This window comes from Tyto alba, unplaced genomic scaffold (assembly GCF_018691265.1).
Source record: "Tyto alba isolate M040663 unplaced genomic scaffold, T.alba_DEE_v4.0 Super-Scaffold_20000042, whole genome shotgun sequence".
Classification (NCBI taxonomy): Eukaryota; Metazoa; Chordata; class Aves; order Strigiformes; family Tytonidae; genus Tyto; species Tyto alba.
This window is the reverse complement of record NW_024881293.1, coordinates 4,366,165-4,495,605: the sequence shown is the minus strand read 5'-3', so window position 1 is coordinate 4,495,605 and position 129,441 is coordinate 4,366,165. Positions and strand designations below refer to the sequence as shown.

The 129,441-nt window shown below is 38.5% G+C and overlaps 5 protein-coding genes and 1 long non-coding RNA gene across 15 annotated transcripts; 3 read left to right on the top strand and 3 right to left on the bottom strand.

Moving 5' to 3' along the window:
* Nucleotides 1-18,873: 18,873 nt before the first annotated feature.
* On the bottom strand, nt 18,874-52,314 carry CTNNBIP1 (catenin beta interacting protein 1). 3 transcript variants are annotated; one of them, XM_033007810.2, is made up of 6 exons: nt 52,217-52,314; nt 47,884-47,963; nt 35,512-35,601; nt 32,630-32,751; nt 32,052-32,142; nt 18,874-20,886 (listed from the first exon to the last, which is right to left on the bottom strand). In XM_033007810.2, the coding sequence occupies exons 4-6, from the start codon at nt 32,723-32,725 to the stop codon at nt 20,828-20,830; spliced, it is 246 nt and encodes an 81-aa protein (XP_032863701.1). In that variant the 5' UTR covers nt 32,726-32,751; nt 35,512-35,601; nt 47,884-47,963; nt 52,217-52,314; the 3' UTR covers nt 18,874-20,827. The 3 variants fall into 3 exon arrangements, with proteins under 3 accessions (XP_032863701.1, XP_032863700.1, XP_042650894.1); XM_033007809.2 differs by lacking the exon at nt 52,217-52,314 and adding an exon at nt 51,730-51,976; XM_042794960.1 differs by lacking the exon at nt 52,217-52,314 and adding an exon at nt 51,338-51,362.
* Nucleotides 52,315-54,690: 2,376 nt separating this feature from the next.
* LZIC (leucine zipper and CTNNBIP1 domain containing) lies at nt 54,691-67,533 on the bottom strand. 3 transcript variants are annotated; one of them, XM_042794418.1, is made up of 7 exons: nt 67,429-67,533; nt 66,470-66,608; nt 65,284-65,419; nt 64,103-64,201; nt 63,338-63,433; nt 61,446-61,527; nt 54,691-60,035 (listed from the first exon to the last, which is right to left on the bottom strand). In XM_042794418.1, the coding sequence occupies exons 2-7, from the start codon at nt 66,568-66,570 to the stop codon at nt 59,977-59,979; spliced, it is 573 nt and encodes a 190-aa protein (XP_042650352.1). In that variant the 5' UTR covers nt 66,571-66,608; nt 67,429-67,533; the 3' UTR covers nt 54,691-59,976. The 3 variants fall into 3 exon arrangements, with proteins under 3 accessions (XP_042650352.1, XP_009964935.1, XP_042650353.1); XM_009966633.3 differs by lacking the exon at nt 67,429-67,533 and adding an exon at nt 66,783-66,835; XM_042794419.1 differs by lacking the exons at nt 54,691-60,035; nt 61,446-61,527 and adding an exon at nt 62,337-62,545.
* Nucleotides 67,524-75,119, top strand: NMNAT1 (nicotinamide nucleotide adenylyltransferase 1). 3 transcript variants are annotated; one of them, XM_033007717.2, is made up of 6 exons: nt 67,615-67,880; nt 69,035-69,086; nt 70,691-70,837; nt 71,324-71,507; nt 72,208-72,353; nt 73,664-75,119. In XM_033007717.2, exons 3-6 carry the CDS (start codon nt 70,720-70,722, stop codon nt 74,062-74,064), a joined length of 849 nt encoding a protein of 282 aa, XP_032863608.1. In that variant the 5' UTR covers nt 67,615-67,880; nt 69,035-69,086; nt 70,691-70,719; the 3' UTR covers nt 74,065-75,119. The 3 variants fall into 3 exon arrangements, with proteins under 3 accessions (XP_042650350.1, XP_032863608.1, XP_042650351.1); XM_042794416.1 differs by lacking the exons at nt 67,615-67,880; nt 69,035-69,086 and adding an exon at nt 67,524-67,607; XM_042794417.1 differs by lacking the exon at nt 69,035-69,086 and having other exon boundaries at nt 67,615-67,882.
* LOC116965280 lies at nt 71,518-86,120 on the bottom strand. The gene is made up of 3 exons (XR_004409239.2): nt 86,034-86,120; nt 83,097-83,155; nt 71,518-72,111 (listed from the first exon to the last, which is right to left on the bottom strand). It is a non-coding gene; the product is annotated as an uncharacterized LOC116965280 (long non-coding RNA).
* RBP7 (retinol binding protein 7) lies at nt 75,249-82,751 on the top strand. Of its 2 annotated transcripts, XM_042794420.1 has the most exons (5): nt 75,249-76,534; nt 79,152-79,231; nt 81,670-81,848; nt 82,115-82,216; nt 82,528-82,751. In XM_042794420.1, the coding sequence occupies exons 2-5, from the start codon at nt 79,159-79,161 to the stop codon at nt 82,576-82,578; spliced, it is 405 nt and encodes a 134-aa protein (XP_042650354.1). In that variant the 5' UTR covers nt 75,249-76,534; nt 79,152-79,158; the 3' UTR covers nt 82,579-82,751. The 2 variants fall into 2 exon arrangements, with proteins under 2 accessions (XP_042650354.1, XP_032863609.1); XM_033007718.2 differs by having other exon boundaries at nt 82,115-82,751.
* Nucleotides 86,121-86,830: 710 nt separating the features above from the next.
* Nucleotides 86,831-128,676, top strand: UBE4B (ubiquitination factor E4B). 3 transcript variants are annotated; one of them, XM_033007575.2, is made up of 28 exons: nt 86,831-87,037; nt 92,688-92,874; nt 97,705-97,840; nt 98,387-98,474; nt 100,842-100,986; nt 101,839-102,067; nt 102,529-102,702; nt 107,248-107,389; nt 107,890-107,990; nt 109,169-109,283; nt 111,187-111,270; nt 112,828-112,884; nt 113,253-113,369; nt 113,494-113,592; nt 114,075-114,188; nt 115,171-115,369; nt 115,615-115,753; nt 118,018-118,117; nt 118,868-118,995; nt 119,362-119,460; nt 120,274-120,509; nt 121,494-121,620; nt 121,928-122,072; nt 123,146-123,280; nt 123,665-123,856; nt 126,150-126,324; nt 126,788-126,934; nt 127,322-128,676. In XM_033007575.2, the coding sequence occupies exons 1-28, from the start codon at nt 87,014-87,016 to the stop codon at nt 127,381-127,383; spliced, it is 3,696 nt and encodes a 1,231-aa protein (XP_032863466.1). In that variant the 5' UTR covers nt 86,831-87,013; the 3' UTR covers nt 127,384-128,676. The 3 variants fall into 3 exon arrangements, with proteins under 3 accessions (XP_032863466.1, XP_042650255.1, XP_032863467.1); XM_042794321.1 differs by having other exon boundaries at nt 102,529-102,939; XM_033007576.2 differs by lacking the exon at nt 102,529-102,702 and having other exon boundaries at nt 86,832-87,037.
* The last annotated feature ends 765 nt before the right edge of the window (nt 128,677-129,441 follow it).

Genomic DNA, 129,441 nt, shown 5'->3' with positions numbered 1-129,441 from the left:
ACCATCATCCCTCTCCGAGTTAGTGCCTGTAGACCCAGGGGGTTTCCTTGGGGCTCATCCCCGGGTATGCATGCTGCAGAGAATGACTAGCCTGTGACGTAGCATTAACCCTGCCCAAACGGAGGAACAGCAGCCCTCACAGCTTAGACAAATACTCTGCATAGTGAGAAACCTTTTTTTAGTCTAGCTTTTACTGACTTTTATCAAGGCAAAAGTCTGTAAATTCTGTTTGGAAAAATTCACAAGTGCTAACTAAATCAAGAAGTTTCATAGGAATAATTAAATTGCACGGATCCTGTCCTGTAATAGAAGAACTATTTGTTGTTTGGTCAAAAATTTAAATTAGAAAGTACTTCAACAGAAGAAAAAAAAACCTTACCACGATCAGAGTTTCAACAACTAAAATGCAACCAACTTATTTTATAATTAGATATGACTACTCATGCTTTGTACCTATTAGCCATTTCACTCCCACAGTGAAATAAAAATAAAGTCCAGAATGTTTAAGATCCTAGAGATGTGGTATTTCTTGGTTTTAAAACACTATGCAATTTAAATACCAAGATTGATCTGTTCTGGAAAAACCTCCCCCTCCCTTCCAAGGTAAGCCCAGTACTGTTACCTTCCCTGCTGCCTACCTGTTTGCCACAAACTCGAGACGGGAGACCAGCCGACCAAAAGTGAGAAACCAGCTTGTTCACTGCCCTTGATCAGTCACTAAGGTCTCAGCAAGTCGGCAGAATCTGGTCTGCAGCAAGCCAGTGCATTGGGATATCCAAAGGCAGGCTGTTCTGCCCACCCTACGGCTTCTTCCATCCTCAAAGCCAACCATCTTTACTTGGTGTATCTTCAGATTATTTGCTAACATGAGTGTGTGCAGAGCAAAAAAAGGAATTTGAAGAGAAATATACTGTGGTCCAATACAATGAACAATACCCCAATTACTATCTTGTGCTATGGAGCTATCCCTTAACCAAGAAACCAAGTTAGTCCACATTTATTTCATTGACTGTGTGCTGTAGGCCACCTGCTCTATCAAGAGCTAAGATATCTTTTTTAAAATAAAGTCAGTCTAAAACCCCTTGATTTCTCAGCCCAACTAACATATGCTGGATGGCAGATCATGTCAGAAGAAGCCTGTAGCCCATCTGTTGCCAGATCGCTGAGTCTTTATATTCTGCCAACGCAGCTTCAGCTGACAGTATGCTACATTATGTATTTTTCTTTTGTATGGAGAGTAGAAGGACTGTCCAGCTCACTATGACTCTCAAACTAATCTTACCAACTTAATGCACGAGGAGGAACCACCCCATTAGATTAGTAAAGACTTGCAGGGTAAGGTATCATCAGTTAAAAGCTGATTGCTCATTGCTGAATACGTGATATAACACAAACCTCTTTGCCCAACTACTGGATTTTGATTAGGAAAATAACTAGGTACAGAGCTTGCATGTCAATATAAAAGTATCTGAAGAGGGCTTGTAAGTCAGTGGCCATCTGGAATGCAAATATATACACATACTCTAAAACATTTTCTGCAAAATAAATTAACACCTTTAAGCTGGACAACAACATAAGTTCATTAGCTGTGGTAGAAAAGACAGTTTAAAGAGCAAAACTTGCTCTGCAGTCCACTTGCGCTATATCATGCATTATAGTGGGGGAAAGCACACTACCATTGACCACACTAAGAAGGGGACTTCAGTGTAACCATCAGGGCTCGTTTAAATCATTCTAATTCTGCAGAATTAGAAAGACATTTTTAGAAGAAGAAATGCTATGTCCAGGTAAACCTTGTTTATTGCACAATGACACTACTAGCTCAGATTAATTAATCAGCTTAATCAGTCAAGATGAAACTGGGAAATTTCCAAGGAAGAGGGCATTGATTGCATTTCACTCTCTAAGCAAAACTCCTCTGAGTCAGCTGTGACTAAGGCACTGATTCAGTAAAGTAAATAATTGTTTAGTCTGTATTTTAAGATCAGTAAGATGATTTTGTTTAGTTAGAAGTGGTTTGAACTGGAAGTTTAGTGGTTGAGAATACAGATAGTATGGGTACTCCACCTGTGGTGGAGACAGCAAAATGAAATTCTGATCCATATCACCACTGATGTTTCACTGGCACTTGCTCTAAAAGTATGGCAAATATCCTCTCAAATACCTTCTGTTTCACAAAACTAAATTTTATTTAAATTGCCCTGTGTGAGACCTGCTATGCACCAGTCCTATTTACTGTTAAACAATAGCTATACTGTTTGCCAGAGGTAACTGTATTTCACAAGTTGACAGAGATTCTCACTTTATCTGAAATGCCACATGCCATTATTTCAGAGAAACTCAGAGAACTAACTTCAGCACCTTCATTTTTACCACCTATCTCCCTCCTACTCTCTGACCTGCTTCTCAAGCTCCAAAAAAACATTGATTTTTATTTTATTAGTAAGCAACAAAACTGGAACAAATGGCTCCTGGCAGAACATGTTTTCCGTTACAGCTGAAAAACTATTGGAATGATGTCCTTGAAATGCACAGTGTGACTAATGCCCAGCTTGCAAGGACCCAGGAGGACACATTTATTGCACTTGTCAGAATGGAGCTGAGCAGCCAGAAATGAAAAGATAAGGTGATAGGTAAAAATGAATGCCTTTGCTTGCTACTTAAAGGAAGCCAGTGCATACCATAAATACAGAGAGAAGTGAGACATGCTTAGTTAAGACAACGGCAGATTTGGATTTGATTGTTAGAGCTCAAGACCATAAATGATTTTGAATACACTCAGAACGTTCACCATTACTTCTAGGTAATAGACTTGGCCCCTTGTTCAAAAGGGTCTGAGTATGGGGACAGGGTCTGAAATTCAAATAGTCTAGAATTAGGTTGAGAAAACGGTCCAGTCTTTAAGTAAAAAGGCTAGAACTGGGCGTGGGTTTATTTTCATCTCAGTACAATTAATGTCTGTATACCAGTTTGTTTCCAGATTATGACTGCTTTTAATGGGAAGTTAGAACTCAGAAGCTAGCTTTATCTCCTCTATTGAGCATTTGGTTTATCACAGCTGCCCTGAAACCACTTCTGAAAGGGAACCAATTGCCATAGAGACTATGCAGTAAAGTAATTAAGCTCATGAGAGTGTTGCATGCACAGCCAAGCAAAATATTAGATGAAGGCAACAACAGACCAGATTCTGAGCAGCTGTATTACAGCTCCACTCTAGCTCCTCCCATTCCCACTGGAGAAGGCAATCGGAGAATCCCAGACTATTTGGGGAATTTGAATTCCGGTATTTTTTTGGTTCTGATACAGCTTTATGAGTCTAAGCCAAGCAGGAAGAGCAAACAATAATGCCATGGAGAAACAGATAATTCAATGTGAATATAAAAAATTATTTCTTCACAGCGTGATCTGTGAAACCACAGAGTATTCTTGTAAGGCAACAGGCAGAAGTGGCATCTTTTGGGACATTCAAAAGAAAACTCCACAGCAAAATGCTAGAGCAATGTTCCTACCAGCTTGATGAGAAAATATACCTAGGTGACCTGTTAGATCTTTTCTAGCCTTGTCCGTAATATACACAGTTGCAATTCTCTAAACATAAAAACGCATAAAATGAATGCATTTTTAGATTTGGTGGATGAAGATTTTTGTTTTTTTTAATGCTTTGGAACCTGACTGTATATATTAGAGGAGAAAGAATTAAAGGACTGGTTTTCCCCACACTTGAAAATTTCCAGAACTGCTTTGATCATGTGTGAGAATTGATTTAGGGGATGCAAATGAAGGCCTTGGCAATCTGAAGAAGAAAATCTTCTCCCCTGACATTTCTGAATGTTCAGAGAATTCTCAACAAGCCATTGAAGTATGGGTTCATCAGAGGGACAAAAAGAAAATCCAATAGGCAAAAAAGTACATAAAACCAGCTAGCTTCCTCATAAGAAAACTAGCAGCATTAGCAATCCTTCTACCTCGTTTAATCCTTTTTTTCCTGTTTAGTCTTACCTTCTATTGCAAAATATGCATTTAGAAACATGAAAGCAGTGTAGTCAAGATGCAAGTCTTCCCTTACAAAGAGAGACTGAATATTCTGCAACATCATTATAATATTTTACAACTCATTAGCACCTTCCATCCTAGGATCTCCAAGCATTTTAGAAGCGTTAATTAATGCACTCACACAATACTTCTGCAGTAGAAAGGCAGGTGTCTAGATATTGTGATGACAGGTGCATTACAATTGAATAAGACAGAATTTCTAGGCTTTGCATTTGCATATTGAAGAAATCAGGGCACAAAGGGGATTGGTAAAATTAAGAAGTACTGCAATACCTTGCATTAAGAAGTACTGTACGACCTTGAAATACCTTGAACAGACTGGCTTTCAAGAGTTTTGCTAAAAAGCACTAAAGGACCTCAATAAAATTTAGGCTTTATTAATGTAAATATTTGCATCCAATACCATAATGGCTATTTTGAGCTGTGTTATATAAATAGAAAGGGAGTCTGAATGAAACCGGACCTGTTTCTTAAAAATTTATTTCCTTACTTGAAGGGGTACTGAGGTCTCCTAAGTCCCTGAAACTACTGTGGCCTCTGAAGACCATTACATAAATTATTTGTAAAGCTTAGTAAGACACCACTCAAGACAAAGATGGAGAGAGTACAGTCAGGAGCTCTGGATGACAATGTGTGTCCACAAAAAAACAAGAACTTGGGTGGTTCTATGTTGTTTTTTCATGTACTGTACTAACCTGTTCTGAAGAGCAGCATAGTGGGCCATGCCCACAATAACAACTGCTTTAGCTTCCTAATTTATATAGAAAACTAAACTAGTAATTTATGCTGTGGGGAAGGGGGCAGGGGAGAAGAAAAAAAAGACTGAAGAATTATGGGTTTTCTTTCCAGCTCTATCGCAGATGTTCCCTCGGGTCAGTGACTAGCCTCTACCCTACCCATTTCCTCATCTGACAACATAATACAGTAACATCCCACGTATAAATGGATGGATAAACCAACTCAAATATTTGCACCAGGTACTGGTGACAATGTTTAAGTTACTCAGCTTACAGATTTTTTTTGTATTCTTTAGGATCATGGTATTCAGCGAACATCTGGTCATACAATGAGTTCTTCCTCTCCTCTCTGCCTGCCTTCCTGCAAGGAAGAAGAGAAGAGCCATGTGCACGAGCATTCCCCTCCCTAAGAGCCATATGGGAATGTAAAGGCATTCTCTGAATTCATTACCCTGCCCCACAATATGATTCTGTCTTTGTACGGGCAAGAAAATGGATGTTAATTTATTCCTTATTGCTAATTTGAAAAGGAGCACAAACACAACAGTTCCATTGCAGAGACTTCTACCAAGGGTGTAGTTTAAGTCCAATTATGTGCTATTAGTACATTTGCTCTTTGTTCCTGTGGCATATTAATTACATGTCTGGTATTTTGATAATTAACACAATTATACTCTTTATTTTTCCCTTTCGTTAGACAATATTCTTGCATTTTGTTCAGATAAGTAATTTTCTGTAGGTAAAAGGAGCCAAATTATTACGTATTAATAAAATCAAGAAATGGGTTTTCAAGTGAGCTTATACAGAGAATTTCCAGCAGCGTTCTTAAGCAAAAAGAAAAGCAGATGCTTTCCTGTTGGGCTGCAGTCTCAGAGACTTGTAAAGGAAACCAAATTACAATGACATTTAGCAAAAAAAGTTACAAAGGGTCAACCAGGGTGGTTTACAATTGCACAGATCACCTAAAAATGAACACTTACCAGATATGCCAAAGAAATATTAAGGAACAAAACTAAACAAAAAAAACACTCCTCCTGTAAGACAGTAAGGTGGGTATATTTGACTGAATTCAGTAGGTATAGATGTACTCCAGAGACACCTCAAAGATGTGGGTTTTCTCCTCCAGGACAAATTATTGCTCCTCTGAAAACAAGGTACTGTTTCTCTATAGTTTTCTCTAAAAGCATATCTGAACTTCCACTAGGTCTCATACTCTGCTATGGCTAAAAAAGCCCCGCTGTGGAAAGTAAAATATCCAACCGTTTCCTTCTGTAAGTGGTTGTTTGGGAAAGAAGGGAGCAAAATATTACGTCCTCCTGCAACAGGGTAAAAACTTAGTAGAAGGTTGTTCAGCACAGTGTCACCCAAATCCCTCGTGTCCAGACCTCCAGTGGGTCTGGCTACAACCCAGTGGTGTGTGCAGCAAACAGGGGTGTCACCCAACAAAATGAATGTCACTCGCTCCTTCCCAGAGACAGCAGTGGACGTTCATTACTGACTGGTACAAGTTTTACCAATAAGGAATCCTGAGGCTTGTTTATGATGGCAAATTGGCTTTAAGCGTGCCTGCCTCCATTACTGGGGATTTCCCACCTCCCTCCATTGTATTGCACTGCCTTCAAGTCCCTTGGGGAAGAAGAGAAATAAAACCTCAGCAGGGAAATATTAGTGTGGAAAAAGCTTGCTCTGCCTTTCCTGAAAACACCATCTGGAATATTTTTTATTTTGAATGGTTGACTAGTAGACCAAAATTATCTAAGGGCTCTCTGAAGACAGTTTTTAAAATTATTTCCTATGCAGTCCAAAAACCACAACAACCCCACAAAACTGATCTGACAATCCAATTAAACCAACCCTATTCAGAGAGCTCAGAGCTCTTGCCGTAAGTATTTGCAAAGGTAAGATTTTGAGACAGGGCAGGGCTGCTATGTTCTCTTGCTGATGACACCACTGACATTCTACCCACAGACAAGTCCCTTAATCTCTCTATGCCTCATTTACCCTCTCGGTTTAATGCAATTTGCCTCATCCACAAGAAGGTAGCAAGACTTCATTAACTCTGTGTAAAGTACTTTAAGGTCCTATGATGAAAGCCTCTCTATAAATCCAGAGTATTACTATTTTCATTAAAAGGCAACATTTATAAATGCCCTGCTATTAAATGATTATATATAAACAGCCAGTCCCAGTCCCAATTTCCAAACAAATTTTGAGAAGCACAAAGCCTGATACTATTTTAAATAGACTACACAATAAGAAATACTCAGAACAAGAATATTATACAAGAGCACAAACACGTTATCGTGGTCCTTACTTCACTGTTCATTAACTTTCAATCAATGTCCAGATTTATCTGTATTTTTTTGAGAATGCATTTTCAGTAGAAACTGAAAACTCTGTAGCCTAGAAAAAAGCTATCATGTTTAATTTTTCTGGGGTTTTTTGGTATTCACGTTGTCGTTACTAAACTGTATTTAAAAAATTACAAAGATACAGACTGCGAAGTTGCGTTTGTCTTTCCTGCCTAAACACAGATTTTTTTTCCTGAAAATGTGCAACACTTAGAGCAATCACTCATCTACATCAAATGTTTAGTGTGCTAGTTTTGGCTTAGTTGCTGACTGGGGTTAAACCATGACATTTAGTCTTCAGGCTTATCCTTGAAATAGCTTTAGAACCTATGTAGGCAATGGAGAACTTGGAATAGCGGAATGCCAGAAAACCAGATTATTCAATATTTGATTCTTTTTCCAGTACTACTCCTTTCTAGTCCTTGCAAGCAGTCTAGAAAGCTGAAGTAATATTCCTATGCTACCATATCCACATGAGAAAGAAAACTTGCATCTCCTCTTTTCCTTTTGAGTGCTATTAGCAGGCAAAATCTAGTAACAACAAAGACAAGCAGGCATACCACCACCACCAGACAGTCAGCACTGGTCTTCCCGTTGCCCAAACTCATTCTTTTGACATTCTCACATGGGACACTGGATGAAGAGTCAGCATAGAAACTAGTTAATGAAAGACATCAGAAAGGAACTTGCTTGGGTTACTTGTAGGCTGTTCACTGCTAAATAAAACTATCCTGCAGCAACTGAAACACTCAAAATCCAGGTGGCTCAAAAGACAGAGAGTCAGAACTCATTTTTCATCTTCACTGCACATTACCCAGATCTTGTCCCAAGCTCAGCCTTTACAAAACGGTATTTTTAAACATTGGCCCACTAACATCTTTTAATAATGGTCTTAAAAACAAAAGTCACTATGCTCATTAACTGTCTATACAGAAAGCATTAACAATAAAGGCTTTTCAGTGCCCATGCAATTCTGTTTACCAGATTTATACTAAGATCTGCTTGTGCAATGTGTGTCATGCAATATGTCTGTAAAAAGAATGTTATGTCTATCTGAGGCTGGCTTGCTGGGTCAAAGGGACTGATTTCATGGCATAGGAACATAGGTTCAAATTCTCAACCCCCTGGAAACAGTTTTGAATTCTCACAAGCTTAACTCCGTTGTTGATCCTTCTGCAACATACAAATATTGGACTACTAAGGTTAATTCATAGGTCACCCAGCTTGTACATGCTTTAACTGCTGAAGTCCTATTGGTTGTGACTGGACAGTCCACAATTCTCTTCACAAGTGTGCCTAAAGCTCCATAGCCAAAATAACCACTTTTTCCCCTTCATTGTAGTGTACTCCATGATGCTCAGCAGGACGGTACAGTAGGTGGGGCAGCCAGAGTCCTAACAATAAGACCCTCTGTTTGCACAGACCCCAGTTAATTTAGCTGGTACCAGTGAATTGGATTCCCAGGATCTGGACAATGGATTATAAGCTTCCCAGTCTCGCTGGATCTTGAAGGCGTAATTTGAATTTTCATCAGGCAATATTAGATTTCATATCATTACATGCAAGTGCCTCCTATTCCTGAGAAAACAGTGAACTGCATGGTGCAGTGAAGGGGCTCAATTTTGCTGTGTCTGAAGCTGATGTGAACACAATTATTTAGATGTGGAAAAATGGGATCAGTTTTACTAAACAGTTCTTCTGAGGCAGAGTTCTAGCTGCTGTATATTCCACATCACACAGTTTTATTAAAGACAACAAAAATAAGCTAAAAACACGCCACTGTTTATCTTGCAGTTGGCTTCAAGCAAACTGTTGTTCTTCCTTTACTTGTAGTATCTGACACAAACTCTTCTCCACTCCTGGCCTGCACAAATTTATCACATCTGGCAATAACAGACTGCAGCTTTGCTAGACATTTTCCACATGGACTCAAAGCATTTCACACTGATATATTAAAAGCTTCACAAACCTCTGCAAGGCACGGTCAATACCTTTACTGTCTAGCTGCTGAAGAAAATGATGAAGTTCCAGTATATCAGTCACAAAAAGTGTCTGGGACAAAACTGAGACTTGATGCAGCCATCCCAATTTCTGACGCCATGTTTTAGCTACATAAACTCTGGTGCTTTAAAAAGTCCCTTTCAAAATTACCTGGCCCAGGAGGAAATCCCCCCTTTTGTATATTTTTGATGTGTTTTTTTTTTGTTGTTGCTGTTGTTGGGGGTTTTATTTATTTTATTTTCCTCTCATCTTTCTACAGTTCCAGTGCTCCTAACTTCTCCCTAGCAGTGTCTTGCCCATTTAAGTTATGGTCTCATCAGACAAAAGTGTCTCTAAATCCTTTGTCATTTCACATACTTATTTCTATTCTGACAGATACCAGTTGTGACCCTTCCTTGCAGTAAGCCACTGCCCTCCTGGCCTTGACTCTAATTGCAGATTTGCTAATCATGTTTTGATCACCCACCCATCTAATCACTGCCTGCTGCAAGCCACGGAGCCAGCCCCGTTTTCAGTGAAGAAGAGCATAACACACAAATGCAACGCATCCGTAAGGAAGGGATCAGAGGATTAAGAGGAACAGTCAGCCTTGATTAATGATGCTGAGTGGGTGAGAGCTCCTTGCCAACAGCAGGGACGGATTGCCTCCCCGTGGGGAGCTCCAAGGCAGACAGTCTCCCTACAAGGACGGTCTGTCTTCTGTTTCTAAAAGCTAGATGATGCTTTCCATTGCTACTCCGCAATAGGAAGGAGGTTAAATGCTGACAGCAAACTGTCCTGGGGTGGGCAGGCTGTGGTAAAGAATTGGAATATTGTTCTGGGAACATACTGAAGATAAACAGAGGTTTGTTTCTATCACTGACTCAGCCATTGACCTACCACCAGCAGGAAAACAGCAGAACTCTCTTCAGTGGCTTTTGTAGAGGCTGAATAGGTGTTAAGAACGTATTAACCTTAAAAGGGAGCCAGCAAAGAGCTGTATTGTTTTAACAAAGCAGGAAACAGACACTCAGAGCTAAGGCTCACATACCCAGCAGAACCAACATCACCATGGTTTGTACTCAGCAGGAAGGTGAGGATGTGTCCCCCCCCCAACGCAATATGTGTAAATTAATCCCAGTGATTCAGCATAAATACCCAATCCCAACCTCGTCTGCTTTAATGCATCCATTAGGCTGTTAACTCCATGTTTTCTTCTACTTGATGAAGGAATATAAAACATTTCTAGCGAGTTCTTTTGTAAAGGCTATGTGCCCACTTCTGTGTGATCAACTTCTGCTGGACTCAACATGACCTCAAGGGCCATCCTACTACCTAGAACAACATTCAGCAACCATGAACTCCCATGCCACCTGGACCTTTTAATATTTCAGGTTTTCTCATTTTCAGTATGGATGATGAATCTCTGCTGTAAGACTTCTTAATTCTTCTTCTGTCTACTCACTATTCTGTGTCTGTCCGAAGCAAACCAGCTGAATAAGTGGAATGACACTGTCTTCTGTAAAGGAAGTGGGGGCAGGGGGGGCTGTAAATCCCATGTTGTGTTCCATGACTGAAGCACAGCGCTTTGCACTGCATTCTATCAGCCCACGTGTCTCCGTGTTTACTGCTGCTTCAAAGATACATTGTCCATTGAGTGCAAGTAAAAAGCTTATGAGATGAGACAGGCATATCATCCTGTCTGAAGCTCAGTTTACACAGGCAGCTTTGTGCAGCGCAAGGATGAGCCTCTGGGAGTGACTGGTGTCTAACTTTACATTAAAATACAGCTCAGGATAGGCCAGGTGTTTATTGACTTGATCTAAAAATGAGTCTGAGTGCCCAGTTTTTGGCGATTTGAACAGGAGATACATGGTGACAGCTAAAATTCGAGAGGCTCTGCAATGACTGGGGAGTCCTCAAACTGAGCAAGGTGCACAGGAGCTGGTCCCTCTGCAAGAGTAAACAGGATGAACAGAACAACGTGACATCTTTTCCATTTGTTAAAGCCATGATTTATGTACAAGATTACCATATGCCATTTTATAGTCCTAATCCTAGACCCTGAAAAAGCAGTATCAATGTGGTGGTGCAGACCCCAGGGCCCATGTGAAGAGTGCCAGGAGCCAGCCAACATCATGCTATTGTTCTGGCTACAAGTGCAGTGAGCTGGGACTACCTGGCCCTTTCTTGTCCTTTATACAAGTGCAGTGAGCTGGGACAATCACGCGCTCCCTGACTGTGCCCAAACTCCTGCAGCCTGGGAACAGTATCTGTAACTCCTGCGGCCTGGATCGCAGTCCCCTCTGGAAGTTACCAGAATTACCTGATAAGAATTGTCGCCGAAATGAAAAATGACCGACCAAAGTCAAGCATCTTGCAATCTTATGAATAGCAATCCTACGTGAGACCCTTTGAGCTCTCCGGGATTGCAGCAAGCTGTGACCTGGTATCTCCCCTGAGCTGGGACACCTCTCGGAGCAGATTTCACAAGGATTTTGAAGAACAGATTTCACAAAGACTTCCAAAATCATCCACTGATAGATGCCAATGAAGGAAAAGGGCTTAAGATCACCTGCTGACAAATGCTGATGGAAAAAAGTGAGTAATTCCCGATGATTAGATTTCACAATGTTTCAGTGATCATTTGGTACTGATAATTTACTGTCCTAGGTTAACCTAACTGTATCTGTGTGTGTATGTATTTCATTTGGGAAACTTTATAGTGTTGATAATAGCAAATGTTATTAAATCACCTTTATAATCAGACAATAATTAAGCATTGCTAAAAATGATTCGACTTAATCTTGAAGTTTACCATAACAGTGTTAATAACTCTTAAATGGCTACTACTTGAAAATTATGTATTATCCATAATCACTTATTCCCTTAGAAATCAGTGTAATAACAGGGTATTTTCCTTACCCTTTGTACCCATTCCATTAGACATAAATGGTTAACCAAGGCTAGGACTAGGATTGGATCTAGCTGCACCTAGACTCCTCTGAGAAAGAGTTTAGACAGCAAGGGGGTCCAATCAACCTTGTGACTCAACAGGAGGGTCTTCCTTTTTTTATCTTCACTCTTCGTATAAATCATTTTAAATCAATCCTAACTTGATTTTCCTTTGTATATTCCTTCCATCTAGTAAATAGAGTGAGAACTTTGCCATCAAACTTATTAAATCACTCTTGTACAAATTCACATTATCAATTTTGCTAATATCTTTGACAGTGATTCTTTAAGTGATCTAAAATGTTCATCTGCAACAGTAATTATAGTTTTTGACCATTTTCTAAAGTAATGTCAGTAGTAACCAGTGAGACATCTGAGACAGAAAAGATAATTGAGCAATGAAGGGGAAAAAACGCTAAATAACTGTGGAACAGCCATTTTTTTTTCAGTGAAAGGCACACAAAGTCACACATCATAGACTAGATATGCACAAGAGAGTTCAGCATTAGAACATCTTCATACCCTTTTCCCTCAAGCATCTCTACTCCCTTTGCTGCCTAGCTCTCATTCTGCCTGACAGCTCCTTAAATCACAGTATCTCTGTCACATGCATAGAATTATTTAACCTCCAGCACAAAAGAAAATGCATCTATAACCCACTGGGTTTTCCCCTTTAATCTCTCTCCCGTGCCTTACTGCTCCCCCTCTCTTTTTAGTAGCTCTAAGCAAGAATGGTTCACATTTATTCAGGTCCAGACAGGAACCAACTCCCTGCACTTTGTCAATATAGGCGACTAAAGCAACAATACACAAGACCTCCTCTTTCTACCCAGGCGGCAGAACACGCAGTCCATTAGAACACAAAAGCAGTGTGGCCTCTCCTGCAACGGTGTCAGTATGTGTCATTTCAGAATTACAGAACCAGTCTAATTGTGGCTGAAGCTCAACTAAGTCACCACTCAATCATGCAGATGCAATGTTACTTATGATCCCCAAGTGCTCTCTATCTAATAGTACTTGTGCTTCAGAGGTATTTTTGGGGCTTTGCTCTACAGCAACCTGACACTTGAATTTCATGTTCCTTCTGTCTGAGCTGAAATCAAGGTGTTGACTTTAAGCTGTAAGCACTACCACATCGAGGATCTTACTATATCAAAGATCTTATTCTCTGTGATCCACCTCACCAGTTCTTAAGCCACGGTGCTTTTTCTGACAAATTCTCTATTTAAACCTCAAAGGACACAGTAAAGGATGTTCTCTATAGAAGAATGTGAGCTGTGAATCTTCGCATACGTAGCAGTGTTACCATGCCAGTTTACCATTTACTAGAGCAGGTACATATCTGAGCTCTGTTGTTTTTGGTGTCTCCAAAATGCTGAGAAAGCCTTTCAAGTTTATGACTCATATGTAATTAATCTAAACACTTCTTAGTTGTTTAAGTCTAGCCTCCTCCTTTTGACAATGGCACTGAAATGAAAAAGATTTAATTCCTTGCAGTGCTCAAATTCTGACATCTAGACATTGCTACATTTAGAGAGAGGAGGGGGGAAAAAAAAATCAAGTAAAAATTATCATGTAGCTATACTAGCCAGGATAAGTCCAAATGTCCCATTTAATTTCATAAGACTGTGACCTCAATGTCAAGGTCAAACTAAAACAAAAGGCTCTACTGTCCGCCCATATGGTACAAGCAGCTAAGCATGCTACAGAACCAGCACGCAGCACAGTTCCTTTTAGAGGGAGACTGTGAAGTCTGGTGCTGCTGGCGAGGCAAGTCAAAAGCTTAAGATTCTGTCTACTTTAATTACCATCTTTCTCCAGGCTCAAAGAAGCTTATGAGAATACAAGAGTGAGGTGGAATCCTCCTCTTATGCTTCCACCTGCAGAAATTCATCCATTCCTGACCTGCCCCTATGTTCCTCATCACACAGAGATTTAGCAGAATCTCACCATTAAAAAAATAAACCATAGAGTACAGACTATGTTGTGAACTGTTCTACCTGCACAAGAAAACCCCATGCCTAGAAGTGGCCAGGCATTAGGCACACACTTTGGGCATTAACAGCAGACATCAATTGGGCAGCACAGAGTTACTGTCTGTCTGCTCCAGACACTTGAGAGACATGACAAAAGACTGAAGGAAAATGCTTGGCTACCACTGTCCATTCCACTCACGTTCAATGCAATTTACACTGTGCTCTCTGATTAGGAGATCACAAGTAAAGCTGAGAATGGATTCCCGTGCATCGTCAGCAGCAACACAAGCTTCTATGTCATTCCATGATCAAGTAATGACATGCATGGGGCAAATGTATGTACATAATAAGTAACATCTAAAGCTGCTCTCCTCTGAGGCAGCATCCCTCCTCTGAAATCACGGAAACTTTCCATCCCTTTACAGTTAAAAAAACCCCAAAACCATGTGTGACAAAGCAGACACCACCATAGTCTTACCCTAGACTACAAAGATGACTAGTTCCAGTGCCATACTCTCTTGATACTGTAGTTGAAAACAGGACTCTCATTTGCAAACTAGACGTGATTAAGCTGTGTTTCAGTTCCAGTCACAAGTTGATCTGCAGGCTTGGACCACAATTATGCCTTTAGCTTCTCTGAAGGAACACACTAAGGGCAAGAAACAAAAGCAACTTTTGAGCTCTTGTGGCAGCTGAAAACAAAATCCCACAGGTAGAACAGCTAGAGAGCAAGGTTTTAGAGGCACATTCTTATTCTGGTATATATCTCTACATCAAGCCTTGATGTGAACTTATATTAGCCACACTCATCTCAAAATTCCCCTAATTTGGGGAAATATTTTCAGAACGATCATCCTTGTTTCTTCCATCAGTTGGAATATTGCAAGCATCAGGAGAGTCCTGAATTACAGCCTGAGAAGAGCAGTAAAACTACTTTCGCCTCACTGAAAAATGGGAATGTGCTTTATGTGACACATGGACTACAGTGTAAACAGCAAACTCTACATACTTGAATAACTTAATTATGATTTGTCTTCTGAAATTTGAAATTACCTATACAAAAGTGGTTTGCAGTGCAAGTAAAACACAGGGAACTAACTCTTCACTTAGGGCTAAAACCTAACACTTAAGCCAAGAACACGATTAAATACCTATTCAAACATAAATCTATCTAAATGCGTCCTTAATATTATAAGAGTCTCAACTCAGAATGTAGATGTAACCTTAGGCTGTAGCTCAATCAACTTAAAGTAACAAGGTTAATCAGAAGTATTTTACAACCTTGGAAAAAAAAGTTATTAACCACCTGTGTTCATTTCAGAGCAGGTAAAGAGCCTTTTTCTGGGGCAGGGTTGGGCAGGATAGGGAGGTCCAAGGGGTTTAGGTGCTGTGCAGCATTTAGATGCACAACACATGGGGGGACAATGCTTGCTACTCATTAAGTCTCCAGCTGCTCCCATCAAGGGTACAGACAAGATCACCTTCTGACCCTGCAGGGATTGCTGTATTTGTAACTGCAAAGGGCATCAATAATCATCTAAGGTGAAAAACAACAGAAAAGTATAGATGCATCAGTCCGTATCTGGGTTGGAGTTAGTATTCTAATTGTTAAACAAAGGCTAAAAGTTTATTTTCTGAGTGTCATAGGGCTCTGGTCACAGATTAGCATTTAGTAGCAAAGAGAGGTAACCTGGAAAATGTCAAGACAGCAAAAAACTGTGCATATAACTATTTCATGTTCATACATGAGGCAAGTTATAAGCAGGCCAAGTTATAAAGCTTCAAAAAAAATTTTTTTCTCTTTTCCGAAATAAACAATCCCCAAGATTGAAGTGCTTCAGGCTACAAAGGAAACTAGCCAGGTTGTTCATAACATACTGCTGAAATTCTGCTTCGGGCAAATCAGCTGCAAAGAAAATGAAAGCAGAGCTCAGAAGACAGTAGGTGATTTCTGTCTTTGTATGGGAACCTACTACAGTCTGACAGGGAAGAGATCCAAGCTCTGCTCTTACCTTGGTAAGGAGTAACAATGCTCCTCCTTGTTATACAGCACTTTTATATTTTTAAAACTTTGAAAAGCATCAGTAACAAGAAGGTTTAAAGGGAAAGTAAAGTATAAAGTGCCTGTAAGGCAGATCTGGATGAACTACCACAGCAAGCCAGTGACCTATTTACTGCAGCTCTGAAAAAGTCACAGATACACAGGATACAAAATTTGCAGGGTACAAGGGCTATGGCAAACTCATCATGTTACGCATGAGGCTGCAAGAAAAAAGTGTGTCCAGCAAACACCCATCAGCACTGTACCTGGCTCCTGATTACAAAACTTTGACACATTTTAACACCTTTAAAAGCTAGTTTTCTATGAGGCTATTCATATTGCCTAAGTTCACTGAAATAATTCATTCAAGCCTAACTGACAGTACCCTTAACACTGCTCTGCGGCATAAGTTGAAATAAAACAAATGAAAACATTTCATCTAAAAGTTTAAAAATAAATTTTATTTTCTGTTGGTGCTGTGAACAGGGAAGGATTTGCCCTGCATACAACACACACCTCTGACTGCAGTGTTGAGTAACAAATAGGGCTTATTTCATTCAAGTGTTGAAGAGGTTGATGCCGAGGTGAGATGGATACCACATTGCTGTCAAATGATTTAAAAATCAACTGCATTCAGCAAATATCCCACCAAGGCAGCAACTGTGCAACACTTCAGTGCTCCTGTTCACTCTTGTACCTAAACCAACAATTCGGCAGTTTTAATGAAGCTCTTAAAAGCTCTTTATTAACAACTAATCTTTGCAACACTTTGTTACTGGTGAGTGAGGAAGCGATGCTTACTCACTAAAGACTCTTTCTTTTGTAGAGGCTGAGTACAACTGAAGATTTCTTAAACCTCCAGGAACTGCTCTTACTGCAGTGTTGGTTTCTGCTGGTCCCAATGCCCTGCAGCCTTTTTGCTGTCACCTCTGCCACACAGTCCTTTAGGAGACAAGAGATTGATCTTAAGGTAATCCAAATCATACATTCCCCTCATTGCCCAGGCACTCAGTATGTCTCCCACAAAATAATTTCTAACACATATTATATATATTTCATTCAAAGCTTTCAACTTTTGGCCTTAATTTTTTTTTTTGCATTATAAAACACTGATAACTTCAGACATGGCACTGCTCTGTTCTTGTAACATATTTTCAGTAGCTGTAGAAATTTATCCCACGTACGACCCTGAAGTTGTATTTAGGATGATCTCTTCTATAGGTGACAGGGGTCTTGGAATTTCATGGGCCATTTAATCCTTAGCCTTTACCAGAACTATTTAGGCTGCTAATGAATTAGAAATACAGACCTTGTGGAACTGAAACACATATGATGGTAAAGCATTAGGAACTTCCACACAGGCCACTGAACAGCCAAGAGAAGGAGACAACTTACAGTAACTACTTACCTTGGATAGAAATAGGAGCAAAAAATCTGAAGATCTTATTTTATTAGTGGTCCAACTTCTTTAAGACACTAGCTCTTTCCAAAGTGTTGCTGTTCCACCAGCTCACATATTCTGTTACTCAAGGGTTTATTTTAGGACCTGGAAGAATCAATCTGAAGGCCTATGTGAATGGTAGAGTCTCATTTTCATTTACAGTGGGCAATGTGCACAGACATGATGACCTACCAACAATTGCTACCCATCTGGAAAGAGATGAGATGAGTATCTGATTCAACTCTAATCTTTTCCTCAAGCTCTGGAAAACAGTAGTTTCTGCAAAAATAGTAGTACAAGAACACATTTTGGATATCTAAAGGAACATGTGTCCCAACAAGACCACTCAAAGGGTATGTGCTTTTTTGGAATATGCCTCTAAAGATTTTATGCTTCCTTACTGAATGCCTTAAAGCACTATTTGGTTGGTAGTTGAACTACACAGCCTTTTCTATTTACAAATGCATTTTAATTTAGATCTATACTCACCTCTGACCTCTAACACATTGGATTTATTGTTTTTATTAGAAATAGTTTGCTTAAGGCGGCAAAAGCACAAAGGGAAAGATAGAGAAATTTCTATCTACAATAAACAAGTCAACCATGCTGAGGTACTCTGTGCAGGTTTCTCTAGCTCCCAATTCATCAAAGCTCCACAGTGGTAACAGCGATTCAGTTTTCATAGCAAGATAAATACTTAGAAATGTAATTCAAGAGGAATATTGGAAAGCCTTCTTTTCTACTGCTTTCTCCCCGATTTATATATGAACTCTTTACTATAAATCTTCCAGCCCCGGTTTAAAGTTAAGAAATCACCTGTGGGTAGGGAGAGAGCACACAGGTAAAGCAAGCACAAATACTCTCAAGAGACAACTATTCCTCCAGTTTCTGAATCCCAAATCATGTTGTTACACAACACATTTCATTTTCTCAATATATCCTTCTTAACATATTAATCAACACTCCAAGTTGAAGTCTTCCGCAAAGGTGAAGAAAGTAGTTTCCATTTGGTGGTTTAAAGGTATAATAAATCAATAAGAAACCAGAGTAGCTATTAAAAACTGTATTCCTCCCCCCCCCTACATTTTTAGTGAAAAGATTAAACCACATCAACACTTCACTTTTCTCCTTGAAAAGATTTAACAGCTCAGAAATGCCATAGATACACATGGAGGATGCATGTTCGCTTGGCAATGACAGGCCACCACAATCCACCCCATTCATTCCAGCCAGCAGCCAGAAACACAGGTATCCCCTTAAATGAACCTTTTAAAGACTGAACCCCATTGCACCAAAGGTTAAATTTTGACCTGGTTGCCTAAGAGGCACTTAAAGAATCTTTTGGGCTTATTCCTGGTTTATTTTAATAAAGAAATTTCTTAACTGGCCCCAACAAACAGGGGTAAAAGATTTACTTCCACACTGAATTTTACATAGATGCAGCTGAATCAAAAGGATCTTTTTCATAAATAAATGTACAGTTATTCTCATTACACAGTACTTATTTGCTCAAGATAACTTCCCTCCTTGTGCTCACAAGTCCATTTTTCCTTTTGCATACATTCCATGGTTTCTCTCAAGCTTTTTCCCCATTTTGAGACCATAACAGCATCCTGTCATCATCATTTTTTGCCATGAAAATGGTCATGTTGTCACAGTCAGATTCTGGAATTGTTACTTCAAATAATTAACGACCATATGAAAAGAACCAGGAACAGGTGAATGTAGTTCTGCTTTAATAGATTTTGAAACATTTTAAAGTCAGTGCAACCCACAGGAAAATCTAGAAGTATTGTGAAAATGTCCTACACATACAAGAGAAATTGAAGTGCTCGGTTTTGGGCAGCAGTGCTAGAAATGTTATGTGCAGATTCCTGAACAGTCAGTGCACTTCAGGAATTTCACTGCAGCTTTTTCCATCTGTAAATGCACGCATGTGTGTTTTGAGGCCCTGCAACTACTAATAGAGTAAACCTGAGAGTGTCACCTGCACACTCACTACTGGGCAGCTTAATGCAGTCCTACTGTCTCTTCGAACAGTGCCTAAAGAAAATGGTGTTATCTTAGGATTCAGATAATTTCCATATCACCAAACAGTTGCAAGGAGCCAAACCACATAAAATTTTTCAAGTGACTAGAAACTTAGTTTATTAAAGCCCAGTGCAAGTTGGATTTAAGTTAATGATCATTAATTTTTCCTTATGTGAGACCTAGTCTTGTGCAGCAATTAAAAGGTTGAAGTGGAACTATATGTAGTATTTTAAACAAGTTCACATATTCTCTATACAAATTTGGCAAATTCACGTCACAGCCACAGATCTCATTCTTGCAATTCCTGCAAAATATCTACAGCTCCTCTGTCAGAAGCAAAGAGCGAAGCGACCTGAAGAGCCAGGGCTACCAGGAGTTGGTGACACAGCCCAGGCGACCAGCAGCACAGGACGGCTGGCGATCTCCATGGTCCAGCCTAAACAGGTACGACTTTACTGAAGGAAATACGCTTTCGACATGCTCCCAAAAGAGCTTGAGGCCACAGAGCAGATGAGTATGGAAAAACTGATTGCATCAGAAACACTGCAGCCAACAGGAAATCAGAAACATGATTTCAAAGCCAATCAAAACACCAAAACAAACCCCCCAAAAGTAAGCATTTATATGTGTGCGGATGTAATAAATATTGCAAAGCACATTTATCTTTCCCCCCCCCAGTCAGTAACTATAAAGAAATAACCAATGCACCAAAACATCAGGTTTCTGCAATGAAAATGTCGAAGTCAGCAAAATACCTGCAAGCCAACTGAAGAGAAAGCGTTTGCATTGTCAACCAATCACAAGTTGCTTCCAGTTCTATGCAGCCAAATTAAACCCTCTTCAAATTCACAAGTTGGACCTAAATAAGCACCACAGCATGAAAAGCTTCTTTAGAAGTAGGATGTCAAGAGACTTCCTTTAAAATATAAAATAAAATGCAAGATAAAAGGTTTTCATTGGTCAAGTTTGAAAAATTGTCTTCCTTCAGCCAATCACAGCCTGTCCCTTTGAGCCAATCAAAAATACACCTTTAGGTTTGTCCTTAATTAACACAGCCCAGCTGAGTAACAAAAACTTACAGGAATAGGTGGCTGAGAGACATGTTCTGAGGGTCGGGCAAAGGGAAACAAAATTACAAAGGAGAAGGAATACCAAGGAACAATTAGAGTGGGCAAAAGAACTTATTAATGCTCAGCCATCCTCCTCTATCTTCAGGAATCTCACTGTCCTCTCCAGTTCTGTTTTGTTCAGGTATCCTGTAGTTACTGTCTTCTGTCTTCTGTCTCTGATCTGGAAAATGCCATCACGACATCCTCAGCACCTGTAATAACAATGGACACAGGTAAACGTGTGCCATCATTACTTCCTTTCAAGAACAGTGGATAGATGCAGTACCCAAACTGTCATTGAACATATCCATAAAATAAGAAGGAAAGGAAAAAGAGGACAGAAAGGAGACAAAGCTGTGTTTTCTTATTTTTCTGTGACTGGAACCTGAAGTGGTCTAAACACTTAAAACAGTAGATTTAAAATGTTCCTTCTCAAGACCATGGAAATCAGTTTGTTTTTAAAGAAAACCAAGAATTCCTTGCTTTCCCATATTTCTAAGCAAGATGTAAAAAAAAAAAAAAAAAAAATAGGATTGTCACCACAGGCATGTAGAGATAATCTTTTTTTCCCTGTAAACTCTGGCACTGCATAAGAGACTCATTGTGCTTCTCTGAAGTATGAGCAACTCAGCTGTTCAATAACACCTTTACTGCCCCTTGCATCACACGGTCCTTTTTAAGTGACATTTATGTATTCGTTACTTTATCTTCACATCTAGATATTCATTACTTTTGGCTTTTAAGAATAAAAATTGTTCTAATAGGCCAGATGAAAGGTTTTTGCTTTTCCCTCCTCCCCACTGAAAATCACTTCAACAGCCTTTATAAACTAACCTGTCTTGAAAACATCCTATTCTCTAATAGAAGTGCATTATTTCCTATTTTTTTTTTTTTTCCAAACTGAAGGGTTCCATTTGCCCAGGGAACAGATCTAGCTTTGCTAAGAAACACTTTTATCCCTAGCCTTAAGAAATCTCTTCTAGAAGAGGTCAGTGTGTAGACTTCCTCAGTTACTGGATTGTTTACAAATTTTTTCTTTCCAATTGAGGCTATCAACTGTGTATAATTACCAATAAAACTCATGTCCCTTAAACACAGAAAGATTCTATTACCCTTCTAGAATCATCTCCAAGTCTTTGCAAACTTGTGTGGCCTTTCAAGTAACCATTTATAGTATAACCATTTATATGTATGATCGAGGCTTGTGAATAACATGCCATGCTTAGCTCTCATTCTTCAAAAAGATAACTTGAGATATTCTGGAAAAAAAAAAAAAATCAACTCTGGACTTCTTAACTATACAGTGTAGCCTAACAAGCACTTAAAGAGAAATGTCTTCAGGACAAAATGGAAATAAAAGTACATCATATAGTAGTGTCGAAGTAGTAGTTTAACTCAATATCTCTAGTCTAGACAAGAATTGGAAAACAACCCTGAAGGGCTGAGTGCAATATTATTAATTTTTGTAAAAATTAGATCCCCAAGACAGTCAGATAAAAGTAGATGCTTTCTTTCATCTGTAGATCCTCTAACAGCATTTATATAACTGATCAGAAAATATGATGAATCCTTCAATCACTATCTACATAATTTCTAAAAATCATTTCCTCTATTCAAATGATCCTAAGTGTTTAAGTGCAACAGGTGACTCACAATGACCATTTTGGCCTTCATTATTTAGTTTGGTCTGCTTGGGATAATTTGGCTTAAGTTTTTCTTCAAAGCTTCCATTAAAGGATTAGGCAACAAATAGGAAATGCCAAAAGCAACACTGATTGCCTGTCCCATTCAGGGAACTGGTCAGCTGTAAAAAACTCTCTTACTGTGGTTTGGAAAGTTTGAATTCAACTTGGATGGATCATCAACATGTAAAAATTCTCCAGTTATTTTACTTGAAGCATATCAAGAAGCAAAATTCAGCCTTGTGCCCCAAGCAACTTCTGCCTATACGCCTGCTTACAAGGTAAAAGAAAGAGGACTAATCAAAATTCCTTATCTGTTATCGGTATATGAATTCCCTTTCTTAGTTATCTAATTTGCTCTTTAGTTGCAATATAGAAGGAAAACCAGCCAAAAAACAGAGGAGAAGGCTGTAAATTCCCTTTGATCTATAAAAACTAAATCAGTGCTTGTGAAATGCAACTACGTTTATTTTTATACACTTCACAATTTATTTTCTATACATACTCAAAGGAGGAAATACTAAGAACCAAGCAGTAGTTTGTTTTTCATATGTAGGACCCCTGCCTTACATCAAAAACTGCATTGACACACCCTCTTGCCAACACTCAAAAGCCCTGCAGTCATCTCCCTTTTCATCTCCTCCACAAACTGTTTTTCCTTGATCAAAACTTAAATGATAAATAGCACTAGGATCCAGCTCTGAATTAACAAGTTGCCATGTTGATTTAAAAAAAAAAAAACAAAAAACAAAAAGCATAAGAACTACTAGCCTTTACAAAAAGAAGGATTTGCAAGGATTCTGAAAAACACTTCTATGCTAAGAAGTGGAGAGAGTCACGACACTTGGAAGCATTAAGAAAGCAAGTGCACATGAAGCACAACCTATGCCACTGTATTTTACATGCATCCCCCCTTTAAAGTGGAGGAGGCTTCGCTTTGCAAGTCCAGAGCAGCTGGAGTAGCCTAGCAACCACAGAATCACAGATGACATCACATTAGCACACGAGATGAGCTGGATTACTTAACAGATGTTGATTGTTTTCCTGGGGTCTCTCCTTCCTACAGTGTAAATATGAAAAATAAAAATTCTTACAAGCATCCTTACAAGTTTCATGCAGAAAAGGAAATGTCTTTGCAGATAATCACACAACCCCAGAAACACACAGGTCAGGATTTCTGCCTGTCCCAAACAATCCCAGCTCCTAGCACTGTCCCAGTGCCCAGCCCACCCTGCCGAGCACGCAGCCCTTTAAAACACAGGATGAGCAGAAATAGCTTTTGGCACAAAGGACGCCGGGAATGCTGCAATTCACTTTGGCTTTCAAAATCAAAATAGCTGTCGCTGAAGAGCAGGTTCACACTCAGCTACCTCCTGGTCTAATCTTCTAGGCCCACCTGGCACAGCTTCAGTAGCAGTGCCGCTGTCAATGTGAACTTCCACTAACTTGCCGTCTGCCTGGACTTTGGACAGGAAAAGAGAAAGAAGTACATGAAATATAGCTTGTCAATACAACCGGAAAACAGAAAAAGCCAGATATTTAAACAGTGTTCTATTTGGAGGAAAAAGGAAGAGTACAATAAATAATACAGTGTAAAAGTGTGGAAAATGCTTGCATGCCTATAGTATTACTGAAGTACTATTATGTGCATCCTAAAGGAAGAACTAGAATAGTGGATGAAGAATGGGTCTAAGACTTCAGGGTTTTGGTCTTTCACAGCCAAAGCTAACTGCACAGTCAGCGTGTAGTACCCTTATTTTACCACCCATGTAATCACAGTAAGAACAATTTTAAAAGTTAGCTGAATCTGTGAACAAAGTGAATATGTGGCTTTTTTATAACATCATCAAAAAGTATGCTCTTTCCCTGATGTTCTTTAGCACTTCATAATATGCACTTTCCCATATAGTAGTTTTTAAATTAAGATGGGCAATCAATACAAGAACCAAGGTGGATCAACAATTCATTAAGGAAAGATTATGAACTGTGTTTGAAAGGATAACCATCGTGCTGAAAAAGAGATTACGACTGCACTTTCTTAACAGTTGGCCTTTGCACCAATTTTACTTAATACTTTCATAAATGATCCTGGAACAGAAAAGTAGGCATATACTAATGAAATCTGATGGCAATACAAAGTTAGAAAGTTCTGCCAGAGCACCAAGGAGCAGCAAAACAATATAAAGGAATGAACAAGATAGCAGTGAAGACCAGAGGTGGCAAAAGGGGTTTAGATATTAATTTGAGAAAGGAAGGGGAAAAAAAAAAAAGGTAAAGATTAGAAGTGACATATTTGTCTCATGGTACTTTTATAAATAAGATGAGTAAAGAATGGATTTTATACACAGTTCTGAACAGTTTTATTTCCTGCTCCCTCCTCAGTTTCTTTTGTTATTTGGTAGGACTGCCAATGCTTTCATTTGCAGGAATTACATGCAACCCAGCATTTGCAAGAGCCTTAAGCAATCGCCCTTAAAAAGACAATTTGATCTATCACATTCCAGGTAGACAAGTGGGTGGGTAACAGAGGGCACAACACCCAACAAACAACATCTCGCAGTAAAGACTCAAGCCTCTGCTGATTTCTTTTATTCCCATATTAAAGAGCCAATTATATCCTTAGTGAGATGATACATTAGATCATCTACTTCACACCAAAACCGATAGTTCCCAGCCAGTCTCAGCCCAGTCACTTTCAATACATGTATCACTGCACCCTGAGCCCTTATTTTATATTCACTAACAAGAGACAGTTTGTTACTCAGCACTTCATTCTTCACAATCACTGTGACTCCTGACTGGGATACAAAAGGCCATAGTACTTCCCTAATCCAGAACCACTTTGTTCAGGGAATTTGCAAAAAAATTTGCAAAAAAAAAAAATACCCCTTCATGTTCCTAAGCCAAGCAGTTAGTTACAATATAACAATGTCACAACCTCTTGAAGGGCAGTAAATCCTACTGGTTTTGGTGAGCATTTCGATGATTTGAAACCAGAATGGAAAACTTGTCTGCAGAGCTCAAGAATGTGTAAGAGCATGGTAAGCAAATCAAAGGGATGCTCTCATCAGTGCTTTCAACCTTCCAGAAGCCAGTTACAGAGCATGATTATTTCTGAAGATGTCCTGTAGCAAAAAATAACTGGGTGACATTTGTCCAGAAAAAGGTCATCCACATTTCTCAGCACAAAAGCAGGTTTTGTTCAAGTCCAGTCCCACAACCCAAACTATCCGGAGCTAAATGAAACCCATCTAACAAGTCTGCTCATTAAGCAATTCTACAGCCGCCTGTGCTCATGTACAAATACAAACATTTCCAGAGAATAGAGCAGGGGTTTCTGTGTGGTGAAAGGAAAGCAGGGATTAAAGTACTAGTGAATAGAGCTTCTGCTGCAGTCCCACTTGGCTCCGACAACGGATGTTTTCTTTCTAATCAAGTGAAAAAAAAAAAATGTAAGAAGCAGAGCACAGGTTATAAAGTTAAGCTGCACATTGCCAAAAGCCTGCAACTAAGACAATAGGACAGTGGACCATGCTTACTTTCAGCACATCCTTCACTGAGCTTTGCACTTCCAGTAATTAATGTATAGAACAATGAAAAAGGCACCCTTATACCTGACCTACATTCTATACACACAACTTCTCCCTCCACAGCCATCCCTTTTCTGGGCACACATTTCTACACTGAGACTTATATATACCCAACAAAATATTCCCCATCTTCTCTCATGAACAAAGAATTTATTGTCACAAGCTTTCAGACCTGCAAATGCTTCTTTCACTTCTTCTGCCTTACCCTTTCCCACCCTCACGCTTCCTAGAATTTGAAAATAATAGACTGGTATTGACTATGTCTTATCTTGAAAAGCAACTGTGACAGTCTTACCCCACCAACTTTTCAAAAAACCCTTATGTTCTAATTGCAGTTGACTGTTGAATTTAGTAGTTCTTTTATACTGCTTGGACTTCAGTCTTACCAAGCCAAAACAACATGAAGGTCAAATGACTTCACTGCACAGCAGTAAAGACTGGACATAGCCACTGAACTCAGCACATACAACTGCTCATCAGTTCATCTAAGTTTCAGAAAATGTCACCAAGATGGTTGTTTCCACAGCAAATACTCAGCTACAGTGCCATCAAGCCAGGAGGGTATACGCTGGATTAAAACCACCCTCCCTTAACACAAAGGAGGATGCTAACTGATGCATCTAACAGCTGCTATTTCCAAGTGTTCTTTGAATGATGAACAGATACATACACCTGATTTGGTTGTAGTCACCTGCAAAATTAAACCAACCCAAAAAGCCTTCAGAGATCAGAAGGTTAAACCTGCCATGGATTTCTGAAGGCTGCCAGATTAAAAAAATTCTTTACTTCCCTCAAGATCTTCGTATACACGTTTGTTCAAGAACCTTTCAGCAACTGCCTTCTAAACATTAACTTTTCTTTGAAATTCCCAGTATTAATATCCCAGTCTGGCATTGCAAAAATACAACATGCACTGCTGAGAGGAGCAGCACATATAAACAACCACTGTATTCAAAAGAATACAGCCACACTGAGCGGAGCTCTAACTTCATTTCTTCTTCACTATCTGATATTTCAGAAGCATGGTCCCCCTAACTCCACAAACAGCCTGAGTTCATTTTTAAAGCCCCACCATCCAGAGAATGAGTCTAACCTAGCCAAGTCATGTGTTTGCATCTCAGCTTTGCCCTCCCCAAGGGACCTGCTTGCTTCAAGAACCAGCACGACACTCCTGTTGCTATAGGAACAACAGAGCTGTAATCACCAAGGTCTTAGTATAATTCACTATCATGCTTACTAGCCACAAGATTCCATTTACAGATTTGCCAGAAGAGCGACTTAATAAAGGCAAGTGCTAGCCTACCATTTAGAAATAGAAGTACTTGGAAAACAGGAAATATGATTTTCATGTGGGAGATGCTTCTATGCGTATAACTTCCTGGGAGGCGTTTTGCTTATATTGAAAATATGTGAGAGCACCTTAATTTCATCATTTCAAGCTCAAGAAACCTAATGAGTCTGAGCTGCGTTAGTTCTTGCTGCAATGCAGGGAAGACAACTAATCTGTTAATATCTCAAAACTGCTTATGATCACATCCACTCTCTAGCATATATGCTAGTTGAACAGAGATGCCTTTGGGTTCCTCAGTTATTTTTGGAGCCATAAAAACAAAACAACAAACAACCCACTGATGTCAGCTAAAAAGCTCCTTGAGTAAAGAAAAATGCCCTATATTTTGCACTTTCATATAGGTGTTAGCAACATTACAACAATGATCAAAAAATAAAATGTTTATAGAAAATGTGAGCATGACATTAATGTTTAGTCTCTTAATACTAAATTTAAGTATTAAAAACTTCCACTTAGAATTTTTTAACTGTTGTTCAGGCTTTCCTGGGTTACTGGTATCTAATGCCCTCTGCTAGCAGTTCACCTTTCAATGGTTAGTGAAGTATTTTTAATACATCAAATAAGCCTCATCACTGTTACGGATACAACATGACTCTCCGAATCAGCTGAAGAAGAAAATGTGTGACCAGGCCAAAGTATTAACAAAAATAGATAAAATATCAAGCTACAAACAGAATCCAGACATCTGAATTGCCTGAATGTTCCTTGCTCTTGGTGGACTGTAGCCCATGTTAGGGAAACACCACCACTAGGGAAGTGTGAAGTCCACACACTAAAGGGGTAAGCACTTCCTAAAATTCTGGAATACACTGAAAAGAAATAGCAAATAGAGCTGGAATTTAAAAACTAAACAAAACAAACACTATTTTAAGACTGGAGTACATGTTCTGGTCACTCAAGATCCCTTCACAGATATGTTGCTCTAATATATGTTGCAGCTGTGAATATAAAGAGTTTAGAACACAGACTGGAAATACCTGCACGAATTTCAATTTGGTATCTGCTACAGCACATTTGAGAGCCCTAGACACATGCTGTTATTACCTGGCTTAAACTAATATATTCAGTAATGCAATCAGAATAACTCTGAACTTCCTGTCAGGAAAATAAGATTCATTTCAACATTATACGACGTAGATGCTTCAAAGAGTGAAGGTGTTCCAAATGTAGTTTCAAATGTAAAAGCAGATCTGTTAACAATCCTAACACACAAGTCATTTTGTACATCTGAACTGCTTAATTCATTTTGAAAACAAGATGGGAAATAAAAAGATCAAGAGTTCAATTTCTCCTCTTCCTATAAAAAATAAGCAGAAAATGAAGGGGAGTATTAGAATTTGGGCTTGCTTAAAAACTACAAAGGTATTCTAAGATGCTTCTTAATCAAAATTAGCAATTAACTTCTACATTAAGCGAAGTATCATGGAGGAACTTTAAATGTCAGAGATACTGCTATTAGTAGTGGCTCACTGAAGGTTTATGGCACAAGCACTTGATTTCACCAGGGACAAGCATAAACTTCTTTCTTCAATGCACTGCCACAATGCTGCAAATATATATTGGACACATAGGTTGCAGTGACTCCCTGTGGTCAAACAGACTCAACAAAGAAGTTGACATCTCTTATCAGAAACCCTAGTAGGGAGCACCATACAGTGCTAAGTTCAGCAGTCCTACCTCAGGAAATTACCATGAGGCCACTAGCCAGCTGTTCCAAGACAGTATTTCATGGATACACAACAAAGAAAAGCATAAAAATTGTAATAGAGACTGATACACTTACAAAATTCTAGACTATCCATGCTCTGTACTCTTCTCAAAAAAATAAAAAACCTAAAGTGACCTTCCTGTAATTCTGGAGCTAGACTACAGCATTTTTAAGTGACACACAATAATTTGCAGGTCTGTAACAAAGCTTTAAGAGTGCTAAGGCCAGGATTATCATTCCCTTTTTTGGAACGAAATGGGGGTATGAAATCAGCTTTGTATCTTTTTGTGCCTGCTGGAGGGAAATTACTCTGAAAGATAGGTCTGGGACAAGTTAGGCTGAGAGCAATCTGTCCTACTGCTGGAAGAAAAAAGTGTGAATCCACTGACGTACTAAATCTTTGTAAGTTACTCCTTAAATAACACACCTTTTAGCTGTTGTGTAAGGCAAGTTGCATAAAGAAAAAAGAAAACATCCTCCAGAGGAGATTCAATGAAAACAGCAGAAAAGCAGAGAAGGAAACTCCTTTAAGCAATCTTGAAGAACACAAAACCTTTCAGTGCCTCAGTGTGTGGACCTTGGCCGAGATTTTTCAGCGCAAGACCATGCCATCTAGTGGAGATGGGATCTCCCTAAGGAGGGCAACCTGACACCTACACAATTTGTATTCTCTGCTTCCAGTGGTTCCATCATCAACCCTTCCTGCTTCATCAACACCAGGATATAGCAAAAGGTACAAAGAGGGGGAAACGATTGCTGCGGTGTGAGCCACCACACCTAAGAGCAAAGAGCAACATTATCATTAACTGTCAGAAATCTGGAGATATTTCTAAGGAAATCAAAGTCCTGAGCTTATAGTTGCTTAAGTCCATACAGCATCCTATAGCTTCATCTTTCTCCAAAATAAACAAGTATTTGGCTAGGTTTCCTCACTTTCATTTGTTCTTCACGCTATTCACTACTTATTTTGGAAAGATGGCATATCTAAATACAATAAGAACCAACATCCCTTTCCACTTCTCTAACTATTTAACTATTTCCTTTCTTTGTTCTTTTCTCCCCTAGCAAGAAAAGTCTTAATGGCCAGACCACCATGTTAACTATAATTTGGGAGGATGGAAGGTAGACTGAGGGGTGAAGCCTCCCAGGAAAGACAGCAGTGTCTCAGATGAGATCAAAGCAAGCATCAACAGGTAGGACGTCACTTCCCTATGGACAAAGTTTTAAGAATCTTCGAGGGCTTTAGGAAAATGATGACAGAGAAATCAGTTAGCATCTGTTCAAATAGGGGACAAAGACAACTTTTTGAACACTGTATGAAGTTCTTACATTTCCTGTATTGCATGATTAGTGAGTCTAGAAGCAGACTAAGTAACTGTTGGTCTCTCTTTTGGTTACATGTACAATTTAAGTCAAAAATCAATTTTTTGAGTCTCCAAAGCCCTCTTCAAGGCAAGAAAAAATAATTTTACAGATAATAAAACCAGATAGTTTAGAAAAGGAAGCTAGATCAAGCTGTGCAGGAACACAGCTGTACAAAGTATCTGTGTCCCCTGGCTGGACTTGTGTTTTTATTATCTTATCTTTGCCAAAGTGCAGGTATTTCAGCATACACTTTCATTGTGAGAAATCTAATTATTTCAGGGATAATGCTGAAAAATGTCAACTGCAACTAAGACAGCCTTTCTTAACTGCGCAGCTCTACCACAGTTTTTGATGAGAAACTTGCAAATTTTCACTTTAGACTAGGAGAAAAATTTAAGAATTCTGAGCCAATATATACAAGTAAATCTGTTGCCATCAATCCCCCAGCTATGTGAGGAATGAACATACAAGCTTAAAACTGAAGAGCAAGTCTGTGCAGGTTGTGTTCCTAATGTTTTTCTAAATGTCTTAGATGTATATTAAATTTCTGCTCAACTCAGTTCTTTCTGGCATAAGAGTCTTACAATTTTCCTTCGATATCAAATTCTACATTATGAATGTGATCTGGCATGAGGCCTATGAAGGGGAGAAAAAAAAATTCAGAAAGAAACATCCATGTTCAGAAGAGATTAGCAGATTCAGAGTAGTGCCACACTTGTTTGCCAAGACTTCTGCAAAGAAGTCACAAAAGCTTTGTGTACTTTATCTCCTTAATGGGAATCTAAACAAACCAAAGCAGATTTCTAAACTTAATTCATGTCTACTACCCCTGTCCAGGAATAAATTACGTTGTGCAAATTAAAGAAATGCAATGGGAAACAAATACCTCCTATTAGTAAACATTTCCTCTTACTCTGCTTTGCAGCTTACTTCCACATTTATGGAAATGTGAAAAACAAAAGATGGTAGATGATTCCATCTTATTTTGTGAGAAAAGTGTTCTCAAGAAACTAAAGTCATAGTAACTAAACTACCCTATACATAACAAATTACTTTTGTACCTTAGAAATCCATAGCTACTTTACATATTATTTTGTTATAAAACACCCAGTCTGTAGTGTAGAAAGTCCTTGCCACCCCCAGTCTTGTTCCTTTTAAAGCACAGATGTCCAGTTTAAGAATAAATATAAAAATTTAGATAAAAGTTGTCTTATACAGAGGATCCATACTGAATGCAGTAAGACACACTCAGAAGTAGCAGACCTGTGCACACCTGAATTTAACTGCACCTACAGCAAAAAAATCAATCAGGTTAAAATTTATTTCCATTTAATGTATTACACAGAGTAGGAAGTGATATACATGCATTGAGTTTGCAGGACTTCAGCCATCAACTCTTTGAGTTATCATGGAGAGCAAGATGTTTAATAATGCTCTTCATCCTAACGAATCTCAGGTGTAGCCAAGACTGATTTTATCTGTTAAAATAAAGCCACCTTGAACAGTACACTCTAGTTCTCTTCCAAAGATTACAGCAGGCAATGACTTGCATATCCCAGATTGCAGGATGGCTTTAAGTAGGTGGCATATTATTACAGAAATATAGGAATCTAAATTTAGTATTTTCTGAGACTATTCTCACAGACTAAATAACCACAAGGAACACAAATCCAGTACTCACCCTGATCAATTGAGTGTTGAGGGAGCTGGCTAAGTTGGCTATTCACTACACCTGCATATGTGCGCAAGAACTCCTCTTCACTAGCAGTCAGCTGGAAATGTACAGAGAGTCAGTCAGCAAAAAGGAAAATGAAGAAAGACTGAAGTTATTATCTCCCACTTCCCAGTAACAAATGTCACAGTTGCCTCTATTCTGCTCTTCAACAGTTTAATCAACTGTTATTTGTGCAAACTATATCATCAGCAAGGACCCAGCAGTGAACTGGTACATCATGCATTCATGGAGAGATTCAAAGTCACCTTAGAACAGTTGCTTTATTTTGCTGGTTTTCCAATAATGAAAAATTTTAATGTATATACTGATCAGATGCTCAGATTTAGTTTCAGGCATCACAAGCCTCATAATATTTAAGCAAAAATCGATTGTGTTTAACTGCAGATAATGGTTAAATCAATGATGGCTAAAACAATTCAGTGATAAACCCAGACCATCACCTGCCCATCTCAGTAAGTACTATCCCAGCTACTACAAAATTGTCCAGAAAGTCACAAAATATGGGCTGTGGCAGTGCATCTTACATTTGATCCCATCTTCCTCAGCATGAGTAGGACTCTCACTTTCTGCTGAATATACATCTCCTCCGGACTCTTTCCGGGGACACCCTCACGGTTCATTCCCCTCCTGCCAGCTCCTGGATTTCCTGAAGATACAAGATCAGGAAAAGACAAACTGAAATAGGTAATGGGGTATAATAAGAATAATAGGAAAAGTTTAATTTCCAAACTACCTATTTTTCACCAGCAGGCAGACCACTTAATAGCCTGTGAGAGTAAGGCATCACATGCTTCATCAAAGAAATCCTTAAAAATTTGAACAGCTAAATTGGGCCTTACATATGCGACTCCAACATTGAAAGAGGCTGATGTTCACATCCCTACTAGCTCATTATCTGTTGTTACATTACTGCATGAGGAGAAAAAAAGAATTCTAACAACTAGATGAAAGAATCACCCTGACAGATGAGTCCGTGGTTTTTGTTTCTTCCCATAAATAAGCACAGTCAGTATGAAAACAGGATGCAGAATACACAGCCATCAAGCCTGCAATGGCTGAACAAAAGCTGGATGAAATCTAAACTCTTAAGTCCTTCTCCTCTCTCTTTTTTTCCTTTTCATATCATATGAAAAAGGCCACTGCACTTCCGTAAAATTTAATAAAATTTATTAAAATGTTTTGGAGAGAAAGAAGAGCTAAGAGGAGCAGGGAAGGAATAGAGTTGATCATCCTTTCTCAGATAATTTAGAAGCTGAAGTTTTGCTTTTCTAGTATAATAAAAAAAATAATTACATTATTGAATAAACAGACTATGCTATCTAAATTCTATAGCACAGAGCATCATTGTACTTTGAGCATCTGGTAGCTTAAGTTCCACAACAGAGTGTTTTCCAAGACAAAAAAAAAATAAAAAAATGTTCAGGCACACTCTTCAGCTGCTCTGAAAAATTATCTCGGAGCATGTTTATTAAGTCAACAATAGTAAAAACCTTAACTTCAAACTTAGAAAATAACGGTGCTTCAAATAATACAATAGTACAGCAGCATAACAAACTAATCTCTTAGAAGTACTGTGTGTTGCAGAAACAATCTCTGCTGCAATCTCCAAACAACTGGGGAACGAGACCCCATTCTCCAATTAGTTTTCATTCACAGAAAGGGGTCTGGTCCTGCACTAAGCTGTAAATCTCCTTTCCTGAACCTTAGTAACCAAGGGAGTACATTACACGGGGCATGCTTAGTGAAGACATCACAGCAGGTTCAAACACACTGCTCTTCATGTAATGTTTTCTTGTAGTCATTACCAACCTCTCCCCTCACTTTATTTTCATTATTACTTTTAGGGGAAAGTAATCTGGGTGTGGAAACAGTTGGAAATTACACATAGGCCCTCCTGAGTGACTCAGAAGTAATGCAAACTTAAGTAGCAGCTGCTGGGATAGGCTTTACCACCCGCATTACTTAGCATGAAGGTAAGAGTAATAAAAAGTGGAGAAAGCTCTATCAGTAGTCCTACTTGAGTAAGTTTCCAGTGGGAAGATGTGCATTATGCTGATCTGCTCTAGATGGTTCTACTTGGAAATGTGCAGCCTGTAAATGTTTAAGGTGGTATTTCTTTGCTATAATTAGCAAACTGGTTTCTGAAGGAGGAATAAAATGATCCCGTATTTTTGTGTAGTGTCAACTGAAATAAGTAGATTGGATTATGTTCCTAAGCATATATTCCACAGTGCAATTTACTGAGAGCTAACAAGTTATGCCAGTGGTAAGACAATGAACAGAATAAGACACTCTGAGCGAGAGACATTGTTATGCATACCCAGAGACTGATAAAATAATTAACATTTATCAGTATATCAAGTAAGTCTGAAAAGTTGTGACTGGTTCTTAATACTATATTAGTACATAGTTTATTTTTTTTTTTAATATCGTTACTTGAAGAGGGAAGGTGCTGTACTAGTAGCCAAAGAAATCAATGTAGAAAAGAAATAGCACAACAGAGAAAACCTGAAATGTGGTAACACACCCATCGTTTAATAATGGAACAAATTATATGGGATATCTATCAATAGGTGGCACCATATACAAGCACCAAGAAAATGCCACAGCTGTCCCCATGCCAGCTAGGAAGGACCACATGTCAGCATTCCTCTAAACATCAGATAGTATAAGAGATTTGTGGTCTATATACATCATCCATTGTTTTCCATCATAATAGTTCTCCAGGTGTTTATTAATTTTTCAAGCTTTAAAAAGGCGTGATGGAAATTCTTAAATCTGGTTATTCTAAAATAAACTTCAGCCAGGATTGACTTATGTAGCTACCTATTTAGCAGGAAGGACAAAAAACCTAAAGCTTACCCATTCAGTGAATGTTTCACAAAATTAGTAAGCAATAGGGGGAAAAAGCACTCAGTATTGCTCAAAAGCTATCTATTGTGTAAAAAGGCTAAAAGTGTGTTACACTGCACAATTATTTTGGGTGATAGCCTCAGCCTTCACACCTTCTCCTACCTGATGACATCAAAGGAGAAAGACAAAGGTCTTAAGATAGTACTGAGACCCCAGCATGAAAAACTGTTACAATAAAGCTTTTATAAGAGACAGTTTAGGATGACAATGCTACCCAACATATATTACATCAGTAAATTTCCAAAACCACTCACAAAGCTAGTCTGTGCCCAGAAGACAGCATAACCCATCTTTACAAATGAAGGACTGAAAAATCTTATCAAAGTACTCATCAACTCTGTTTTCTCAAGAAAGCCACATTAATATGCTATATGTAATGAAACAGTACTTAAGTGGAATTTCCCTAACCCTACAAATCTTTCTGGCACATAGATGAAGTTCTTGTCCTCTGTCCCCAACCAATAAAATGTCAGAGATTTCCCTGTCAACATACCTGCTTCTAAAAACCTCAGAAGATCAGATAATCCACGTGTTCAGTCCTGATTAATGATCGTAGCTGGAAAAAATGTACAAGGAAACTGCCCTGTGAAAACAAATGAGCAAAGCATTACAGAAATATACAAAGCTGAAAACCAGAAAGAGCCTTCATTCAATATCTTGTGAACCACAGTCTGCTTTAGAACACGGTCTAGCCAAAAACCATAAAACTGTAGGCTTGTCCGCAGTTTGTAGATCCTTTTTATTTTTAAAGAGTAAATTTTTTAAAGGTCAAGCCATTCTTCATCTGCAAGATTTACACCCTGACCATGACAATGACATACTCAATCACTTGAGAATTGAATGAATTCAAGCTTTGCATTCTTTAAGAAGCTTTCAGAATAAACCCCAACTCCATGGAAAAAACCAAACACGGTGACATGTAATTTCTTCTAGTTAAAAAAAAAAAAAAAAATAGGCGTAGCTTACCAAAGATTTGAGGAAAACTAGGGTGAAACGTAAAGCATGCTGATTTTGACCAAAATTATTGTTTTCAACTATGCGTATGTTATCTGAATATAGCAATTACAAAGACTGGCACTTGAAAGCTGGGCTGGAAAACCCTTTGCGCAGACTTTTTCAGACCAACCTCACTGTTCAGTCACCACCAGCTAACAGTTATAGACTTTTTTTTTTTTTTTTTGAAACTTATGACATATTTCTGAACATATTTTACAACTGACACTGGGTATCTGGCCAGGATAAGAAGTTATAAAACTCTTCCTATCCATCACATGAGACTTTAAGACAAGCAGCTAAATCTCACAAATGAAGTGCCAGTTTAAGCTATCTGTAACATGCAATGAAAAAGCAAGTGCCTGCTGCTCAGGACAGCAGCACAGTTAGAATCATGTAATTAATAGCATAAATTGCTGTATTCACTTATGATAGGGAAGATATGCATACCTGCACCATTTGTTAATGAAGTCCAGCCTAAATTGACCAAACGTACTTTTTTTTTTTTGTGGTTAACAAGTGAAGGCAGATCTAGACTAATTCAATTTCTTTCATGGCTGCTCACCACCCCACGCAGATATCAGTAGTAGCAGGGAAACAAGACAGGAGTAGCTAGAGCTATCCAACTGTTTTGTACACCAGGTTCATAAGAGAAATATTGAATCCAAAATACCTGTTAGCTTCATTCAGAGGTTCTCTACTGTGTTTCCTCCTAACAAGTGCAGGAAGCAGCTGAGCTTCTTCAATGGCTTAAATGAATCATTTCACCTCTCCAGAGGAGAGAAATTGCCTGCTCTGAAAGGATTCTTTAAACCCTACCTCACTAATTAATTCCCATTGTTCTTGCCCTCTAAATATGCAATTCAATCCCAAAAAAGATTATCTACAGCACTGACAACAGCACCATTTGCAGTAACTAATTGCTGTTCTCATTTCTATGGACTTCAAAGACCCACCTCCCACCACTAGCACTGTACAAATACTCATCATACAACGGAGTGTGTGAACTCCTTCCTCAAGAAAAGGATTAGAGCATGGTAAGTAACCACTATTTGAGATGCACTTCTGTCTTACTGACAGTAACAGCATATTTATAGTTACCATTAAAATCCCACACACACAGCTCAAATTGCAAATAATAGTAATGTGTGCATTTGTTAGAATTAACACCAAATACAAATGAAAACAAAAAGATCAAATGTTTTCCTAACCCTACAAATCCAGAGTAACTCAGCTGAGAACCAAAACAGCCTCCACAGACAGACCATTTTCATGACCAGTCAGAATGTTTATATGATAGAGTTTCACTTTCAAAGAGAAGTCTAGTCCCTCTCCAAGCCAGCAGCAGCACTCCAAACATGTTGTCTTTGTCCAATCCACATGGCTGCCCACAGCTGAACTCACCTCCACTGTCACAACAAATACATGGGTGGAACATCAAGCTTGCACACCAGAACTTAAGAACTCTCCTAAACCATAGGGCACATCCTCTGAATAACAAGCACCTTTACTGCTAAAGGCTCCAAAAATGACCAGGGTAAAAAAAAAAAAAAAAAAAAAAAAAAAAAAAAAAAAAAAGACAAAATAAAAATCAGGTTTTGTTACTTTTTCCTAAAAGTATGAGAACAAATTAAGACTAAAAGGTCTGGTGACCAGTCCAAAGCCACACAAAGGTTCTCCTACCAACTTGTTCCTATCTATTCTAAACAGCAGTTCACATATCCAACATTTTCAACTACACACCAACATTTCCACATTCATCTCTAATGACCCCTAAGAAATAAGATCTAAAAATATTTTGCAACTGTGTATTTTGGGGGTGGGAGGGAAGAAGTGCAAAACATGAGAAAGAGTTTATCAAGACAGCTGAGGAACAGCTGAATCACTACTAGCACGCGTTCTGTTCACCATCTGAGGACTCCCAATAGATCTGTGCTACACAATGATCCATCAGGTCAGATAATTATTTGCCTCAGTTGCAACTACCAGCTCCGAATTCTGCTTCTTTGCTCACCTATATCCACCTTTCATTCCCGCAAGGTCAGAACTTGGTTTATTTTGCCTATGCACAGTTCCGATATTTTGTCTCTGTCTAAACAAGTGCTGACTGCTTGATTTAGTCTATTAATGCTGCAGGACTCGAGTCTGTATCACTTCCCCCTCTCACAAGCCTCTCTGCACTTACTCAGGTAGCACAGGTACTACAAACAGCTGCTTGGGCTCATCACACCAATCAGCACTTCTGCCTCAGAAAGGAAGATTCAGATTTGTGTCCTGGTCACAAGATTCTGTCAAGGCTTAACTCGCTGCACGTCCTCCCACAAAGATGAGGAAAAAAAACCAAACCAAAACAAAAAACAAAACAAAACAAAACAACGAACTGAACACTTTCCAACTTAGGTGTCACTAGAATACAAGAACATAAAACCATTTCACAAACTTAATAACAATATTCTTCTTGCCCCAATGGGCTTACAGGCCCAGACAGAATTTAAGAACAGATAAAACCATGGAAGTGAAATTGCAATTATTCTAAGCACAAAGACTCCAGTTTCAATCCGTTCTCATCCTTCTGTCCTAAATAATTCTACTTCCTTACAAAGGTTTACACTTGGGTCAGTGACTGCTATGAAGATTATTTTTTTAACATGCAGAAAAACTTAAAAGCAGTGAATTAGTGTTTACAAGTTCAGAGATGTCCATGTGATATGGCAAAAGGTCGATGTCTTAGCCTTAGGTTCTATCACTTAAAGAGAGCATGCTGCTTCCCTGAACATCACTAGGTTAACTGAGTTTTTAAGCTAAAATGCAAGGTACAGTAATTGAAAAGAAACATGTTTTTAAAGTACATGTCACTGAATTACAACAGCATAAGGAATCTGAACCAGCATCAGGGTGCCCCGTGCCAAATCCAGGATGCTGGCAGCTGAATGTCACCTGATCAGCAAAGATAAAAACAGATTTTGCACATCCCGTACATCGTAAACAAACTTTTATCCACAGCACTAATGAATCCTACTGTTTCTAGTTAAAACACAGAGTTTATTTACCTATTCCCCATCAGATGTATTATACTGCATATGAGAAACATTCCCTCAGAGATAACATTTCAATCTGTATTTCAGCATCAAGAACCAGACAGGGAAATAAAAAAAACAAGAACCACTGTGTACTGGACTGAAGGAATCCCCACAACATTAGCAGAACTCAACTGCAAAGCTGTTCATTCAAAAGAAGGAACAGCCAAAGCTATTCAGAAGCCCAGTTACATGTTTACTGGTACTTACTGGCCTAAGCAAAGAAATACTGGAGTCTCAGCTGAATTTCTGGTAACCATGTCCTGAATTGCTAGCACTAAAGGAACAGATGCCAAAGGCTGATGCAGCCATACAGAATGCACTGTTCTATCAAGTCTGGAACTGGTCTCTCCAGGTAAGGGTGAGGCAGGTGTGCAAAGCCAACAGGAAAGTTTGAGCTGCCAATACCTTATCTATTTTGCAGCTAAGCAGGGTTCCTTTCCAATGCCATTATTCAACTCCCTTCTCATGAAAAAGACTAACGTGCATTTCAAAAGCTGTAGCTTTAGTCTGAAACCATGACATTCTTCACTAAACTGTGTTAAAAGACTAAAACCTACAAGCATGTCCTGCTGCATCAAACACACTGCAAATGGATATAATTGGGTCACCTAATTTTCCCTCATTTGGCAGGCGTAGGGAATGAAATTTAGTTCTCATTTATTTTTAATATGATTCACAAGACAAAATAATAAATGAGAAAGATCTATATATTACAGCCAAAACTGCCAGCCCAGCTTTGCCAAAGCAGTAAATCTGAGTTTAAAAACACTGCCTCCCCTTCCCAAGCAGTAAATGAGGTTGGTCAGTAAACAAATAGAAAAGCTCTCCTGTTCTACAGCACTTGACTGTCCATGTGGGCCGTGGAAGGGCTGGGTGAGGAGCACAGGAATTCCTTCTGCTTTGCAAGGCCCAGCACGTGGACTGGGCAGAGCCAAGCATGCCTGACACCCCCATTCTGATCCCTGTCTGTCTGCCTACCAGACACATCTCTTTGGCTCTTGAAAGAGTATGTGCAACCCTGTCCCCCTGGCAAATGAAAGGGTAACTAACACCTTAATGAAATACACTACAGAGTGAAGTTACACTTTCTAGCAACATAGTAAGATAAAGATGAAAGTGAACTGCACATGGTTTTGGAACCAGAAAATGTAGGTATGTCTACAGCAAAAAACACTCGGGCTACTTTACAATTATGTTACCGAAGTAGAAAGGGATTAAGTATTTTTGACTTTTCCACTAGCATTAGGAGATGCTTCCTTACCTCTCCACATTGTTACTTGTCCTGAAAAGTTTAATGAAAATACAGTATAATCCTTCCCAAAAACAAACTAAAATCTATACTGGCTTTCTCTCCAATTACTGACCCTGTATAAAGCAGTATGTAATGAAAATATATTGCCTTTGCAGCTAGCCACCCCACCCCCCTTTTTTCTTTTCCCTAACTAGATTGAGATCATCAGCTACTGTGTTTACTTTAAAAAAACACAGACAGGATAAATCCATATCCAAACTCAGTTTAACTAGTCTGTTTTACAAACAGATGAAAACAGCACCTGAAGAAGCTCAAGCTCACCAGCAAGAACTGTTTTACCTGAATGCTTTCAGTAGGTAAGGAATACAACACACAGCAACAGAAAATTACAGATTCATAACTCTATTTCCCTAACTTCCGCCTATACTCTTATGATTTCCAAACCTGGAAGGGCTTCTGTGCTGGACAATGCCACTGATGGGTTCATAACAAAGACCTTCTAAATTACTCCGACTCCCCTCCCATCAACCCTTTAAAAAAACCAAAACAAAATGAAAAAATTTGACATCCCAACAGAAGAAGAAAAAAAGACACACTAAAAAATGCTGTTTGTAATTTCTGCATAAGGCAAACTACTTAAGCATCCTATTTAATTTTCAAGACATGCTTATTTCATGCAATGAAAAAACAACACAAGCTTTTGTTCCTTCAAATTATATAGTCCCCCCAACACTGCAGTCCCCAACATCCACATTTTACTGATATGGGAAAAATCAAAGTGAAACTGAGGAATTTTCACAGTCTAAATTAAGGGGGGGAGGTAGTAAGCTGGCAGTAAATGCAGTACTTTATATGTTGCATCTTAATAATTTAAGTGGCCATCTGGCAAGCTCTTTAAAATATAAGTCACAGCTGACTACCTCTTTAGTATCTTATATCATTTCCAGTTATAGCCAAAAGAAACCCAGCAGGAGTTAGTTCAACTACTTGGTTTTGGTTTTTTTTTTTCATCCCTTCTATCTGTCTGGTTCTGTTCAAGGCAGCTAAAAACCACAATTAACGGAATAGAATTATAAAAGCTCAGATAAGGAGTTATGGTGAATAAAACCAACCGCTGCAGGTTTCCTTTGCACTACACAAATTGAGTTAACAGCCAGCATGAAGAGGTCCCTTCAACTCTATGATATCATTATCCAAGGTTAAGCTATTAGCCTCTGCAGTTATACTATTGAGTACTTGAGTGGTTAAAACACGGTCATACTGGGAAGCTTGTAAGTGCAAGGGGATGCTGCACCTTTAAGCCTTGCTAATTTTCAAATGACATTTTTCAGAGAACAGCTAGAGCCCTAAAAACCTCCCAAGCTGGAGCCTGAAACCTGAAGTCAGGAACCAGAGTCTGCAAAATCCTGCTTCAAGTTTTCCTCTAATTCAGTGTGACTCATGACCTTCAGTCACAGGCAGCTGGAGACTGGATTAATTCCCATCTCCAGAGGAATACGACAATGAAAAAAATCATAACAGCTACCTATTTATAGGTGAGCAGTAAGAGTTGAAATATTTAACACCTTTTTTTTTTTTTGTCTTTGTTTCTATGTTCAGTATTATCTTTTAGCTAACTTTAGACTCTGAACTCCAGTGCCAGATTTTGGTCAATTTACAGCTGGAACTCCAGTGGTAGGTTAACATCTCCTAAATGTTAGATTTAGATTTTTAACAAAACAGTACAGCCTTGCCTCTTGAAGAGGGACAGGAAACAGCCCAGAAAACTTCAGTTTAGACATGAAAAATCTATAAAAACAAGCAGGTGGGTTTTTTTTTTTTTTTACAGTGTTGGATCACCTTTCAGAGCTTCAAAAGGACTTCAAAAGTACTAATGAATTGCATTCAAAAAAGCTTCCCAATATACTAAAACAGTTCTTACATCAATGCTCAAACTAACTGTAAAAAACAAAATAAATCCTACCATTATAATCACCATTTAAAATAATTTAATGCTTGCCTCCTGACCTTCAAGCACACACAAACCATATTATTTTTTTTTTGCTGTACCACAGCAGCCGTCTCTCAAAGAGAACACATTGTGTCTCACACAGTTAAGAGGCAGCACAGGTTTTTAGGTAGTTCATGTCAGTCAATTTGAAGCCTCTAAAATGAAATGGAGTAACAGCAACAAAAGCTTAAAAAGAAATAGACTTTTGTTTCACAAAGGTATTCACACTCCAAAGACTAATTTCTCAAAAATTCTTTAAAAAGTGACAACACTTAGCTGCAACAGTTTATACACAAATTCTATCCCAGTCACAAAAATAATTCTAAAAGAATGTTACAATACTTTACTCGAGATGGTCTTCAACAGCTGGATTGAGGAGTGCTCTAGTTCTAATCATTACCAGCTTTCACAGAGGCTCAGGTACCTCTTCCACTACTTATAACAAAGCTACAAATCTTCTAGACAGGAAATTAGGCACTAATGATAGATAGACAATGATTTTAACTACCAGGTATCCCACACAGAAGAATTACTGCTGTAAAAAAAGTGTTATGTATCCATCATCAAAACCAAAACTGTACAGCAATGCTTTCTATGGATCTCGTCATAAATATTCTATCTTTTCAGAAACAGAAAATTAAATTTCCAGCACATAGACTTAAGCAACTTGAGACACCTTTTCTTGTTCTTAAAAAATTAGCTTTATTTTCATAGTTTAACTTGATTCATAAACCAGTGAAAAAATGGAGCACCAATAACAGGTCAAAATTTTATCATCAGGTTACAAGAATTAACAAAGTATTTTCAATGTATCTATCTCACTTTATATGGTAGGCACGCTACACACATTGTACAAAATACGTATGCACATAACACCTCCACCTATATAGTATCATATTTTTGGACTATTAATTATTGACACTAATGACAGAGCCTCCTGCAGCACATCTATTCTATGACCACTGCAGAAACTGAACCAAGGCCAATACACAAACAGGCACAAGGAAGGTCGAGACCATTAATTGTGGTCACTTTGTCTTCTTGTAACATCAGTCAGCTTTATGACCAAAATCACATTTTAAAAGCAGCTCTGCAAGAAGTGGTTAACACTGGACTCACAATCCTTTGAAGATTTATAGTTCCTTACCATTAAAACTGTGTTTTACTGAAGACTGCCATTTATATTACAGAAACTCAACAGGCTAAAAAATAACTTAACACATGGGACAACCATCCTACACTCATGAAGCATAAACACTGATAAAGAATTAGTTGACTGGAGAAGCAAGAAACTGGCTCAGTCTTCATAATGAAGCTAAAATAAGCCTACCATGCTGACACAATAGTGTAAAATGTCAAAACTGATGCAAGTATGTGTATATGCCCAAGGTACAGAATGTTTTTTCTGCCTTCTTCCCTGATTCTCTTGAAATGGAACAGGAAACAGAAATACACACAAACAAGCACACCTCCAGAATTACCAGCGGGGCTATTGGAAAAGCACTTCAGTATTCGGTATGTTTCCAACCAAATCATTTCACTAATACTGTAACTTATATTCAGATTTTAAGAATTAAACTATATCTAGTGCAAAAACCTGATGTTTCACTCAGCTTCAGCAAAAAGGCAAGTGACACTATTAACCCATCACAAACCATTACAGACCAATCTAAAATCAGAATAGGCAAAATTCCACAAGTATCTGTAAGCAGTTAAAGCAACAATAACATTTAACTTCTATTTACAAGTATGCAGTAAAAGCCCCCAAAAAACACAAGTACCATATTTGGAATCAAACTGCCTGTGGTCTAGTGACCAACTTCTCAGCAGCTTAAGCACACTGCATTGTTACATCTAACCAGAAATGGCAGACATCATGAGTCATGCCTACTGAAAGAATTTCTCTCCACTATTGCACTCACTGAAGCACCATTATATTTATAGGCATTTCTTTGGTTCTTCTCATCAACATCATATATTTCTACAAATGCCTAGCACATTAAAGATAGTTTTCAATGTAAAACGTGACCCATGCTGCCCTGTAATTTATACTGACATCTAAACATCATTAATGCCAGATCATATACATTTTACACTGAAAATGCCTATAGATCTTTTACAGTAGAGAGATTAAGACTAACTAGATTTTTTTTTAAAGCAATTAAAATGTGAGCTGTTATTAGGTTGATGACTACTTAGCATTTTAATATTTTGCAATACTGTATCAAAGTACAGTGTTAGGACCAGAGACTCTTAGATGAATAGTTCCTGACTTCCAAAATTGCCTAACCATCTGACAACAACAGGAAATACTGTTCTGGCCTCATACATCAATAACATTTGCTGCAAAATGTGATAAATACACCCCTTACAACACCTATTTATTTTGCTTCTTTGGAGAAGAAAAAAAAAAAAAAAAAAAGAAATCTTCTGTGCTGCTTTCCCCATGGATGCTCTGCATAACCAAAGAAGCAAGGAAGTGGTTTCAGCTTTGAATCAATGTATGGTTTGATTTTTTTTAAACCATTTAAAGAAGTATTTTATTAGTAACTCCTGCTGAAAACTGAAGTAAGAATTAGTGGCTGTTTGTCTAACACAAACATATTCCTTGATCACCTTTTTTGCACGAACAACAATTAAGACCTTTGCCTCCTCAGCAATCTGTTAGCATCATTAATAGCACTGGAAAATATAGGCAAGAGATCCCTGCTCCTAGGACCTTTATAAAATAATACTCCTTGAGAACTTTCCTCAATAGTGTTTCATAAGCTGATCTAAACAGATGTTTTAATCATACGTGCAAAAGTATGCCAGTTCCTCTCTTCTCTGAATGACTTACTAAAAACAAAAAGCACAAGAAAAGGATTTTTGTTACCTTCTTTAAATCACCAAACAAGACCATACTGCAAAGATATCTGATGGAGAGAGGAGGAACGAAAAGAAATCCTTATCAATTTTGAGAGAACTTTTAACGTTCACAAGTTTAAAACAAATTACTATTTACATACCAATTCAACCACATACATTTTGCTTTCTATATTTTTTTGGTAAAGTGGGATTACAAGGAAGGAATTCTTGCCTTCAAGAGACTTCCTATTTCTCAGGAAAAGGGATGCAATTTCCTTCCTCCCTAGCCACTATTTTGTTACCTTCATTATATTAGCCCTGAACTGTGAAATAAACCTGCATGAGGTCATTAGTTTGACAGCAGAAATATCCCTTTAGCACTTCTGCACAAACACACACACACACACAGGCTGAAGTAAAGTAAACTACTGACTAAAGGGATTTTGAAAGGGTTATATCAAGTCCCAGTCAGTGCTCCAAGTGACTCATTTCAGAGTACAGTGAAAACTGAAGAATCACAGGGAAGACTGAGTGCACGTACATTAAAGGCAACCAAGCTAAGCCGCATGGAAAACTGCATGTGGAACTGTGTGGCAAGTCTGCTATAATCAGAGATCAACACTAATGACATTACAGACTTAAAACTGATTGCTGTTTCAGGATCTCCTACATACATAAAATATGTTGCATTTACAGGACAAATGGCAATCGCTCCCCTAAGACTAGGGGCACCATGTAGATGCAATAACGTGTATTTTGATTAAACAACCTCCAACACATACCAATAAACACAAAAGGTGTTAGCCCAGGGACCATTAACAACAATGCTCCAGAAAAGGCTGATCCTTCTACAAGTTAAAACTACTGTAAGATTCCAGACCACTTCAGAAAGTTTCCATGAGCAGGACCAATGCGGCAACCACCAATTTAAGGCAGAATGGGAAAAGAGAATTTCTGATGTTGCAGACAAGTTTCTGCACTTCCCAAACTGTTAGTACAACTACAGTACATCTTTATTACATTTATTTTCTCAACAAAAGGAAAGAGTTTATAGCAGTTATGTTAAAAACTGCAGCTACCAAGAAAAGAACAATGAAATGGATATATTAAAAACAAGGTGCCAAAACTCCCTTTCCTCACATGCGTGATGACGCATACAGAATTTTATTTACGGTTTAGAACATATTTTGTAAGAGCTAATGAACCTAGAATCTTGACAGTGAAATGTTAAAACTGTTTGCAACAGTTTTCTTACATGAATAGTGAAAGGTTTATTTTGTCAAGTCCCCTGTAGCTGCTGACCAAATTTTCAGTGATAAACGTTCTGTTTTAAAAAAACCTGACGTTTCTGACCTCTGAAGTTAAGCAAAACCTTTCATGAATTCCACATAAACCAATGCGTATTATTTGGCATCTACAGACATTCCTGAGAAAAAAGCAGCTAAGCAGATGTGAATGCTCCTATTTTTCTCAATTTGGCATCAACTCTTAAAGGTAATTATATTTTAAGTGTGTTACTGCTGATCATTTTTGCATAAACATTCACTTAACTGTGTTTATTTTGAAGTCTGATATTGCCTCCCCTGACCGACTACTGAGCAAGCTGCCAGGACACAAAGAAATTTTCAGTTTCCCATGTAAGATCCAGCACACTCAAAGTTAGGAAACTCTATTAAAGTTACATTAATATGGCAATAGGCACCACAGATCACCACAGCTGCACTGTCTCCTTCTTATTTCTACAAAAAGCCTTCCATTAGTAGTTTACCTTCAACTGTTTCAGTACTTACACTGCTCCTTTGCAGAAACTCTGCTGCAAAAATTTAGGTCACATTTCCTTTAAGTGTACATGGGTGTGCGTACGTGTATACTTATTTAAAGCTCAATGAAATTAATTAAAAGCTCCTCACTGACTTCAATGTGCATTGAATCAGAACCTGGATGAGTTCAGAGGCAAAGCAATTACACTTTAATGAAACATCTTAACATTCTTGTGAAGCAGTCAACTGATTTTATAGAAGGATAAACTGAGTCAGAAAGTTTCAGAGGTTGGTCATAGTCATAAACAGAGTTGATTACTTAAGTTGCTTCCATATTTGTTAGTTGTCCCTATAACATAGAGGAAATGGACTTTCTGAAAAATCAAATTCTTGGCCTACATACTTACAGGGAATAAAACAGAACATCCTGAAACAGGTGTAATGGTTCTAAAATCTACTGACTCCCTTTCTCTTCCCCAATGAGTAGCTAATTTAGTCAAGTCACAAGAATTTGAGAAGTTAAATTTTTAGATTTCTTTTTTCATGGTGGTTTATCTTCAGATGAGATTTTTAGGCTGTGGGGCTTGCCTGGTTTTAAAATAGCATTAATAATTATTACATATCTATATTATTTTTTAAAAAGAAAAATAGGCTCAGCAGATTTGATATTCTGTAAAACCTTGAAAAGACTTACTGAAAAGCAAGAACTATGATTACACATCCTAAATTCAAACTGACATTTAAACCATACATAAGCACTGTAACATCCTGTCAAATCACCAGTAGTGAGCAGAGACAATAAATTAACTTTCCTCATTTTTCTGAGCACTTGTTACGTAATGCTTCCCCATCACCAAATCTAAAAATAAATCTGAGAGTCAGAAGTATATTCTCCTTATTCAATTAGCAACTGATGTTTTTCTGATATTTGTTTTCTTCTCACCTATTAACAGTCCGTAGTTTTGCTCATTCTTGTCTATCTGCTTTCTTATGCCAATCGAAGATCACAGACAGGCCACGGCTCTTTAAAGGGAAAAAGAACTGTAAGTCTCATTCATTCTCAGAGATACAACAGCATCAACAATAATAAACAAAGTGTTTTGGGTTTTTTTCCTAAATGAAATCAAGTTTGTTAGTAAAAACTTTTTAGTACAGTTAAAACCTTTTTACATATTGTTTTCCCATGTACTTAGAAGCAAGACCATTAGACTAGCAGTATTTCTTAGGAAGTGGAACAGGTGACAAAACATTTCATTTCAGTAATTTACATCTTTGGTGCACACCAACATTAAAACATAAACATCTTTTGGGGCTACATACATACTTGTACGCATGCAACAGCTTTATTGAAATTACATTAATGGATACTATTACTGTTCTAGCAAATCACTCCCAAACTGAACAAAAATAAATCTCTCTAGTATCTGCGATGCAGAGAGTTATTTTAAAGGAATTTGTAAAAAAGACATTATAAATATGAATTGTGTATTGTTTCTGCTTACATGGTTTAACACAGAACACCGGAAAAAAAAAAAATCAGAAAATACTTATTTACATATACTTACAATCTATGATGGATTTCAGTTACTTTATTGGAAAAAAATACAGGACTAAGTGCTTTTTTAAGGAGGACTCAAATAAAACCATTAAACATAATGATTTTTGACATCTTTCCTATTACAAATCAAGGTTTATTTTTGACTGAATATCCCACCTTACCATTCCAGAAGTACCACACTGATAGTTTAAATAAAGAACATGATCAACCACCTTTACCATCATGACTATTAACACATTTGGAAACACAGCAGAAGGTGTAATTTACTCTCACTATCTGAAAATTTAATAATAGGCACCTTCTAGTTATAACACTTACTCTAACTCCCAAAATATAAACCTTTGGCATATTTATTGGGATTACAGTTTTTCCAACTAAAAACATCAACATCAGGTTCAATCACTTCTGCATTATGTCCACAACAGTGCAGCTGTACAGCTGAAACAGCTGCTACTGTCCTTGGGTTCCTGCTGAAATGCAGCAATCTGATGACAGCTTGCAATGAAAAGAAATACAGTTTTGCATCTGCATGTATAGAAATATTTCTGAAGACACCCAATCATTCTTTTTTGGAAAAAAGTCTACTGGAAGTTTCTCCAAGCATATTCAACAGCAGCCTCCAAAAGCCTATTGCCTCTCTGTATGCACAGCACTTAAAACTAGGTCAGATGCTCAGGAGGGAAGCTTTGTAGTCAACAACAAACTTACGAATTTAAATACTCACTAAAAATCAAAAATGTTTATGTTGGTCACAAATGACAAACATTCTAGAGAGGAAAAAACTTGTATTAAATATAAATAGATCTATTTCACGCAAATTGTTTCCTAGGCAAAGAATCAACCTTTAACACTACTTTCACCTTATAAAACACATTCAGAGGTTAACTTCACTTGCTTGTTTGCAACTGCATGATGATTTTTAATTTTTAGTAGTAGATGTCTATCACAGTCAATGCTTGCAATTACAAAATTTAGGTTTGTTTCAGTTCACTTCTGGTTTTGTTTAGAAAATACCACAAATTGGTTTGGAAACCTCTCTCTATCCTCTTGCAAAGTTAAGTAGTCTAAAATCCTAGATGGGGGAAGGAGGAAAATGGCAGAGGATGGACAAGAACAGAAATTCATACAACTACATGTTTCCCATAAAATTGGGATTCAGAACTTGCTTTCTGTGCAGCCCTAATAATTAACTTCATTATGTTACATATCTAGGGAAATGTATATTAATCAATTCTTGTTAAGATGACAGAAGCTTCGTTTTTGGTCATGAGCAAACAGCCCTCTTTCCCCACAACATTATGCTGCTTGTGCAGTACACAGCCCCTACACACAACTGTGAACAGGCGAGTGACAACTGTGGTGTATCTGACATACATTTATTACAATGACTCCTATCAGGCTATTGGATGATTTTCCTGGTGAAGATTTCAGCATCTTCCCACCTGGATGTCAAAAGGAATCCTGAAAGCACTTTTATGACCTATCTAATTTTCCATAACTTCTCTTGCAATGCTCAAAATGAACTAGAAGAGAACTATTGTTTTGCAGCAATTCTGGGTAAGCCATAAAACTTCAGCCAACCAATTTCCAGTTAACTTCCAAATGGCCTTTGCTCTTGTGTTTGTTCAATTCTACATGTTTCCTTGTAGATTTACACTATTATGATGCACCACATGAACTAAGAGAGCATGGAAATCCATTTACCAATTCGATTTGCCAATTTCTACCAAGATGCCAGAGACACAGTAAGAGATGATGCTTTTTCAGCTAATGGCAAAGTGAAGCACCTCCAACGTATCTGAAATACACCTGCCACCATTTTTAATAGGAACCTGTTTGCCAAGGCAAACAGTAGCTTTTAGATAATAAACCTGCATAAAAAAAAAAAAAGTAATATGGAGCTTTCTGTATGCCCCCCACACACCTTGAATGCCCATACTTTCAGAATAAACCCACCAAAGTAGTTTAGTCTCACTTTTCACCATTCACACAGTATTTCTCCTTCGCACCCTATTTCACATCATACATGAGCTCCAGAAATACCGAGGGCAAGAGAAGTTGACAGCCCGCAAGTTCAGCAGCCAACAAAAACTAAATTTAAAACTTTTGGTAAATATATTAAAAAATTATATTCTTAAAATACTCAACAGGCATGCCTATCATCATACTGGAGCCAACTCAGATCAGAAAACTGAACAAGCATACCTAACTTGTCTCCCAATGTCTGTTGTTTTCTGGAGTTTATTGGGGTTTTTTTGTTTGTTTTTTTGTTTTTTTGGTTTTTTTTAACCACCACATCTGCAGAATGTCTTGCTCTCATCTTGCAGAGCATCAAAGCTCATTTTGTTCAGTGTGCCAAGATGAGGAATGGTCAAATAAAAGATGATATACAACAGAGCAAAATATTCTCTTCTTAAGGAGAAAGCAAAGGCAAGTCTGAAAGTCAAATGTACCCTGATGAAGCACATCTGGATGTTAAGCAGAAACTAGTATCAACTCTCATCTGCCTTCTGGAATACTAATACATTCTGATTTGGAAAATGATGCCGTTCCTCTCACATAAGGATATAGAGCTATGGTGTGACACCAAATGCAAAATGACACTAAATTGAAAGTTATGGAGTGCTGCTTCAGATGCTCTAGAAGCACAATTGTTAGCCAAGGTAGAAACTACCTCCCAGTGAAGCTCTCTACCAAATACCGGTGGGGAAGCTTTTTTCCCATGTGAGTTGTCGGCATTTCACGCAGAGGGCCAGGACGCCGTGCAGCATCGTACACTTCTTGTAAAACAAATGGGGGCTGCCCTCAGCTGCGGCTTCCAGATATTGTGTTTTATTACCTGTGGACGTGACACCTGCCCTCCCAACTGCTCCAGCGCACCTTAAGCAGCTTTACGGGGGAATGACTTCACCTGCCACAAAAATGCAGCCATTGCTGGGGTGGGACACCGCCGCCGTGAAACAGGGTGCCACATGACGTAAGAGATGATGCCAGAAAATTAAAAAGGCACCTCCCGTACCTGTGCCGCCGGGCCACGGCCTGCCAGCGCCCACGACCGCTCGGCCGCCGCCGGGCCCCGCGGAGGTCAGAGGCCGCGGCCCCGGGCCGGGGAAGGGGGAGCGGGAGCCGGCCCCGGCGGGGCGGCGGAGGCCCGGCAGAGCGGCGCCCCGGCCCGGACGAACGCCTTTGTTCACGGCCGGGCGCCGCGCACAAAGGGGCAGCCGCGCTCACCTGCGTGCGGGGCCGGGCCGGTCCTGAGGCGCGGGCGGGCGGGCGTGCTCGGCGCGGGCGGGTCAAGCGGAGCCGAGCCGAGGGGAGCAGAGCGGAGCCGAGCGGAGCGGCCGCCTCCTCCGTCGTGACTCACCGCGGCGGCGGCCCAAGGCGGGAGGGAAGGCGGGCGGGAGGGCGGTGCCTGGGCGGCGCCGGGGGAGGGACCCGCCGCGTCCCGGCGCCCAGGGCAGCGGCGGAGCCGCGGGCAGCACCCGAGAGCCGGCCGGGAGGAAGGGGCGGGGCGGCGGCGGCGAGGGGCGGGGCGCGGCGGGGAAGGGGCGGGGCCCCACGCTGAGGGGGTCGCCGAGGGGAAAGGCGGGAGCGCGGCCCCCGCAGCAAAGCGCCGGCGCTCGCCGGGTATCGCCGCCCCTCTCGGGACAGGGGACGCGCGGGGGGCTGGCGGCAGAGGGGCGCGCAGGATCGGTGGTGGCGAGAGGGGTGTGCTCACCTGCGGGAACCCTCACACTGCGTGGTGGGCAGCGTCTCCGTGAGCTCATGCCTTCCCTCTGGCCGTCCTTCGGCGGGGCAGGGCTGGGGATCACAAGCGCTCCGGCAGCGCCGTGTTCGGTAAATCACAGGAGTGTTCAAGCAGGTTACGTGGCCGCTGTTCAGTAATACTGTGCTAAGAAAGTTGAAAACACCGCGGAATTCGGTATAGCTTAATTCCAGCTAATTCAGCAAGTGTAGAAAATGCCATCTTCTGAGAACCTCCAACTGGAAAGAGCATCCACTTGGTCACTGAAGCACTCAAAAAACAATAAATAATCCTTCCCCCAGATAGACTGAAGCAGAGGAAAGCCACAGTGAACACAGATAAATAAATTAATTAATTATAGCAATAAAAGAAGACAGACAATATCAACGTCCTTCACCCCTGCTCCATCACCAACCCGCATTTCCGTTTCCCACTAGGTTTAACACTAATGCTGCTCACCTATCATGTGCACTGCTGGGGTCAGCAAGGGAAATATAAAGCACCTGAAGATAAAAATGCTTTGCATACTAAATGTTATTTAGTAAAATGCATCTGTTTTCTACTCAGTATTTAACTTAATTGCATAAAAATAGTCACAGTAATGAAATAGGTGGCACTTCCTTTAACAGCTTGCTACTTAATGACATCAAAGCCCAGTGGCACTGAAATCCATACCCCACTGCCAGTTAATGAAGGTCTTAACATGAAAGCCTATGCAAAGAGCAAACCCAAGCTGCTGACAGGAACAGGAATGGTGCAAATATGCTGGGATCTGAGATCACTAGCACATACCCACAGCACAGCAGGCAGTAATGATTATTAATTATTTAAGAACATAAGAGCTCCAGCATAAGCTGAAAAAAACATGCAGAAGCACTGCTCTGGGATCCTCCAGTTGGATTACTGTTAATTAGCGCAGTACATGAGTCTGAGGGAAAGATCTAAAAGCATCTTATACTAGTAGGAGCATATAATTAAGCCATCATTTGCATCTTTGCAATAGTGTGAATTTTCTTACTGATAACATCATGGGCAAAACACAATTTTATGACTAAGCATTGTCTAGCTGTCCTATTCTAATTTAGCTGGCTGACTGTACAACAGTGTAATGCAATCTTATATAGCATCAATTTAACATCATGCTTTAATTTAGAAAGGTTTTTAGCAGAGATACTATAAGGTTTTCTCTACCCTTTGGAGAATTTTACATTTATTTTCTTAAAACACCTTCTTTTCTTAAATCACCTTCTGCCCTTAGTCTGTTACCATCAAGCTTTCTGAGATGTTTAGCTATCAAGCAAGCAGTATCTTGCCATTATAGCAGTCACTTGCATCATCATGAAACATGATGGATACCTTAAGAGATGTCTTAACTCCAAGTTCCACAACAGATTTAGTAGAATATTGTTCTTGTCTCATGGGAAGGCACAGATTTCCACAAAGTAAACTGAAGATACAAGTGCACTGCACTTGATCAAATCTATCATTTCGCTAATCATCACTCTGCTTGCCCCAACCACAAAATGGGAAGAATACAACTCATCAGCAGCAGGAGAATATTAGGAAGTTTCATTATGTAAAGGTTAAGCCTTTTCAACATTTTCACAAGTATTGTATAAAGAGTGGGTATTATTTAATAAACATCTAACAGATTATACTGTTTTTTCTTGTCAGTAACTTCTATTCTCTCCTGTTCAATGAGGCTGTTGTTCATTCTATTAAGCCAAAACTTCATGAAACCTCCTCTGAATACCTGCTTGACTTAGAAAAATTCTCTCAATTCACTCTGTACTTCTCTGATCTCCAATTCTTTCTTCATCAGCTCTGAAATTTATTTAGGATTGCTTCACAGTACAGCTGCTTCCACCCTCCAAGACCCTCCGTATTTGCTGGCATCTCCCTGTCATTACGGGCTTCCAGCAGCATCTGTACACACAAGCCTTGCCTTCATTATCCATCTGATTTAACCCCATGCAACAATAATGCAAATTCTGTTTCCCTCCAAGATGTGCATGGTACCCAATGAAGTAACAGTTTTTAGTTTGAAGTATGTTTTCTTTTGGAAGGACATATAATCCTTTATATGTCAGAGTTAGTCTGACAATTCCAATCTATCAAAATCATGGTCTGATGCAGAAACAGTAGTGTTTCCTGACAATAAAAAGCAGTTCAACCAATCATCTCTTTGCATACTTGGGACACTATAATAAATGAAGTAGGGTCACAACGACCAGTTGAAATTTTCATCAGTAGTGGCAAGCACAATTTGTGTAGTTTAGAGTATACTAGAAAATTAAATAGTTCAGCTGCCTTAGTTGCAATATTTAATGTTTCTACAGACTGTGCAGTTAGGAGGTGTGCAGAGATATTTTAGAGGGATTGACAAAAAAGCCCTTTAGTGTAAAAAAGGCTATGACAATCTTTTTTTTTTGTTAATCCAGACTTGGTTTGTACGGTAAGAAACCTTCTCAGCTGCGTATTTTATTCAAAACCAGAAGTGTTACCAGATTAAATTTGGTATTTACAAAGTTGCACACTCTTTCATGACAACATTACACAACTTGGTATCAATCTCCACCTTACAAGGATATTAACTGGACAATAAACAGAAACGCTATTCACCCAGACATTAACTCTTCTGTCCACAGGATTTGCAGGTAGTTCTGTCTGATGGTTTTCAGTACATCTGCAATTATTACCAACGCATTTTTGGATGCATGTTGAAAACACAATCCTAAAAGCTATCAATCATCAAACTATTATGATAGCAAGATAAAAAGAGATGTCCATGATTAGAACTTGCTTTGAAAAGAAATCTGCTATTAATTTAATCATTAGTGTGTTAAATTACATTAGATAATTCAGTGCACAATACAGTAATGCCTTACATATAGTTATATCCACTAATGTTATGTCTCTATTTCCTCTTTTAAGACCTTATTTTAGAAACAAGAAAAACTTATTCTGAAACATTTTTATTTATCCTGTCCAATACTTTAGGCCACCTTTTCAGATGCTTTGAACATCAGCAGCTCCCACTCGACTGAGGTGGGAAGCTTGAACGTTTAGAAGTTATGGGAGAGAAATCTTGGGCAACGTAAATTCCAGTAATTCTCCCCTCTCCCTCACAGGCATAAGCCCGTATTACAGTAAAGTTAAAAACTCCTACAACCTCACAGCAAGACAAGATGTCACATTTTCCATGACTTCTCAAGTAAAACTCCAATATGAGCACTCCTATTCCTCTCTCATAGGTAGCTAAGCAAACAGAATGAAAATAAGAGTTTACTTCCCTAATAGGTAAGACTTCCCCATAACTCAGTGAAGATAATTTTTAAAATGATGCAAGTAGGGAAAATAAAAGATGCCTGCAGGCTGGCTTCTACTTCTCTACAATGTAAAAATTATATTTGTCCTTATATGAGAAAGGAACAGCCATACTGGAAACAAAACCAAATGGGCATATTTTAATTTACCTACCATTTCAGCCACTAATGATACAGCCTTAAATGCCTGGTCAGGAGGGTATCGGTACAGAATTCTCTGTCAAAATGAATTTAATTTTAACATGCAAGGTAACATGATCAACTAAGGGATCTCTTAAGAAATCTTCTATTTTTCCTTTAAAACAAAGATAACTTGCTACTTTTCCATTCAAGATCAAAGGAGGTAAATAATACAAGGAGACAAAGACAGAAGAAAGCGAGACAGTGCATTTGAAGCTTCAATTTTCTAACACTTTTTCTTTTAGATCAGTGCAATCACTAGATTCACCCCATAGGGAAGGAAGATTAAAAAAAAAAGGAGGTTACATATTCCCAGAAAGAACTCTGGGCAACTTTGCAGATGTGTTTAAAGCCAGTATACTTCACAATTCTTATTTCAGAAGTAAAATGATAAACAAAAAACAAAGCCCTTTTAATCTTCAAAGCAGTGTATCATCAATAGCAGCTTCATAGCACACGATATTCCAAGTATCATAATCTGTATTTTACTCCAGGAGACAAAGATGTGTACAGAAGAAAGTCATCTGCCTCTAATGCTGAACCAGGGATGGAACTCAAACATCACAAACTTGTATGTTAAAAAACAAAACCATGCTTTCAATTAGGAGTTGTTCTTTTGTTAATAATTTTTATTTGATCAATAATTATTATAATAAATAGATTATGGACTTTTTTCCCAGCCCTTGCAGAAACATTTGAGATACTAGTAGAAGCATGTCCCAGGATTATTTACGAAGTATTCAGTGTGGCACACCAATTAATTTACTATGTCTCTGAAATTAATTTAACTACTTCAAGTAGGTTCCTTAAATAACCATTTGCTAAGGTCAACATATGAATAGCTTCTTATTGGTAACAGCTTCCTTGTTAAGCTACATTTATAGTCAGGGCATTATGCAGGACATATCCAGCCCAGAGGTTAGAGCTATGCTTTCTGACCCTTCACTGCTTTTGAGATGTGAAGTCCAGCCTGGCATACTGAAGCTTGCAATAATGTTGGTCACCGATCTCAATTTCATCTTTGTCCATCTAAATCACAAGAGATCTTTCCAAGAGCAGAAGCAGAACAAGGTTAAAAAGATAATTCAGTCAAGGATCAACTTAATAGAATTTTACAACTATCTGCAGTACAGGAACTTTGAAAAAATCCTGAATTATTTGCAAAATGATAAAAAAAGTTTCCCCTAGAAACACATACCTCTCAAACGACAAGGAAAAAGATTGCCCTATCATTGTACTGTAAACTTCGTGTGATCTGTGAGAGTGCTGAGAGACTTAATTTACATAGTAATACTGCAAGCAGGTTGAGGGGTGTGGAGGGAGAAGAGATACTTAGTACCAGTAATGAGCAGAAAAGAAAAGAAGCCAGCTACAATCCCCACAGACTGTTTTGTTTTCAATAATTTTAGACTAATAACGCCTTTTAATAAGCTGCTCTCAGCTATAAAGCTGCAATCAGCCTTTGTCAGTGAACAAATACTGCCCCAGATGGGAAAATAGTTGATATAACAGACAAAAGACTCCATCTAAATAAAAGCTTCTTTAAAAAAAAAAAAAAAAAAAGGAGAGGAAAGTTCCATCAGTGAAAGATATAAATTATGCTGTCTATACTGTGCATCCATTCATTTCCAAAATACTACATTTCAAAAGGGTATCTATTAAAGCAAAACACATTTTAAAAAACACATTTTCTGGTTTAGTCTACTCCAGTCTTAGTTTACAATTAGACAAACTTGCTTATTTATAGGGTATTTATGCACTATAATTGCAATCTAAATTACGACTGATCATGTTAATTTTCTGTTTATAGTCTACGCTACCCGCTTAGTCTCTATGTGATTACTATGTGACACAGATCAATGTTGCGATAGGCTATCCCAATTTCATACTATTTCCACTCTACCCACTTAATTTAGCGGCCGTTCTCACTGAAGCTCAAATCTAGATATAAGAGTCTGAGGTAGAGGTACAATAAGTGAAACACGGATGTTCTACTCCAATAAACACAGTATTCCTCAAAACAGTGGGTCACCTTCACTGCTGACAAATGCAGGTCTAACTCCACTGTTGCCAAAACCAGCCACACCACCATCAACTGGACCCAAGTCTACCCAATATTTGGGTCTAAAAGTTGGTTTATAAACCATTACTAATTCTAAAAGAATTAAGTATCATTCTTTTAGTACATGTATTTCTTAATTTTTGTAATTCAAAGCACTAACAAGATGGAAACAAGACTGCTTTTTTCCTAGGATTTCTTCTGATCTTTCCAATATTATCACCATAAATCTCTTTCCAGCAACAGACTTACTGTGATGGCAAATATCACATTACATGTATCAGTTCAGAAACATGCCTAAAACTTAACTAAGATATTGTCCAAAACATACCCAATCACTAAAACCAGCACAAAATCTGTTTGTCCTTGAAGATACACCTATCACCTTAATACAGACAAAGATCTCTGTTTAACCTCTTTTTGATGTAATTTGTTGGAGGGTTAGCATAAAACACTGTGGCATCTGGTTATTGTAGTTTGTTCTACTTGAAGGAAAAATAAATTTACCACTTCCAAAAATCAGGCAATTACTGTTGTTTAAGCAGAAAAATCTTCTCTTGATACACTTCTGCCCCACTTCATGGGAAAGTGAACTGACTGTATCTGAGACTGGCAAGTCACACTTTCTCTGAGGGGTGCCAGATTAAAATAGCATGTCAGCACACCCACAGCCAAACACTCCTTTCGCCAATGAGATTTTGTAATGCTTCCTCCACTTCTGAAGCGCTCCAAAGAAAGGAAGTACTAACTCCCTGTTAAAACATATAGTCCAAAGGACCCACAACTGTCTATGTTTGAACTCTTGTACAGAATGAGAGGGAACTGACTTTTTTTCTGCCCTTTTTTTTTTTTTTCACAGATAGAAGCCGTATACTTTTCTCTAGCTACTGGTAAAATAAGGAGGGGAACAGGTATGAAATTAAGAAATGCCTGAATATACACCAAGGGTAGAGCAGACCTGAAACGTGCATTTCTCAAGCTGAAAAAATTTTCAGTGAAAAACAGGCTTCCAATCAGCTCAGACAAAATCCTTGCAAGTACTGAATTTAAGTGTGAAGCAGCCAGTACTTTAAAACCAAGATCCTTAATATTGATTTTACAAAAAAAATAGTTCATCAGGAAGTTAAACACACATCTAGAGTCCCAAGTTGCTTCTTTACACTCAGAGCTAAAAATTGACCAGTATGAGATTTTACATCTTCCTACACTCTGAGATTATTCAGGATTCTAACTTTTCTGTGGGGGCAAAGACCCTCTCCATAGCATCATCATCTGCTAAATAGACTGAGCAACACTTGCACTGATTCCAGAATGAGACCTTTTCCCCTACTTTCTAAACTTACTTCTACTTGCAAGCTATTTCATGCTATCTCAAAAATACTGGGAAATAACGGTAGCATGAAGTTATACACCCACAGCTGAAGAGGTCAGCAAAAGGGCTTCTCTGCCATTTCCTAGCAATCCCCTGTCATTTCAACACACAAGGTTAAATTACTCCAGAAGCCTTCCTACAGGGCTCCCATTGTTTGTCAGTCAAGGCTAGGACACAATGGCGCTCATTCATGCGCACAGCAAACAAGCAGCTAAGGGCCAATGATCAGCCTACAGTCTCATTTTGGTTCTTCTGCAAACAGTTTGTAGAAAGATGGCATTTCTAATAAACTATGTCAATTTTTTCGAAGCTTCAGTGCATTCCTAGTACAAACTACTTAGTAGGGAGCCTGGACAAAAATTAAGACAACTTGAAAGCAATGTCAAGAATCACCCCCAAAACCATTCACTCGTTAGGACTACTCCTGAAAAAGATCTACTTGCTACAACCACATGCAAAAAGATTATGTTTAATAGTTAGAGAAATACACATTCAGAAAAGTTCAAAATGGCTGATTCTTTCCAAAGACAGTCATAGCATGCTTTTGTTTTTAGAGTACCACTTAGTGTTCAGCCTCAGAGCTTATATTACTAAGGGGTACAGACACCAAGGTTCCAAAGTGCACTTAAGGCTGTTTACGTCGTATCTTCTGGTTAAGAACCCAAGAGGTTTACGGTTTGGATTTTTTGTTTTGCTTTTCTTTTTTTCAACATACTAAAAATAGAAAAAACAAATGCAATACAACAGAAGTCCAATGCAGCTGTTAACTGGAGAGACACAAGCCTCACGCACCTCTTCATTGTTTTGCCTTTTCTACTTCAAAACTTGCTAAAGCAAAGACCTTGTCTCCTGATCCTATGAGAGGAAAAAACATTTTCAGTATTAGTAGAAATCATGAATTTCCTTACATAAGATTTACATCAAGCAAAACATTTGGGATCAAAAGAGATCAAACCTACATTTTGAAAACTAGCACACGTGAGCTAATATATAAAAAAAAAGGGGGAGATGTACTGGCTTGACAAGTCTGAAACCAGCCATATTGTACTGGGTCTGGCTGGGATGGAGTTAACTTTCCCCATAGCAGCAGCTCTTAGTGCTGTGCTTTGTATTTGTAACTAGAACAGATAACACACCAATGTCTCAGCTGCTGCTGAGCAGCACTCACACAGCACCAGGCCCTTGCCCCCAAAGGCCAGTAGGATTGGGGTGGACAAGAGGCTGGGAGGGGACACAGCCAGGACAGCTGACCCAGACCGACCAGGACAGTCCAGACCATATGACAACACGCTCAGTAATAAAAGCTAGGAGAAAGGAGGTGGTGAGGGATTTGTTATTACAGCATTTGTCTTCCGAATGAACCAGTACACATACTGAGGCCCTACTTCTCAGCAAGCGGCTAAACGTTGCCTGTTGATAGGAAGTAGAGAATAAATCTTTCTGTTTTCCTTTGTTTCTGTGCACAGCCTTTGCTTTTCTTCATTAAACCACCTCTACTTGAACCCACAAGTTTTTAATTTTATTTTCTCCCCCTGTCCTGCTGAGGGGGGGAATGAGAGAGCAGCTTGGTGGGTGCCTGGTAGCCAGCCAAGGTCAAGCCACCACATACAAAGAGAGCTTCTAACAAAGGACCTTTTTGAACAAAAGGGTTCACACCTTGCTCACACTCTCAGGAAGAGGAATACTGTAAGACAGGTCACGGAGACCGTTTATTTGTACCCTGACCTACTCTGGCACATTCCTGCCATTTCACCACAGTTTTAACAGTGATGCTAGAATGAACTGTTGTGCTTCTTTAATGCATATTATAACTGAACTTCTGGTCTTGTCAATATGATTATTTATGACAGCTGTGGCAAGAAGAGCCCTTCACAGTTGTATTTTGACAATATGCCAATAATTGCCACATTCTCTGCATCAAGCAGAAAAAAAGGCTCTCCTGGAGACAGTCATTAATGCAAAAAATATCTGTGTTTAATTTGAAGAGCAGTATCTCTGCTGGAGATAGACCATTCAATCCTTGAGCATTATGGGCAACACTTGGCATTTTATAGACATTTGGCAATGGATTTATTTTCTGTTACTTTTTCCTTATGGACACTGTATCAGAGTTTCATTGTTACTACAACTGAACAAGGTACATTGAAATTCAATGGCATGAATCTTTTGTTCCCATTTGGTCTTTCATAGGAGAATAACAGGTATTTCTATTAATCAGTGTTCAGTGACGCAAAGAAATTGGAAGTAATGAGAATGAAAACTTACCAAGGTCAGTGGAGACTCTCTCAAATTGGCTCAGGGCTGCACCAGCATTTGCTGACAAGAACGTCTCATCATCTGGAGTGAGCTAAATCAAAAAAGGCCACAACTGTCAACTGGGTACCTTAACTGTGCATATTCCCCACGGTTGTAATTCCCATCGTCTACATGGGCATATACATGAACTATGACAGGTTACAGCAATTATCAATTGGCAGTTTTTAAGTGGCAGTGTTATCTAAAATAATAAAAGCCGAAGAAAAACGCAAGCTACTCCCCCTACCACTGAAATCTTTCTCAGTGATGCCTGTCAGCCCAGGAAGGACAGCGTATACAACATCAGAGATGCCTCTATATGCACTACTAAGTTTTAAACTGACCTTCAGTGGCAATTTTTGATGAACAGGTCACACTGTGCTTCTGCACCAAAACTATGTAAAGGACCTCATCAATTACTTTTTTGTCATGTGGTCGATACAATAACTAGCTAAGATCTAAGCTCGCTTCACATTATTTACTGAGGAAAGCAAAAATATGCAGCCACTACCAGATTTGACCACGTTAAAAGCCAATGACCTAGAAATGGTTCTCTTCCTTTAGAGTGACATTTGCATATGTGCATTTTGCTTTTATCTACGTGCTCTGATGCCTTGTGACAGATGCCCATAAAATATTTACAACAGTGAAGGAATAACCTACATTTGGAAGATTCAGATATTCCACGTTAAAACTCCTTCATTTTAGTAGCCTCAGATATATATCCTTATTACAGCAAGGCTTAAGTGTGTCAAACTGTTCACGGTGTTTGCACCGGTTTATTCATTAATAATATTAAGTACAGGCATTAGAATTATGTTGGAATGAAGGAAAAAGTATTAGTTACTTGCCTTTGCTGTGCTCTGGAAGCAAGCATGTAACTGCTTCAAATTTTGTAGTATTGTGGAGACAAACATGTAACATCTACCATCGTTTTTCACACTCCGAACAGATGTGGAATTACTATCCTAGCAAGTCCTTTATGAACTGAGTTACTGATCATTTTAAAAGATGAAGAGGTTATGTCAAGGTGTGGTGAAGTGGCTTGTCTGAAGCAATCCAAGGAACTCCTGCCAAGAGGATTAGATATCCTCATGCATTTAGTTAACAAGCTTAACTAGCCTTTTAACCTATTTCCAAAACATTTTTTTCTCTGACCATCAAGCAATAAAAATATTCTGAGGGAGAGCATTTGCTAATATCATCTGCTTGAAATGCAGCTCCTTTAACTACTGCACTTAATCTTTTCCATTACATTCCCTCACTTCCTAAGAAAGTTTAAGTACAGAGATAAACAGCAACACATTTTCTTCATATACCATCAACAAAAAGAATTATCAACCTCTCTTCCTCCCTCTAGTGGCAAAAAACAGGGATTGGTCTGCAACTGATGTACACGAGGGAAACAATCAGCCATCTCTCCAATTTATTGATCTTGCACCAAGAGGTAGGTATTACCACCAATACAGAAGTCAGTAAAGCTCAGCGTATGTCAAAAGTCTTGGATAGCTCCTGCCAGGTGGATAGGAGGTAGTTATCCAGTAAAAGACTTGCTCTGTAGCTTTTATAAATATCAACTTGTACCAGTTAATGATTCATTCATATGACCCACCAAGGAAGCACTTCAAAATAGAAACAGCCATATATAAATGTACAGTACTACTAGATCCATGTTCACCAGTGAATGCTTCAGAAAGCTAAACATTAAAATAAAAGGACATTTACGTACTACAAAAACAAGCTGCATTTTAACATTTGCTCATAAACAGAAGTTATAATTTCTTATTTTAATGATTTTTAAATTCCTCTTCAATAGACAGACAGAAATCTCTATTCACCTAACTATCATACCAACACCTTACCTTCTCACCAAGCTTTCTGAGGGCAGTCAGGATTTCCACTTTCTGCTGTGTGTAGAGGTCTCGCCCCAACTTGCCAACCATTAAGTCTCGGTCCATCTGCATAACGAGGTGGGGAAAGTAAGACAAAATATCTAAGTTTCACATTAGTTTCACTCAACACACTACCATGAGAAATGCAACAGCCTAAACTATCACCAGTAAGCATGGTACCCATGGAAGTAAGGGACAGAGCTTCACACAATTTAAAAGATGGCTATGAAGTTTTTCTGAACCTTCTGCAAATGCTCTTTGCACCTAACCTGAGCATTCTCGATTTCTCCAAATTTGAATCTCTTTTAATCAAAGTCTGCTATTCATTCAGAATTATGGATTCACATATCACTGATACATAGAGGAATCACAACTCATTTCACTTCAACTGGACCTCAAGTTCAGCCTAGATCTTTGAAACCAAATGCACTCTCCAGCCCCCTTAATACAATTACAGATTCATACTCTTCAGATTTTTTATTTGCAGTTATAGTCAGTTCACTGTGAATGACATCTTTGTTTTGAAGCAGCAAGATAGAAAATAATTCAAGAAATACAGTTGTCCCCACTACTTCAATAAACATTTAAAACTCAACAAATTCTGAGAGAACTTTTCAAGCTCCATACGATGCTGCTACCAAGCTAATACACTTGGTGCTCTCCTTGCAATCATTATATATTTAAAATCAGTCTAGCTCAAATAAATATTTTTTATAGTAAAACAGAAATCTTCACCTCTGCCAACCTCGTCCTCAATTGCCTTGGTTGTTTCTTTGCAAACATTCTAATTACTTCTGGAGTTTTAAATGCTTGGCTGATGGCTGCTTGTATTGCCTACAAGGAAAAGAGCAACAACGACCAGAACCAATAGCAGTCACAAGCTATAGCTGCATGACAAGATTCATGAAGACTGTAAAGCATCATGAGTATCCTCTGTATCAATTGATCCAGAAAGCTTTTCTTTTTTTGCACAATCATGGAAGTGAGATGAAAAAAAATTATGTTACCTTTACACAGGGCTTAAAAAAATCCACTAATTAGTGTAATTACAATGAGATAGAGCTGTGGAACTTTTCACTACAGTCCAGATTTTAATTTCTAGTAACTTCCAACATCTTCCTGATATTAGCACATCACAAGTTTATCTTTAGCAGTTTTCATGCCCACACTGATGATTACAGCTCTTCTAAGGCTAAACAGAATGTAAATGATAAGGTAAGTCTCCTACTACTATTCAAAATCCTCTATGGACTATCTAAACTATTATGATTAGATCTCACCACAGTTATGTTTGAACAAATCATGATATCTCTGGAAACAAACCCTAAAACACAGGGTTCAAAGAAGAAATCATGCTCCAATTAAACATTTGAAAAGAGAGAAAATAGATCTACAGTTTGGAAGTCAGCATGAAATAAAGATTGACTCACTAAAAGAACTTAAAAGTTACACAGTCACTTCTACAAACTTTTTATTTGGACTGGTATGAATCTGAAATATGTATCAGCAATAAGTACAGGAAATACTATCTTTCTGTTTTCTAACAAACAGGCGTGAACTTTATTTCTCATTATACATACTGTCCTGAAATGTCCCTCATACCTTTTATATTAATTTGTATTATTTTATGTTATTTTCTAATATTAAGGATTTCATATCTAGTCACTGCAATTTCCCACAGTTTTTGGTAAAGTGTTACGGTTTTAATTCAACAATTTTTTTCCTTTTAAAATGAAGAGACCTAACCAATTTTTTGTATGTACACATACATTAAATAATAAAAACACTAGACACATAGATCTAGCTTTCATAAATGCCTGTCTAAAAATTATAATGAACCACTTAGATCTATTTACTGTTTCACTGAGTCCAGGCAGAATGCGAACTATTTTTAGCAACACATCTTCCTTACTTACCAGTTGCATCCCGCTGAGCTCATCCACCAAAGTCATATCTCCAGACATGATCTTCTTCAGCGAGTCATTGATCTCACTCAGCTGTTCTAGAGTTTCTTTTTTGGTCTCTTCATACTCATCTGCATCTAGCTCCTCTCTAAAGAGGATCCAACAAGACACATTAATTCACAGGATTAAACCTGAGATGTAACATGTAGAAAAGGACATCAGGAAATATCATGAAGCATGCTTCCTCAGATAGAAATGAAAGCACTCACATCACTTCAGATTATTCTGCTCTAGCCCTCTTAGCTGTTATTTACTTAACACATATGTAGTTTTATTGGTTTTGCACCACCTCCAAGCCACTGTGGTGTTTGTATGAAGTCCCTTGTACTAAAAAGGACCTGACAACTACAAGATAGCCAACACTTGGTACAATATTTACAAGTGTAGTTTAAATCTCAACAACAATATGTAGTAAGGTTGTCTTGTTCAAAGCAACAATGAATAAAATAATTTGAGAAGCCCATCTCCTTACCCAAAACCCACCAAGTTATTCAGGAGTAACTGATCCTGCTGTCTAAACCTTGCCCAATTCAAAGAACAGCACTTACCAACCCACTCTAGAGAAAATATGTACTGCTGGGCCAAGTTAGAATTGTAGTCAGAGAAAGCATCTAAAACCACACAAGATGTTTAAGTGCCAGTATTGAAAAAGAAAAAAAAACTATTTTCTCTGGTAATTCTGCCTATCTCAATTTTTATTAGCCCACAAAAATCTCATGAAAATGTTAAGCAAACTAAGAAAAACCCAAACTTCTATATCTACAACATAAAAGAGACACAAAAGCTGTTTTATAGCTATTAAAAAAACCGTACAAAAATTGTGAATTCTGGGAACAGCTATTAAAAGCTAAAAAGTCACATTGAAACACAAAATTTCAAAGAAAACAGTAATGAGTATTTCTGCCCACATTTTCCTTAAGAAGATAATAAATAGAATGATATTAATAAAAATAAAGGTTTTTTAAAAATAGTTTTTACTATATAACACAAACCTCCTACCTACTTTCAAAAACATAGACACAGCAAAACACAAAATAAAAGAGAAAAACCACAAGATTTTTTTAAAGGTACCACTTTCTTCTGCCAACTACTTAAAAAACATACTATCATGTACAAGGAAAGCATCTATTTTTATTACCTGCATTCCTCCAGATCTTGAAGCTGCTGCATTAATCTATCCAATTGCTCCTCCAAGTTTTGTTTTAGTTTACTAGTCTCTGTTGTTCCTCGTGAAGCCATTTTCTGTTCTCACATGAAAATTTTGTTACATGACACTCCTAAGAGAAAGAACATTTTATTGTTGTGTATCAACAACTTAAAGCTTATTCTTAAATATTTCAGGTATCAAGAAAATCACGCAATATCCTAATGACAGAGTCTCTAATCAAAACACTTGCAGATCCTTACAGTGAAAGTACAAAAATGTTAGGCCAGGCCTACAGGGTTGTTACCTTTGTAGCAAGAGGCAGTTCACCAGGGTAATAACTCAAAAAATTGCAGCACATAAAACCTAACAAGTTTCAAACCAAGCAGCAATTACTTAAATACTGAGGCCCTGCTGTATGAAACAACAGATTCTACTCCTCTTCACCCTTGGTAAACTGTTTCAGGGACAACAAGGTGGGGGCAGGTGCCTGAATCTCGCAAACACCTTAGAATCATCAGCTGTAGCAAACGAGCACTCTGGAGAAAATCCGTGTTGCGTCGGGTATCGAGGAGCAGTCAGCTAGCCGGCGGCAGCGACCCTCCCGCCTCAGCAGCCCCCGGCCAGCAGGTTCTGAGGGCTGGCCCCGCCGCCAGCGGCTCCGGCAGCCAGAATGCAGACAAGGAAATGCCATCCTTCCCGCCGGAGAGAGGCGAGAGAGGAGGAGCGAGCGGGAAGAGGGGGGGAACCGAGAAGGAACTTGGGAACCCGCCGAATCCGGCCTGCCCATCCCCGAGGCCAGGCGCCGGCCCGGCTCTTCCTCCTTCGCGCCCGCAGCTGGCGGAGGCGAGTTCGCCCGCGGCCGCTCCCGCTCAACCATGCAGCACCGCACAGCAAAGCGGGCGCCGCCCCCCTCCCTGGCTCTGCTCCCCGGCCGAGCCCCGCCGCCTCACCTGGGACAGGCCGCGGCAGGCGGGCGGCAGCGCAGCACGGACCGAGGGGCGGCGAGCCGCGTCCCTCAGGCGCCGCTTCCGGCGCAGCCGGGCCAATCAGAGCGCGCCGCCACCGCCCCGCCCAGCGCGGCCCCTCGGCGCGGCCCCTCAGCGCGGAGCTGCCGGTGCGGCCGCGGGCGGTAAGCGCGGACGGCGCGGATAGACAGGCAAGCAGACAGACAGACAGACAGGCAGCCGGCGCGGACAGACAGACAGACAGAGAGACACACAGCCGGCTCGGAGCGGTGGCGGGGGGGACCTGCTGGGCTGGGGCCTGATCCTGCGCCCCGCGCGTTCCGGTGCCGTGTGCGGGTCTCCGGCGGCGTGGAGCTGTGGGGAGGAAGGTGGCGGCAGCGCTCAGCATGCGGAGCTTCCAGCCGCTGCCGACACACCGTTAAACTTCATATTTACTGGTGTGCGTACTCCACAGATGCATACGCATGCTTAATAAATATTTACCGCTGAAATATAAGTGAGATTGACCAAACCGTGTTCACCCGCTTAGCCACAGAAGCGAACCCGGTTGGTTTTCAGAACCACCCCGAAAACTACCGTTGGCATACTTCGAAGTTTTTTAGTGCAAATATGTGTCCAATCCTGCTAAACACTACCAGTACACCCTAAATATTGGTAAGATTATGTATAGGCATGATGAGATTATATATAAGCATATATGTAAAGGAATACATCACAGAGCACCTCATTTTTCCTTAAGGGAAGATGATCCAGGACGTCCTAGACTTACGGAAAATCTGAGTGAAAGCCATTTTTCTTTGTTTCCCCATCTTAAGTCTATGTAGAGAGGTTTTATTAATATTTCATTTACTATTTGGCGTACGATAGCATTCATTATTTTTAGACTAGTCTCAGTTTTGTGACCCTAATCATCTGCATACAGATCTCTCACCTCTGTGTAGCAGGAGCTGGGCTGCTAGTTTGCATCTCATGGTCAAACTGCAATAATTAGAATTGTGTCAAGCAGTGCCAAATTATATGTAATTCATCAAAACTATTTATCTTATTATACAATAAGAATAGGCATAGTTCCATATATAGCTCAGGCAGAGCCTGGGATTTAATCATCTTTGGAACCCAGCTGCTGCCTTCTTTCCTGGGATGTGCAAATTGCACAGCTTTCCTCAAAAAGTTAAGGCTATATGAAGGTCATTTCATACAAAGCAAATCCCATCTTAGACACTGTGCTTTGTTGGTTATAAGGATGACAGAACAGTGAAGGTAATTATGGGATGGTATGTCTTTGTCATTTCCTTCACTCTCGAAATCAACCATGCAACTGTTTTCTATGAAAACAGTGCTAGGCAGAGGATGTCAATGAAAATTAGGATGCTGAGGGTATATGCATAGTATTAAATCATACTTATATTCTCAATTTCTATGCAGATATTAAGCACTACAAGGTGAGTTCATGGTGCAATAATTGCCTATTTCTTAAGATTGTAAAATTAGCTAGCAACATGAAAAAGGACATTTGACTAACTCCAGAAAAGGCACTATATATTTTCATCATAAAATTTTCTATTATTTTTACCTTTTTTTTTTTTTTTAGGGAGAAAATCAACCCTTTTCAAATTTGCAGCATGAGTCACTTTCTTTGGAAAGTAGGGCTTTATGCATTACAAAGGCAAGTCTAACTCCTTTCCTTGCCTGTTCCCATAGTAACTCTTCTAGCTGATGCCCCTGTGAAGACTGCATTCCAAGTAACACCAAACCCTTCAAACGCTGAAGTACTCCTCAGTAATAAAGGATATTTTTAAAGTTTGTGAAACTCTTGAAAGCACAGAAAAGTACTAACACTTGCAAAATGTGAAGCCTTACAAGGCTTTTATTCAAGGCTATTTGATGTTAGTACATACTAGCTGTTACAAGATTTAGCTGTGTTGGTATCTCACCACTGTGACGGCTGCAAAAGGAGACTGAATGGGAGGGTGACCTTGTGGGATTTTTCCAGGCAGTGATGTTGCTGTAAAAACAATGGCAGATTATTCAGTGTTTAACACAGATGCCTCTGACATCTCACAAACAGCAACAGCAGGAAAATGGCCCGTAACATATTCCAGTTTTCATTTGTTCAGGGCCAAACTAAGGGAAACCATTTTGGCAAGCCAGAATATTCTCAGGAAAGGAAAAAAACACTGAGGACCAAGAAATCCATGTAGTGTGAGGAGAAATGAAAAAGATAAGTAGTGAAATTTCCTTATTTTCACCAAATCTTAAGCAGCTTTCTGAAACTGAAGTTTAAAAATGGAGCAGTGGTTTGGTATTTTAAAAAAGGAAAAAAAAATATTTAATTGCAGCTTTTACCAAACTTTTTATTAATTCACTATTCTATCATCACTGGTACACCTACCACTTACTCTCTGCAACACAAAGTCAATTGGTTGTTTTTATGTTTAGTCCATAGCACTCTCTTCCCACATACCAAGAGCATGTAAAATGTAAAGAAATCCTGAACAAAGAAACATTAACCCTCCTCTCATCCAGCATTTAATACTGTTAGTTTTATAGATTTTGCTGCAAAGACTTGCCGCCATTTAGAGTAGCAGCACTGGGAACTGTCAAAGGATGTTCTATTCCCCCCTGTAAGCACTATATGTAAGGAAGTTACTTATCCCTGCAGATGTGTCTCTTGGCAGTTGATTGGCATCTTAAAAAAACTGCAAAGTTCTAATAAAGTTTATCTGTGATCATGACAAATAATCTCTCCTCATGAAGTTTTTTTGCATGAACAGCTTTTCTTCAGAGTGGGCAGCACAGTGTCCTCTCTTTAGGCAAGCAGCCTGTTTTCAGTGGTTTCATTTTTAAAGATGTTTCCTCTTGCATATAGGAGGGAATTGCAGCTGCTTTGATAATACATGGGCAAGGCAAATTTGGGTTCACTTGTCTATTACATGTCTTCCCTCTAGCACACTCACTTTTCTCTACATGCTTGATTTCTGAAGCCTCACAGAAGAATTATTCTCCTTTCTGCAACAACCCCTGTTGTCTCAGCTCCTTGCATTGTACCTCTGTCCAGGGATAACCAGAAGGAACCAGAGGTGGTGGTTTTAATCTCTTTAAAACTGGATAAAGCAGTATCACATGAACAGTCACGGGCCAAGTGTTGATGGAAGGAAAATACAGTGTTCAATTTGATCTCGAAATCTTCTGCATATTGGCAGCACAAATAAGAATAACTATTTTTTAATCTCGTCTCTTCTTGTAGTGGCTCATAACTAGCACCAACATTCAGCCATGGATGATCAGGACAAGAAAACTGAAGTTGTACTGCTGGCCTGCGGGTCCTTCAATCCCATCACCAACATGCATCTAAGAATGTTTGAGCTGGCTAGAGACTACTTTCATGAAACAGGTAGGATGGTAATTTATATCATTCAGAACAGATCTGATAACTAGACACGTACAATGTTATGGTGAATATTTTGTGTATAAGAATGCCCGTTTGACAGTGACAGCTATTTTTGGAAATGCTAATTACATACTGACACTAGTATGCGAATATATATTGTAGAAAATCACGTAGGCCAAATACATGAGAGAAGAGTCTTCTATATGTGTTGCTTATTACTACTTTTAATGAGCTAAAGCATGAGTTTTATAGTTTTTCTTTATAGACATATATCTTTCGAATATACTGTACTAGATCTTTTAATTGTGCTGCCTTGCCCAATGGCAGATGTGTGCAGTACTTTTCCACTGGGCAGACTATCAGAGCTGGCATTGGTGTTGTTAGAGATTGCAGTGAGTAATGGTTATATAATAGTTTAAATACAGTGCAGTGGAAGTAACATCTGCTCAACCACTTTTCATGTTCTTGTGTGATGTGTTTTTTCCACAGGAAACTACAGAGTAATCAAAGGAATAATTTCACCAGTAGGTGATGCATATAAGAAGAAAGGTCTGATCAGTGCGAATCACCGAGTAACTATGGCAAAACTAGCTACAAAAAACTCAGATTGGGTGGAAGTTGATGATTGGGAAAGCAGCCAGAGTGAGTGGTTGGAAACACTAAAAGTTTTAAGGTATTCTTCAGCCAAACCCTAGAGTCTAAAGAACCTGTAGAAAGATAAGGAATGGTGTTAGCTCTAACACGTTAGAATAATAGCAGGCTAACCCCAAATCATATGAATAGACTCAGTGAATTCAGAAGTTCTGTTTATATGATCATTGTAAATGAAGGATTGCACCATTAGTCCTAAACGTACAAAAAAATGAGCCTGTGAACAATTTTTAAGATATATTGTTTCTTGGCTTTTAATCAGTTTTTGTGCTGAGAAGGTGTTAATGAGGAAAGACGAGAGACTAGAATAGACACGTGCTACATGAGCTTCCCTCATTTGATTCTGATTGTGCTATGCTGCCTATTTGTGTGTTTAAAGACTGGCATAAGAACTGTCTGAAGGAATATCTTTTTTTTTAAGTTTTATGTTTTTTACTCTTTCAGTCACTGCTACTTCACTGAGGTTCTTCTTTCTAAAAAGAATTTTTATTAAAAAAGAAACAAACCAACCTGGTAGTCATTGCTTTGAAATCTTTGCACTTTCACCATTCTGTGTCATTCTGTGACAGCTCTCACAAGTCCCTGTTCCAGCAGATCAGTTCTTGGATGCATTGTGTATGAAAGTGCTGCAGGAGGAAGTGGTAATACATTATTTAGTAGGCCATACTCTTCCCTATATTCTCCAGCATCTTTAAAATACCTAAAATACACCTGTTTTGCAGGTACCATCATCAGAAGCTTTTATCTCCTGATCCCAGTAATAGTCTGCAGAATGCTATACCTTTAACTAAACCGGGACGGAAGAGGAAACAGGAACCAAATAGGCATGACCCTGTTAAAAAGAAAAATCAGAGTCCAGATATAAAAAGTTAAGTCTGTTTGCAAATTAAATGCTTAACCATACTTGCTACTTCAAGGGAATTGTGATGATGAGTAACTTTTTTTTTATGCTAATTCTTGGTTCTGATTGCACTGAATAAGTTTACTCCCTTAGATTGCACAGCATAAAGCAGTAGGCTTCGTAACAATATGACTGTAAGGGTAAAATATATAGGACATTAAAAATGCTCAAGATAATAGAAAATTGAACTGAAAAAGGTCTAAGCTATCCATTTTACCTACAAAACTGTGGTAAATGGTAGTTACAGCTGAGAGTTTTGGATCATATTGTAAATTGCTGGAGAAGGAAAGGACAGGATTAAGTCCTGAAATTCAAAATGTTGCTGGGTACAGGAACATTTTAAATTGCAATTTAAAACTTCATACAACAGACGTAGCTTGGCTTTGTAATTTTACGTAGCAATTATTTTGCTTATTGCTTTTAGATTTTAATCTTAGTTCTTTAGCTTATCATGTACAATTATATATATTCATCTAGATTTTGAACAGCCTTCCATAGTGACCACCTCAATCCTTTCTATTAGAAAATCTTGACTTCTGCCCAACTTCTTCCTTTGAACCTTTCCAAACTCTATTGTTTAATTGATAATGTTTTAAAGGAAATGTATTCAAAGAAAGGACCCAATATCATCAGGCATTCTTTTTTCATATTGTGTTGACAGATGTTTTACTACATTCCTACCACCCTGTGACATTACTGGAAGCTGCAAATCTGTAGCACTCCCAGTTTTGCTTCCATTAGTATAAGGCGGTTTCTATGTGCATGGTTCTCTAGATTCCTTAGACAACTTAGTATGGAAGAGAGTCCCCTGAAGTCAGGTCACACAGTCTATGGGGGATTTTTCTGGGTTGTTTTCTCTCCTACATAATTCATTCTGTCCTGTAAAAGCTAGCTCCTCTTCTGTAACTCTGTGGAATGCCAGATGAAGTTTTAACAGCATTACAGTATTCTTTCATACTTAGTTATTCTGGAATTTTCTCTATATTTTCTTTTACTTTTATCCTCACAGTAGTTGATTCACCCCAAGGCTAAATGAGCATAATAGAATTTATTTTCAAGTTCTTTTGAATAAAGGGACTCCCATAAACTTTTTTCAGAAAAATCCTGTATTGAGGCTACTAATTATAAATTACATACTCTGAATCTTTTTCATTTTCATGTCATTGTATCATCTTAACCAAAGATACAGAGAGGTAGCCTAGAAATTAAATGTCCCCTTCAAGTTAGCAAAAATCTGGTGGCCTAAGCCCTGTTTCTCACTTACTTTTCTTTTAAAGGTGTCCCACAGGTTAAACTGCTTTGTGGAAGCGACATGCTTGAATCTTTTGGGATCCCAAATCTGTGGAAGTTGGAGGACATCACTGAAATTGTGGAAAATCATGGCCTCGTGTGCATCAGTAGGGCTGGAAACAGTGTTCAGAAATTCATCTACGAATCTGATATTTTGTGGAGGCATAAGAATAACATTCACCTTGTGGAAGAATGGATCACAAATGACATTTCCTCCACCAAGATTAGGAGAGCACTGAGGAGGGGCCAAAGCATTCGTTACCTTGTGCCTGATGTAGTTCAAGAATACATAGAAAAAAATAATCTGTATAGTCCAGAGAGTGAAGACAGGAATGCTGGGGTTGTCTTGGCTCCCTTACAGAAACATGCAAGTGATTCCAAGAACTAACAGGCACCATACAACTAACTTACTTTCTGCTGTGGAAAAAGCTACAGTTAAGTACAGGAAAATGTGGGGTTTAGGGGTCGTTCTTTTTTTTTGCTTTTTCAAGTAAATAGTGAGCTAATTCTGTGGCTTTGGTGCATACGTACTTGCTTTTGAGGTTTGGTGCACTCAAGAATTGGACCTAAACAATCTTTTTTAAATCCAATAATAAGATTTTCACATTTAAATATTTTGTCACAGTGCAGTGAACTAAGTATAAGAATTCATGCATGCATATGAGAATACAAATTAGCAAGCAAAACAAATGAAAATCTTCTGATTAGTTTTAACTCAGACTGCTCTGATTGCAATTTGTAATATGCTAACACAAACCCATTTACTTTCAAAAGGTACCATTTACTGACAGTAAATCTATAGAATTAATTTTTTAAAAAATTGCCAACATGTGGTGCACCTCAAAGAAATTATTTAGCTCTATCCTGGAAGGGAAAAATTTACTCCTGGCTGAAGTAGTGCTAGATATACCATGCTTCTTGCTGCCTGCCTTTCACATATGCAGCCAGTTTGTCTGCCATCATGCAGTTTGCTCCAAGAAATGCTTTGTGCTTTGCTTTTCCATTCATGTTTCCAGAGCTGTACATTAAGCTCAGCACTGTTTCTCATGGAAGGACAGACCTACTTCAGAAACTGGTCTATAGTCATTGATTTAATAGATAGAAATTAATAATAGTGTCATTGCACTGATTCTCAGACAGTTGTCCCTTTATTTCCAATAATAAATGACCTTTTGAGCCAAATGCATACAGCAAGAATTGTTTTCGGTAACTGGAGTTGAGAAGAAATGGTACTATGTTAAGACTATAGATAAGTGAAATGTTTTTCTTTGCTAGAAATCTGGTTTTGAATCTAACAATATATTGTCTGTATTATGTGAATATAAACTTGAGAGGCACTGTGAATGTCACGGTGATAGAATTCTACCTCCCTTTATTTGCCATCATCCCATTTTTGTTTGGATTATGTGCCTTATTAAAAGTGTCAAGGTTTCCAGGACGCTACCTAATGGGTCAACAGCTTTTTCATATAATCTCCACAAAATTACTCTGTTCACATTTTTCAGATCAACTAATCCAGCAGAACATGAGACTCTCGGGGCAGGAAGCCTAGATGGTGTTGGGCAAGTCTGGAACCAGGGACATGTTCCAGGATCATAACTGGGACAACCCATCATCCTCCTTCCCTGGGCAGGGGATCCCCAAAGAGCTGAGGCAGAAGTGTAGGCTTCCCTTGGAGCTAAGGGGGAGTCTGGAAGCCAGAAGGCAAACACAGAACGTCACGGGTGGCCATAGGGCCTGCAAAGCTTATATAAAACCCCCAAGGCAGTTGGGACACTATTGGGAACACCTGTAACCCACAGCAGAGCTAGCATGGGGTATGCAAACTTGGAGCCCTACCTGAAATTCTGCAATTCCCATACACTAGAACATCTGTGTTCTACTAGTTCCAGCCTGTAAAGGTGGCTGTCTGCAGAGAATCTACAAGGAGAGATGTGTAATAAAATCAAGCCACAACTTAGAAGGGCATCTGTAACTGCACTGTGACAGAGAGTAGCATCGAGGATTCTTTTTTTTTTTTTTTTTTTTACTTGGTGAATCCTGCATCAAATATGCTTAGTCTGACATTTTTCCCCCTGGAGCTCAGGCAAGCTTACACTGTGCTTTGATAATGAGGCAGCGTTCATTTATTATCAATAGTAATAAAGGTACCGAAAGATAAATTATGCCCCCCGTGACACCCTAGCAATCAAACTGCCGTAACTGATTGAAGATAACTATATTATTAATGATGTGTAGGAAAGGACAAAATCTACTTTTCTCTTTTGCTCGTTGTCTGTCTTTACGACTGACAAGAATAGACGACAAGAAAGATTTATTGTCAGCACTCAACCAGTGTGCTTCTGAATAAACAGAGCAGATCTTTCTAATGGAAAGCACTCTGTTTGTGTGGTCACTTTTCAGAGTAAAACTGCACTTTAGGTTTATTCCAAATAACGATGCTAGTGTGTGTTGGTGCACTTTGTGTAATTCTAGAAAACTGCATATTCAATAGGATGTTTTAAAAAGCTTTGGTTATATTTCATTGGGTTTTAATGTAGTTATATATGATGAAGCTTTCAATAAACTAAGTTACATGTAATATGCTAATCCTGTAATTAAGCAAATCTGGTGTCTGATGACTGCATGATTTTTAAATAGGTAGCATGATACCAGTACAATTTTGTCTATACAAACTAGAACACTGTTCAAAAATTACACTGACTGCTGAATATGGATCTCTTGTTTTACTAGTGGGATCCAGAAACCTGCCTGTCACAACACTAGAAGTAACTGCACACTGATGATCTACTGTTCCAATCAGTTGTAAATATCAGCTTCAGAGCCAGTGATGTGGCATATTCAAAACTGTTAGACAGGTATAACTTTCAAGAGTGGACTAGATCTAAAAGAGAATCTATATACTTGAAAATGTAAGGTTTGTGAATAATGTAGTTTCCTGAACGTCTTTATAAAAGAAATATAATGGATTCACAGGTATTCTACAAACAAAAATAAGGCTGTTTTTTTTTTTTTTTACGGCGCTGCATTTCATTCTGCTGTATTAAGAGAACATAGGACCCTTACACCACATGTGTAATTCAGACTCAAAATACTTTATAAATACAGCAACAGCAGCAGGAACCACTTTTATCTCCTGTAATGAGGCCACATCTTTAATGGAATGTATTAGATGCTCAATGCTTCACAGCAGTTAAGATGGAAATTGAAAAAAAATCTTCCACAAAACCAGAAATTTTCAGGGAGAAAAAAATTAACCATCATAGGATGTGGCCAGGGCACTGGGCAGCTCTTACAAAAACTTCCATAGGCAATTCTTTGGCTGAGCCTTGAAATAGTAACCCCAGTACCCTTTATAAGGCTTAGTTTGACAGTAAGTACTGATTTACAGGAAGAAGCACCACATCCTAGACAATCTGCAGAATTTTAATTTTAAATTAAAATGTTATATCCAGCCTTTTACATAGGACCTAATCCAAGTACTGACTTCTCTTTACTTGGAAGAGTCAGTAGTATTGCAACAGTGCTATACTACCATAACCTTGTAATAACAAATTATGGGTGAAATGTTACTATTTGAGTCTAGGGGAAACATTAATCTGCATTTCTCTGGACCATTCCTAATTTAGTATAGGTTAGAGAACAATATCCATCTGCAAACAGGAAACATGTCCTCATTTCCTACTCATATGATGTTGTGAGTCATATAGGTCAAACTGTCAGCTCTAAAAATGTAGCTAAAGTTCAGGGAAACTTAATTTTTCTCTGCAAATACTATCTGTTTATTCATCTTATCTGAGTCAGTAAATAGATAAATGTAGTAATTACAGGTGAGTTTCCTCATTCAAAATTCAGAATACCAAATTCCCTTTTCAATATGGTAGCAACATAGTTCAGATTTCTCTTGCTCATCAGTTTTGGGTTTTTCTTTTAATGTAGCCTTCATTGTGGTGCTCATTACTGTCCCATCTGACCATTTAAAATGTGGGATTAAGTTAATACTCCAAACATGCATGTGACTTTGGGAATGATTGTTTTCCCTGTTTTACCAATGAGGCAACTGAGGTACGAAGTTATCTAGCTCTCCTGTACTTAGCAATTCTAGACTGCCTCCTTGCTCAGGATTATTAAATTCATATTTCTCACTTGGTAAATTGTAACAAGGTGTACAGTTTGCAAAAAGTAACAACAGATGGAAAACCTGCAAGAGATTGGAGAGTTATGTATCTTCTAAAGGAAATAAAATTTCACTTCAGAATTCCTCATATATCCTTTTGACATCAAGCATTCTTTATTCACTTTCCAAAACACATTGCTGGGTCATCACTTAAGAGATTTCTTTCACTTCTTTGCTGAAGATAAAGTCCAACACTGAAGATTACCTCCTGCATGCTGTGCTCTATTCCCTATGTGCTCTGTCAACATATAGAATCTAAAAAAGCATCAGTGGGAATAACTTCTGTATCATCTTCTCTTTACTGTATGCGTCAAGAATAAGAAGCAAAGGGAGAGCTACATCTTCTATATACACGTGAGTACTTCTTTATTTTGGTATTGTTAGTGGCAATTTTTAGGAGTTGGAAGTGAATTGCAAGAATAGGTATTTGTCCTCTTTCACATCTAGGAAAACTGATAAATACAGAGCTGCAGAATGGGGAACAGAGATCAGGCCTCTGGATCTGCTGTCTCCTGCCTAACCGTTATACAAACTTTCTGGCTGGTCAGGCATCTGAGGAAAGAAAGAATTTTGTATATGTATGTTCATTTAACTAAGATATAACCAACAGCATTAAAGAAAACAGAACACAGATAGGTGTAAACTGTGGCACTGTAGAATTGTGTTGAGAGTCACATCAGAGAATAACATCTACAACCAAGATTTGTCTTTCACTTTTCTGTTATAACCACTAGACAATGATGCTGCCTGCTATTAACTGCAGACATAAACCAACAAGATATAATACTTATCTCTATTACTGTGTCATAGGTACCGCTTTACAATTTGCTGATACAATACCATCCATGGTTTAATCCCTGTCTGTTCAAATACAGTGTGTATTTACAGCGAGGAGATCACCTTTTCAAAAAATGTGTAGATTTCAGATCACAAAGCCACACATCTAATATGCATGCAGGGAAGTTTAGTAATAATAAAATCTGTCCATGAGTCCTTTTAAAGTGCACAAGGTGGACACAAATAGTTTAAAGCAGTTTTTGGTTTGCATTGTGACTCTTGAGCTATTAACATTTGCTCCACACAAAGATTTCAGAAACTGTGAACTTTTCCCTCCAACACAGTTGAAGCTGATCTACAAATACCCTCTCACCCATTGGCTCAACAATAGCACCCTTCCCCTCCATCAGAAAGGCTCTGGGATGTAATCCCACCCACGGTCTCCCTTATATAAGGTCTGGTTGGAAAACTACTTCATTTTTGCTTTTCGGTCAGAGGTTGACTGTATTTTCTTTCCACAGTCTGGCAATGCCTGTGGATTTCAGTGGAACCTGGAACCTTATCAGCAATGACAACTTTGAAGGTTATATGGTGGCCTTAGGTAGGTAAAAATACCCGACTATCCTTTCTCTCTCCCCCTATAAAGATCCTCCCGAATTTTAAGAGTCTGAGTTCTTCTAACACCTAGATATTGCTGAAGTTTTTTTTTTTCCTCTGAAGAACAATAGAAGTATCTTTGTTTACTGATAAACAGACAGCATTAACTATACTTCAGCCTGTCACCCCAGTGTCACTGCAGCTTTCAGGAATTTCTCAGCCTAATACTTGTTGAAAGTATAATTTTTTTTTATAGCTTTCATCACAGACAAGGAAAGCGTTGCCCTATCCACTCAATTTCTCTTACTTCTGAGCACAAACCTACAGGACCTATGACTAGGGTTAATTAAATGTTAAGTAACAAAAAAAAGTACTTGGCTACGTGCCACTTCCAGGCAGTTGTTTAGCTTACTGTCATTTATCTTTAAACAGCTCACAAAATACTTCTCTTATTACTGTGACTTGTTGATAAGTTTCTCTAACTCTCCCTTTTCTGGAGTGCTTGAAGCTAACCTCTTACCTTGCTCAGATCTTTTATAGACAGAGATTAAGAGTGCTTTAATGGGGAACTAAAGACAGTTCTTGCTATTTTATTAGCTTTCTTGTACAAAGCTCATTGCAGACTGTGACAGCAGGCAACCTTGTGTGCTTGCCTTCTCTTCTCCCTGCCTCTCCCACCCCTTTCTGCCTTTTTGCTTTGTGCAAACTCATGTCCAGCACCGTCCCTTGTTGGTTATTGTATAGACAACTAGAAGAAATCAATTTCCTGCCTGTATCTATGCTGGGTGACCTACTTAAATTGTATAGCTGATCTTTAACATAGTGAAAGAACTATTCTAATATGATAATCCTGCTACATTATCAATTAGAAAAAAAAAAATAAAGGGTGCTCCCATAATGAGAATTTATTCCTCAGTTTGAATACAAAGTAATACACTTTTAATGTGTTAACATCTTCAAATGGAACAGAGATTCTGTCTGTTCCTTGATAATAAACATTGTCCTGCTAAGTAAAGAGCTTTTTAAAAATAAATATAACTACCAATCTTGTGAAAAATGCATTTTGTTTTCAGCAAATATTTGGGGGAACTTACTTAAAAGTAAAGGCAAAGCATCCTGTTGATGATTTACAACCTATCTTCAATTATTCCTACTTGGTTGACAGTATACTGAACAAAACAAGGACTGAAATCAATACTGTAGAGCTAGAATGAGAAACTTTTCTGCCAGGGTAAGTCAAGTGAGGAGGCTAGTATATCATTAGCTGAGCAACTAGAGGGATATGGATAAGGACATGGCTGTTCCAAACCTAGCCCTTCCTTCAATTTAATATCTTCCTCTAAAGAATAGAAAGAATAAGTAGTTTGTATTTATACATTCTTATAATCATGTTAAGGCTCAATGAGTATAGCTGTTGCCAGTGCTGAATTCCAAGCCCTCTATGCTAAAATAAACTGGTAACCATGTGAAAACATGACTGACAGATTCTGGCACTTCTGTAATGCGTACAGTAATGAAGTTCCACTTCAACCAGAGACTGCATAATGAGCCATATGGTTTAACACAGGGTAGCTGAACACACCCTGTCAAGAAGAGCACAACTCCAGCCTGCATGAAGTGAGAAACTTCTAGTGGTTCTAGAAAATGATGGGCTTAATCTAGGTGATAAAAAACAACTAAAATAATTAATACATAGCCCCACATTTTGCCCATCCTCCTTATTGAAAACCTAACTCTGAGCATGGTGTTGGGATGCAGTGTAATTCAGTTGCCTAACAAATAGATGGCCTGTTCCTCTAAAGAAACATATGTTCACCAGAGAAATATAAAAAACTCTAGAAGCATTGCTTTTAAGCTCAGTATTACCAAGAACATCAGGATTCCAGGAAATCTTTTGACAAGTGTGATGTTTTCTAGTTGCACTTAAAAGGTGTTAATAGCAAGTGGCATGTCCTGAAAACAAGCCTAAGTAATTCATTTTAGGACTGGCCATCATTTTACCCTATTTAAGGTATAGGGTGCAAAGATTTCTTGTTAATTCACGTAATGCCTTTCCTCTGACAAAGGATGAGAATAGGCAGTGACTACTCCCTCTAGCTAAGCAGGGGGTAAGTAAGTCTGAGACCAAGCTTGGGGTGTCTGTGTGGGGGAAATCAACTCTATCCGACTCCTAAAAGGACTGTTCTGACTCAAAGTCCTAGAAATCTTGCATAGGAATTGTGCAAAAATGGAGTAAACTATTTTCCAAAAAGTGAAATGTACAAGAACATGAGTTGAACATATAGCCTTAAACAAAAAAAACCCAAACCCACCAACAAAACCTTGCACAGCAGCAAGGTCAAACTATCTAAGAAATGCTTCTAGTAGTAATAAAGGTTAACTCCTGGTTGTCAAAATGGCTGGTGATAAATACAACGGTGACCTTTTTGCCTCCTGCCCCAGGTATTGACTTTGCAACACGCAAGATAGCAAAAATGCTGAAGCCTCAGAAAGTCATCAAACAAGATGGTGATTCATTTTATATCCATACCACTAGCACATTCAGAGATTATTTGCTTCAATTCAAAATTGGAGAAGAGTTTGAAGAAGATAATAAAGGCCTGGATAACAGAAAATGCAAGGTAAGACTGAATATATAAAATCAAGAGGCTGTGGCAAAATTAAGATGCCACAATGAATCCAGCTACTTGAGCTGAAATTATTTCAAAAATACTATTTGTAATGCAACGCAGAGGTAGGAGCCTTACATACAGAAAATGAGTTTAATTTTCCCTCTGGAGTAGTATTTAGGTCCCCTTTTATCCAGCAGAAAAGGACAATTTTAAAGACTATGTTGCAGAACTGAGACAAAGATACAGAGAAACACTTTCTTTTTTATCTTCCACAGAGTGTAGTTACTTGGGAAAATGATAAACTTGTCTGTGTGCAGACTGGTGAGAAGAAGAACAGAGGCTGGACTCACTGGCTTGAAGGAGATGACCTCCATCTGGTATTTACTTCAGATTTCTACCAATTCTGTCCCTATATGACAAAAATAAGATCTACAGTGTAGTCATGGTGTGCACAAGTCTGTCGTATTTACAATGGGTGGTACGTAGTGAGTGTATGCTGCTTTGATTTTAGTTTAGCTCGAACAACACTGTTTCACTGTCTTGTATGGTTAAATTCAGAATGTTAAGCATAACCTATTAGCATGGCAGCAGAATTCTGGTAAGTAGTCATGGCAAAGGATTTATGTTCACTTTTAGAAGCAGTTCTTTTGATTACTTTATACATATATACTTTTGTGGTTTTTGGTAGGAGCTTCGTTGTGAGAATCAAGTATGTAAACAGGTCTTCAAGAGAGCTTGAATATGTGTACTGGTTCCTACATGGAGAGACAGCTATATACGGGAGACGATGAATCCTCATGTCCAGTGATGGCCGTGTGGACAATAACTGAGTCCTTGTACTTATTAACCTAAATGGTCTGATGTTGCCAATGTTAAAGATCTGATTTTTGCTAATAAATGCCCAAAACCAAACCGATCTTAAGCATCTGACTTATGAACGTGTTTTTGGAGGGGGGGGGGAAAAACAAACCAAAACATAATGATATGGCTTGGGTCTTTAGTTAACTAACAGTCTAAATCAAAACAAGAAAGCCTGCCTATTCTAATGTGGCATGCCAACCAACATTAAACAAAACAGAAGGGGAGGGATGGTAGAGAAGTGAAAATAACAAAGGATACAGATTTATTATTCAAAATGCTCCTCTTTAAGATGGAGACTAGTAGTTAACTTTGCTTGCTTGTATCTTAAATGTGTAATGTAAGGTCCTATATTGGCTACAGCTGCTTTGTTCTCAAAAAAAAATACATTCAACTTACCAGAGGAAATCAGCCTGCAATCAAATCCCAGAACATGAGTAATCCCTGTAGACTCCAGTCTGCAAAATAATTGAAGTCTATAAGCACATATACAGACTGACAACACTGCTTCTGTAGTTAAGATTTATTTGCATACAACTGTTCAATTAAATTAAAGGTTTTTATTTTTGACCTTGCTGTTGCATAGGCAAGCAGCTTTTATTCTGCCTCGTGTAAACACATGGAAGTGGTCAGATCAACTTGGGAGTTACATGTGGAATGAGTTGCTCAGTATTGTTGGTAACACTAACGTTGTAGGGATCTTACTGCCAGTGGAAACAGAGTTTGATTAAACCTGGTTTAAGTTTAGAAACTTTACTTTCTATGAAAAAAAAAATCTCAAATAATCCCTACCACTTTAAAACAGAAGTAGCACCATCTTTCTGATACTTCTTGTCACTTCAGAATTCTTAAAACTACCATCAGAGACAGACAACATCTGTTGGAGTGTGGAGGGCACTTTGTTAGATTGAACCCTCCCCCATATAATTACTAGAGGCCTATGTAAATTTAAGCTAGTTTCCTACATGTGAAGAAAATAAATTTAGTATTTATACAGTTCGGGAAATTCGGGAGGCCAGCAGTTGAATGCCTGGTGTTTTATTCTATGGAGCCTGACGATGGAAATGAGTAGTTTTCATTTATTTGAAAACAAGCCGACTGCCGCCGTGTTACTCCGAGACAAACACCGCAGGCAGGCAGCGGCGCCGCGGTCCCTCCGCCAGGGGGCGCCCCGGGCAGGGAGAGCGGCGCTGGAAGGGTTAAACCCCGCGGGCGGGAGCGGGGGGGCCGCGGGGCCACCGCGGAACCGGGCGGGAGCCGGGGGGGACACCGCGCACCGGCAGCCGGGGTCCTCGCAACTCTGTTAGCACAAAGCAAGCCTCCAAGCGGCAAGCAGAAAAATATAGCCCGAGCAACCCGTGTGACTACAAGTGAAGTAATTCATTAGTAAGGCTGTTCCTTAGTGGTAGAAATACAGAAGAGCTGTTATCAGCAGTGATATTACTTTTCTTATTGCTACCTTCCTACTTCAAAATGCTGATTTGAAAGCAGGTAATGCTATGCAGAAATCGACTGAGGGTGCTTTGGAGATCTTGAGGATGAGAGAAGGTACTGTAGTGACAAAACTCCTTATCCCACTTTCTTTATTTTTATATATATATGCTAACCAATCCAGGTGCTTTCACAAAATACAAATTAAACATCTTGAAATGCATGTGGAACAAAGAAAGGGATGTTTTGCAAGTGGAAATAAAATAAGACATTAAGTTAGCCTTTGCCAAGAAAATACACACTGGAACCATAGAACTGGAAGACAAGAACAAACACCCCAGAAGCACTTGAAGGGTTTTATTCAAAGGTGTTTTAAACCCCTTCAGGTATCTTACACTATTGCTTTAATGGTGAAACTTGGTCACGAACCAATGTCTGAGGTTTTTTTAGTGCAACTGCTGACCATGTGGATTATGATTTCAAGATATGCTAGTTGCAGGTGAAAGTACTTTGTAGATAGCTGAACAGAAATATGTTGCCTTCTGTATTCTACAATCAAAATAGACAATGGAAACACAAAAGAACAGCCAGGATTCACAGTCTCTAAAACACTCTATCAAAGGATGATATGAAAAAAAAAATATATACAGGTGATATATAAAACTGTAGAGTTGTATCACTGAATGTAGTTTGCTATTAATGTTTCTAAAAGTTGGTCTTCATGACAGACTTAAACAGACTATTTTTAAACAGGATGTATGTAACTCTTTCCCCTGACATCACTACAAGTACCTCTAAGGTTAGTAATTTTTACTCACAGGCTTTTAAGACATAACTTTGTGTGTAGTCTCCTAATAATTTTCTTATGTACTATTATGTGCAATAACTATTTAAGATGTAATACATCAACAGTTTAGCATGAGAACAAACTAGCATGTGAAATTATGTTAAAAACCTGTGCTTTGGATTATAGCCCCAACTCCATTGGAAGAAACAAAACAAAACAACAAAATGAAACCTAATCCTAAAAAGATAAAGAAACAGGAAGCATGATCTAGAAGTCAAAGGTAACAATACACATATGTTCTACAAAAAGATTATGATCCAATTATTTGCAAAAGAATTTGTCTCCCATTCTGGGCATCTTGGTTAAGTCATCAAAAACATTTTGTTCAAACACCTTTAAATCGACATGTTAAGGAAGATGTACACTGAAACGCAAGACCTCATATCTGCTTTATACATGGATAAAAAAAAACTGATCAGTTTTAGTACTTTCTAATTACTTGCAGTGCTTATGGAAATATGTTTTAATTCCATCCCTTGTTCTTAGAGACAGGTTTGCTTCTATCTTAAGAACATCCCGTTGTCCTCACATTATGGGATTCTTTCACTTGCTGAGTCAAACTACGCTGCACTGCGCATAGCTGTCTGTTAAGATCTTATTATTAGTGACAGTTCATCCTGGGGCAAAAATCTGCTGATGCAACTCTAATTTCTTTTTGTTCTCTTACAAAAGAACAGCTTCTCAAAATCTTTTTTTTACATACATGTATTATAACTGATCTAACAAGCAGAGCTGGAATTGAACATCCAATTCACTTAAAGTCAACACTGACCCTGGCTGCTTTGTTCTCTGGCTGAGTTTCATTTTGGGGGTGAGGGTAAAGAAAGAGGAGGAAAAGATGAGTATCTACACAAAAATATCATGATGTGGTACAGTGAAAGAACTAGGTGTGGAAAAGTTTGTTTTGACACAAGAAAGGGAAAAAATACTTCAGGCTCAAACTACACTTGGAAAAGGCCCAGTACTCAGTGGGGGCTGAGCACCTTCGTTTTCCCCAGATACATCACAGATTGCAATAATTAAGACAAAAAGCCTGTAGCATCTCTCCCATTCCTCACCGAGAAGCGGGCTAACACCTTAAAGGCGTGGACTCCGAAAAGGGAGAGGCTTCAGTAGCCTAACCCCAGCTGGGATCCCGACGCCCGTACGCTGGGGTTGCTCCCGCCACCGCGCAACTCCCTCCTTCCTGCCCGCCTCCACAGCCCTCACTGCCCCGGGCCCCCCTCACGGCCACCTCCCCTCACGGCCATCCTCTCTCCTTCCTCTCCCCCTCCTCGCAGCCATCTCCCCTCGTTCCTCTCCCGCCCCTCACGGCCATCTCCCCTCGTTCCTCTCACGGCCACCTCCCCTCGTTCCTCTCACGGCCCTCACGGCCGTCTCCCCTTGTTCCTCTTACGGCCATCTCCCCTCGTTCCTCTCCCCCCCATCAAGGCCATCTCCCCTCGTTCCTCTCCCACCCCTCACGGCCATCTCCCCTCAGCACCGCCCCCGTTGCCATGGCGCGCGCGGGCCGCTCCTCCCGCGCCGCCACGACTACCCGCCGGGCCCCGCCCCCCTCCCCGCGCGCCGCTGATCTGGCGCCGCCATTGGCCGGCGCCGCGCGGGGCCCGGCATGCCCGGCTCCCTCTGCGGCGCCGGGCGGTCTCACGTGATCCCGCCCCAAGATGGCCGCTGCCGCCCTCTTGTTTTGATGAATAATCTCGACGCGGGGCAGGGGCCGCGGCGCGGGCGGGGGCCGAGGGACGCGGGCGGGTTGGGGCAGCCGGCGGGGGCGGCTTCCCCCTGGGCCGCGGTGAGGCGCGGCGGCAGCTGAGGCGCGGGCGGGGGTCCGGGCGGCAGGCAGCGGGCTGGGGCTGGGGCTGGGGGTGGCGGCGGCGGGGCCGGCTGCCGGTGGGTGAGGCGCGGCGCGGCCGCCCTGGAGATGCCCTTGTGAGGCGCCCCGGGGGGGCAGAGGCGACAGGAGAGCGCTTCCTCGGAACTGCCCCTTGGCGGGGCAGAGGAAAGCGCCCTCCCTCCGGTCACCATTAAGAGGAAGGCGATGGAGGAGCTGAGCGCGGATGAGGTGAGGCTGTGGGCCGCGGGGCCCGAGGGGGCGCGCGGGCCCCGTGGGGAGAGGGCGCCGGGCTGTTCCTGGGCTCTTTTCTTGACCCCAAGGTGAAACTTATACGCGGGAAGGAACGTTACTGAAGTGCTCTGCCTTTGCCCTGTATCTGCGCTCAGTGTTTTTTGTGTTCCTCCTTTCTCTGTGCTGTCCCTGACCTGCGACCCGCTGGCTGGTCGATGGGGTTGAATTGGTTCTCTGCTGGTTAATTGTTTATTCTTTGCTTTCATCTGCCAGATAGTCTTTATAGAATGTCTCCTTTCTGTGTTCAGTGCTAGGCGTTTTATGTGTTCTCTCTGTGTGATTTTAAAAAAACCTGCTACTTTTCAGTGTGGTAAAACACTTAAAATCTTGATTCCTCAGACTCTACTGAGAAGCATAAGGTGTTTGTGGTCTTACAGTTAATACATTTTTGAAACAGTTTGTAACAGGCTTGCCAGTTTTCTGTTGTTTCCTTTGATTTACTTTTTTATTCAACCTCTTGCTCATTCACTTAAGAGTTATACGTGCTATGTTGTATTTCAACAGACATTTGATGTGGAATAATATGAACTGTTTTTTGCTTCTTTTAAAGGGTGCTGTTTTCATTTTTTTTGGATATAAATTCTTACGCTTTGATTATATATTGCAGGATTCTCAAATCAATTCTGTCACGTTACTGGTCAGGTTATAGGGAATTTCCCCCTGTCCCGGTGTAACCCCCCAATCATGTATAATATGAAATTTTCTCTCATTTGTTTAAAATAATGTTTTCATATGAAAATGTATTGCATGCATATAAAGCGTATTGTGTTGGACCAGCTGCAGCATAGGCTTGCTACTGTACTTACACTCCAGGGGGGATCAAAATAAGTCATTTTTGGTCTGTACCATATCTTATGGCAGGATTGTAAAGCAAGGGACTGCTGTTGTTGCTCGGATTTGTTTTCTAAAAAGTTAAGATGGTTTTGGTTTATGTTGTATATCATGATTTAGCAATCCTGCTATGTTGCAGCAGGCCCTAGGAGGAAATATTTAATGCTGTTTACTTGATGAAGGTTCTCATACTTTAGGGAAGCATTGAGGAAAAGAGTCCAATTCCTATGTTGGGGAGAGCGGGGTAGGACGCTAGTGTTGTAATTTCCACTGTGAAAAGGGATTTCTAATTTTATAGGTCTATTCATGAGTACTTTGTTTACATACGGTTCTTCTGATTGTTAAACTGCATCTGATGATGAGGTGTTTCATGATTAATTTCAAAATTATTTAACCTATGTAAGCTTGTTTGTGTCACTGCTTCAGCAAATTACTGACATCATCAAAAATACTGCATCATGGAACTGAGGCTGCAGAAAATTAATTCTCCAGTAGGGACTCAGCTACCTTTTCTGTCAAAATGTTTGTCTCAAGTGACTCAAGTTTTTCCGTGTTTTTCTAGTACAGTTCAGCTGGGACTAAAGCTGACTGGTCTTTTAGGTGATTGCTTGAGACAAGCTTAATCTTTATATCATTTTCAGAGAGCCATGCTGTCTGTTTATATTGTTAATGGGTGCTTCATTGAAAAGTCAGAGCCAAGTCTGTTTTAGTATCCCTTCACATCTCCACTTTATTGTTACTTGGTGTAGTGGACCCTGAATCAGAGGTGGACTATATGGAAAAATAGCCTTCTGAAGTATGTTATATGTGACTTCTGATTCAAACTTTTTATCTGGCAGTGACTGAAGGTAAAAACCACTTAACTAAAGTTGAAATCAATGCCAAGCTTCTTGTAAATTAGATTTTCTTATATTGAACCATAATTAAGTATAATGTTAACAGTTTGTAGCTTAAAAAGGAGAGATACAATTGATAATCGCTTTGGGATTATAGCATATATTTTAGTTTCAAGAATATATTTTCCATTGCTGTTAACAGTGTCTTTCACAGATATTTTCTCAGTGTTTACTTGGCTGAAGCACTGCAGGTTGTCATTTGCTACAGATAATACTAAAATCTTTAGAAGGGTAGAAAATTCTTTTTCAGTATGTGAATTTTAGCATGAGTGATAGATAGCACAAAATGAGAATAGGGACTAGATAGAGAAAATCAGAATTAAGCCAAATGTGGCATAAAGTTGGAAAGAATGATGTGAACTTGGCATCTTTTAACATTTATATGTTTTTTCAGTAGTATTTTCTGAATATAGAATGCGACCAGTGTCACCAGAAAAGGAGAAATTTCTTAAACCTATTTAACATGCTCTAATGAATATAAGAAAAATAAAGCTATACATTTAAGTTACTCTTTATTACATAGATGTGGAACTCCTCTGTGATAATGGTAGACTAAAAAATTTCCTTAGAGACTCACTAAGCACTTGCCACTAATGCAGATGTTGATATAGGATTTTTTTTTTTTTAGCTGAGAATGTGTGAGCCTGAGGGACCAGTCTTCCTGGTTGTATCTTTATTGGTCCACTGCAAAATTAAATTATCAGTTAACCATCTTTAACAGGGTGCTGTTTTTACATTGTTTGTTGTAGTGTGTCCAGCTAGCAGCTTTTAAGAAGTCCTGTAATATCAAAAATGTATTTAGGAAAACTACTATTCATAGTCCAAATGCGTCCAGAAAAAACTGTACTAATTAAGAAGCAATGTTCTTTTTCAATTCAACCTAATAGATAGTTTTAAAATTAATTTTCTGAACTGTATATTATGGAGTTTTGCTCTGTAGGGAAGATGAGCATTATTTGTTACATAGCCTATGCAATAATTAATACCGAATAACCTGTTGCTGTTAGTTAATATAGTGATACATAACAGCTTTGTCATATGTCACTATTGCAAGTACTTATTGCTGAAATCAGGAGTTGGGTGTTATTGAGGTACCCTGAACTTAACTAAGAAAATATTTTTAAAAACCCAGCGATTTGTTCCTTCATGACTATTTGGAGAGTCGTTCAGTCTGAAATGAGAACAGGTCACTTAAAACTCACAGAATTCTGATATATATTATTTGTGTTACGTAAAGACAACAGTTTGGGGCCTCATTTGTGCCTAGTAGTGTGCAAACAAGTTCGGTCTTCCGAGTGCCCATGTCGTGCCCTGAGCATAAAGCCTATCTTCCCTCCTCTTGTGCCTTAAGGCTGAACAGCATCAAGGGAATTAACTGGATAGAAAGTGTGCACCAGTTTTATGCTGAAACTTCTTTCAGCCTGCATTTCTGTCTTTTAGCATAATATTGTTGTTTCTCCTCTTTTTTTCTCTCTTACCTAAAACTTTCTAATCTTCAGATCAAATTGCATATTTCTATGATAATCTGATGTAAACCTAGAGGAATATGACAACTGAGGGTATTGAAGAACCAAATCTGGTCCTTTAACAATTGCTAAATGTACCCTCAGCTGTGAAAGCTGTGTCTTTCAGAAGAAAAAATATTGAGAGTTTATTTATATTTTGATCTTAATTTGTTCAGCAGTAAGGAAGATAAGTATAATTTGCCTATCAGGGAAAAATTTTCTATTTGTTTCAATTGCAATATCTTATCTGAAAGCATCTCAGTGTCTGTGCAGATCTTTTTGTTCTGTGCCCTTTTCAGAATTTTTTCAGGGCAGGTGACAGTTGGGGGGATTGGTCCATAAGAAAGGTGGGTGGTTGACGGACTAAGAGTGACCAATACAAGGCCGAAAATATATCTTAGTGTCCTCCTGTTTCAGCAGCGATGGTTGCAGCTGATTTTGATGTAACTTTGGCATTGCTATAGCATAGTGCTTTAGGTGAAGGAATGCTGGGTGACACATGACCCCAATTATCTGCTTCAGACTGGGAGATGATGGAGAGGTTTTGTGCAAATCATACCTTGTGAGAATATGATCTTGAGTAATCAACTCTTGACTGTATTTGAGAATAAATTGATAAATATATTGTTTATTATCTATGCCTTTTTCTCCTCACATATTTCTTTTAACATGAGATTTGGAACTAGCTAGCAAGAATGAGTATGAACAGTTGTGGCAAAGTTTCACATAGCATTTATTTTTCTTGCTGTTTATATAATTAATCTTTCTTCCTCAGCCACTTCTTCATATACAGGCTGTTGGTGTGTATTTTTTTTAACTCCGTTCCTCCCTGCCATTCCTTTATCTGAAAAACAAGGTTATAGATCAGTTGAATGGTAAGGAAACAGCTTTTAAAACTTCAATTCAACCCCCTAATTCAAAGATATTTCAATTCAGCTAAGTTGTTTTACTGATGATATTTTTGGTATAGCTTTGTGAGCTAGGCATACTTCATTTGGATTCAGCATTAGGAAGAATGGATATGGGGATATATTGACAAGGAGGAGGGAGTAAGACATTTTAATAGCGTTTTTGTTTGGATTTAGGAGAAAAAAAAAAGAGTTTCTTTTCTAGCTGCCTTTTGTGTTCATGTGGTGACACCTGTCATGGAGGGAGATGTAGTTCCAAACACTGTTTTCCCACAGTTTTTGAAGTCTGATTTAATTTGATCTGTTTTTCCTGTTGGAGTAGGTTTCACAGGCCATTAAATGACTACAGTAATGTAGCATAGACATTGACTTGACAGAAATCTTCTGTTCACTCTTTCACTTGCTTGGCAGTTTTTTAGGATTATGAGCAGAAGTTAATACTGATACATTGCATGCAATGCTTGAGCATCATAACACAAAGAGGTAATAACATGAATTGCTTATTTTTGCGGGGAGTGGACACCCTCAAATATGATACTTCTATTTAGTGCTGGGCCTATTTCAAGCTGAAGAGTAAGCTTTAGGTCCTGTGAGGCAGACTGTGATAATAATTTATTTTCTCTTTTTCATTTATGTTCAATGTTTCACTTGAAGCACTTGGAAATTACGATTTTTATAAGGTTTATTTTGTCTATTTATAGTAGTGTTATGTGGTTATATACTAATTCTAATACAGGCCCATAGCAGTTTTCTGAAGTTGGTATTTGAAGGCAGATGCTTCTCTGTCTTACTAGTAATGTGCAAAAACCGTTTTTAAAATTCTGTGTTGTAACATCTCGCGGTCATGAGAGGATATTATTTACTGTCCAACTTCACTACTCAAGATGTTTCTGTCCAGCAGATGAATTGTCTATTTTTATTGTGTTTCAGATCAACTTGGACAGTGGTTGTTTTCAGTAACTTACAACTGGATCTTCTGTAGCACGGGTGTTTTTATTAATATTGTGTGGTGTGAAATTCAGTCAGAGGTCTTCTTCATATTGTCCCTTTTATAAGATTAGTGTGGTCTGTTTTGCTGAATGCCAAAATAAATGGGGAGGAGTGTTACAGGGTTTGGAATTGCTGAGCAGTAAATGTTAAACTTGTTCTACACAACCGTTAAGAGAGACAAACCCATATTCTCCAATGCAAATGGTTTCCAAAGGCAGCATATAAGTACTTAAGATCTAAACATTAAGTGTATTTTAGTACTGTCATGCAGAACAGAGAAAGGGCAGTAGGAATCGGCTCCATTTAACAGGTTATCAAGTCAAGCTTCTGTATTTGCACCTTCACAGGAGTTGATATGTCCACTGTGTAGGAGGGCCAAAGGGCAACCACGGCGTGTGTGCGGATGTACCCACAAACCAGCTTGTTTATTTGCTGTTACTTTATTTCCTTCATGCAGATTCGTCGACGGCGCCTCGCTCGGTTGGCAGGTGGACCATCTTCCCAGCCTACTACGCCACTAACGTCTCCGCAGAGAGAGACCCCGCCTGGACCACCTGTAGTAGCACCAGCCCCAGCGCCATCCCATAGTCTGGGCCTAAATGTCCACAGCATGACCCCAGCTACCTCTCCAATTGGTGCATCAGGTAGGCTGGCGTGTGGGTGACAAAAATTATTATTGTATGTCTACTGGAAAGTTATTGGGCAACTCCTTACCGTTACAACATAAACGCGATTACTGGTATTACTTGTGCTGTTACTAAAAATAATTCTCAGGAAGAAACATTCCAAAATGGTAAATGAAGGTACTTTCTTGATTTCATTTTCCAGATAATAAATGGTTAGATGCAGTTGTTTTCCAGGTATCAGTAAATGGCATTTAAAATATGGGTTACCAAAGCTTGAAATTTGTTATACAATTTGATATTGCAGAAAAGAAAGCCAATCGTCAAGGAGACAGGAAAAAAGCCTTTTCAGTCTTGCAACACAGTTCTTATTGATTGGTTTCTAGGTACATTTTAGCAATCAGTCCCAAGTTCATTTTTGATCTTTAATTACCAGCATTTGGCATAATTAAAAATAGTAGGCTGTGAGTGTGCATTGTCAGTGTAAGAATAAAGTATTTGCTTTCACCTTTGTATTACTTTGCCAATTTTGCTATTTGTCGGAGTAAATACAAAGAGGATATTTACAAATGGTATTTATTTCAGAAGATATGTATAATGCCTGATTTGTTAAAATCAAACAAATTCAGAAAGCATGCAAAGTTCGGAGGGTTGCTTTGCATAGAGGTGAAGACAATATTCTTAAAAAAAAATATTATTGGGGGGGTCAAAAGTGGTCTTGTATATATTTCAAGTTGAATATCATGGAAATCAAAACGAATTAATGTGTTTTCCAGTATTGTGATCTTTATCTGAAAACTTAAATTGTTTTGCATGTTGTTACTAAGCTAAGAGGTTCACAAAACCAACCTCAAACCAAATATCAGGGTGGTTTTAAACAGGTTTTCAATATCATAGAATTATTTAGTTTGGAAAAGACCCTTAAGATCGTGTTCAACCACTTGATGTCGTTACATTGAGGCGCCCAAAACTACACACAGTGCTTGAGATGATTTTTAATTATTTGGTAGAAACAATATTTTTTCCAGTGCTCCTTAATAAGCATGCAGAATTCTTTATCTATTTACTTAATTGCTTTCTGAAATTTTATGTTTTTCCCTTTGGCAAGTACAGTAATTTACAAGCTTAAATCTTGCCATTTAATTACAGTGCTGTTCTGAAATACCTAGAAATGACTCCTCCTTGCTTATTTTGTTGTCTTGTACCCAAAGCAGGACAGAGAAAAGCTATCAAAAGCATTTTCTGAGAAAAGCTGAATGCAGATGGAATTTAACACTGTGTATTGTCCTCAGGCTTATAAACAGCAACCCAGAAGCAAAGGTGACTTTTTTAAGAATGATGCAGAGGTGACTTACTGTGTTCACTCAGCCAGTGGTTACATGACTATTTTAATCCATCTTAGGTCTGACCCTTGCTGAAAGTACTACTTCTCACTATCTCTCCCTCTGTTGCCTTAACAACTGTGTGGTGAAGTGGATCATGGACTTAATCCAGGTGAAAAGAAACCCAGAACAATAAATGGTTGGTTTTCAAATAGGTGAGGTCCTGATCCATCTTGCTGCACAGCTGTATAAATGATAATGCCAACACAGGAGGAGGTGTGGAAACATGTACTTGAAGGTAAAAATGTTTGTGTATTGGCAGACAGGTTTATCATGGTTTGAAGTGGTCAGATAGCTAAGACATTAGAGGCTTCTGTTTTATGTATCCATCTATCTGTACTGGACAGGACCTAATCATACAGACTAGACTGTGTGATGACAGGCAACAGAAGCTACCTGGTCAGTGTAGTGTTTGCTTCCTACAGTGGAAGCAATTTAATAATGTGTGTCTTTTTCACACCAGGATAACAGATATGGCTAAATTGGGGAATAGATCAGGAGAAAATGTTCACAGCTGGTTACCTGCTGTATTTATTCAGCATAAATGAAGACTTTGCTAAGGCTGAATGGTTTGCAGGAGTTCCTTTGAGCAGTAGACTAAAGTGACTGCAGAGGATTTTAATTCATTTGGACATAGGGAGAGCAGCCCCAGCAGAATAGTGTCCTTGCAAGCAACCATTCTTATAAGAACTTGCATGTCATGGTGAGACCAGATGTACACATCAATTTCATGACAAGGATGATCATTATTTTGAATGTCTTCTGAAAATATTTTTGAGAGACTAAAAACAGTGTATCAATGACAGCCACACGTACTGAGTGTGTGGTCTTCATAGTTTTTGCAGGTCTCTGTATGCTATTGTGTTTCCCTCTTTTTTTTTTTTTTTTTTTTTTTTTGTTTGTTTGTTTTCAGAGGAAAAATGGAACTTCATGTGTCGGGTATTTTATTGTGTACCTGATCCAGCAAAGTACAGTTGGAAGTAAATTCGGGAAGTTTTGTTGTGAAAAGGTGGTAGGTAGGACAGTTTGTTTGAAGAGGCCTGTTGATGAGTGCTGCAGTATGACTGTTAAAGGCAGTAAGACCCCAGGGGAATGTAGAGCAATGTTCTTCACCCTGGTAAGCCATGTATGCTCTAGTCTCTTCATCTGCTGATGTAGCTAGCTTTTTCTTTGGGAAGAGGAAGGAGTCAAGGTAGACTGTACCTTTATAATCAGTGATGTACTGAAGGAAAACAAGGCTGTAACTGGGATATCTTAAATCAGCGGCATGCAGGAATACCCTGCTGAAGTCAGCCTTCCCCTGCCATGGCCAGCGTATTTCTGGTGGGTGTTAATTCTAGGGAGATGAAATCATTGAAGTTCTGCATTTGAAAGTTGGTTTTATTTAACCTGATTGACCTGAGCAATTTGGCTTAGCTCAGATGCTATACTTGACATTGCTGTATCCTTGGTTTTCTGGAGAGACTGTACCAGGCTTTGGGCCTGTGCCTCCCGCAAGGACTTTCAGTGTCAAAGCTGTAATATGCATCACTAAAATTCCAGGTTGTTTAGAACCGAAATGGAGTTTTTCTTGACATTCTCCTGCTTCCTGAGTGAGATCTTTAGCAGACATTTAATACTGGCAAATAGGTGATTAAGTGAAATCTAACTTTTCTTGGAGGATTTTGGTTCCTATCTCTACTGTTCTTCTCATACTGAAAGCCTAGTGGGCTCAAGAAGGTTGTTTGAATGTTGTTTATGAGTGAATGAGAATATCCAGCTACAGCCTTAAAGTTACTAACAGAAGCATAGAAGCTTTGAACAAAACTGAGTAAAACTTACATTTAGCAAGTATTTTGTGATATGTGCATGTTACATATGCATTTTATGTTGTGCTATACCTTAGAGTGCTTTTGCATGTCTTCAGTTATAGAACATAGGTGTTCGGACAATCTTGTTAAATTCTTTTCTGAATACCAATGCAAATTAATTTTACCTTGCATATCGTATTTACTTATTTGAAGATCTGAGTGTTTTCTGCATACTGACTTATTTCCAGCCTAATATAGGGAGTTAAATATAAACTGGTTTTATATCAAGCGAACTAAAACAGGAGTTTTGAACCAACTCTTCCTACCTCCCATGCTGAATATCTAGTTGTTCTTCAGCAAACTGACATCTAAATGGGATTTTTCTGCCTTCTGCAGTTTTTGTTTCTGTAAAGTGAATTGTTTGAGACCTAGAACAGCTTTGGGAAGGGAGCTTGGAAACAAACAGCGTGTGTCAAAGAGCATACTCCTGATGTGTTCTGTTTTGCTGCCTGCACTGTTAACTTCAAAATGTGTTGCTGCCATAAACACAGGACAAGCTTGCACTTTTCAGTAGTAACACTAAAACACAGCCAGTGCTATAGTTTAAAAATAGGTTGTCAATCTGGTTTTACGCTTCTCACCTGAAACCTAATGCTGTCTGGGGAATGTCTTGTAAATGGCAGGCAAAAGAACCCAAAGGAGTGAAATTCACTGCTGCTTTCTTTTTAAATGGATAGATGAATAATGGCTTTTTTCCTATTCTTTCAAGGAGTCTGCTTACTGAGATACAAAAGCCTGATATTGGTAAAACTACAGTTACAGCTTGCAATTAATGCTACTTCATTATAAATCATGACTTCAAACAGTTACACTAGGCGCAAATTTTATCAACAGGCTATGTCTCAGAGCACTTTTGATTTAGATGTTTGTAAAATTCATTCAGTTTCTGTTGTTATTGAATGCAAGGCTTGTCTGGATTATCGGGAATTATGCTTTCCTCCTACCATGCTTGTATCTAACACTTTTCTGAAGAAGTCTTCATTGCAAAGTGAATCTATCTGTTCATATCCTGATGCTCATCAGCCCTGCTCCAAAGCCATTATTTTGTTCCTCATTTGTGGATGTTGCACTTAGTGCCTGTTGTTAAGACTTTCTGGATGCTTATTTTATTCTTGTGGAGAAGGATAAGTACTGATACTTTCCTGTTAAATCGTGGGAGGTTTTGTGGGAAGACTATCAGAACTCAGATTAGTTTTGTCCTGTATTTTCACCCAAGTTAACTCCATTGTAAAGACCCAGCGTGAAGTCCTATTCAGATAGGACTGACTTCAGAGAGGCATTGATAAAGTTTTGAGGTAGAGCAATCCTACAAGAGATTGGTTTGCTAGTGCTTTTTTATATGGGAGTGAATCTCTGAGCACTTGATGGATGCAAATTTAATTTTGTTTTCTGTGTTGTAATGCAGATAAGCATTTCTATATTGCTGATGCAAGAGGAAGTAGAAAATGTGATTATCTATAGTCAAATGTGAATATTATTAATATTTATTTCCTAACACATTACTAAGAGTGCTTAAGAGCTGGATTGAAAAACAGTATTTCCTTTCCTTTTCCGTCCAAATGTTTGTGTAGTGCCTTCTTACCTCTGTAGTAGTAATCCTGGTGATGCCTTTTCTCTAGGCGTAGCCCACCGAAGCCAGAGCAGCGAAGGAGTGAGTTCACTCAGCAGTTCTCCATCTAACAGCCTTGAAACACAATCTCAGTCTCTCTCTCGGTCTCAGAGCATGGATATTGATAGTGTCTCCTGTGAGAAAAGGTAAAAAATGCAGCTTGTGTTAGCTGGCTAATACTGTGCAATGCTAATCATCAAAACCACTTAAACAGGAAAATATTCTGCCACTTCTCACTTCCTGCTGTGTTAATGTAATAGGGTTAAATGCTTAGAAGTGACACACTGTTTAGACCACTGTGATGCTTTTTCTACTCTGGCTTTAATGGGAATTCCTGACCAAAAGTGATAAAAGATGAAGCATTACTTTAGTAAGTGATGAGCATGTCTGGTGGGGATAATTCAGCTACTCTGCTTTAAAAAGTAAAGGGTATGTGATGTGATAGCTGTTAGTTTGTATTGCCTGCTGAAGAAATTTAGTATTTTGTTTCTTGAATTTAAAATAAACGTAATATGTGAAGCATTTATCAACTAGTGATTTTATTTGCTGTTTGTGCATATGGCTGTTCCTATTGCATTGTTTTTTCTCTGCTGTTTCTACTTAAGGTGTCACTCTTTCAGTCAGCATCTTACAGAGGACTGTCTGTGGCTTTCTACAATTTAAGTGGCCGCTTCTCTTATTTTCACTTACAGTATGTCCCAGGTAGATGTGGATTCAGGAATTGAAAACATGGAGGTCGATGAGAATGATCGCAGAGAGAAAAGGAGTCTGACGGATAAGGTTAGTCTGTTTTATGTTGGCTGGATGGAGAAGGGAGGAGCGATGCAGAGGTTTAGCTTGCAGTGAGTTCAGTTATCTCCATATTTTGAATATGTTCTTTTGAGAGGGTGGAACTAGCCCTCAGATGTCATCTGTGAACAAGTTCTTCACTGCATTTCCTCATTAAAATTTGTGAGAAGGGAAATTCCAATATCAAAGCTGAGTTTTGATTGTAGGATATAACAAAAACATTTTTTTCCAGAGTTTTCAAGTATCATTCCTAAGCCAATTTGAGACAGTGACCTAATAATGCCCAGATCTATTTGCTTAATATGCAGTAGGCCTGAAGAAATATTTCTTAAGACACTTCTGAAGATTGTTATAGCTTATTTGTATAGCGTTTATACAGAGTTCTACTAGTGAAGTGCTGATTCAGATGTTACATATGCTGAAGTAATGCTATGTAATAGTTTTCTTAATGATATAAGAAAATAAATAAGAATGTTTAGCTATTAGGGTTTAGACAGGTGGTAGAACCCTCTGAAGTAGAAAAAGAAAGAAAACAAAGTGTGAAGCTCTAATTCACTCCTGAAATCATCCTCTTTGTCATTTGATTTTAAGGCCCATGTGAAATAAAGCCAAAAAGAAATGGGACATCAGTATAGTGGAGAGCACTTCCTACAACAGTTCTTGCAGTGCTCATTAGATGTCTGTTTATTCCTGCACTGTCAGTAATAAGGTCAGTTGGTAAAAGCCTGGCTTAAAGCCACGTAGCAATAACCCTGCTGCAGAATCCTTTCCAGTCAATTCCGAGCTGCAAATCAGGCAGGCAGACAGCTTGCATTGTGCTGCTCTGAAATAAATCGTTTGGAATCAAGGGCAGTCTTGAGGCAGGGGGTGGGGAGCAGTGGAAAGTAAAATAAAGCTTTGCAGACTTCATTCAATTCTTCTTACTCATATGGATATACCAAAAACCTAAATGAGTAGGAGGCAGCATAGTATTCACGAGCAAAAAATTTTCTTGCCTGGTTATCAGTATTGGAAACCATATCAATAATGAAGACCTGTCTGCAGAAATAGGCAGAAGTACTTGAAAACACTAGAATACTTGTAATTAAGTCAATAAAAATGTATTAGTGTGCCAAAATTTATGGTTTATTAAATGGTCTGAGGGAAAGTTTTTGACAAGGGTCTGGTGCTGGCAGTTGCTGGAAATCTCTGATAAATCTAGGCTTACCTATTGGCCATTATGTAGCCTAAAATGTAAAGGAAAGGGAGCTTTTTAATATCAACCTTGAGTTTTGTTTTTTTTTTTTTTTTTTTTCAATCTGTTTTTTATTCTTCCCCATTGACTTGTTTTTTCTAAAAGAAAGAGTATTAATATCTCAAGAAGTGTGATACATAGCAGTACAATGTGCACTTGTATTAGTCAAATATCAGAAATATTTTTTTTGTCTAGGAAATATCTACAGCTCTCTTGGGAGAACTCTTGCAGGGAAATTGCCTTGAAGCTAAAGCTTTTCCGTCTTTGAAATTCTATGCAGCTGAATTGTCTGTTTTGTGTATTATGTTGCTTTTTCAATCTTGGTAGAAGAGTGTAGTAGGGGACAGAGTTACATTGCTGGCTTGTTATGTAGGTTTTGGAAATGTTTTTAAATGCTACCTTTCCTCACACTGCAGGGGTAATTACTTGAGTTTTATTTCTTTGTATTCCACCATTTTTTCAGGTGTACTCTCAAAGCTGCCTTAGGATTGCAAGAACCCTCCCATTTAACCTTTGCTAGGCACTATGTATGGTAGTTTTTATAGAGAAACTAGTCAGTCACTTTGAGCACAGTTTACTTGATGTTCCTTTTTTGGAAGACAGGGGGACAAGGCAAGTCCTTGAGTCTTTTGTTCTGTCCTGACTTCATTCAAGTGAAAGATCTCTATCTTGAGCAAAGATTTGAAAACAGAAAAGACTTGGGGAAGCTTGCTTCTTCCTCTGCTTTAATTTTTACAAGAAACGGTTAAAGTAACTGTTGCATAATGAAAATTTGAATCCCCAGTTTATTCCTTAAAGAAGAACTCATAGGTATCTCGGTTAAATTTCTCTTCTTACTATAATGTATATGAGTGTGTTTTGGGAATTTGCTTCCTACTGGATTTCTGTGTTTCTGCTACATCTTCTCTGCATCCCCTTGGATTTTTCCTCAGGGTTTTATCCCAAATACATTTTGACAAATATATCAGCGTTAATTTGTAAGTGTACAAAATCTGCCATTAAGAGTTAGTCTGAAGCTGTTGAAAGAAGACCTGCATCTGATAAAATTGTGACTTGACTAATACAATTGCAACTAGGTTGTGGTTTTTTTTATTGCTTTTCTTCCCTCCCTCCCCCTAACCAAGGAACCTCTGTCTGGGTCTGAAGTATCTGAGGAGCAAGCTTTACAGCTGGTCTGTAAGATCTTCAGAGTCTCTTGGAAGGACCGAGACAGAGATGTTATCTTCTTGAATTCACTCTCTGCCCAGTTCAAGCAGAACCCAAAGGAAGGTAGGTATCTGAGCTGTTGTCGTTGTTAGAGATTGTTTCAGTTGAGTGGCACATTTCCTACTCTTATTTTTGGCTTTTTCTCTTTGCTACAATGTCAGAGCCACCTACTTGTGGTCTTTGCTTGATTGCAACATCTGCTATAAGCAGATGTAGCAGGAAATGAGTCCCATGTTCCTTTTTGGGGATTCCATTGGTCATAGCTTCTGTTTCAGTCAATTGCTATGCTCTTGTTGGTTACATTTTCCCTTGTCAAACTAGTGTGCTGAAATTGCAGTGTTGTTGTTTTATTGTGTGTTTGGTTTTTTTTCCCCAGAAAGCTTTTACTGACATAATGGGTTGTCTTTCATCATAATACACATTTAGCAGTTAATTCAATAAACAAAGAATTCCTGATTATTTTATATAACAAATTATACTTAATACATCAGCAATAAGATATGAGCAAAATAAAAATTGTTGTTTTATGTGTGGGTATATGTGGGGTGGGCTGTGTGTGCGTGCATGTTTTTTCCTTTATGACACAGCTTGCCCAACTCAGCAACAGCAGGGGAAAGTGAGAGGGACGGACAAGACAACTGAAATCATCAACAAAAATGACATTAGGTCATTTATGATCTTTTATACTTTTATGGAAAGATATTTGTGTGTAGCTATAATTTTAGAAGCTAGTTAGTACGCACAGAGTGATAGTTGTAAGTATCAGTCTATTGTTTTTGCGAAAAGCAACACTTAATTGACAGAAGTAAATTCCTGTCCTTCAGTTGAAATCTCTGATAATGTTTACATCTCTGACTAATGTGTAGCTGAAGACAGTAGTTGAGGGTACTAACTGTCATCTTCTATTCTTAACAGTGTTTTCAGATTTTAAGGACTTGATTGGGCAGATTTTGATGGAAGTGCTGATGATGTCCACCCAGTCAAGGGATGAAAACCCATTTGCTAGTCTGACAGCTACATCACAGCCAATTGCTGCAGCTGCCCGGTCTCCTGACAGAAGCCTGATTTTAAACATGGGCTCTAACCCAGGAAGCAGCCCTATGTTCTGTAATGTGGGCTCCTTTGGTTCCAGTTCATTATCCAGGTGACTTCTGATTATAACTGAATACTGATTTCACTTGAATATTGATTGGTAGACTAGAGGAGAGAGAGGGGCATACAAATGTCCCAAGGACTATGAATAGAATAGATTTTTAAAGTTCCTCGCTTTTTCATGTGAGTGTCCCTCCACCGTTTTTCGTTCTGTTGCTATGGCTAGAAGTGTATTTGATAGGTTAAAGCCATGTAGCTGGTTTCTACTGAGAAGTATCCCTAACTTGCATCAGTGAAGGCTATGACTCTTACCTTTAAAAGTGTGTAGATTGTGACACAGTTTTGTTCAACACTAGTAAAAAGGAATAATGTATGTGAGCTGCAAAATTATTGCTGAAGAGTCATCAGCAGGGCAAGGGCTTCTCTTGCTCAGTTTATCTTTTTTCATGCTTTTTCTGCATATGCTAAATTGTTGCCTTTTTTTTTTTTCTTTTTCCCCTATAACTGGTTTAGTCTCTATGGGACTAGTCCAGCTCCTACTACCAATTTCACAAGCTATGTACCAATGACTGGTTCATCTCTTAGCCCACCAGCCAGTTCAGTTGCCACTACATCTGTGCCTTCCATTACTGTCAGCTCTCACCTCACAGCAACAAGCCCTTCCTGGATGCAGCCTTCCTCTCCGAGGTACCGGCCATACACTGTTGCCCATTCTGGAGGCTTTTCAGCTTCTTCCATCCCACGTTCCTTGAATATTTCCATCCCATCTAGTTCACAAAGTTCTCCAGTCATGGCTGCTAGCCCTCCAGCCATGCCAGTCATCACATCCAGACAGAGACCCACAACAATGGGTCCACCTTTGTTTACTGCATCACCCAGTACCTTGCGCAGGCGTTCTTCTTTACTGAACAGGATTCCTTCTAGGTATTTCACAAGAACAAAAGAGTGTGTTTAATGTGTTCTGTGTGGGGTGTGGCTTAATAGTGCAATTTGAAAGAACTTATGTTTGTGATGAGCTCACCCTACTTATCCTGAGTTGATTTCTGTGTTCTGGTTTGTGCTAATATGTTGACTTCCTAACAAGCCATCTTTGCTAAAATGTTAAATCTGCTTCTGCGAGCGTTTGAAGTGTAATGTGATGACTTTAAAGGTAGCAATATTGTTTTAATTTCCTCCTACTATTAAATCCATTCCAGTTAAACCATTAGATTTCTGTTCAGTTGCTACGGCTGGATAGTAAACCAAACAGACCTCCTGCTTTGAAATCAGTTTTCTCAGTAGGGCTTTAGTTGATTTGTTGAAAGTTGTTACTTGCTGGACTGTGTTAGATTTGATTCCCGAGTGCATAGATTTAAATTACAGATGAGCCTATATCAGTATGCCAGACAAAGTACTACTGCGTTTTCTCTGACTGCTCCTGGAATGCCCAGTCCCTGCAGGAGGGAAAAACAAGCATGCAAGGTTTTGAGACCACTGCTTTAAAGTTCAGTAGCTTAGAATTGTAATACTTACTGTGCAGTCTTGTCTAAACATTCTCACTTCAACCATAATTTTTATTAGGCCGCAAAACTCCTTTTTAATTCTCTTTAAATTTTTGGTTTGTGAACGTGTGGTGTTTTGATATGTGAATAACTTGTAGTAGTGTAACAGAGCATGTTAGTATAGTCTTGGTTTTACTAACATGGAGTTAGCAGTTCTCTGCATGTTTAGAGAAGATGATTTTTGGCAGACTTACAAAGGAAAGCTACCATTTACTTTTGGCTTAAAAAAAATCTGATGGCCTTTTTCATTTTTGTTGTGGTAGTATATACGACAACCCTTTCTCCCTCCTCCTTCTTGCCGTTTCTGATGTGTCTGAGGACAGTAGTGATGAAGAAAATGAAGATGATGATTTTTCTTGTGTCCAGTTTGGGTCCAGGTATTGGAGAAAGAAAATGTAACCTGCATGCTTGGTTGCTTAGGAACTAACAGTCTGTATAGCGTCAAGTGTTTTTTCAGAGTAATTTGGGAAATTGCTAGAGCCAAGGAGTTGACCTGCATGGGTTTTTAAGACTGCATATAAACATATATAATGAATGCTAGTTAGTCAGCTCTTCAAAAAAGAGCTGACTAAGATAAAGTGAATGTTAATCATACTGCCTTTTAGGTTTAATGAGCATTATTTCTGAAATGGTGTTTGCGTGGAACTCCTCATTGACTGTATGAGTAGAAAGAATATTATTTACTCATGGTTGTAATTTTAAAACCAGTAGTACATCACGTGCATATTTTCCTATCAAAAAAATGGAAAATGAGGATTAAGTTTAACATTTAGAAAAAGGTCAAGTGGCAAATAGCCAGTGGATGCAATAGAATGACTTTAAGATTCATTGCTGCTTGACAGCTGAGGATGGCTATTCTAGCATGTTGAGAAAATACACCTGAACGTTTAAAGTGGTCTTTTGACATAATAAGTAGTAGAGGCTGATGTAGTTGGAACAGTCAAGAATGGATGACGAAGAGCAGAATTTTTTACTGTAAAACAGGGACTTAGAAATTGTTTAGCAAAGCTCTTTCATTTGTGACGTTGATATATGTGAAGGCAAAATGAGAACTGATGTTAGTGAGTTCTGTTGGGAAGGTAGCCAGATACCTGTGCAAAAAACCCTGCAGAACATTGGATATGCCAAGTGAAAAAGAAACTTTTGGAAAAATAAGTGCAGGGTAGGATCTTTTCTAGTTCTACATTCAATTGCAGAGTAATGCTGCAGTGTCTTGGCTGTACAGAAATGTTTTCCCAAAGAAACACCCCATTCCTTTGTATGAAACCAAATTGGATAAATTAATAAATGTTGGATGTAAGCCCCATGTATTTCAGGAAGACTTTTCTGAAAAATGATACTTCCTGTAGCCTTGCTAGTATCCTGAATGCTTCCTAGGATCATTCAGCCCCTGAGAATGATTGGTAGTAATGCTGAGGTAGCCTATGGCTGGCCATGTAGCCTCGTAGAGCCAGTTACAATTTTCAAATGTATAAGGGAAACAAGATGATAGTTTAAAGACTACATGCATGTTGAACAACAGGGAGGAAAAAAGAGTTCCTCCCAGATTTTCAGTCCCTTTTGAAGTATTTTAGGTACAGCAGAAGTCAGGGGAAATCTAATTGATTGAGCCTTCTAAAACTAAGTTAGGTCAAGACATCGGGAACTGTCTTGTGATGTCAGGAAATGCTCCAAAAGACTTGGTATCAGATAATCTTTTCCCTTACTAGGTTTTCTGTCTACAATTATTCCTGTGGTATGTTGGGACACAACTGCTAAAGTCAGACTGTTAAATAGAAGTCCTCCCAGTAGGATCTCCTCTTTTCCATTCCAGTCTAATTCAGGAGAGGGAACTTGATAACAGAGGTTTAGGGTTTTTTGTATATGTGGAATTTAGGATTATTTTTCCCCACTGTTTCACTTAATTTTTATCCTGTTGGCAGTTTAATCCAATAATTTGATTGAGGTGCAAGGCTTGTGGTAAGGATTTCTGAGGCTGCTACGCTTCTAGAGTGTTAGTTTGTATGTGATGTCTTGGCATGCTGCAGGCAGCAGTAAGATGTTAGTTAAATTATAAACACAGTTTTTGTACAATTATGCAACAACGTGCATTCTGAAAATACCACGGCATTCAATATGTGTATGAAGGATGTATGAGCTTTGCATTAGAATAATTTCAGTTACTGCTGCAGTGAAATCATTACCAGAATGACTATAGTAGTAGGGGGCTTTTTGTATAAATTGGTGTTCTTAAAAGGATAATTTTTAAGCTGAATGTGAGAAGTCAAGAGGTTTAAAAGAGAGACTATAAGCAAAATGCATATGATTTCATGGTTACTGAGTACTGTTGTAATAGAGCTATGTTTTACATGGATTAGTTTTAATTGAATAACTGAAAACAAATTCTCTGCAAAAAGCAATTGCTGCTATGAGAAGTTACGTTTTTTAACGTGCTGAGCTACCAGATGCTTAGCAGTAATAACGTTTCCCTGATGTATTGGTTGGACTATAAAGCCTGCACAATAGATTTGTACAGCTTGATTATTAAAATGTGAATTATTTTACAGTTTAAAGAAAATTACAGTTTTGGCACAGTTTGTAGTTTTGGACATACTTCTAAAAAGCTGCATTTAAGGGAACAAATACTCTTATTTTTCCAGTTTAAAATCTGGGGCTTATAAATTGGTCATTTACATCCACCCTGACTGCACAGAAACTTTTCTTTGAGGAATAGCAGTAGACCATCCATGTAGTTGCTATTTTTTAAATTCTATTTGCATAAAGAGAATATATCTTATCTTAATTCCCTTCTGTAAAATGAGGATTTCGCTTTTAATTAGTTTTGCCAAGCTGTTATGTGGAGAAGAATTCTGTTGAGATAACAGGTCTGAGATTGAGTTGTGAGGTCTGTTCTCACTTTTGTATTTAATTTCTCTCTTGTCTTAAGCATGGCTTTGGTTTTGTGGATTTAGTTTTGGTGTTTACAATATCAGTACTTTCTTTTTTCCCCCTAGGCTGTGCTGCTTAACTAAATGGCATATGTTACTGTAAGGGAATTGGAATAAATTGAGTTGAAATTAAATGATCTTCAATGTGGAGATTTCAAAAGGAAAACTTGCTTTGATGTATTGCCTCCTGTTTTGTTTTTTCTCCTTCCTTAGAATATAGAAAGTGATTGTTTATAGCCCTATCTATCAGCTAAGGTCTCTTCTCTGCAGTGGCAGGATCTTACCTTCCACGGGTAGGCTAGTGTTAAGAGTTGGTGACATTTCTACGAATTTGAGTGCTATATACAGAGACTGTGCAGATTCTGCATCATGGCATGGAAGTGTTGTGATGTCCTGAGCATCCGAACAGTTTTGATGTCAGGTGCAACTTAAAGTCTGTTGATTTTTGGAATTGCCATGTGAGAACCAGATTTATTGATTCCCGTCGAAGTCCTGCACCTTATTGCTGCCTTTCAGATACTTATTATTTTAATAAGATAATATTCCTGAGTCATGTTACAGTACAGCTGAACTTCCAGAGTTGGACAAGCTGTTAAATGGAGAGCTCTTCATAGATCACAGAAATGATCATAATTATTGAGCCGTGTGTGATGGGATGAAGTCTTCAGAAAAATGACAAAGTCAAGAGCTCATGAGTTTTTTGGTTGGGCATAAGTGAAGAACTGTACCTAATGCTTTGTTTCTTCTTTTTATGTGTTTTCAAGTATGGGAGGCTCTGGCAGCTCAAGTGTTTCCGATTCCTGCAGCGATCATTTCACCATTGAAAATTGTAAGGAGACAGAGATGCTGAACTACCTCATTGAGTGTTTTGACAGAGTTGGAATAGAGGAGAGAAAAGCACCAAAGGTATATTTCAAATGAGTGAAGTGTCAGTGCTGTCACAGACACTCCTCTTACTGTTTAGTGGGTAAAGCTGCTGGAAATCAATAGTTCTATCTTAATGGCTTTGTTGTAGAAATAGATTTATAGAACATATAAGGTCTCTTGTGACTCTTAGTAATTCATATTCGTATCACGTATATGTTTACATCTCTAAAATATGCACTGTTAGAAACTGTCCTTCCCTTTTTATCTACTGCGTTTTATCCAAGTTTATTCCATGTAAAACATATTTTTGTGAGACCAGCTCCCTATCAGCATTCTATATTCTGCTTTAAGCTTTTGCTTCTAGGAAATAAACAAGCAGTACTTTTCACATAAAATCTGAAAGGTTTTTAGCTGGAGTAGTTCTAATCTTAGTTGCCTATTACATTCATAGTGCATGAATAAAGAAATTTATCATGTTTCCTGTCTCTTCTGTCTCTGAATACTTCTAGTTTGTATTAAAAGCAAGTTATTTTTATCAGATGTGTAGCCAGCCAACAGTTAGCCAGTTACTGAGCAACATCCGATCACAGTGCATTTCACATGCTGCTTTGGTGCTACAGGGATCCTTAACACAACCAAGGTAAATTCAGCTGATATTAATCGTGAAAGTTAGATGGTTCTGGTATTTTTGTTTTTCTTTTGAGGACTCCATAAGAAAACTAAGATCAGTTGTTGGAGCAGGATACATTTATGTGCCAGAAGAATAGTTTATTTCTTTACCATCAGAGACTATTGTTCCCACTGATGTGTTGGTGAAGAGCAGTTCACATGTTTTCTGATTGTTTGGGTAAAATCATCGGGGTTGGTTTGAACAATTTCAATGGGGAATCTGTGTTAATGAAGCAGGTTTTTGCCTTACCTTATGCATAAACTGTTTCACTTGCAGATTGTTGGGGCACTACAGTGAAAAGTCAGTAACCACTAGAGCTGCGTCTCAGAAACAGTCTTATCACAGTGTGTAGCAAAAACTGCTGAAGTGGCATAGCACTTGTTTACTCTAGAGAGTTTACCACAACAGATCTGATAATGTAAATCTGTGTGTAGACATTCTACACTAAATCATGACTCTGAGATTTCCAGAGCAGTTGTTTCAGCAGCAGTTGTTTAACTAGCAGACTGTTTAGTTGGAATAGTAAAAAGGTTTTTAAAATAGGATGTGTGACTTTTAGTAAAATCAGCATGATGTTGTATTTTTGTTTCCAAACAATACTTCTGTAATCTTTAAAGGTGCACCAATTATCCACTGTGCTTTGAGATTAGTTTTGTCTTCATGAACCAATGTTGATATTAGAATGCTTTATATATGTAATGAGCTAAAAAAGATAATTTTTCAAAAATCCTAGGGAGCAGTTAAAAATAATGACAGAATTAATTCAGAGAAGACTAAAGTTATGTTCTTTTTCTAATCTGGAAAAGCAAATGTCAAAAAATGTTGTTCCTTCACTAGTTGAGCTTAACAAAGGTTTTTTTCATTAGAGGGGAATAGAAGGGAGAACCAATTATTACACAGAAGCTGTTATTTTCTTTCAGTCTCATTAAAATAAAGTGTGGTGTTGGCAGCAGCATCTGTTTCAGAATAACCTTTCCACAAGTAACTTGAGAAGACAAGGTTAGTTACTTCTGAAAGGAGTAGGTGTGTCTACATGTTGATAATCTGCTTTCTGGCACATCCTTAGATGTGATTACTCTGACATTTTTGCAAATACTACTACAAATAATAAGTAGTATTGGATTTTTTTTTTTTTTATACAAATAAAGGTCATTGCAGCAGCAGTCTCTGCTGGTACCATATATGCTATGTAGGAATCTCCCATTTGGCTTCATCCAAGAATTGGTGAGAACAACTTATCAGGATGAAGAGGTGTTCAAACAGGTGAGGCATAAGTGAAAAATTAAATAATTATATCCTGTGTTTATGCTATTTGCAATATCCAAGAGAGCGCATTTCCAGAGGTTTATTCTGAATCTCACAGTTCTATACCTATTACTTCAGGGGCTAACGATTTGCTAAGCAATTGGAGTTTGTTTTTGTCAGTTTTAAACTCCTATAGAATTTTGTGACAAAGACTCATTTTTCATTATTTGCTGGTTCTCATAATTAAAAATGCGTTTGTTAATAAGCAGCACACATTTATGTCATGTTGAAGTGAACTACTGAGAATATGCAGGCATATATTACAGGACTGATCCTGGGTTTTCATCTTTCTGTGCTTCTGTACAAAATAATTCTAAAAATGTGTAAGACAGCAATCTTCTGTAATCATATTCGGAAAGATTTATTGTTTTTTCCATCTTGCAATCTTCACCCTTCTTTGCAACTTGAATTATTTGTATTTACAGTGCTAAGAGCATTTTACAAATCCTAGTCCAGTAAGTCTTCATATTTTATGGAGGAGATGACTGAGAAAAATTAGATGGTTTATTCTGTGTATCAGAGTAGTTCACTGATATGTAAAAAAAATTGGAACTGGTGGGCCTAGTAATTAAGACGCAAGTCTAACAAACTCCTAGCCCATATAATGTTAAAGCAGATCAGGAAGATTGTAATTGTGTCTAATAGTGCTCCTGCAGTATTATGCGTGTTAGCTGTAAAGGGGCCTTCAGCATGTCATTTGATCCTCCCAATTTCGATAAAAATTACATTAGCTAATTTTTGTGTACTGCAAGTACCTTGTAGTAATTTATATTTCTGTCTGGACACCTTCTGGTGGAGGTTTATGCAGTTGAAAGTACATTTAAGACTGTCAAAAAGTGGTTATGGAAAGTGTTAAAGGTCACCTACCCTGGAGGATAGAACCATTCCTCTAGCTGAAGCAAACCACCACCTATTTATAGTCCTTTTTCCTGTAATATGGTTTGATAATATTTTTTTTGTTTGTTCATAGAAGCAACACAGCATACTTAAATTTAAGTTCAGTGGTACCTCTTGTTTTTGTTGCAAAATTATTATAAGTGTTTATTTTGTGTGGGTATAGTTGTCAGAGCCGTGTGATTGGGACTTACTAATTGGGTATAATTACTTTTGATAAGTTCCTGTCATGTCATTTCCTCTTTCATAACCTTTCTTGGCTGCTGCTTACTTTCTTTACTCTTATCAATGATAAAGCTTTGGAGCACAAAACCAACTTGGTTATGACACACAAAATTAAAGCTATGTTATTACCCCAGGTGTGTAGGCAAATAAATTATTACCCGTTTGGACAATCAGGTTGTTGGAGACCTCTACAGAACTTGTGCTGTTGTTTGCATATATAATATACGTGCATACAGTATCTGTAGTGATCCTGTATGGAATGTGTGTATGCTTCCCCAAGTAGTTTCCACATGCAGAGAACTTGATGTAACACCACCTGATTTTTCAGGGAGCTGATTTAACTATTTGTCAGCTTCAGCTTGTATCTCTCAGCTTTGGGTCCAAATCTAGGTGTACGTCTCTGGATTTTTTTGGTTTGCAAAGTAAATGTCTGGAAACAAGTTAGAACATGATCAGGAAAAATATGTACAAGTGCTTAGAAAGAAGGTTTTCTGGATAAGTTGTTATGCCTAGGCATCACATCAAATCATCACTTAAACTGTATCAGGCAAGTTGTCTTTTAGGTTTGAATAAATAAGTGTTCGAGCTTAATTGATAAAAATTTCAAGACAGTATCTTAGTTTTTCTTTGGTGTAATTTGTGGTATTTGAAGAATGAACAAGCATTTCATGTTGTATACAGCAATAGTGTCATTTGATTGCTTCCTATTCTTGAATAAAGTAATCTACTTCTGTTTTTACAGATCTTTATTCCCATTTTACAAGGCCTGGCTGTAGCTTCCAAAGAATGCTCCCTTGATAGTGACAATTTTAAGTACCCTCTTATGGTAAGGACTGTTCATTTCTAGAAGTAGTTTCTGTATGATTACTGATAACTTCGGCAGATTCTATACCAGTTAATGTACTTCAACATTTTGGGGATTTCTTTAGTTAGTGGATAACTGTTAAATTCTGCTAGAAGGTTAATGTGGTATGAGATGTGTAAAAGGTCATTAAAATCTAGTAGAGTCAGAGGCCAATAATATCTTACGCTTAATGTACAGTGTTAGTATAGTGGGCTATTGGAAAGTTTATATGCATTGCTTTATATAAGATTAATCAAATGTAGGGATTTCATCATGCATACTAGTTCAAATACTGTGGACACCTATAAAATCCTGCTAAGCTCCTCTTGATTTAAGTCTGGGAAACAGGGCCCCATATCCATACCAATGTTTGCTGGACTCAGTTCTGTATGTGGGAAACTAAAATATATTGCATTACACCTGAAATTATTTGAATAGATGACTATTTACTGTAGGAAAAGGTCATAACATTCCCTGGCTGAAAAGTTTGGGGTTTTATTTTTAGGTTTCTTTTAAGTGCATACTTTACTCCCAGATCTGCTTACCTCCTACTGATTTTATTGACAAAACAAAAAAGTCTTTTGAAAAGCATGCTTGGCCACAAAAGAACAAGCTAAATTCTTGGCTAAATCGAGCGTTGTCAGCTAACACCTTCAGATTTTATGATCCTTCATCGTAAGATGCCAAAAAAGGCTGTTACATCGCAAGTTTAATTTGTATTTCAGGAAATTAGATGGACTGGGGTACTGCAAATCAAATTGACTGAGCAACTTTGACACTTCCACAAAAGTAACAATTTCTTCTGGTTCTGTGTTCTGCTCTTCTGTTATTCCCCCCCAAATTAAACTGTGAACTGTTGCAAATTTGGCCGTTGGCTACAAGTAAGGGCTACTTGAAAATGATATTCCACTTGGATCATCTTTTGTTGGCACAGTGTGCAACAAAAGGATGGAATAGGAGTTACTGGCTATAGTATAAGCAAGCGGAATATATGAAATCCTACAGTATTTGTGTTTTCAGAATCATCTATTATAACTGCTTTCTTTTTTCTGTGCTACAGTTGAAAGTGAGTTAGAGATCTTGGATAGGATTCTTTTTCTGGCTTCTGTGTTCATCTGACATTTTTCCACTCTGATTCAAAAGACAAAGGCCTTGGTGTATGTATAGAACAATTGCTCTATTTATTATTGTTACTGACTTTTATGTGGCAGTTCAGGGGTCCAGCAAAGGCATTGTTATATTCTGAACAAAGAATTTGAACAACTAATTTTTTAAATAAGTGCAATAATTTATTATCCTATGAGACATGTTAGCTTTTTTGAGACAACTTGGAGCAGATGTAAAAGCTAAAATGGGAGCAGGGTGTGCTCTAGCTCTTTTTGGACCTCTTCACTGTTGTAGACGATGGAAGTTTTTCCACTGATGGAGGGGGAAAAAGGTTTGGCTTTTTCAGCAGTTTACCATGCTAGGCTTATTATTTGCAGACCGGTTACTTGTGAAATGCACATAAAAGTAATTTTTCTTGGGATTTCCTTATAGGCACTATGTGAACTTTGTGAAATCAAGTTTGGGAAAACACACCCCATGTGCAGTTTGGTAAGTGTATCCAGTCTGATTTTTTTTTTCTAAAATAAAAGAACCATGTAACTTACTTTGTTGGTATCATACAATCCATGATAAAGTTCTTCAGAACTCTGAAAGGGACTGCTGTAGTACCACACGCTAAACAATAGTTTGAAGTAAACTGGTAAAGAGAATCCTTTTTGCTGAGAATTTAGAAAAACTAGGACAAACAAGACTTGCTTAGATTGCTGAAATAGTGCAGAGATGTTTCTATTTAGCTATCAGAATGACTGAATGTTGAAGAATGGACAGCATGTGGCAAACACTGGAAGGTGACAGTGCAGATACAGTATGGCTGACAGAGCAGCTTTGATTAACTTGCTATTTCTCCTATTTTCTAGGTTGTCTCGTTGCCCTTGTGGTTGCCTAAATCTTTAAGCACAGGTGCAGGAAGAGAGCTGCAAAGACTTTCCTACCTTGGAGCCTTCTTTAGTCTGTCTGTCTTTGCTGAAGATGATGTAAGTGTTACAGAAGGATGTTGATAGTAGCATGGTGGGGTTTTTGTTTGGTTTTGTTTGTGTTCTTTTTTTTCCCCTTCCCCAGTATATTCGATACATTTGCCAATATTCATTCTACTTACAGAACAAAGTAGTTGAAAAGTACTTCTCAGGGCCTGCCATTACTCTTGAAAACACGCGGGTTGTTAGCCAGTCTTTGCAACATTACCTGGAATTAGCAAGGGTAAGTGTTCTCATGTTTAAAAAAAATGCAAGATATTGTGGGTGTTTGGTCTTTACATAGATGAAGAATATAATCTAAAAAAATCTAGTTTCTATGTTAAGCAATGAATCTGTGAGAATATTGCTGAAGAGAATTAAGAAAAAGAAGAAATTAGAGTGCAACAAATACATCTTTAAGGCTGTAAGGCCATTCAGAAAATATCAGAACAGTTAGCCATGGATTATAGTTCACGTCAAAGGATGAGTAGAAAAATATATACTGTACTAGTGTGTGTGTGTGTTGCACTAGTCTTGTATATACATCTTTTCGGTAACGAATGTCATAACTAATATACGCATATAAAGTTGACAGTAAGGCCATAACAGCAGTTGTAGTTAGTTTTGTGCAATTTGTAGAACGTAAAAATACAGAGCAACAGAAAAGCAGGAATGTGATGTTGAGAACTATGTGGAACCTGACAGAATGTTTACTTGCAATTCCAGCAAGAGCTGTTCAAGATTCTACACAGTATTTTGCTGAATGGTGAAACTCGAGAAGCAGCTCTCAATTACATGGCAGCTATTGTCAATGCCAACATGAAAAAGGCACAAATGCAGGTAAATAAGGGGGAGCGCTCTTCCTGTGATTTTTAGACAAGTCAATGCACAAATAGCACTAGGTGGCTCATGCGATGGTGGCTATTGAATGGAGGACAAAAACATTCTGAATGCCTGCTACAACAGGCAAGAAGCTCTGTCATCAGTCTTTCTCTCTTTCAATACATTTCCTGTTTCTGAAATTATTGTGGTTTACTTCCTTGATCAGTTTCTTTCCTTTCTTAGGACTGACAAGTCAATTCATTAACAGGGATTCTGTATTAGATGTTTAAAGCTTTGTACTTCCCCCTGCCCCATCTATGGGGGCTTCATTCCAGTTGGCTGTGTTTAAGAAACTTATTTCCCAGCTGGTAAGTTGCTAGGCTTTGTTTTTACTGTTTCTGTAAAAGAAATAATGTAGATAAGAACTGGCATGGTGCCAGTGAAACAACAAGGATGTTATTTTGCCATTGTTTAATTGATGCATTGCACTCATTGCCTGTGATAAAATCTGTGCATGAATCCTGAACAACTGACGTTTGCATCATTGTTGTCTTCAAGTCCCCTTTTCAAAAGCAAACAATTGGAACCATTACTAGGAATATTTCTGTGAAACTCCTGTGAAGAAGTAATAGAAACTTTACCCTTAAGATATAACTTAAGAAGTAAAGCTCAGCAACTGTTTGAAACTCTTCTGTTGCTGTACATATCGGTGGCAAACCATTCTTGAAAGGGGCCCTTTTAAGCCCTTGTAGTTTCTTAGGTTGTCTTCTTTTTGTTTGTCTAATGTCCTTGAGAATGACAGCTTCAACCATAGAGAAAGATAATACGTAAGTTAGTAAATGACCTTCCTGTTAACACGAAAGTCTCCTTACAGATCCACATTGTTCACGTTTTTTCCCTTTTCTTCAACTTGCGTTTACGTGGAATACTGCTAAAGCAGCAGAAAATACCCTTGTACCTCTAAGCTTATGTCTTCAACTATTTACTTTCTTACCCCCAGACAGATGATCGTTTGGTATCTACAGATGGCTTTATGCTCAACTTCTTATGGGTACTACAGCAACTAAGTACGAAGATAAAGCTGGAAACGGTTGATCCCATGTACATATTTCATCCCAGGTGTCGTATTGACCTCCCCACAGATGAGACACGAGTGAAAGCAACAATGGAGGATGTTGCTGCCTGGATTGCTGAACTTTGTGAGTACTGTTATTGAGATGAATTAAGCATTTACTATGCCTTCTGTTCTTGATACTGGAGGGAGGAAATACCTGGAGGTATGTGATTCTAGCAAATAATTCCCCTATTCCTAAATGCTTTTTCTTGATGCTATCTGCTCTTACTTGTTTTAAAGGAAGTTGAGTTCATGGTCTCACCCCTAGACAAGGCAGTTCATTTGTTGATTTATTCACCCATACGGATTTTTTGTGTGTTGGTTTTCTAGACAGGGATCCGTCTCCATTTTCTGAGCCGAAATTCCCAACAGAATGTTTCTTCTTAACCCTGCATGCCCATCATCTCTCAATCCTGCCAAGCTGCCGTCGGTACATACGTAGACTGCGGGCCATCAGGGAACTCAACAGGTTAGAAGTTGTTAATTATCTAGTACATGTGAGAGTCCTAGCATCCTAGCAATGTTGTCGTCTTGCCATGATGGCAAGTCCTGTCAACTTAATGGAAATTAGAATGACAAGTTGGCTAAAACTGTTGTTGAGCACAGATCATCTTAACTATTTGTTAATCTGCTGCTTTTGGCCCTTGGGGATTTTTGCTTATGCTGAGGGAGTGTGGCTTGAATCAGGAATGCAGATAATAGTGGGATGGAGGATATTGGTTACACAAGGCAGCGCAAATTGGTGAGAAGACTATTCTATTTATAAATCAATTATCTTCAGAGCATTTTATGATTAATTACGTTACTTAACACTGTTTATTATATTTTGATCTGTGGTGTGGTGGTTGGTGTGTGGACATCAGTGCCTCCGGCTCTTTACACACTCCTACAGCTATGTCACGTATCTGATAACCCAGTCATGGTAGATGACTTGCAATTTCAAAACCAAGACCTTGTTAGTTGGGTCTGAGCTGTTCCGTATGTCCAAGATGATGTTTACCTTTTTCCCTTGGCTTCTGAGGTGGGATACTTGGTGCAGGGGGAGGGAAGCCTTCAGCATCAACTCTTAATATTGTTGATGCACATGTATTTCTAGCGTGTGGTTTACCATTTTAAAATTTATAAATAAAAGTTAGGATATTAACACGAAGATGCTGCTGTTGTCCGTTTTTCTTGGCATAAATTCAGATTGACTTTTATAGTTGCTAAATCTCGAAGAACACACTGTTAAAATTAGAACAGATTTTTGTATCAGCAGTATTTTCCGTTGTTTATAATTGCACTCATTGCTTTTTGGTAAATGTTCCTTGGCAGTAATACCATGAGTTCATTACAGGAATTTTGGACTGCATTTGTAGTTATTTCATTTTTAGTTTTTAAAGCACATGCAGGCCAAGAACTTGGGAAGCTGCAGAGAATGGAGCAAGAAGAGTCAGTATATCTTAAAGAAAAAAGTATTTTCCTATAAACAGCCTGTGGATTACTTATAAATAAGCCATACATTTGGCTTGAAAAAGGAATTGCTTCTTTTTTCCTTATTTAGAATTGTTTTGAAGAAGTTGCCTATGCAGCAATCTTGATCCAGTGGTGCAGAGTGAAGAGCTCTTGGCTTTTCCTGACATCAGTAGGAGCTTAGTGTTCAGCATTTTCCATGATTTGCTTAGTTGTTTGCAACACTGGTCAATGTAATTAGATGTTGGTAATAAAGAAATTATGTTGGATATCTTTCTGTCGTAGACAAAGATTGTTGTGGAAAAGAATTTGTATTTAGAGGAGGAATGAAAAGGGATCATAATCATATAGTTGAGTATATTGAGTTTTGTTCTAATCAACTGCCCTTTCCTAAAAAGGATTAAGCTATGTGAATACATAAGATTTTTTAATGTAAATGGTGTGTAACTTAGATTTCTTCCTGTGGGGCAGAGTGAGAAGATGAGTAAGGGAGGGGAGGTAATTGCAACCACCTTGATTTACTGGTCCTTATGCTGACAGGGAGACTATAGACTATTTGTGTATTGCACTCCTCTGCTAACCGGAATTCAGGGGGAGTGGAGCATGAGAAGGGTAGAACAAAACAGCAAAAAGTAATTTAGAATAGTGCAAAGTGGGGAGATACACGGGATGCAGACTTGTACCTTGCTTGGGAAAGGGGAGGTGTTTCTAACAAGTCCTGTTTTCAGCCACATCTTTCTTTCTTAGCTGATTTTTTTTTCCATTTTCCTTTCTGTTACTAGAAGATGAAATTATTTCTAAATATTTTGTTGTTAACTGGACCAGTCCTTCTTTCTCTTAGGTTGAATTTTAGGATAAATTTTAATTACATGCTTTTAACCTTCCTATAGAGTGACTGTAGACTTTGGTGTGAAAAAAAGACAACAAATACCTTTTTCTTTAATACGGCGGATAAAATCAGTTTGTCAGGCAGGATAGATGATCCCTTCTGTGTTTCATCCCTTCCTTTTTTGCACTGGTCTGATTTGTCTGACAGGCATGTATGTTGGAGCTAGTGTATGTAGTGCCTTTGAATGCATGCTGTGCAGATGTTCAGTCTGCATTTACAAAAGCAGTTTTTCTTATGATGATAGGTAAATTCCATAAAAATGATTAAGTTCTTTCCCCATTCTTCTTCTCAATGTTTCCTCAGTATTTATCAAATAAGTAGGTTAAATGCCTTGTGGATGTCAGTACCTATCTCTTCTGTCATGATAACCCATTATTGCACATGGTTTTCAGGACTGTTGAAGATTTGAAAAACAATGAAAGTCAGTGGAAGGATTCTCCTCTGGCTACCAGGCATCGAGAAATGCTGAAGCGTTGCAAGACACAGCTTAAGGTTTGTAAGTGATTCAGTTCTCAACTAAATGCCTTTGTCAACCTGTCTGTATGTTCACTTTGTGTCCTAATGTTTAAATGCGACTTCCTACTGATGCTTCTTGGAAATGGTGGTTTTGAATCTGAGCCATGTGAGTACTGCACTAGGTGGTGGTCAGGATACAAAATAACGTTAATGGTGAATTTAAAATTCGAAGTAACACCAAGATTAATTTAGGCAGTGTTCCTGAAAAAGAAAAAAGACTATTTTTATTGGAGGGAGAACAAGCTAAGGGATTGTGATCTGTTCAGGGTTAGTTGTGCATGCACAATCCATGCCCGAGATGGAGATGGAACTCTTACGTTCCTAATCTCATCTAGAATTCCAGCGAAGATAAGTATGCTGGGGTCCTCTCTTCTGAAGGTCTGTGCTGCTTAGGCCTTCCTAGTATAAATTGATACAAATTTTCTGAGCTGTATCACCAAAATGACTTTAATTGCATGTTTTCCCACTTTGATACCTGTATTTCTTTTATTGTTCCCATAAACCTTGTAAGAGGCTCCTCTGTCCATCCCTGCAACTCTCAATTATATGTGTGTTTTTCTTGCTCTGTTGGGGCTTAAGTGCCCTGTTTGCTTTAAATGAGAGCACATTTGAAGAAGAGACCATTGTTTAATTGTCCTAATTCACAGATATATTGATTAGCTTAGATATGTTTGACCTTTTTATGTTGTCTTGCCCTGGATTAGTTTTTGTATGCATTTTCTGCAGAAACTAGTGAGGTGCAAGGCTTGTGCAGATGCTGGTTTGCTGGATGAAAACTTTCTCAGGAGATGTCTGAATTTCTATGGCATGGTGATTCAGCTGATGCTTCGCATTCTTGACCCTGCCTATCCCAAGTAAGTGTCAGGATTATCTGTGTAAATTGTATCAAAGATACTTCAGATGGTGTTAGATTGGTCACTGAATTTAGCAGTTCTAGAACTTTTTAAATGTCAGCTTTCTTACGTGATTGTTACTTTGTCTGTCAGTGACATACGTTCTTGCATGGAATATATGTCTTACTTAGAGTTTAAGGTTCAGTTGGGGAGGGAGCAACCTTGGGTGTGTTTAGTACGCTTGAAGTGCCGACATGGATTTTGAAGAAATCAGTTTCAGAACTCTTGTGAAGCGTTCCCCTAGGAGAATTCTGCAAGACAGCTTGTGACGCTTCTTATTGATGCTGCTCTCTTACTGTCCTGTTCGTTGTCTGTCTTATTCTACAGCATAAAATTGCCTTTAACTCCCGAAGTTCCGAAGGTATTTGCAGCATTGCCAGAGTTCTACGTAGAAGATGTTGCTGAATTTTTATTTTTTATTGTACAGTAAGTAGAGTTATATCTAAAGGAAATTTGTACTACCGTCTACCCCTGTAACAGGTAGTGCGCACATAAATTAAGGGTGTGAAAGTAGTTTCCTAGCTAATCTGTAGTTAATGCTCTGTTTTTAACAGCCATAAGATGATGGCATTAGCATGCATTGATGCAGATAAAGCCAGTGCCTATGTGAGCTCCAGAGTCCCTTCTAGCATAAGGTTTTTTTGGAAGAAACTTCCAAAAGAAGGTGTTTTCGTTCTCTCCCCTCAATTTTCTTTATGGTTTGGAGTGAGACCTTTTGATCTCATAAGTTCATTCATTACTAGAATAATATTTACAAGAAGTCATATCTTAGTAAGTAGTAAATTCCCCCATTTATAAATTTGCTGGGATGCATTTGTGTAGTTTTATCAGCTCAGATGGACATGAATATTGCTCAGATGTAGTCTTGGAGTTCTGAAGCTGATCACTTCCTTTCTGAAAATGTAACTTCAAATTCAGACTTTACTGTGTTGTATGCTGTGATCTTTGCTTTTGCCTGCCTGTGGTGCTATTATGGTGGTACTTCATAGCAAATTTGCAATTATGTGCAACAAACGAATATAATAGTATTTCAGGCTAAAATTCAGCTCCAGTGAACAGCTAGCAAGACCTTTTGGGAGACTAAGAATCTTGTTTCTGTAGAGGAAGTTGGGAAACTACAATAAAATGATTGATCTTCTGTGGTTGCTAATGAGTGATCTGAACTTACTTGAAAAATCTTCAGTAGAGAAGTCAGGATTGGGGGTTTTCATTTTGTTTTCCATATCTCCCTCTTTTCAGATATGCTCCTCAGGTGCTTTATGAGCCCTGTACTCAGGACATAGTGATGTTCCTTGTTGTGATGCTGTGCAACCAGAACTATATCCGAAATCCTTACTTAGTAGCCAAGCTGGTAGAAGTGATGTTCATGACAAATCCAGCTGTTCAGCCCCGGACACAAAAGTTCTTTGAAATGATTGAGAATCATCCTCTCTCCACTAAATTGTTAGTCCCTTCCTTGATGAAATTTTACACAGGTAAGTGCTACTTCTGTAGTTCACTGAGTGTACAGTAAGCAATGAGTATTATAAGGCAAAAGGCTGTGTTAGTTGTTGTAAAAAACAATTTTTTGGGGAAAAAAAAAAAAAAACAAAATGAAAACAAACAAAAAAACAACCAACCAAACAAAACAAAACAAAATAAAAAACAAAAACCAACCAACCAAACAAAACAAAACAAAATAAAAAACAAAAACCAACCAACCAAACAAACAAAAAACAAAATAAAAACTAAACCCAAAACTCAACTAAACAAACAAAACCAACCCCCCAAAAAAACAAAGCCAAAACAACCCAACAACCAAAAAAAAAATCCCAAGAAACTAAACAAAAAAACTGTGATCAAATGTGCAGGTTTGGGTCTTGTCAAGATGAGGCTGTTTTGCTCAGGAATGAGGCGAAATAGCATTAAATGGAACCTTGAGAATTCTAATCTTTACACAAGCTGCTGTGTACTGACAACCCTAGCACTATAGATTGATGTGACACTTGTTTTTGTGGTGTTTAGATTCCAAACTGGAAGTTCTTTCTTTGTTTTGTAAGGGAGTATTACAAGTTTAAAACTTCTGACTATAGTTTTGCTAGTCCTGTAGATTTGGATGCTTGAGAAGGGTTTTGCACCCATAGAAACAACTATTTTTGCAGTGTTCCCAGTGTTTTCTTATTAGTGAAATTTTAGTCTGTGGGATGAAGAGCAGAGTGGAATTGAACACAGCAAAGTTCTGTTTTCTGATGGTTTTTCTTCAGAGATTAGGTTGGTTCTGGATTCAAAAATGGACAGTGCTGCTACTTTTAACGGGGATGAAGATGGAGACCTGCATAGGAATGGCATATCATCTCTTAAAGCTTGGTGCTTGAAGCTCATCACATGGGAGACTGTAGGGGAGAGGTGTGGTTTGTTACAGGTGAATCCTGGTGGGAAAGAATTTTGATTTCAGTTCTGGGATCCGTTTTCTTTTTCAGATGTTGAACATACTGGAGCCACTAGCGAATTCTATGACAAGTTTACGATCCGCTACCACATCAGCACCATTTTTAAAAGCCTCTGGCAGAATATAGCTCACCATGGTACATTTATGGAAGAGTTCAAGTGAGTAAGAAATAGTGTATAATGCTGCTTACTGTCATGCAAGCTGCTCAGGCAATGACCCGAGGAGGTCATTACCATTGGGAATGGGTGATGCTGCTTTCCATTGTATTTTAAATGGCAACCTCTTCCAGTACAACTGGAGTGTTCCTAAGCTGAGCTCTGGACACCACAATCAACTTGGCTTGGGGAATGGGATCATTGTTTGAAATATACAGTGCAGAGGGAGTGTTGCTGGGGTTGCAGTCTGGTCTGTCTGGTCTGCACACCCATCTACTCTGCCGTGATAACTGTGTTTCAATGTTTTCAGCTCTGGGAAGCAGTTTGTTCGCTACATCAACATGCTGATAAATGACACAACTTTCTTGCTGGATGAGAGTCTGGAGTCCCTAAAACGTATCCATGAAGTGCAAGAGGAGATGAAGAATAAAGAACAATGGGACCTGCTGCCCAGGGTGAACAGAGCTGTTTTTCAAAGTGCCCTTTACTTAATTTTAATTTTTTAATACAAGACCATTAAAAAAACTTTTTTAATAAGGGGCAGCACCAAAGGAGCTGCTCATGAGAAGCAGTTCTCAATGCTTTTCTTGCTGCCATTATGGCTGTGGTCACTCTGGGTGACATTCTGCAAAAACCATCATTCTGCGTAGTTGTTCTGTGGCTGGCAAAGAGTGTGGTGTGAAGTGGAAATAGTGTGAAGTTTTAAATTACTAGGTACTTAAATCTAAGTGGAGAAACTGAGACTTTAACCTTCTTGAAGGAGGTTTTGGAAGATGTTAGCCAGTTGAATTGACTTCAAGGAATAGAAGCTTTTATTTTGTTAATGCATTGATCCTGGGCAGATTCAATGCAGACAATTAGAGTTCTCTATCTCAGACCTTAGCGTGATTAAACAATAATTGTGTGTGTTGACCCACCAATGTCAGGTATTTCTATTTTAAGTTTATTGATTTAAAAAAAAAAAAAAGTTTGGAAAGAAAAGCTATAAAGATCTTGGTTGTTAAACTTACTCTGGTTTGCTCTTCTGAAGCCTTTCTTCCTGTTTGTGCCTATTAGGAAGGTAAAACCATTACCGTAGTGACAAAATGAGCTGGTACATCATCTACAGATTGTTCCAGTGTGAAGTGTTTATTATTTATGATGGTGCATAGAGAACCTCACCTGACTCTCAGATCCCAAGCTGGTTTTGAAGTATTGGCATTTGGATGGAAAGTAAGCCTAACCCAGTTCTGCAGCTGTGAGGAGCAGTTACTGGATGTCAAGAGACTCAATAACCGTTGGAGTCTTGTGATACCATTTGCATTCATTTTTTAGTGTTGCAGAATTCTGGAAAATTGGTGCAGATGTTAGTATTGGGTAGTAAAAGTGAGCTGTACCTTAAATGAAAAAATGCATCACATCTGGATTTGAATTGCCATCTGTTCCTTTGTCTCTCTAGATCATGTTAGCATAATGGCTGTTGAGATTTTGATGGGTGATGATGTAGGAAATTCTGTGGACTTGTAACCACTGAATGTTTGTTTTCTAGGATCAGCAGCAGGCTCGGCAATCGCAGCTAGCTCAGGATGAGCGTGTGTCTCGTTCATATCTTGCCCTGGCAACAGAAACTGTTGATATGTTCCATATCCTTACCAAGCAGGTTCAAAAGCCTTTTCTGAGACCTGTAAGTCCTGCTCAGATTTAACTTGGTTTCTAGCTTCTCTAAATTAATTTCCACTATTGTAAAATAACCTGGAAATGTTTGGTAGCCCTTTGTCTCCATTCTTTTCCCCTTTCCCCAACTCACTGAGATCCAATTGCTGTTGAAGATACCTGATGTTAAGAGCATTACCTGAATCACTGAGACGGTGTAATCCTTCCAGAGAGAAGCTGTTTGCATTCTACTTTTTTAAAAATGGAAAGCATGTGTAAAGAAAAGACACTTCCTGCAAGCCTACAAAATTATAATTTTGTTAATAATTCCTGATGTTGCTGTATGCAAATCCAGTGATCATCTTCTTTATCACTGCTTTCATGCTGTGCTCTGTGTTTTACTTGGATCTTGCAGGAACTTGGACCGCGATTGGCTGCTATGTTGAACTTTAACTTACAGCAACTGTGTGGCCCCAAGTGCCGTGACCTGAAAGTCGAAAACCCTGAGAAATACGGGTTTGAACCAAAGAAGCTGTTGGACCAACTGACTGACATTTATCTACAGCTAGATTGTGCTCGCTTTGCTAAAGCAATTGCTGATGATCAGGTGAGCTCTAAAGCGATGAGAGGGGGAAGGACAGAAGCACCGTGGACAAACAGGACTTTGCAGAATACTCCAGAAGAGTTCCATCTCGTATGCTGCCGCCCGGTTTCTGTCATATATGCTTTCAATTTGTTTTCTTACAGCAGATCATCTCTGTTCATATTCTTTCTGGTCTTTGTAGATGGGTATGTCTTCAAAGTGTTTTCAAACTTGTAGACACAGACAAACATGACTAGCACTTCACACAAATAGAAAATTTCTGGAGCATTAATTTCTTATTAGCTACAGCCTCATTGTAAATTAATAGTAGTATTTTGTTCTAATTTTGCAAGTGGGAAAACAAGCATACAGAATTTTGACACACCACACCACACCCCCCCCCATCAAAAACACATGAAACAGGCACTGCTGGGACTAAGCCTCATATAATAATCTGAAGCTCATTCTGTAGACTAACAACTTGCAAATTGTATTCCCTTTTATATCACTTCATTAAATGGCTGTGTAATAAACTGACAAAATACGGCATACGTGAGACACCTTTGAACTCCTTGTGGTAGTCTACAGAGCAGAATGTTAATTCTTAAGGTAGATAAGCTATGACTCGCTCTGTGTTTGTGTAAAGTTGTCAAACTACTGAATTGCATCTCTCCATGCCTCTGTCTTGTAATTCAAACGTTGCAAAATCTAGAGGAAAAAAATGTTCTTAATGGCTACTTGAAATTTTAGTGGAAGCTGTTTTACAGTACATGAAGCTGTATTTGCTTGTCTAGTGAAGCAGAGGTATCAGAGTAATTAATGATCTTCTTTCTGTAATTATTGAAGTTCTTATAATTGCTGATAATATCAGTAACACTTCTGGAACAGACTTTGTTTTTTATGTGTATAATGAGCATGCAGTTTATTTTTTTATGCTGTTCATTATATATGAAAGTCAGAATGTTATCCATCATTCACTCATTGATGCTAGCCACAGCAAAATGCACAGCAATGACATAGGGATTAAAAAGAAAGAAGCCTGCTGGTGTGGGAACTGGAATAAAGCTTAATTAACAAAGTAGCCCTTCATAAAAAGGGTGGGGGGGGAGTGACTAGTATCTTGGAAACTGTCGGTGACAGGGAAGAAACACCAAGGCAATGCACAGTTGTTTAGTGGCTACTGGTATTAGGAGGGAAAAAAAAAACAAACCAAAACAAAAAGTTGCTTGATCATGGCTGGATCTCTCTAAAGCATTTTGATACATCTCCCATTTGCAAATCCTAGCACGTATTAGAGGCAATCTGAAAACATTTATAAAGCTCTGGGCATATTGCCATAGTTCTCTTCCCCTCTGTGGACTAGAAAGGAGTTTGGGTGGGCACTGTGTGTCCGAAGTAGCGAATGGTATTTCTTGGTGCAATGTAGCGTAGATGAAAGAAGTAGAGCTGTGTTGAACAGTTTAAAATCCCCAAGGAAAATGGAAATCTGTGAGACTTACTGTGTTTTGTTTTGTAATTTAATTCAACCTTGCACTGCAGTGTAAATAATTTTTATGAAAAGGCTTATATTAAAACCTGGCATTGTGAACTTAAAAGGAAGTGGTGTCTTTAGAACATAAGCAGCTTTCAAAAGTCCTTGCCTAACTTACTTTTTTTACATGAAAGCAATGTTTGCTTCAGTTGAAACTACAGGATATGCAGTCTTTGAATATTGTACTATATAGCTGTACAGTTCTTACTGCACCACTTGGCAGGTTTACAGCAAGTATTAGCTTCCTCTGAGTTGCCTTACTATTTTTGCAACATCATGGGGTGGGTTTTTTGTTTGATTTTTGTTTGGATTAGGAGAAAGAATCACTTCTTCCCCTTGCACATTATCCAAGAAGTTAAGAAACCCCAAAAACTTCCCATTTAATGCTAGATTTTCAGCCAAAAGTTTCGAGAACAAGAGTACAGACAGCAATGGCAAGACAGATGTTTTGTCTAAGGAACAGCCCTAACAATTATAATCAGCCTCTCTGAGTGTCTTACTCATTTTGATTAGGTGATGCTACTTTTTTTTTTTGGTGCTGAACAGTTCTCTAGTAGTTCTACATTGCAGTTCTACAGTAAAAAAGCATAAGTCTACCCCAAAGTTGACATTTTGGTGCTAGCTGAAATGTTATCTACATAGTACTTTACTGTCTGACACAATGTTGAGGTTTCATTGACCTTTCCTTCTGAAGTTTTACAAATGCATTAAGGGATCTTTAGAATTTTTATGGCATGCTAGGGTACTACAGCTCAGCAAAGTTGTCTTTTTATGCTTTGCTTGTAGAGGTCCTACAGTAAAGAGCTCTTTGAGGAGGTTATCTCAAAGATGAGAAAGGCTGGAATCAAGTCAACCATAGCAATAGAGAAATTCAAACTGCTGGCAGAGAAAGTGGAAGAAATTGTTGCCAAGAATGCCCGTGCAGAAATTGATTACAGTGATGCTCCAGATGAATTCAGAGGCAAGTTGAGTTTTCCGAATACTGACTTCGTAGGAGAAGAGGGATTTGTTTTGTTACTTGGATTCTAAATGTGAGATATATGTTAGAAATGATGTATTGTTTATGAAGCCTTGCATCCTGCTCTATTTCAGTTAAATTGGTAAGTAAATATAGAGAGCTAAGAGTTTCTTTGGTTTTCCCTGTGATTGTACTGACCAGTCCCATCCATATTTTGCTTACATATACTTTAAAACAGTTTTAAAAAAAAACTGAACGTAGGGTGAAAATAGTTAATGTTTAGTCCCAATTCAGAAAGGGAAAAGCAGTATAAAGGCTCAAGTCCACTGCTCATTTTAACTGTTTTCCGTAACTTAGGCAGTATATCTGACTGGGGACTCTGGATACCAGTTCTGCACTGTGGTTTTGTGTGCAGGCCAAACTTGGAGCTGTTGTCTTGAACTTAATGAGAAAATTGTGCCCTCAGATCCACTTATGGACACTCTGATGACTGATCCTGTGAGGTTGCCATCCGGAACTATTATGGACAGGTCAATCATCCTGAGGCATCTCTTGAACTCTTCCACTGATCCTTTCAATCGTCAGACGCTGACAGAAAATATGCTGGAACCAGGTATCAGTTTAACAGTTAGCAGTGAAACTGTGGACTGGGGGAAGGAATTTTCAGAAGATACTGTTGAGGCCTTAGTCGAGGTAACAGTTCTTTCATCTCAACTTGCACAGAAAAGTTCATTCCTTCTGCTTTCCCTTTTTCTGGGTAAAGCCCCCACACCTTTGCCTTCATAACCTGGGCTGAAGGATATTATGGTGGGTAAAGGAGTCATTAATTTGCTCAGAGCTGTGCAGAAAATGTATTGATAGAGAAAAAAATAGTAGTAGGTATTCTTGATCAGGCTTCTAGAAAATAAAATGCTATTGGTCATGAGGAGCTTTCTTACAGTAGTATTATGAAGTAATTTAACTGCAAGTTAATCATGCTTTTTTCTCTTTTCACTACTAGTGCCAGAACTTAAAGAGCAAATCCAAGCCTGGATGAGAGACAAGCAGAATGCTGACCATTAAAAATTCCCTTGCAGTGCACGCCAACTCCAATGGGAAGAACAGGGCGTGGGCTGTTCTGGTAATAGTGGAGCAGATACACTTTGAAAGCTGTTGATGGGGTTAGCGCGCCCGCTGGCACTGACTGGAGGGAGTGACCAGGAGCATGTGGACAAGGAGCAAAGCAGCTTAATTCTTGTACATATATTTAAGTGATAACGATGGTCAATAACATGGAGGACAAGCTAGAAAGTTGCTTATGTTACAAAACTGTCCTTCAATATGTCACACTTTGAAGTTTTTACAGCTGAATTATTTTAGCAAAGATGAATGGATCAGGGCAGCATCCCTTCAACCTTATTTTTTACAGCCAGATATCCGTTAATTTGATTGTGGTTAGAACCTTGGACATTTTGCTGCTAAAGTAACTTTTTTCTCTTTCCTTCCCTTCTTCCACCCATCAAACCTGCACTGCTGTCTTTTTTTTTTGTATTGCAAAAAAAAAAAAATCCCTATGAAAATCAGAATCATTCCCCTGCCCTCAAAAGAACATATTCTGTGCGATAACTGTGCCTGCAACAAAGTGTTAATCTTGGGATCGTATTTTTATATTACACATATTTGCATATTTGGTTTTTAATTGGTGTTAGACACAAGGATAATTTCGAAAAAGCAAAGATTTCACACATGGATTTTAATTTCTCTTCTTTGAAATGTCCCTTTATGTTTATCTAGATGCTCTGGTATTTTTGAAAAGCCTTGAGACAGAAATATGTTGTAACAGCTGCCATTAATGAGATGCTTGAGAATACCAGGACTTCAATGACTTTTTAAAAAATAAAATCCATTATTTTAATGCTGCAGATATTATATATGCTAAATGACAGTTCTGAGCCATTAGAGCTTGTCCACAGAGAGCAGATCCTTTTATTCTTGGAGGCTGCAGTTTGGGGCAGGGGTCATTTTTTATGTTGTGTACCAATTTGTATCCATGGCTTGGCCTTACCAAAGCAGAAAGGGTGCAGGAAATGTAGAATTACATTTTTAAAAAAAAAAATAAAAAAAAATATTCACAAACATTTTTGTATTACTGCCCCCTGCATATGATACTTGAATTTCCTTTTTAAAAAGGATTTGAAACCACAGTGTTTTAAAATTAAGTCTGAAAAAAAGGTTGTTTTTTCTTTTATTTGTTTTTCGCTGTGTCTTCTGTTCAATTCCTGACTATTGAACTACAATAAATGATACACACTCACACAAAGTGTTTCCTTTGTCTTTCCTCTAAGCGTGTCAATTAAAGTATAAAAAATAAAAAAATGACTGAGTTGCTTTCTTCAGGTTTGCTGGTAGTGATTTGGGATCTGGAGGTAATTTAGTACATTATGTGAAAAATTTCTGTGCACGCAGATATCAGTACTTCAAACTAATGAAATGTTCCCAAGCGGGTGACTCCGATACCTATTCATAGCTACATGACAGTTGGTGACAGGCTCCAGGGGGAATTTTGCTTAGGTTATATTTAATCCAGTGCTGACCTTTGGGATATGCAAGTAATTCTAAATGAAAATGTGAAGGTGTAGTGGGGTTTTGTGTTTTGTTCTTTTTGTTTGTTTGTTTGGTGTTTCCCCCCTGCTGTGTGTTTGTGTTTCTCAAAGGGTGGGAGGAAGATTCCAAAGTTTGTGTCTGCATGGACTGTTGGAACAGAGAAGCGTGCTTCTTCACTGTTTTTATAGTTCCTCAACCTTCAGTTTTTCCACAAATTCAAATAATCTTTTTTTTTCCTGTAAAAGTCACAGAAAAAAGTCTGCCATGCTTTTATCTGCAAGCTGTCATTCAGCATCCAAATACATCAGGGTTTCTGAATATGTTATAAAGGAATGCAGTGAGCTCTACCAAGGTGTGTTTTCTTTTTTTGTAAATGGGCAATTATTTTCTACATAAAGGCTAAACTAAATGTTCCACTGTCACCTCATTGTTAACGGTTATAGCATAAAATCTCTATAAACATTCCAGAATTCATGCTTTATTTGATGGAGGACAACTGTTCAGCAATATATAATTTTTTACTGGAGGATAATTAAA

Coding starts and splice junctions, on each gene's coding strand:
- NMNAT1 (XM_042794416.1), top strand. CDS start 70,720: ATGGATGATCAGGACAAGAAAACTGAAGTTGTACTGCTGGCCTGCGGG. Junction 71,508..72,207: donor GAAACACTAAAAGTTTTAAG/GTATTCTTCAGC, acceptor CCTGTTTTGCAG/GTACCATCATCAGAAGCTTT. Junction 72,354..73,663: donor TCAGAGTCCAGATATAAAAA/GTTAAGTCTGTT, acceptor TTTCTTTTAAAG/GTGTCCCACAGGTTAAACTG.
- RBP7 (XM_033007718.2), top strand. CDS start 79,159: ATGCCTGTGGATTTCAGTGGAACCTGGAACCTTATCAGCAATGACAAC. Junction 79,232..81,669: donor AGGTTATATGGTGGCCTTAG/GTAGGTAAAAAT, acceptor CTCCTGCCCCAG/GTATTGACTTTGCAACACGC. Junction 81,849..82,114: donor TGGATAACAGAAAATGCAAG/GTAAGACTGAAT, acceptor TATCTTCCACAG/AGTGTAGTTACTTGGGAAAA.
- LZIC (XM_042794418.1), bottom strand. CDS start 66,570: ATGGCTTCACGAGGAACAACAGAGACTAGTAAACTAAAACAAAACTTG. Junction 65,420..66,469: donor CAAGATCTGGAGGAATGCAG/GTAATAAAAATA, acceptor GATCCTCTTTAG/AGAGGAGCTAGATGCAGATG. Junction 60,036..61,445: donor GAGAGTCTCCACTGACCTTG/GTAAGTTTTCAT, acceptor TTCCTCTCATAG/GATCAGGAGACAAGGTCTTT.
- UBE4B (XM_042794321.1), top strand. CDS start 87,014: ATGGAGGAGCTGAGCGCGGATGAG. Junction 111,271..112,827: donor ATTTTAAGTACCCTCTTATG/GTAAGGACTGTT, acceptor ATTTCCTTATAG/GCACTATGTGAACTTTGTGA. Junction 123,857..126,149: donor AAGCAATTGCTGATGATCAG/GTGAGCTCTAAA, acceptor CTTTGCTTGTAG/AGGTCCTACAGTAAAGAGCT.
- CTNNBIP1 (XM_033007810.2), bottom strand. CDS start 32,725: ATGAACCGTGAGGGTGTCCCCGGAAAGAGTCCGGAGGAGATGTATATT. Junction 32,143..32,629: donor TGAGGAAGATGGGATCAAAT/GTAAGATGCACT, acceptor GTACATTTCCAG/CTGACTGCTAGTGAAGAGGA. Junction 20,887..32,051: donor TCAACACTCAATTGATCAGG/GTGAGTACTGGA, acceptor TTGTTATTACAG/GTGCTGAGGATGTCGTGATG.